Consider the following 121,896-nt stretch of genomic DNA (forward strand, 5'->3'; position numbering starts at 1 on the left):
ATTGTAAAACATCTGTGTTTGAACAATATGAAATCAGTGCACCTTGAAAAAGAACAGAATAACAGCAATTTTTATGGAACAAGGGAAGACAACCATAAGGTCTGACTGCCTGCGGGGTCGGGCAAAAAGAGTCATATTTTTCTTCTTGCAGAGAGCCTATAAACGGACATGCAAGTAGGGAAGATATTGTTAAATTCTTTTCCTAGCAAGGAATATTAATATTAATACCCTGGGGAAGGAATTCATTCCTGGGGGGAGGTCTATAAACGGCTTCTCTGGAAGTGTCTGTCTTATGCGGTTGACATAAGGACTGAGATACACCCTCGTCTCCTGCAGTACCCTCAGGCTTACTAGGGGTTGGGAAAAACTCCGCCCTGGTAAATTTGTGGTCAGACCGGTTCTCTGCTCTTGAACCCTGTTTTCTGTTGTTTAAGATGTTTATCAAGACAATACATGCACCGCTGAACATAGACCCTTATCAGTAGTTCTGCTTTTGCCCTTTGCCTTGTGATCTTTGTTGGACCCTTATCAGTAGTTCTGCTTTTGCCTTTTGTCCTGTTCTCTCAGAAGCATGTGATTTTTGTTCTGCTTTTTGCCCTTTGAAACATGTGATCTTTGTACCTACTCTCTGTTCTTACACCACTGCCCCTTTTGAAACCCTTAATAAAAAACTTGCTGGTTTGAGGCTCAGGTGGGCATCACAGTCCTACCAATATGTGATGTCACAACAGCTGTAAAATTCCTCTCTTTGTACTCTTTCTCTTTATTTATCAGCCGGCTGACACTTATGGAAAATAAAAAGAACCTACGTTGATATATTGGGGGCAGGTTCCCCCAATAATTAATCTTGGGATTTCCCCCATGCCTTCATCTTTTGTTTTTCATTAATTGTTTCATCCTCAGATAATCAGTTTTTCAGTAGTTCAATCTTACTGGTGATTTCTTCCAATTCTCCTTCCAAGGTGGAGTGTTTGTGTGTATATTTTAAGACTACCAGCATGTTTCTTGTCAAAGATTGGCAGAATATCCTTTGGTAAACGATTATTATCAGGACAGGGCTGACCTAGCAGCTGCATGCTTCTTTAAGACCGTGCATTTCACATTTGAGCTTTTCAGTTTCTGGGAAGATAAGCATTCTCAAAGAAGATATAATTACATGGCCATCTTAGAATTTCCAATTGATAGTATTTCATAAGCCTATAATAAATTAAGAATTTCAGAACTTTGTTATATTTAAAATCAGCAATAAAATAAGAATTATAACAGGAAAAATGTAAAAGACCTGCATATGCCATGCTTTTCTGAAAAACAAAAAAGTGTTCTGCTAAAAGTATCTTTCAAAAAGGATCTTTAGTGCACTAATCAAAGAATTTAAGTAGGCCAATGTTTGCTATTGTATTATATTCATGAGCAATTGCTAGGTGATGAAGCTTTGTATTTGAATAGCATTTGACAATCTACAAATGCCAGGTATTATTATGTGTTAACGAGTCTCAATTTTGCATCTCCAAGCCTGTGCCTCTGTCCTGAACTCTAAACTTACATATCCAACTGCCTACTCAACACTTCACATAGAAATCTTACAGTTTGAACTTATCCTGTTCAAAACTGAGCTCCCAATATTTTTTCTTCTTCCTTCATTTCCCCAAGCTGCTCCTTCCTCAACCTTCACCATTTTAGTTAATACCAACTTCTGAGTTGTGATAGGAACTGCTGGGTGCTGCAGCTGCCCGAACCACAGCTGCAGACCCAGGCCTCCTACCCTAGGGAGCAGAAAGGAGCCCCACCCTCCTGGGTGGGGCTACAGCCTCCCAAACTGCAGCTGTGGATTAGAACCTCGCTATGCTCTTGGGGGAGGGTCGGGGGCAGGCAGTATCCACCTTCCTGGTGCAGCTAAAGCTGCCCTCCTAGGTGCAGGACCCAGGAGCATCTGCAGCCTGCACCCTCAGGGGCCCCAAGAAAGAGTCCCCCTGCCCCCCAGCACCACCCTCAACCTCCCTCCCAACCCCCCACCTCCCCACCCCCACTCTCAACCTCCCTCCCTCCTCTCCAAACCTTCCTCCCACCCCCCACCCCTACCCTCACCCTCAACCTCCCTTCCACACCCCCACCCTCACCCTCAACCTCCCTCCCACAACCTCACCCTCAACCTCCCTTCCACACCCCCACCCCCACTACCTAGGAAAGACCCCCTCGCCCACTCCTCCACCCCACTGTAGAGCAGTGGGACACTATGGAAATATCTCCAAATACAGAATCATAAATCTTGCACTTGATTGTTGTCTTTGAAATTGACTATGTGTGGCCGGGCGTGGTGGCTCACACCTGTAATCCCAGCACTGTGAGAGGTTGAGGTGAGCAGATCACATGAGGTCATGAGTTTGAGACCAGCCTGGTCAATATGGCAAAACCCTGTCTCATCTAAAAATATAAAAATTGACTGGGCACAGTGGCTCATGCCTGTGATCCCAGCACTTTGGGAGGCCGAGGCAGGTGGATCACAAGGTCAGAAGTTCAAGACCAACCTGGCCAAGATGGTGAAACCCCGTCTCTACTAAAAATACAAAAATTAGCCAGGCGTGGTGGCAGGCCCCTGTAATCCCAGCTACTAGGGAGGCTGAGGCAGAGAATTGCTTGAGCCCGGGAGGCGGTGCTTGCAGTGAGCTGAGATCACATTACAGCACTCCAGTCTGGGCAATAGAGCAAGATTCAGTCTCAAAAAAAAAAAAAAAAAAAGGCTGGTCATAGTGGTGCGGGCCTGTAATCCCAGCTATTTGGGAGGCTGGCAGAAGGATTGCTTGAACCTGGGAGGTGGAGGTTGCAGTGAGCCAAGATTGTGCCATTGCACTCCAGCCTGACTAGTGAGACCCTGTCTCAACAAACAAACAAAGATAAAAAACTAGTAGAATTTTGCTGTTCAGGACTTGGAAGTGGTAGGCTGGCCTGTTGCACTGGTGACAACACACCCCAAATTTTGTGTTTCCCTCTGGCAGGCTCATTTTGAGAGAGAGATTTTTCAACTGGGTACAAACAAGGTAGAGTAGATCTTGGAAACCATAATATAGAGGAATTGAAGGCACTTGGCCATGAGAAGAAAGGAGTCATTGCAGGCAAGAGCACTGTGTTCCAATGTTTAGGGGTATAGAATGAAGAACAGAATTATTTCATGTGGTCCAGAAGACAAATCAAGGACAAATAGTTGACTTTTCATATAGGGATGATTTCAGCTTAGCATAAGGAAAAACATTGTCTTCAATTTCTCATCATTTGAGGTAGTTAGCAATAGAATGAGGCACCTGCCTCATTGGGCTTATTAATTAACTCTGCAAATATGTATTGAATGCCTACTATATGCCAAGCCCTGTTCTGGACATGAGCAAGTGATCAATGAGATAGTCATGGATTTGCCGTAATAGAATTTACATTCTAGTGGGGCAGATAACCAATAAGCAAAAAAAAAAAAAAAAAAGTTTAATTTCCATGAAGAAAATGAGATTGTCATGAAGAAAACAAAGCAGGGCGCATGATAGAACAGGGTGGGAAGGGAGCTGAGCAAGAGATAGGGTGGTCAGGGAAAGCCCTGTGAAGACAGCATTTGAGCTCAGACTTCAGTATTTAGCTGAAATAATCAGCTCTGCAAATATCTGAGGGAAAGGCATTCCAGGCAGGAGGTAGATGAGTAGGGGGCTCTCAGCCAATGACCCTGTGATGGCTAAAATTATATGTCCACTTGGCTAGGCTATGGCACCTACTTGTTTGGTCAAACACTAATCTATATGCTGCTATGAAGGAGTTTTATGGATATGATTAACATTTACAATCAGTTCACTTAAGTATGTTACCCTCCATAACGCAGGTGGGCCACATCCAATCAGTGGAAGGTCTTAAGAGCAAAAACTGAGGTTCCTCAGACAAGAAGGAAATGTTTTAAGTCTTCAGCATCAGATCCTGCCCGAGTTTCTAGCCTGCTGGCCTGCTCTACAAATTTCAAGCTTGCCAGCCCTCACAATCACATGAATAAATTCCTTAAAATAAATCTCGTGTGTGTATATACATATATATCCTATTGGTTCTATTTCTCTGAAGAATCCTGACTATTTTGGGGGCTCTCACACTCCTTGGCATGAAATGTCTGTGATTCCACAGCCAATTAAGTGGGTGTGGAGAATAGATTTTAACGGGTTAGGATGCTAGAATTATTTAGATGAAAATGCTGAGAATGAGGTTTTCAGAAGGAATTTCTACTTCACAAATATTTCCGCTGATTACTGAATCCTAGAGTGTAGTGGGGTTTCCTACCACTCTGAATGTCCAATCCAAAATGGAAAATTCAGCAGGGGACGGTAGCTAACGCCTGTAATCCCTCAAGATGGGCAGATCATGAGGTCAGGAGATGGAGACTATCCAGGCCAACATAGTGAAACCCCACCTCCACTAAAAATACAAAAATTCGCTGGGTGTGGCAGCACGTGCCTGTAATCCAAGCTACTCAGGAGGCTGAGACAGGAGAATCGCTTGAACCCAGGAGGTGGAGGTTGCAGTGAGCCGAGATCGTGCCATTGCATGCCAGCCTGGTGATAGAGCTAGACTCCATCTCAAAAAGAAAAGAAAAGAAAAGAAAAGAAAGAAAAATGGAAAATTCGGCTGGGCACGGTGGCTCACACCTGTAATCCCAGCACTTTGGGAGGCCGAGGAAGGTGGATCACCTGAGGTCGGGAGTTCCAGACCAGCCCGACCAACATGGAGAAACCCCATCTCTACTAAAAATACACAATTAGCCAGGTGTGATGGCACATGCCTGTAATCCCAGCTATTTGGGAGGCTGAGTCAGGAGAATCACTTGAACCTGGGAGGTGGAGGTTGCGGTGAGCCGAGATCGTGCCATTGTGCTCCAGCCTGGGCAACGATAACAAAACTCCTGTTCAAAAAAAAAAAGGAAAATTCTTCCTTACTCCATTTCTACATTTTAGAATGGGTTTCTTACTAAATTTAGACATTCTCTTGGATAATATTTAAAAAGAAGTAACTGTGGGAATTCAAATTTTTTTGTCCAGTCTTTGCTGGATTATTTAAAATAGACATATTTATATTTTTGAGAAAAATATATTTTAACTTATATTTATAATCCAAGGAATACTCTAGATATTCAAGTTGGAGTGAAAGGTGTTATCAGTGAGCAACCATTTTTGATTTATGATCTATTACAAATACCTGAGAAATCACCTTGAAATGATTTTCCTGGCAATTGCACAACTGATACAGGTCAGTGATAATATTTATTATTCTGTCACTGCTTACTGCTCCCTTCAAGTTCAGCAAATGCCTGGTATAACATTTCACAGACTCAGGGCAAGTTGACCTCATCAGGGAATTGAATCTCCAGGGTCTTATGGCCACAGCTGGCAATTATGGGTGTTTTCCATCAGCAGTACAGAGTGCAGAAAAATGTTGTCAGCCACTGAATAACTGGTAATAGAATAAGAGTTACAGATTACTATGGTTAATTTATCATATTGAGGAGTAGATATAACATCTTACATATATTGTCCTTGGATACTATTAGTCTTCTCCATATAGAATGTGTTTGGCTTTTTAAATACATAACCTTGTCTAATCTTAAATTATGCTATTTAAATTTTGTTGATTCTCAGTAAAGCAAATTATCTTCCATAACTTGGATGCGGCTTGCCCACCCACTTAGTTGAAGACGTTAAGTGTCAAGACTGAGGTTTCCCAGAGAAGGAGGAATTCTCAGTCAGTAACATAGAAACCTTGCCTGTGTTTCCAGCCTACTGCCCTCCAAAATTTGGACCCAAGACCGAAACCATGACCGACTGGAATTTCCAGCTTGCTGGCCTGCCCTGCATATTTCTGACTTGCCAGTTCCAACGACTGTGTAAGCCAATTCCTTAAACTAAATGTCTCTCTATATCTACATCTACGTCTGTATCTATCTCTATCTCACCTGTATATCCCCTATATATCTCCTCTCGTCTGTTTCTCTGGAGAACTCTAATACATCAAGCAACACTATTTTTTTTCATTTTCTCATCTCCCCCTTATTATTTTTTGAGTATGTTCCAGTTTACTAATATCTAATATACTCAAGGCATGATGGGTGCAGGGTAGAGCCATACTGTTACCATCTTATCCTCACCCCAGTATAACTTAGCTCTTAAGGACAAGGGTCTTGGATACAGAGAGAAGATTTAAGCCCCCATCCCACAATTTTATGACTTGAACAAGTTACTTAACTTCTTTCCACTTTGGTTTCTCTAAGTCTGGTTGGAGATGATAGTAACCACATGATAGTATTCTGTGATGTGAGAGTAAAAGGTACTCTACCCAAAGGAAAAAAAAAAAATCACTCATTCTTTGGCTTTGGCAACAAGCAATTACCAGATCTAGGTTTAAACCCGTGTGTTTTTGTTGCTGTTGTTGTTGTTGTCATTGTTGTTGTTGTTTTGTTTGTTTGCTTTTTTAGACGGAGTCTCTCTGTGTCGCCCAGGCTGAAGTGCAGTGGTGTGATCTCAGCTCACTGCAACCTCTGCCTCCTGGGTTCAAGCACTTCTCCTGCTTCAGCCTCCAGAGTAGCTGGGATTACAGGCACGTGCCGCCAAGCCCAGCTAATTTTTGTATTTTTATTAGAGACAGGGTCTCACCACATTGGCCAAGCTTGTCTTGAACTCCTGACCACAAATGATCTACCCGCCTCTGCCTCCCAAAGTGCTGGGATTACAGGCATGAGCTACTGCACCCAGTCGGGTTTAAACCCATACTAATGGAGCAGTAACAACTTACTACTGTAACTAGGAAGACAATTAATGACAGCCCACATTTCCTAAAAACAGGCCACTAACAATAGTCTCATGGAATGACAATATTTCTTAAGCTCGGCTAACAAGTAACTGCTTCATTTAAATAACTACACTCCCAGAGCTAAATATCAACTCACCCCAACACGTCAATTTCTGAAAATGCACCAGTCCCTGAACTCAAGGCTTGTATAAATGCAGCTGTCTGCTTTGCTCAGAGACCCTGTGACTCACAAGCACTGCTCTCTCTCGTTTAGCAATAATTTCAGCTTTTGATTTCAGGCATTGAAACATCATTTGACAGAGGATAAAATTAGATCATATATGGAAGTATTTAGCATAGTGCCTGGCATAGAATAAGCACTCAGTAATGTTAGCTATTCTCTTGAGTATATAATTATATCAGCGTCCTTTAGTTTGACAGCAAAGGCTCTCAGTCTGGGAAGGCTGTTGAGGTGAGCACCTGTATACAAAATGGGCATTATTGGGGTATAAAGTAGAGTAGCAGCAAACCAGGGAGGATGATCAAGACCAGAGTGGTGGCTCAGCATGCTGGCTCATGCCTGTAATTCCACCACTTTGGGAGGCTGAGGTGGAAGGATCATTTGAGGCCAGGAGTTCCAGGCTGCAGTGAGCTATGATCACTGCACTCCAGGCTAGGTGATAGAGTGAGATGAGATCCTGACTCAAAACAAAAACCACCACCCCCCCACAGAAAAACCCAGAGTGGCTCACTGGGAGTGCCTGTGACCAGCGCCACATCTTGTCTGGCCGTGCTTCTGTCTGCTCCATGAGCTGCTACCCGAGAGTGACCTCCTTACACTGTTGAATCTCAGTGTCAGGTAAACCCCAGAGTTCTTTCCACAAGGCCTGTGGATTACTCATCTAGCTCCAGTTTTAGTTGCTGGACTCCAAAATATCAGTGTAGGATCTTTGTCCCATTAAATTTCTTGTGGCTAGATTTGGATCAATGCACCAGTTTGGTCAATATCCTTTATAAGAAAATGCCTGTAAACATATGTTGAAGCAGGACATAGCAGGCTTTACATGCGGAGAGGAGGACATTTTTGCCTTTCTAATGAAAGCCTCTGCTCTATAATTTCTTTGTTCATGAGATTCTGCAGACAAAGATAAGACCTAGGAACGCGAAATACGTTTTTCACTTTAAACTTAATTAAAATTGTATTATTATTATTATGGGTACATAATAGGTGCATAGGTTTACATGCGATTTTTTGATACAGGCATACACTGTGTAATGATTCAATCAGGGAAATTGGGGTATCTGTCACCTCTAGCATTTATCATTTCTTTGTGTTAGGAACATTCCAATTCCTAACTCCAATTCTAACAGTAAATTATTGATATGGCAGTCACCTTCCTGTGCTATCAAATACTAGATCTATTCATTCTAACTATATTTTTGTACCCATTATCCATCCCCACTTCACCCATGCCTATTTGCTTTGCTTTCCAACCTCTGGTAACCATCATTCTATCCTATATCTCCATGAGTCCGATTGTTTTAATTTTTAGCTCCCACAAATGAGTGAGAGCACAAGAACTGTGTCTTTCTGTGTCTGGCTTATTTCGCTTCACGTAATGTCCTCCTCTTCCATCTATGTTGTCACAAATAACAGGATTTCCTTCTTTTTTAATCACTAAATAGTGTTGTTTAAATGTTTTATTTATTTATTTATTTATGAGCTGGAGTTTTGCTCTTGTTGCCCGGACTGGAGTTCAGTGTAGCACGGTCTCGGCTGACTGAAACCTCTGCCCTCTTGGTTCAAGCGATTCTCCTGTCTCAGCCTCCCGAGTAGCTGGGATTGCAGGTGCCCACTATCACGCCCAGCTAATTTTTTGTATTTTTAGTAGAGATGGGGTTTCACCATATTGGCCAAACTGGTTGCAAACTCCTGACCTCAGGAGATCCACCCACCTCAGCCTCCCAAAGTGCTGGGATTACAAGCGTGAGCCACTGTGCCCGACCTAAATGTTATTTTTTGGAACAGTTTTAGATTTACAAAAACTTAGGATGACAATACAGAGTTCACAAAAGCCTAGCACCCGGTGTCTTTTATTATTATTATTATTATTTTTTTTTTTTTTTTGAGGTGGAGTCTCGCTGCGTTCCCCAGGCTGGAGTGCAGTAGTGCGATCTTGGCTCACTGCAAGCTCTGCCTCCCGGGTTCATACCATTCTCCTGCCTCAGCCTCCCGAGTAGCTGGGACTACAGGCGCCGGCCACCACACCCGGCTAATTTTTTTGTATTTTTATTAGAGACAGGGTTTCACTATTTAGCCAGGATGGTCTCGATCTCCCTCATGATCCGCCCACCTCGGCCTCCCAAAGTGCTGGGATTACTTAGACTGGGATTCTGTGTTTTTTGGGGAGGAAGATCACAGAGGTAAAGTGTGTGCCACCACACCCGACGGTTTCCTTTATTATTAACTGTATTAGGCCTTTCTTGCATTGTTATTTACACCTGGAGCTGGGTAATTCATAAAGAAAACAGGTTTAATTGGCTCACAGTTCTGCAGGCTTTACAAAGAAGCTTGGTGCTGGCATCTGCTCAGCTTCTGGGGAGGCCTCAGGAAGATTACAATCATGGTGGAAGGTGAAGTGGAAGCAGGAGTCTCACACGGCCAGAGTGGGAGCAAGAGAGAGAGTTGCGGGAGGTGCCAAACACTTTTAAACAACCGGATCTCATGAGAACTCACGATCATGAGGACAGCATCAAGGCATGAAGGATCTGTCCCCATGACCAAATCACCTCTCAGCTGGCCCCATCTCCAACATTGGATTACATTTCACCAAGAGATGTGGTGGGCGCACAGATCCAAACCATATCATTAACATCTTCCCTTAGCATGGTACATTTGTTACAATGAATACAGCAATATTGATGCCTCATTATTAACCAAAGTCCCTACTTTATTCAGATGTCCTTAGTTTTTACCTAATTTCCTTTTAGTTTCCAGTATCCCATCCAGGATATATAACATTTAGTCATCGTGTCTCTTTAGGTTCCTCTAGACTGTGAGTTTCTCAAACTTTCCTTGTTTTGACAGCTCTGACAATTTTGAGGTGTACTGCTCAGGCATTTTGTACAATGCCCCTCAATTAGGATTCGTCTGATGTTTTTCTCATGATTAGACTGGGATTCTGTGTTTTTTGGGGAGGAAGATCACAGAGGTAAAGTGCCATTTTCATCACATCATATCAAGGGCACATGCTAGCAGCATGACGTCACTGTTGATGTTGACCTTGGTCACCTGGTCATCTAGTAGTGTTTGTCTAGTTTCCCCACTGGGAAGTTCCTCCCTCCACTTCCCACTTTCCACATTACGCTCTTTAGAAGGAAGTCACCATACATAGGCCATACTTAAGAAGTGAGGACTTAGCTTCTTGAGGGTAGAGTGGCTACATAGATTAGTTATAATTATTCTGCACAGGAGATTTTTCTATATTCCCCCATGATTGATATTTATTCAATTATATACTTATATTGTGATGGACTCCTGCGGTTTTTAAATACTTTGGGTTGTAATCAAATACTGGGTTATTATTTTTTTTAAATAGTTCCAACTTTGGCCACAGGAGCTCTTTCTGTTGGATCTCATATCCTTTTGCCATGACTCTGAGGTAGGAGGCAGGACTCAATTCCAGAGGCAGGGCTTGGACACTGGACCAAATTGAGGACCAGCTAAAACAGAGATGGGGTAGAAGTACCTTTCTATAAGACATACCCACCAGTGTGCCATGGCAACATACAGAAGTTATCACCCCTTTCTAAGGCTACAACTTGACAACCTGGAAGTTACCACCCCTTTTAAAGAATTGTCTGCATAATCTGCCCCTTAATTTGCATATAATTAAAAGTAGGCATAGAACTGCAGAACTGCCTCTGAGCTGTTACTCTGGGCACATTCGCTATGGGGTAGCCCTGCTCCACAAAGAGCAGTACCCCTGCTGCTGCTTATACACTGCTGCTGCAACAAAAGTTACTGTCTAGGCCAGGCGCAGTGGCTCACACCTATAATCCCAGCACATTGGGAGGCCGAGGTGGGCAGATCATTTGAGGTCAGGAGTTCAAGACCAGCTTGACCAACACAGTGAAACCCCGTCTCTACCAAATACAAAAATTAGCTGGGCATGGTAGCAGGCGCCTATAATCCCAGCTACTTGGGAGGCTGAGGCAGGAGAATCGCTTGAACCCAGGAGGTGGAGGTTGCAGTGAGCCGAGATTACACCATTGCACTATAGCCTGGGCGACAGAGCAATACTCCATGTCAAAAAAAAAAAAAAAAAAAAAAAAAAAAAAAAGTAGCTGTCGAACACCACTGGTTTGCCCTCGAATTCTTTCCTGAGCAGAGCCAAGAACTCTCCCAGGCTAAGCCTCAATTTTGAGACTCACCTGCCCCGCATCAGCTCCGCTACTGTTTTTTTGTTGTTGTTGCTTGAAGCCCTTACTTTCTTGCACTACAAGAGGCTCCACTCTCTCCTTGTTCACCTGGAAGGGATAGTAGAGGAGAGCCACTTACTAAAACTGTGTAAGACACTGGCGCACAAGCTGAGATCCCTCCTAGGTGAGCATAACACAAGCTGGTGGAGGGCCCTCCTCTACTTCCACATTTGACCCTGGCAGTCTTTAGTGTTCTCTTACTCTTTACGCCCCTTCTCTTTTTTGCACCTTAAAGTCTCAAGTATCTCAGCTGACATGTGGTGCCCACTGGATGTCAGTGCCTGAGAGCAGAATGGTGGAGAGCAATTTTTTTAATGAAGGATATTCATTGGAAGCCATTTCCCAACGCAGGTCTCTAAATTTTTTTATAAAAACAATTTATAAAGTTTACAGCAATTGCTATTAGCTGGGATGGGATGATGGGTATGAGTTTGTTTTCTCTTTTTTTAAGTTTTGAGGATCTCTGCAAAACTTTGATAGGCCACTTTTCATTTTATGTTCATAATAGCATCTCAAGGAATATTTGATTAACCTCTGCCTTGAATTTCTGGTACTGTGATACAGTCAATTGGGCAGAAACAAGACTTTTTGCTTGAGTGGCAGAGACAGAGGGCACGTGAGTGCATTTTTCACTAATACTCCTAGTTATAGGAATATACACAACACTTTTCCCTTGACTGAAAACATATCCTGGGCCAGGCGCCATGGCTCATGCCTGTAATCCCAGCACTTTGAGAGGCTGAGGCAGGCGGATCATCTGAGGTCAGGAGTTCGAGACCAGCCTCCTGACCTCAGAGACACTACTAAAAATACAAAAATTAGCTGGGTGTGGTGGGTGCCTGTAATCTTAGCTACTCAGGAGGCTGAGGCATGAGAAGAATCGCTTGAACCCAGGAGGTGGAGGTTGCAGTGAGCTGAGATTGCGCCACTGCACTCCAGCCCGGGGGACAAAGCGAGACTCTGTCTCAAAAAAAAAAGAAAAAAAACATATTCCTCACAAAGAATGTAAGCCCCATGAGGGCAAGAATCATGCCTACATTGTCCATCCCTTTATTGTCAGGTTTTAGAACATTGTAGGTGTTCAGAAAATTTGTTTGAATGTGGGATCGATATGTTTATTATGTGCATGAACATATTCAACATCTATTGCTTCAAAAATAGATTCTTTACAAATAGAAACAGTGCTCTATTCATTCAAATATATTATTCTTACAAATGTATTAAAGTATTCATAATCAAGAAGAATATATTCATAAAGATAGTTGTTGAATATTCATAAGGATGTTTCGTAAATATTTTACGAACAAATTACATGAAGATTTTATGAACAAATTACGAAGTAATTTGAGGAATGTGTACATGAAAAGGTTTTGAAGAACATCTGGAGGAGAAAGTACTAATAAGGAAAATATTTTAATAAGAAAAGCTTCAAGATGAAGAAAATATTCATGAAGAGTGTTCCTCATCTTCCCCTCTGCCTCTGCAGCTGGGCTCTTTTGCCTTCCCCATTTCATTCTTTCCTTGAAGAAGTTTCCTCTGCCCAGTTCTTCCAGCTGCAGGGACAAGTTCAGCCGTCACAATTTTAATGTTCCCAACAACCATATAATTAGCAAGTAAAAATTCTTGAAATATCGTTATATTTTCCTATGTATAAAATATAATGCATGCAATAATGTACTGCCTTGCCCTGCTATTTAACCTGTTATTTGGCATGTCTTATTTCTCTTGTTTACTACAGATCTCTTTTGAAATATTTTTTAGAGGCTGGGTATTGCTATGTCTCCAAGGCTGGAGGGCAGTGACTATTCACAGGCACCATCACAGTGTATACTCATGACCACACTGCAGCCTTGAGCCATCCTCCTGCCTCAGCCTCCTGAGTAGCTAGGACTACAGATGTGCATCACTGTGCCCGGCCTATTTGTTTTTTTCATACTACACACTTCTTAAAAGCAGAGATCTCATTTTATGCTTCTCTGTAATTCTCATAGTGAGCATTTAGCATCTAACAGGTGAATGCATACATTCTGTTGATTACATCATGAGTTTTTTTTTTTTTTAAATCATCTTTGCAGATATATTCTCTGAGGTAAACTTAAATTTTTTTGAATCACCAAACCAGATCATAAAGTTGTACCTTTATTCTAAAAGCTCTTTTTAGCATTCCATGAGGACAGCAGCATTCTTGCAGAGGACAGTAGCACTCAAAGCAGAAATGGATGGGCATTTGTTTGGAAGCCCACAGGGCACTCAGTCCTGATAACAGAAGAGTGGGATAGATGACATCCATTCTGGTGTCACAATTCTGGGCACGTTTGAATTAAGGGGCTTTATTGCTGCATCTTGGCAATAGCCGGAAAGGATCTTTAAAAGCGTAGTGCTTAAAGTGGTTAAGAGAAGGAATTCAGGCGGTTTATGGAAACCCGGATCAGTACTGCAGTCTAATATACAGGCCCTCTTGAAGCAGAAGACTTTTTCAACTGGGGTTTTTTAAACCTCGCCCTTAAGAAGCACTGGAAGAGAGAATGTGTATTTTCTGCAGGCGAAGGCCTCCGAAGGCAGGTGGCTGGCATTTTTACTCAGCAGTGTCCTGCGGCAGCTGTCTGAAGAGCCACAGGTGGCTGCAGTTGGACAGGGCCTCTCCTTCTTCCTCTTCTCCCCCACCCCCGCAACCCTGACATGCCTCATGCTTGTCATTCAAATTTATCATTCAAACCATAACACAATGCTATGTGGGTAGCTCAGCTGTCTGAGAAAGGATCAGAAAACCCAACTCTAATGGGCTGATGAATGGAAAATACATTACTGATGTAACACTCAAAGGACACTCTTGCTTTATTTCACCCGAGTGGAATGGAAATGTGAGTAAATAGGATGATGAGCAGCTGATAGTGTCATTTGTAAATGAAAACGTCCAAGGGTGATTTTTTTGCTTTTTAAAATCTTGTACTGTTTATCTTTGACGTGTATACTTTAAAGGATAATAAAATATTTTTCTCCCACTAGAGTACACAGTTAAAATAAATATTATTTTTTCATAAGTGTTCAGTACCTGAATTGTTTTTATATAAATATACTTTTAGTTTTTTAGTTTATTCAAATGTCATTTAGTACATTTTGGACAAGAATGAAATTAAATTATAATGTTCACATTAAGTAGAGTACCAGATAAAATACAGGACACCTAACTTTGAATTTAAGAAAAATGATGAATAATTTTTGTTATGTCCATGCACTATTTGGGATATAAACTCAGGCACTACATAATGACATTTCAGTCAACTATCAACTGCATATATGATGGCGGTCCCATAGGATTACAATAGAGCTGAAAAATTCCTATTGCTTAGTGACATCATAGCCATCATAGTGTCATAGCGAAATGCATTCCTTATGTGTTTATGGTGATACTGGTGTAAATCAACCTACTGCATTGCAGTCATATAAAAGTCTAGCATATATAGTTATGTATAATATATAATACTTGATAATGATAATAAACAACTATGTTACTGGTTTATGTATTTACTATACTTTACTTTTTATCCTTATTTTACAGTGTGCTCCTTCTATTTATAAATAAAAGTTAGCTGTAAAATAACCTCAGGTGGGTCCTTCAGGTGGGATTCCAGAAGAATGCATTGGTACCATAGGAGATGACAGCTCTGTGTGTGTTATTGCTCCTGCAGACCTTCCAAAGAGACAAGATGTGGAGGTGGAAGACAGTGATATTGAGGATGCTGACCCCGTGTAGGCCTAGGCTAATGTGCGTGTTTGTGTCTTAGTTCTTAACAACAAAAAAGTTTAAAAAGCAAAAAATAAAATAAAAAATTAACAATAGAAAAAACTTATAGAAGGAAAGAAATATAAATAAGAAAATATTTTTGTGCAACTGTACAATGTGTTTGTGTTTTAAGCTGTTATTACAAGAGTCAAAAAGTTTTAAAAAATTCATTCTACTATAAAGATACATGCACACATATGTTTATTGCAGCACTATGCACAATAACAAAGACTTGGAACCAACCCCAATGTCCATCAATGATAGACTGGATAAAGAAAATGTGGTACATATACACCATGGAATACTATGCAGCCATAAAAAAGAGTGAGATCATGTCCTTTGCAGGGACATGGATGAAGCTGGAAGCCACCATCCTCACAAACTAACACAGGAACAGAAAACCAAATACTGTATGTTCTCACTCATAAGTGGGAGTTGAACAATGAGAACACATGGACACAGGGAGGAGGGAGGGGAACAACACACACTGGGGGCTGTCCGGAGGTGGGGGGCAAGGAGAGGGAGAGTATTAGGACAAATACCTAATGCATATGGGGCTTAAAACCTAGATGAAGGGTTGATGGGTGCAGCAAACCACCAAGGCACGTGTATACCTATGTAACAAACCTGCACATTCTGCACATGTATCCCAGAACTTAAAGTAAAATTAATCTATCTATATATAAAATATTTTTTAAATTAAAAAGTTTTATAAAGTAAAAATGTTATAGTAAGCTAAGGTTAATTTATTATTAAAGAAAGAATATTAAAAAAAGAATTTTTTAATAAATTTAATAAATCCCCCCCTATAGAGTCTATACTAGTATACAGTAAGGTCCTAGGCCTTCACATTCACTCATGACCCCCTCACTGACTCAACCAGAGCAACTTCCAGTCCTGCAAGCTCTGTTCATGGTCAGTGTCCCACACAGATGTACCATTTTTTATCTTTTTTTTTTTTTTTGAGCCAGAGTTTCACTCTTGTTGCCCAGGCTGGAGTGCAACAGCACGATCTTGGCTCACTGCATCCTCTGCCTCCCAGGTTCAAGCGATTCTCCTGTCTTAGCCTCCCAAGTAGCTGGGATTACAGGAGCATGCCACCATGCCTGGCTAATTTTTGTATTTTTAGAAGACACAGGGTTTCATTATATTGGTCAGGCTGGTCTCGAACTCCTGACCTCAGGTGATCCACCTGCCTCGACCTCCCAAAGTGCTGGGATTACAGGCATGAGCCACTGCACCCGGTCCATTTTTTATCTTTTATACTATACTCTACTGTACCTTTTCTATGTTTAGATACACAAATACTTATTATGTTACAATTGCCTGCAATATTCAGTACAGTACTATGATGTCCAGGTTTGTGACCTAGGAGCCATAGGTTCTACCATGTTAGCGTAAGTGTATAGTGGGCTCTACCATCTAGGTTCGTGTAAATACAACCTGATTTCTCCACAAGGACGAAGTCACCTAAGGACACATTTCTTAGAACATATTCCCATTGCTAAGTGATGAATGACTGTGCTTATACTCAAAAATTACTCATTGTTTATCCAAAATTCATAACTGGGTGGCCTGTATTTTTGTTTGCTAACTGTGGCAACCCTATCACCAAGGCAAATTTCACTGGAAGAAATTTGAAGCTGTCAATACAGTTTTTAATCAAGCACATAGACTTTTATTCACACTTGAAAATCAACCTTACATCATCCAGAGAGTACATATGCTGTCTCCAGCTCCTTGTTTCCCATTGGCCCTCAGCCCATTCCAATCTGCCTCACAGAGCCCCATCACCCCATGGAAACAGGTGTCTTCATGGTCATCAACACGTTCCTTGTTGCCACACCCAATGGACACTTTTCTGTACTCATGTTAACATCTCAGCTGCATTCTGCAGTGTTGACCTCCTTCTCTCTTTTGAAAGAATTCGGCTCTGGCTTCTGTGACCCCATTCTCTGTCCTGGTTTTCTACTTATCTAGCCACTAATTCTCATCTCCTCTATCAGATCCTTCTCCTCTAACTCCAAATTGGGAACTCCTCGTGGCTTCGTACAAGGTTTCCTCCATCCTCCTCTGTATCAACACTGTCCAACAGAACTCTCTGTGATGATGGACATGTCCTCTTTCTGTACCATCCAATGCAGTAGCCACTAGCTACATATGGCGACTAAGCACTTGAAATGTGACTAGTGTGACTGAGGGATGGAATTTTAAATTTTATTTAATTTTTTTAATTGAGAGTTCCACTCTGTCACCCAGGCTGGAGTGCAGTGGCACAATCTTGGCTCACTACAACCTCCACCTCCTGGGTTCAAGCGATCCTTTTGCCTCAGTCTCTGGAGTAGCTGGGATTACAGGCATGTGCCATTACACCTGGCTAATTTTTGTATTTTTTGTAGAGACTGGGTTTCACCATGTTGGCCAGGCAGGTCTTGAACTCCTGACCTCAAGTGATCCGCCCACCTTGGCTTCCCAAAGTGCTGGAATTACAGACATGAGCCTCTGTGCCCAGCTAACTTTTATTTAATTTTGATTAATTTATATTATCACATATGGCGAGTGGCTACCATGTTGGACAGTACAGCTCTAGATTATCTTAGTAGGTGAGCTACTATTGGCTTTAAAAAGCAGCTTTATTCTTATGATCTCCTGATATTTATCCATATCTCTAATCCTCCACAGAGCTCCAGGGTTGTGTCCATCTGATAGCTTTGATGACTCAAAGGCATTAAGGGACCATAACTGTTCTTTTCTTAGCTGTCAATACTTCAGGAATGGTACTACCAGTTACCCAGTTTGTTGAAGCCAGAAAATGAGAGTAGTTCTTTATTTTTCCTTATTCCTTACTATCCACAGCTAAATCAGTACAGTACTATGATGTCCAGGTTTGTGACATCAGTGACATCATCAGCTGAGTAAGTTCCATGGATGTTACCTCCAACTTACTTTTTTTTTTTTATAGGCACCCTATTTACTTTTATTACCTGGCCGGATTTGCAGGATAATTGCCCAGAACTGGCATATTGATCCAGATTTTTACATTACCCATGACTTTTTGTCTCTTCCAAGCTGCAGGAGATCACTACTTGATTCAGGGGAATAAGCAGGGTTAGCCACAGGTTAGGAAATCTGCATAGGGACTGTGTAGACGAAGTAGGAGGCCAGTCATCCCCAAGGGGCTTTTATTGGCTCTGCAAGTCAAGCTTGATTCCTTAAAGGGAAACACACTTCCAGTCAAAGCTTTGGTAAGACAATCAGTTTCTCCAATTGTGTCTTCAGACTTCTATTGGTGTAGTGCATGCAGTTAACTCCTGTTTGACATTCATGAACATTTCAGCTCTTCATGAGTCCTGCACGTTTTTTCTCTATTCCAATGTTGCAATCTTCAAAGCTATTAGAAACCCTTAAAAGCTATTAGAAACGATCCCAGATGGGTCCCTAAAATGAAGCAGCGTCATTGTCTGGGATAAATATCCGAGTTTCGTCGTCTCACACCAAGGAAATTGAAGACGCGTACACACAAGAAGTGAGTTTAAGAGCTCAGGTTTAATAGGCGAAAGAAGGAGAAAGGAGAATAGTTCTCTCTCCTGCAGAGACAGAGGGGCTCCCGAGTGGATCTTCCCCCCAAATCACATTTTGAATCTGTCTACTTCCTTCCATCTCCACCGCTACCATCTAGTCCAAGTCACCATTTACTGCCTGGACTACTTGCAGTCATCTTCCTGCTTCCTAAACCCAGCTTTAATCCAGTATCCACACAGCGTCAGGATGATTCCTCTCAAAAGATAAATTGGATCATGCCACTTTTCTGCTAAAAATTCTTCAGTGGTAGCCAAGCACGGCGGCTCATGCCTGTAATCCCAGCACTTTGGGAGGCCAAGACAGGTGGATCACGAGACCAGCCTGGCCAAGATGGTGAAACCCCATCTACTAAAAATATAAAACTTAGCCGGGCGTGGTGGCATGCGCCTGTAATCCTAGCTACGCGGGAGGCTGAGGTAGGAGAACCGCTTGAACCTGGGAGGCGGAAGTTGCAGTGAGCCGAGATCGAGCCATTGTACTCCAGCCTGGACAACAAGAGCGAAACTCCGTCTTAAAAAAAAAATTCTTCAGTGGTTTGCCATGGTTCTTGGAATAAAATCTAGATGCCCTGTATTGGACTTCAAGGCTCTGAGCCCTGCTTTCCATTTCAACCCAATTCATGCCATACTTCTCCTATCAGTGATAAGTTGATCCCTTGTTAACTTGACACCCATATGCATCTCCTTAACATACTAAATTTCCAAATAAAGACATGGTAGCTCAGCCTAACATGATGCAACTAACACAATGTAACTATCTGCATGCAACTGAAAATGTGTTAACCCCTTTTCCAGAATTCAGCTTCCAGGATTTCAACATTTGGAATTTTAATCTTTTGGGATTGTGGTTTTTGAGATTTTAGACATTAGGGATTTTGATCTTTCTGGATTTCAACATTTGGGATTATGGCATTCAGTATTGTGTCTTTTGGGATTATGATGGGCACCACCTGAAATCATGGGTTTGATGTGTTATTTATATCTTTTTCTATTATACATTAAAATAAGTCAGTAACTATTAAAATATTTGTGGACTGTCTAGACTCACTCTGTACCCCATGGGACCCTTGTACCACATGTTGGGAAACAATTGTGTCAGGGCCTCCAGTATGTCTGCTTACTCCCATCCCTGGCCCTTCCTCCCCATCCTGCCGGGATTCCTCAAAGTCCCACATTGGAACACGAACACTTAGAAGTAACAAAGCTCGCTCTGTGCCAAGAGCAATGCTTAAGTATATATGCAATTTTATTGATAAAAGAGTATAATCAAAGCCAATATAATGTATTGGCTAAGAACAGGGAGATGACCTGGATTCAAATCTTGGTCTCCCACTTGATCTATAAGTCATTTCACCTCCTCGGGTAGCTCAGGGGACAGCTGTGAGGATTAAATCAATTACATCAATTAATGTATGTCCAGAGCTTACAATGTCTGACACATGGTAAATGCTGATATATATATTAGCATTTTTTAAATGTTCTTTATTTTTTGAGACAGGGTCTAGCTCTGTTGCTCAGGCTGGAGTGCAGTGGTGCTATTTCAGCTCACTGCAACCTCTACCTCCTGGGCTCAAGCCATCCTTCCACCTTAATCTTCTGAGTAGCTGGGACTACAGGCGTGTGCCATCACACCCGGCTAATTTTTGTATTTTTTTTGGTAGAGATAGGGTTTTGCCATGTTGCCCACGCTGGGCTCAAGTGATCCACCTGCCTCAGCCCCGCAAAGTGCTAGGATTACAGGTGTGAGCCACCGTGTTTGGCCAGTAAGTGCTATATAAATGTTAGATATTACTATAGCTTGTGAGTTTTGGCAATGGAAGTTCAAAGAAAAAAGTAACCAGTGAGTGTACTAAGCATCTTTCCCTTTGAAAAAAATTGGTTGGTTAGAAACTCATAGGAGTGTACTCATACCTACTTAATCTTTTGGTAAGACTGCATGTATTTGTGATGTTTGAGTATTAAGCTTTTATGAATTAGTTGGATAATATAGAATGCTCAATGATTTAAAATGGCATCTGACTTACTACAATTTAGCTATACAAATTGATTATTCTATGCAAATTTGAGGATGATACTTCTAGGCACCCCCCCTCAAAAATCTATTGCTCATGTAGTTTATCTTTATTTGAAAACAGAGTATTTTCACTAAACATTAGTGAATATTGGGAGCAGTGCAAAAGCGTGTGTGTGTGCACACGCCAAATGTTTTAAAAAGGCTTTCTGTTATGACAGAATATAACAACAGGTATTTTGCAAATAAACTACAAAACAGTCAAACTAATACTTTTTTTTTTTTTTTTTTTTTTTTTGAGGCAGGGTCTTGCTCTGTTGCCCAAGCTGGAGTGCAGTAGCACAAAGATGGCTGACTGCAGCCTTGACCTCCTGGGTTCAAATTATCCTCCCACCTTAGCTTCCCAAGTAGCTAGGACTACAGGCACACTGCCATGCCCTGGGGTCTCTCTTTGCTGCCCAGAGATGAGGCCTCTCTCTGTTGCCCAGGCTGGTCTCAAACTCCTGGGCTCAAGCAATCCTCCTGCCTTGGTCTCCCAAAGTGTTGGGATTACAGGCATGAGCCACCTCTCTCAGCCTATTTAATATGTTTTAATGTTTCATAACAACTGTTTCCCAGATCATAATACGAACAATTTTTTTCCTATTTCTGTTTTGAAGTAAGTCAAGAGTTGGCTTCATTACTTTAAAATGTCCTTGTTACATTTAATTGAACATTATCAATTACCTTTATGAAGAATAACAGAGGAACCATAAAGCTATATTTTAGCAAAACATTTTAATTCTGATTCTGAAACCTAATCAGAAAAAATGTATTTAGTACAATGATAATCCACTAAATACAAATCATTGTTAGGCTGTCTCTGTTACGGAAACTATCATGTTATGAAAAGGTATTCAGCTAATATGAATCTTTTAAAAACAACTGAACTTTACCATTGCTAGAGATTTTTTTTAAAAGCTGTAGATATATACGTAGGAGATAAAACAATCAAAATTACTTCCTGAAGCTAGTTTAACAGGTTCTAAATGCTAAACAAAAATTTCATGAAATGACTCAGGAGATAAGACTGTAAAAATTTCCTCCTGAAGCTATTTTGGCAGCCTCTGGGGATGTGAAATTCCCTAAGGTGCTCTAATGGGAAAAACCCTAGAATAAGAACCAGAATCCTTCACTTCTACTCCCACTAGTAAGCTAAGTGAACTCAGGTCAGTATTTAACCTCCTCCAGTTTGCTTATTGGTTCATTTGAGAGACTCACACTTTCCTGAGTTACTTCTATGTATTGTAGCCAGTTTCAAAATGCTGTGTGAAATTTCCCATATTATCTAAACATTTCCAACTGATTATTTTCTCAGCCACTCAGCCTTTTTCCTACGATCTGTGTTTCTTTGCACATAAGGTGAATCTCCCCACTCAATAAGAGATCATTGCCATTTCACATTTCCCTGCCTCCTACCTGCATGCACACTGCTATTATGTTGTCCCCTGGATTGTCTTTCAAAAATCCTCATTGTTATAGGTAAAGAAGGGACCCGCTCTATCTGAGTAACTGATTGCACAGCCCAGCCCAGACAGACACACATCCCAAGTCTCTGCTTCATCTGTCCTAGAGGAAACTGGCTCGTGGGGAATAGCCACAGCAGGTCTGATGGCCCGGCAATCTCCTGCAATTTTCATAGGAAGTGGCCCTGAAGGAGAGGTAGCCCTGGTGACTGTCACTGGAGGACCCCAGGCTTCTGGATAGACAGACATCCCAGTATCTTCAGGAGCGTAGTTACAGCTCGAAAGGCTCTTCAACTCTCGCACACTGTCACTGTATTTCATAGCAGGGGGCTGGTAGGCCTGGTAGGACACTTTAGTGGTGGTGGTAATCACAGTTTGTAGGGCAGGGGCACCTGGTGGCGGAGTCGTGAGGTACCTGCAGGGAAGCTCTGGGTTATAATAAGGGCGAGTGGCCATGGCCTGAAACGGCCCATGGTCAGTCCTCTCCACAAGGCTGGGCTTTCCAAGAGCTGGTTTCCAGCCATGCTCTTTGTTGGTGAAATCAAAGCTTCTCTCATAGCTGCTGTATGAATTGACATTATATTGTAGTGTGTTCAGATGAACCCAGTCTGTGTCATTAGGGATACTGGTGGAATCCTTATAAAGGGTGGGATATGGGCTCGTATTTGTATAACCAGGGTTTGCCAATTCATAGCTGCAAGGTGGCCTAGGCAAATAGATTCTTGGGCTTGAGTATTTCTGAAAGGGTGGCATTTTGTCTCCTTGAAAGATGGCTAGGTCACAGGTAGCTTTGTAAGAATCAGAGTTTGGGAAGGAAGGGCAAGGCTGCCCCGGAATAGGGAAGCTGGTTTCAGTAGCTATATCAAAGTCTTCTGGATTTTCCAAGGGAGGTATGTTGCTGAAATGACCACTGCTGTCTTGATTTTCTTCTGCCTAGAAAAATGATACAAACACAGACACATGCTATGTAAATCGTATGGACACCCTCACCCGTAACAATAGCCAACAAGTAAGTAAAAACAGACATCCATGCGCTGGGCTCTGTGTTGTGAACATGGCACTTCCCAGGTACGTGATTTAAGCACATGGTCCAAGGGTTGCTAAGCTTGAGCTCTCTCAGATATAAATACCAACAACTGAATGAGGAAGGTCCGTGGTAGCCAGGTAGGATGCTTCTGAGTGGTAGATGGTCCTGTTCTCACTCATACTGTGTTCCTAATAGTGGAGACTTAGGAGCCACACAGGCCTGGGTTCAATTCCTGACTCTGTCCCTCACGAATTGTACAAGCCACTTAACCTCTCTGAGCCTCAGATTCTTCATGTTAAAAATGGAACTTAATCATAGTAACCTCATTATAGAGTTTCTGCAACCATTAAATGTGTGAAACTCTTCGACCAGTACCTGGCACATAGGAAGTGCTGGAAAGTGTCAGTTTCTGTTATCCTTACACTAACACTCTGCCTGCTTGGCAAGCTTTGGTTGAAAAGGAAAACTGAATTAAATTGCGCAGAGAAATTTTATCCATTCTTATGGATGAAATAATGGAAAGGACCCTCTCAAGGGTACACTGACAATGTCCTGTTGGTAGGCACATATTTCTGTCTTTATTACTGTTGCATAATCGGCCTTATATTAGGATGTCAGCACACTGACATATAAGGACTGTATCATTGCTTGTAGAGATTGTTGCTTTTTCTTTTAAGGAGAAGAAGGGATTAGAAACCCTATCCAAATGTTGACTTAATGATATTTTGTTACAGACATATAATTTTCACATGAAATCAAACCCTTGTAATTAATGTATGACCTTCATATTTTGCATAATGATCAGTGTATCTTGGGATGAAAATGAGCTGAGACCGCTGTGCACTGTCAGCTCCCTGTTACCTCGGATTCTCGAATTCTCTTTTTCTGGGGTTGGTAGAAAGAGGCCATTTGTCTCTTGATGGCGCTTCTTCTAGCTTCTGTCTCCGATTTGCTCTCCGGTCTTGGGTGATCATGAACTCCCTTGGCCTGCAATAAGGAGAAAATGAATCATACATTTGTGCCTCAAAAGGAAGCTGATGATGTTGCCCAAAAATTGATCATGCCTTTCCCAAGATCTCAAGTCTTTAGTTTTGTTTCTTTCAAAATGACAGGGAAAAAAAATTCTCAAACAAATAAAACAGCCTCAAGAATTGACATCTTAAAAGATCACCTGCAATCCCTTCACTCTATTGAAAGAACTATAACTATTACTTGGTTTACCATCTGTGGACCTTAAAGAGCACAAAGTAGTGAGCAAATTTCTAGGCTCCCGCTAGGTCCCTGGGGAGCTCTAGCACCTATTTCTGGCCACTGGGGCTGTATTTTGTTTGGCCCAGGGTTCCCAAGGCACATGATAGGTGGTTTGGTCTTTATGGTCTGATGAAAAGTATCCATCACAAATTGTGTTCTCACCTGACCTACCTGAAAAAAGATCGCGTTGCCGTCAAGCCGCCAAAAGTTGGTTACAGGGTATCCGCTGTGCCCTCGACAAGGAATCAACTCCAAAGCAGAATGACAGTTAGGGCATGCCTTCTCTGCAAAGCCCAGAAGGGAGAAATATTAACCCTGACTCCAGACCCTTCTGAAGAAAGAAAGGGCAAATTAGTTGGGAACAAAGAACTCATGCTTGGGCACAGTGGCTCACGCCTGTAATCCCAGCACTTTGGGAGGCTGAGGTGGGCCATCACCTGAGGTCAAGAGTTCAAGACCAGCCTGACCAACATGGAGAAACCCTGTCTCTACTAAAAATACAAAATTAGCTGGGTGCGGTGGCTCTCGCCTGTAATCCCAGCACTTTGGGAGGCCGAGGAGGGTGGATCACCTGAGGTCGGGAGTTCAAGACCAGCCTGACCAACATGGAGAAACCCTGTCTCTACCAAAAATGCAAAATTAGCTGGGCATGGTGGCGTGTGCCTGTAATCCCAGCTACTTGGGAGGCTCAGGCAGGAGGATTGCTTGAACCCGGGAGGCGGCAGTTGCAGTGAGCTGAGATCGCGCCATTGCACTCCAGCCTGAGCAACAGAGTGAGACTCCATCTCAAACAAACAAACAAAAACAACAACAACAAAAAGCTCGTGACTCCAAGGTCACCCTCTCCCTGGCCCCACATCCTCACTCTGCTGTTTCAGCCGTGCCTTGTCGCAGATGGCTGGCCGCAGCTGCAGGCGGGAACCGTCGGGCAGGGCGCAGGCCTGTGCACACACCACCACACCCAGGCAGGACTTCTTGAGGATGTGGCCATTGTGGTTGTTGGTGTTGCGCATGGCCCAGCCGCTCAGGTGACGCTGAGCCTTCTTCTCATCACTGCTGTAGATGAAGCGCACATAGCCATCAGGCCACTCTCGGAACTGGTCGAAGAGGGCCAGCTCCTAGAAGAGTGCAGAAGTAAGGGTGGTTAGTTTATCGAGTCCAAACTGCACACGTTATGCTCTAAAATTTCTCCAAGCACATTAGGATAAAAACATGTTCCTTTTAAATCCAGTAATGTCAAATCCCAAAATGCCACTCTTTCTATTATATAAGACTTCCTGACAACCAGGTAATAAGTAATGTTTATATAGTGCTTATCTGTTAAATGCTAGACATGTATTAATTCATCTAGACTTCAAGTTACAGGCAAACAATTATTTCCAATTTACTGACGAGGACATGGAGGTCCGAGAGGTTAATCAACTTGCCCAAGGTCATATCACACGGCTAGCAAGATCTGGCTCTAGGATTTACACCCTGGCAGTCCCATTCCAGAGCCGGTACTTCTTACCACTATGTTATATCACTTCTTGGTGTGTTTAAATGTTGAAAACATTTTTAAGTTAAGTATCGAAGTACCAGGGGAAAAAGTGATTGGAATGTTCTATCCCTGAAATGTAATTTAACTGGTAAATATCTTTAAGTCAGTGCATTTTCTTCAAAAGCTCTTGGCTCTCCATGCCAAACCTGTGAGTCACATTAGCAGTGGCACCCACAGTAATGTCAGAGAAGAAAGAACAGCTTCCCTCCCTACTCTCAACTTGGCTCTCCAAGTTTAAAAGGGTACTGCAATGAAGGACTTAAGCCATGAGCTTTGGGGTGTGGGTGAGCTTGCCTGGCACTGGACTGCTCCCCAGAGCAACATGGGATTGTCATTCTCCTCCACAAAGAGCCACATGACTGAAATAATAAGTTATTTCTAAAATACCGAGCATTGCCTTAGTATTCATATTTGGTAGTCTTTGTCAATTTAATGCATTATTTATACTGCAATAAATGTCTCTTTTGCATATAAGTTTCATTGCATAATCACCCTTTACTGAGTACTTTCTTTTTTCTTTTTTTTCAGATGGAATCTCACTCTGTCACCCGGGCTGGAGTATAGTAGCATGATCTCAGCTCACTGCAACCTCCGCCTCCCAGGTTCAAGTGATTCTCCTGCCTCAGCCTCCCGAGTAGCTGGGACTACAGGCGCACGCCACCACGCCTGGCTATTTTTGTATTTTTAGTAGAGATGGGGTTTCACCATATTGGCCAGGATGGTCTTGATCTCCTGACCTCATGATCCATCCACCTTGGCCTCCCAAAGTGCTGGGATTACAGGCATAAGCCACCATGCCCGGCCACTGAGCACTTTCTTTTATGTAATGTTTAGGGCTGCTTTCACACTACAATGCAGAATTGTATTGCAAAGCCATATTATGCAATATATATAATTCTCACAACATCTTTGCAAGATGGACATCTTTACTCTTGTTTACTAAATAAGGAAATGGAGGTTCAATAGATAACCTTTCACAGTGGCATAGCTGGAATATAAACAGAAGATGGGTAGCGGCCAGACCCAGTAGCCTTGCTGGTGTGATAAAAGCTCCGAACAGTGTATCATAGTAGTAAGCCATTTGCATCTCCTCCGCACTCCTGCCACTCAGGAAAATTAGATCAGACATTTGCAAAGCCAAAGTATTCACAGTTGGAAAATTCAGACTTGTATACATCATGAATACTGCACATTCTAACAGTAATAAGGTAAATGAGTGATTTTGTTTCCAAAATTACAAAGATATTGTTGAAATCATTATTACTACCATTAGGTATTATTTATCTTTTCTCTGAAATATTACAATTGACATAAATTAGTACATTAATGTAAGGTAAGACACAAGTGAAATATATAATGATGTACTATCAACTCCAAGCTTATACTAAATGCTAATATCTTTGTTTTCAAAGTGAATATTTTAACTTAAGGATCTTAGTAATGAATTGACAATTTTCCAGAAAACAGCCTTTCTTTAGTTCTCCCTTAAGGATGTAGACTAGGCCCACATGCCTCACGCGAGCTACTGAGGTAGTGACCCCGGCAGCGGAGCCGCAGAGACTGTATCTTTAAAATCAGAATAGAGGATGTCAAGGATTGGGTTTCATTTGTTCTAAAGTGTTGACATGTTGTGTGTGTGTGTGTGTGTGTGTGTACGCACACACACTCCACCTGAACCTGATCGTAGACCTGGAGGAGAGTTTGAGATGGTTATCTCACTCTACCGCTTGATGACAAGTCGGTAAGTAGCCTGAGACTAAGGCAAATTCAAGGACTCTCTCAAGGTCATACAGGTAGTTTAACTCGCTCACTTGGTTAGCCAGAGCAGGGTGATGCTAAGTTTCTTCACTTCACTATGTCCCAGTGTGCCTGGCCCTTTTGAGCTATTACACACATACTTCCACTTAACAACCAGTCTCCTAAAACAAAGTTCGTATTTACATAGGAAGTCTACCAAATGCTTGAGAGACGAACCATAATTACATTATTTGGATGTGATTTTCTAAAATGCAAGATATGATTGTTTCCTGTGAAGATGTACATGGACAGAAACAGAATGAGATGCACTTGCTGTACTGTGGTCCACTTTCATGAAAGTGGTACCATGTGACTCTAAAGTAGGCAGACTTTAAAACAAAGGAGTGGGCTGGGCACGGTGGCTCACGCCTGTAATCCCAGCACTTTGAGAGGCTGAGGTGGGTGGATCAGCTGAGGTCAGGAGTTTGAGACCAGCTTGACCAACATGGAGAAACCCCATCTCTACTAAAAATACAAAATTAGCCAGGTGTGGTGGTGCATGCCTGTAGTCCCAGTTACTTGGGAAGCTGAGGCAAGAGAATTACTTGAACCTGGGGGATGGAGGTTGCAGTGAGCCGAAATCATGCGATTGCACCCAGCCTAGGCAACAAGAGCTAAACTCCATCTCAAAAAACAAACAAACAACAAAAAACCCCAAACAAACAAACAAAAACAAAGGAGTAAAACACACCTCACCTACAAATGTGTGGCTCCAAAAAAGTGCTGACCTCTTTGAGAGGCGACACAATGTTGCAATGAATTACTATTCATCTGAACACCTATCAGGCACATTTTAGTTGCTGAAAAAATGACACATCTCTTTTATTCCTGTGCCACAACATTGCTGGAAGCCCACATTTGTAAATGGCTGGGAAGCAACTCTCATTCTACATCCCCCATCCCCCACAGCCCAGACTTCAGAGTCACTCAGTTTTGGCCCAAACCAGTATGACCAAGCATAATTGGTCATTCTCTGGAATTGGCTTCAAACCACTTCATTTACCACTTCATCCATCCCAGTTCATTCTTTGGACTTGGCTCCAAACCATTTTTGCTTTATACAAAAATGCTTTATACAAAAATGAAATACAACGAATTCACCCTAAAAGAATGATGATTTGCTTGTCATTAAAGAAGAAGTTAGTTTCGGGGACAGATGGCCTCGTTGGCATGACTATGGGGCCTCCTTCCTCTGGGCAGTCAGGCAGGTCTGAACAAATTGCTGAAGTCTGGCTATTTGTTTTAAGTTTAGGTCATTAGATTCACTTTATAGTTGTACCTCATAGTTTTGCTGTATGAGAAGCAGTGGTATTTACATCTGTTTAGATTTTCTCATTAGCTTTCTCATGGATTTAAAGTAAATGAATAAGGAGAGAGGCACCTGATTTCTACCTTGGTTAACGGGAAGCGAAAGGACAGGCGTCCCGCTCTCCCCAAGACTGGGAATGTGGAGCCTGATCAACATTTCCTGCTGCTTTCCGCGTAATTTCAGGCAAGCACAAGGAAATTGCTGGGAGAAGACACATTTCTTCTTCTTTCTTTCCTTTTTTTTTTTTTTTGAGACAGAGTTTTGCTCTTGTTGCCTAGGCTGGAGTGCAATGGGGTGGTCTTGACTCACAGTAACCTCCGTCTCCCGGGTTCAAGCGATTCTCCCGCCTCAGCCTCCCGAGTAGCTGGGACTATAGGCATGCTCCACCACGCCCAGATAATTTTGCATTTTTAGTAGAGACGGGGTTTCTCCATGTTGGTCAGGCTGGTCTTTAACTCCCGATCTCAGGTGATCCGCCAGCCTCGACCTCCCAAAGTGCTGGGATTACAGGCGTGAGCCACCGCGCCCGGCCGAGAAGACACATTTCTAAACCCAATTCAGCCTTTTGTGGAGTCCAGTTCTCTTTCTACATTTGAGGGGGCCTCAGAAACCCAGAAATTTTGCGTGTGTGTGCGTGTGTGTGTGTGTGTATGGTCCGTCCGCAGACTCTTCAAGAACTTGAATGCCATTCTCCCTCCCTCCTTCGGATAGACAGCGCCCCGCGTGCCCGCACACACCCGGTTCACTTACCTGAGGCATCTGTGGATCGTTGATGTCCCAGCTGAGCTGCATCCCGTATGAGCACACGCCGACCGTATCCTGCACCGCGGCTGCCGGCATCTGCCCAACTCGCTCGCGCTTTCCGCCCAGGGTTCTGAAAAATAGAAGAAAAAAGGAGAGGTGCGCCAGGTGATTTTTTTTCTACTCTTTAAAGAAGAAAGTGGGGTATGTGTGTGAAGGGGAGGGGCAGAGAGAGAGAGAGAGAGATTGTTTAGAAATCTGGAAGTTGGGGACAATGGTTATGGACCCGGGCGGGGCCCTGTCCTCGGCCGCGGTGCTGAACGGTCTCCACCCGAACGGTAGCATCGACGTCTGCAGCTGATCCCTCCTTTATAAAGATGCATCTCCGGGGGACTCCGCCCTGTTTCGCCTACCTCGCTAGCGCCCACGCTCCAGGGGCCGGCCACCACCTCCACCACAGACCCAGGAACGGAGGTGGAGGTTAAACTCAGCCCTGGAAGCAAAGGGAAACTGCAGCCAGGGGGTGGGGGTGGAGAGGGTAAGTTGGAATGTATCCTTTAAGTTTAAAACCTTATTATTTTCTTCTCTTTTCTTCTTTTTTGTCTCACTCCGTTGCCCAGGCTGGAGTGCAGTGGCGCCATCTCGGCTCACTGCAACCTCCGCCTCCCAGGTTCAAGCGATTCTCCTGCCTCAACCTCCCGAGTAGCTGGGATTACAGGTTCGTGCCACCACGCCTGGCTAATTTTTGTATTTTTAGTAGAGACAGGTTTTCGCCATGCGAAACCCTTACCAAGCTGGTCTTGAACTCCTGACCTCAGGTGATCCGCTCGCCTGGGCCTCCCAAAGTGCTGGGATTACAGGCATGAGCAACGGCACCCGGCCTATTTTTTTTTTTTTTTTTCTAAACGCATCCAGCTTCCCTGATTTCGGAAAGGGGCTTAGATGGAGGCTTTGGAAGCAGAGGCTTTCCAGCAAAGTCCCCTGAGAGTCAACACTCAATTCCAGTAGAGCATGGGAACCGTGCATGGGCCCCTCTGCCGTCCGCGCGCTCCCTACGCTGAATAACCGTGCCCATGCCTCCTAGTTACGGGTCAGCCCATTTTGGGCCTCCACTGCCGGCTCTTCCCCTAACTATTGTGCGTGTCTCGGAGTCTTCGCTCGGCTGTTTGGGATGTGTGAACGGGCGCCAAGCCTCCGCGTATGCTCGCGAGCCCAGGCGCCTTCGCGCTCCCGGGGACTTCGGAGGGACCTGGCCCTGCAGGAACGGAGTCCTACAAAGTGAACCCGGAGGAGGTGGGGGGAAATGAGCCTGGGGTAGGTAGGAGCCTGGGGAAGGACGGAAAAGGGAGAGGGGTAAAGTCCCGAAGAACTCCTAGCTTTCTCCGCTGCTTTGGCTCCCTCTGGGTCTCAGCTTCCTTATCTGTTAAATAAGGGGTTATGGTTCGGGGAGCTCTCAGTTGCCACCCACCTGAACAGAACTCTTTTTGAGACGGAGTCTCACTCTGTCCCCCAGGCTGGAGTGCAGTGGTGCAATCTCAGCTCACTGCAACCTCTGCCTCCCAGGTTCAAACGATTCTCCCGCCTCAACCTCCCGAGTAGCTGGGACTGCAGGCGCGCGCCACCGCGACCAGCTAGTTTTGCATATTTAGCAGAGACGGGTTTTCCCCAAGTTGGCCAGTATGGTCTCGATCTATTTACCTCGTGATCCGCCTGCCTCAGCCTGTCAGAGTGCTGGGATTACAGGCACCGCGCCCGGCTCACAACTCTTTTAAAACTCTTAAACAACAACAACAACAACAACAACAAACAAACAAACAAACAAAAAAAACTTTGCTGATATAGTCGTGGAAATTTTACTCCATTACAGTCTTGGGAGGCTTTGGGGGATTAGAGAATCGCGGTGGTGCGTGGGTGCGCAGGACTATGTGGGTTTTCCGGGGCTGGGACGAAACCTTCCTCATCTGAGCAGCCGTCTCGCCCAGGGCTACTACGGCACTTGGAGACCCTCAGTTAAAAAAAAAAATCGATTGAAGTGACTAAAGTCACTCTGACTACGCCAGGGCCGGATTCTGGGCGGCCAGGGAAAAGGGCTTCTGGAATTTATTCCCCGCGCCCTTGTTTTGCAGCTGCACGCTTCCATTCCCAGCCCTAGCCAGAGAAGAGGAGCCAACTCCTCACGGCGAATTCCCTTGATAGAGGAGGATGAACCGAACCCATGACCCTCCAGACCTGGGGAGCGACGCGCCCTAGACCTCGGCACCGCAAAGCCCGCGCTCGGCACACGGACGGGTGCTGCGCGGGATTCTGCCGGGAGGGCGCCCATGCCAACGCCTCTTGCAGGATTAGTGCCTTCGGTTGGCAAAAGGCGGATAAAGGAAGAGCGAAACAACCTCAGGAAGCTAAGGGTGGTCCACACTCCCTGTCCTTTTACTTCCCCAGCCAAAGGCACAGTGAAGCTTGCTTAGAAAAGTCGATCCCGCGGCTGGGCGCTGTGGCTCATGCCTGTAATCCCAGCACTTTGGGAGGCCGAGACGGGAGTATCGCTTGAGCCCAGGAGTGCAAGACCAGCCTGGGCAACATGGAGAAACCCTGTCTCTTCCAAAATAATAATAATAATTTTAAAAAGCTGGGCATGGTGGCGTGTGCCTGTAGTCCCAGCTACTAGGGAGGCTGAGGCGGGAGGATCGCTTGAATCCAGGAGGCAGTGGTTGTAGTGACCTGAGATAGCGCCGATGCACTCCCGCCTGGGCGACAGAACGAGGCCCTGTCTCAAAAAAAAGAAAAGTGAAAGAAAAGAGAGAGAGAGAGAGAGAGAGAGAGAGAGAGAGAGAGAGAGAGAGAGAGAGAGAGAGGAGGGAGGGAGGCAGGGGGGAGGGAGGGAGGGAAGGAAGGAAGGAAGGAAGGAAGGAAGGAAGGAAGGAAGGAAGGAAGGAAGGAAGGAAGGAAAGAAGGAAGGAAAAAAGAAAAAAGAAAAAAGAAAAAAAAAAAAGAAAAGGAAAGAAAAGAAAAAAGAAGAAAAGAAAAGAAAAAGAAAAAGTATCCCGGTCTGTCACAGAAGCCGGCCAATAGCAGCGGACCAGCGAACTCTGTTGGGGACAAAGGACAACTTTGAGCAGTTCCTCGCGATTTTTTCCTCCCTTATCTTCAAGCTTGGGTCCTCCTCCCAAGCAAAGCTGAAAGGTCCTAGCAGAAGAAAGTGATGTGTTCATTCCCAGCCTCCTTTCTCCCGAAGTTCTCCCCTCCTGAAAGGTCCTGTCAGTCGTCAGGGTTTCTGATTAAAATCACTCTCAAATGGTCGCCACTAAGGTCCAGTTGGGAACGAAGAGATGTGTCTACTCTTCACCCACCAGGTTCATTCACAGATTTTCATCTTATTAACTGACTGCCAAAGGTCCCCGAAACTCCTGTTGATTCAGTTGCTTTTCGTGTTGTTATGTCTTCCAAAATTGAATGAAAATTTATTGATCATCCATTTTAAAATATATTCTTTCATTAAATGTTGTAGTTTAAGATAACTTATCCTTTCAAATGTTCTAAAAATAACTTTAAAATGGTGACTTAAAGTTACCTCTGAGAATGCATAGAAATTAATTTTTGGTCTTATTGCAGTGCTAGAATAGTTCCTGTCTCTGTGCTTTCGGAATGTTCCTAGAGAGACCTGATCCGTCAAAATGTAAATAAATAAAACTTTTTTATGTTAAAAGCAAATCAATTAATTTCTAAAGGGATTCTGGTATCCAAAGAAATGTCATAGAGCCTCTACCATATTTACTTTGAGAAGAATTAAAATATGCATTTCAAGTTCCCACAAATTATATTTGGGCAAAACATGTTAGTAAAAGAAGCTAATCAAAGTAAAAAAATAAATAAACAGGTAAAAGGTATTTTGCCTATTTCGTTATTTTTAATTTCTCTTAAAGATTTGAATGCATTGCACCATAGACTTTGGAAGGATATGTTTTTCCCCAAAAGCCTGAAAATAACAGATGATGAAGTTTGCTATCTAATATTATGAAAACTCTAATTTTTAATATTCTATTAAATTAAATTCATTTAAACTGTAGCATTTTGTTTATTGCTTCTTATTATTCTTTATTTCTTTCTTGCCCTGGTATTATATTTGTATTGATTCACAATAGTTTATACTCACAGCTGTTCCTGTATTGATTACTAGTTTAATATTACAAAACTCCATTGATTGAAAAGGAAGAAAATCTGCGTTTGAATTTCCTTGGTTTAGATTAAAATAGGTAAACTAATGTAAGAATATTTACATTATACTTGCCAGAAAATGGGTTCATCAGGCTTTGACACAAGCATTGTTTTGAACGGACTAGAAGTGTGTGCAAGTCCTGGGCTAACAGGGGTTCTGGTTATGTTATGTTTTGCTTTGGTGTAGACAAATATCTTCTGTACATATTATGACATGAAATACTCACAGGTCTAGTTATAATACAAGTTGATTTTTACACAAAGAATGTTTGGATTGGAGGGGTCTTTTTTTTGTTTTTGTGGAAAACTCCAATCCAATTTAGTTTTGCCACCGTGTTCATACAACTGGCCACCTACACAAATCAGCCCAGCCATTGGTACGCATACTTGTCAGGTTAAAGGAAATAGGCAAAAAACCAAACCAAAACAAAAACAAACAACAACAACAACAAAAACTATTTGCTTTGATTAAAAAAAATTTTTTTCCCTTCCTCCGCACCACAGTACTTAAAAAACAACAAGCAAACACACTTTTTGTGTGTGTGAAATCAGGAATGTATTAATAATATCGGGTACAAGTCTGGTTACCATAGCAAAGGGTTCGGCTTCTGTCTACATACATCAATGGACCAAAAACTGCTTCTCTGGCTTATTTATTCATTTATTTATTTAGACAGGGTCTTACTCTGTCTCACAGGTTGGAGTGCAGTGGCGCGATCTCGGCTCACTACAACCTCCGCCTTCCGGGTTCAAGTGCTTCTCCTACCTCAGCCTCCCCAGCAGCTAGGGTTACAGGCACATGCTACCGCGCCCGGCTAATTTTTTGTATTTTTAGTAGAGACAAGGTTTCACCATGTTGACCAGACTGGTCTCGAACTCCTGACCTCAAGTGATCCACCCGCGTCGACCACCCAAAGTGCTGGAATGACAGGCGTGAGCCACTGCGCCCGGCCGTTCCTCTGGCTTTTTAAAACGGGGCGAAAACTTGGAACAGCTACCGCAAAGCGAACGACTATCTCTCTGGAATTTCGCAAATACGGGACGTTTAAACGACATAGTTCACATCCTTTGAGTGCTGGCTTTCTCTTAAAGGGTGTGTGCGTGCGCCCAGGTGGCTTGGCCTGTGTGCGCTAGTTACTTGCACGCTTTTCTTGAGTCTCAAACACGGAGCTCTAGTAAACTGCAGGGGCGGATTCATCAATTACAGTTGCGGAAGACTCGACTCAAAAAGCGGTCCGCCCCCAGGGCTCTCGCAGCAGCGCCCCCAGCGGGCGGGTGTCTTGGGCAGGGAAACCGCAGAGGGCTGACCCAGCGCAGCAAAGCTGAGCGGCGCGCCGCTTCAGGACCGAAGCCTCGGTATGCAAGCGGTGAGTGACCCCTGGAAGGCCCGGACCTTTTGTCCACAGTCTGAGGGCGCGCGAAGGCGCGCGAGGGCTTGAGGTCCCTGGGGCTCAGGCTCTGCCGCCCCGAGGTGTTCTCTCAGAGATCCGGCGCTGAGCACAGTCCCCCGCCACCTCCTTGGATTTGCTCGGGGTGTATTGGCAGCTTGCGGTGAGACTAGGCAGAATAGAAACCTCGGATCCCTTGCTAAAGAGCGCTCAGGGAAAGGGGAACCGATAATTCGTGTTCGGAAAGCAATGAGATAGTTCTTTTCTAGTTGCTTTGCGTAGTTTCCTAGCCGGTTTTCCAGCCCTCTTTCCACCTTGCTGCGTAGAAAGTGCAATAGCGTTAAACAGCCCGAAGTGCTGGGACTTCATTTAACCGAACGTCAAAGGACAGCCCCCAAGATAAAGCTACAATTATTACTTATCAATAAATAATAAAAAGTAAAAACACGTGGAGTGTGAGCCCACCCAGGGACGCCAAAAACAACAAACAAAAACCACTTGGGGCGTGTTTCTAGCATTCTTCTGCCTGGGTTCCTGGTGGTAGAGATTCTGATTTAATTGGTCTACGGTGGGCCGGTAGTTTGTTAGTTTGTTAGTGAGGACCCCAGGTGATTCTGATAGCCAGGGATAACTGCTTGCCTAGATTCAGGAACTCACTCTTGTTCTCCATAACGTCCATCTGTCATCTGGCGCCATCTTCCCAGCCATGGGGAAACAGATTTGGGACAGAAACCTTTCTAACATCAAGCTACGCTTAAATTCAGAGCACTTAAACATAACCTCCTCACCATCCCTCTTACATTGAAAGCTGCCATTCACTGAACCATTTTTATGTGCCAGGCACTATGCTAAGAACATTACAAACATTCTGTCAGTCCTCACTCCAATCCTTCTGTATAGGTGTTCTCATCTTTTTTTTTTTTTTTTTTTGAGACGGAATGTCATTCTGTCACCCAGGCTGGAGTGCAGTGGCGTGATCTCGGCTCACTGCAACCTCCGCCTCCCGGGTTCCAGCGATTCTCCTTTCTCAGCCTCCCGAGGAGCTGAGACTACAGGCGCCCGCCACCACGCCCGGCTAATTTTTGTATTTTTAGTAGAGATGGGGTTTCACCATGTTGGCCAGGATGATCTCGATCTCTTGACCTCATGATCTGCCCGCTTCGGCCTCCCAAAGTGCTGGGATTACAGGTATGAGCCACCGCGCCCGGCTATCATCATGTTTTTTAAATGAGGAGACTGAAGCTCAGACAATCTAACAACCTTTTCTGCCTAAACCATCCCACTTTCTGATTTTCCTGTCAAGTTCCTACCCACAAAAGTTGCCACATGATCTTCACAGAGGGCGATACCTTTCTGTGCACTGGAGTGGCTCCAGAAATTCCAGAAACAGTAAGCATTTCTTTGGAATTTGCAGAGTACTCACCACCAACGCCAGAGACGTTTGAAAGGAGGTAGAAATAAAAATACACAGAGCATCTCTGCATATGAGTTAAACTGAAGGAGAGATGGGGCAGTGTCTATAGAGAAAAGAGGTAAAGAAGCGTAACATAAAGACTCCTGGGAATATTTTCTTTGGGATGGGAAGTATTTCCCACTAATTCAGAATTTGTTGACAAAACTTAGAAATTCTTTATAGATCCATAGCATAGTGTTTATTTGATGTCAGTTTGTGCTATGAATTAACATCCTTTTCTTTCTTTTCTTTTTTTTTTTTAAATGGAGTCTCACTTTGTCACCCAGGCTGGAGCACGGTGGCTCGATCTTGGCTCACTGCAACCTCCACCTCCCAGGTTCAAGTGGTCCTGCTTCCTCAGCCTCACGGGTAGCTGGGACTACAGTCTCGCACCATCATGCCAGGCTAATTTTTGTCTTTTTTTTTTTTTTTTTTTTGAGATGGAGTCTTGCTCTGTCGCCCAGGCTGGAGTGCAGTGGCATGATCTCAGCTCACTGTAAGCTTCACTTCCCAGGTTCACGCCATTCTCCTGCCTCAGCCTCCTGAGTAGCTGGGACTACAGGGGCCCGCCACCACACCCGGCTAATTTTTTGTGTGTTTAGTAGAGACGGGGTTTCACCATATTGGACAGGCTGGTCTCGAACTGACCTCGTGATCCACCCGCCTCGGCCTCCCAAAGTGCTGGGATTACAGGCATGAGTCACTGCGCCTGGCCTAACATCCAATATTAATTGTAGCTTTAGCTGTTCCTTCTATCTCACTTTTGCCTCTACTCAATTATCTACTAACACAAGGTTCTTTTTCTTTGCCTTTATCATTTATTTTTAATTGACACATATATTAATTGACACATAATAATTGTACATGTTAATAGGTGTAGTGTGATATTTCCATATGTGTATACAATGTGTAATGATCAAATTAGAGTAATTATGCATATCCATCACCTCAAACATTTATTTCTTTGTGTTGGGAATGTTCAAAGTCTACTTGTCTAGCTATTTGAAAATATACAGTAAGTTGTTCATTATAGTCACCCTACAGTGCTATCGTACTCTAGAACTTACTCCTTCTTCCAGCTAGCCGTAATTTTGTGTCCATTAACTAACCTCTGCCTATCTCACCCTTCCCCTTTTCTAGTGACCACTATTCTATTCTCTACTGCTATGAGATCAGCTTTTTTTTTTTTTTCTTTTTTTTTTTTTTTTTTTTGAGATGGAGTTTTGCTCTTGCTTCCTCAGCTGGAGTGCAATGGTGTGACCTCAGCTCATTGCAACCTCTGCCTCCCGGGTTCAAACGATTCTCTTGCCTCAGCCTCCCCAGTAGCTGGGATTACAGGCATGTGCCACCATGCCCGGATAATTTTGTATTTTTAGTACAGACGGGGTTTCGTCATGTTGGTCAGGCTGGTCTCAAACTCCTGATCTCAGGTGATCCACCCACCTCGACCACCCAAAGTGCTGGGATTACAGGCATGAGCCACCACACCTGGCCAAGATCAGCTTTTTAGCCTCTACATGTGATCAAGAACATGCAGTGTGTCTGTCTGTGCCCTGCTTATTTCACTTAGCATAATGTCCTCCAGGCTCATGCATGTTACCATGAATGACAGGATTTTATTCTTTTTTTCTGGCTGAAAAGTATTCCACTGTGTGAATATATCACATTTTCTTTATCCATTCATCTGCTGATGGACACTTAGGTTGATTCCATATCTTGGCTGTTATGAATAGTGCTGCAATAAACATGGGAGTGCAGATATGCCTTTGACATACTGATTTCTTTTCTTTTGGATATATCTCTAGGAGTAGGATTGCTGGATTTATGATAGTTCTGGCTTTAGTTTTTTGAGGAACCTCCATGCTGTTTTCCATATTGTCTATACTAATTTATATTCCTGCCAACAGTGTACAAGAGTTCCTCTTTTTCCATATCCTTGCCCTCATTTGTTGTTTTTTGTCTTGATAATGGCCATTCTAACTGGGGTAAGATAATATCTCATTTTGGTTTTGATTTGCATTTTCCAATGATTAGTGATGTTGAGTATTTTTTCATATACTTGTTGGTCATTTGTATGTCTTCATTGGAGAGATGTCTATTTAGCTTATTTACCCGTTTTTAATTGGATTGGTTATTTTGCTGTTGAGGTGTTTGAGTTCCCTGTATATTCTGGATATTAATGGCTTGTTGGATGCATAGTTTGCAAATACATTCTCCCATTCTGCTGGTTGTCTCTTCACTCTATTATTTCCCTTTCTGTAAGAAGCTTTTTGGTCTGTATAATTTCATTTGTCTATTTTTGCTTTCATTGCCTGTGATTTTGAGGTCTTCTCCATAAAATCTCTGCCCAGACCAGTGTCCTAAAGTGTTTCCCCTATATTTTCTTCTGGTAGTTTCATAGTTTGGGATCTTAAGTGTAAGTTTTTAGTTTATTTTGAGTTGATTTTTGTATATGGTGAGACATGGGATCTGGTTTCATTCTTCCACATATAAATATCCAGTTTTCCCAGCACCAGTTATTGAAGAGACTATCTTTTCCCCATGAATGTTCTTGACACCTTTGTCAAAAATCAGTTGGCTATAAAGAAGTAGATTTATTTTGGGTTTATCTATTCTGTTCCACTGGTCTATGTATGTGTCTGTTTTTATGCCAGTACCATGTTATTTTGTTCCTATAACTTTGTAGTATATTTTGAAGTCAGGTACTATGATGCCTCCAAGACACTTTTATTTAACTTTATTTTACAAGCTCTCATTCTGAAAATGGTTTATTAGTTCAAAACCTTTTACTTCTACTTTATAATCATCATTATAGAGTTTGTTTTGTATGATTATTTATTCAAATGATGTTTGCTTTGCTTCTTCTGATAGTTTGTATTGTATTTGTCATAGACCATGCTAAAGAAGGTTGGATAAAGGTTTTTTTTTTTCCAAGTACTGTTTTACTTAGACCGATAATACGAGCAAACAAAAATTTCTGTTCAGGAAAACAATACAAACCTTTATTTATTTATTTATTTTTGCTTTATGTTTAAAACTTGAAATGCATCTCTTTGAAATAAAAATTGTTTTAAAAACATATTTTTATTCCACACAGAAAAACAAAGATCCTTTGCAGCCTATTAAGGAAGATAGGACTGGGAAGGCCCAGAATGATGCTTTCTGGGTAAAGATCAAGTTTCTTTTATAATGTGTGTGTGTGTGTCTGTGTCTGTGTGTGTATGTGTGTGTAAGTGTATGTATTTCTAGTTCTGTGTTCCCTGGGTCATTAGCAAGATTGTTCCTCCAGTTGCTCAAATCAGAAGCAGAGAAATCTTTATTTTTCTCCTTCCCTAATCTCTCACGTCCAATTTATTACTATATCTAGTCAATTTACTGTTAGCTATCCTACCAATATCCTAGTCTAAACTATCTTGTATCCTGTGCTATTCTAGATGTAGATAGATAGTACTGAACAAACTAGATACAACTTCTGCCTTTATGGAGCTTATAGACTGGCAGAGAGCCAAAGAAAGCAGGAAGAAAAACAACAGGGTATTGAGATGGGGAATGATTGGGAGTGTTGAGGAGATACCTGGTCTACTTAAGGTGGTCCTGGAAGATCTACCTGAAAAAGTTATGCTTAAGCTGTGGTCTGAGTGGAGCCAGCCATGTGGAAAGTGGTGGTGTGAAGTAGCCCAGGCCTTGAACAGCCAGGTCAAAGGCCCCAAGGCAAGAGCTTGACTTATCCTAGGACTCATTAGCAGGGTAGTGTCAGACTGTCAGAGATCAGATCATGCCACGTTCTGTGGACTAAAGCAAAGGACTTGGATTTGTTCTGAATGCAGAGGAAGCCATGGCAAAGTTTTGTTCTGTTTTAACAGGATCTCACTCTGTCACCCCGGGTGGAGTGCAGTGGTATAATCATGGCTCACTGCAGCCTTGACCTCCTGGGCTCAAGTGATCCTCCTGCCTCGCCTTCTGAGTAGCTGTGACTACAGGCATGAACCACCACACCTGACTAGTTTTTCATTTTTTGTAGAGATTGAGTCTCAATATATTGCCCAGGCTGATATCAAACTTCTGGGCTTAAGCGATCCTCTTGCCTTGGCCTCCTAAAGTGCTGGGATTATGGGCGTGAGCCCCGCGCCTGGCAATGGCAGAGTTTTAAGCAGGTAAAAGGGAGTAAATTTCAGCTGAGTGATCTCACATAAGTTTGTAACCTTTCTTATCCTTGCTACTTCTATCCTGAGATAAAGAACCTAACCTCTCAGGACCGAGGCGAGGATTAAATAATAACATCTGCAGAACACTTAACACACTTGGCACAAAAAAACTCACTATGTGTTGACTGAAAAAAGAAAACATTCCGTTTAAATGGAATAATTTTAAATGCTGTTTTCCCTTTTAATTCAGTACTAAGAATAAGTGGAATTTTAGGCTGTAGATAGTAAATTGCTTCCTTATTAAAATAGTATTGTTTTATTTTTAAAGATCAAAAATCTTTTATAGTTTAAATGTTTAAGGAAATGTCTGTTATTCAGGTATATGCACTTTTTTTTTTTTGAGACAGAGTTTTGCTCTTGTTGCACAGGCTGGAGTGCAATGGTGCGATCTCGACTCACTGCAACCTCCATCCCAGGTTCAAGCATTCTCCTGCCTCAGCCTCCCAAGTAGCTGGGATTACAGGCATGCACCGCCATGTCTGGCTAATTTTGTATTTTTAGTAGAGACGGAGTTGCTCCATGTTGGTCAGGCTGGTCTCGAACTCCTGACCTCATGTGATCCGCCTGCCTTGGCCTCCCAAAGTGCTGGGATTACAGGTGTATGCCACTGCGCCCGGCCCTTTAAGTATATGTACTTAGAAGCATGTCTTAGCTAATGTGCAGGCAGAAAAGATGAATTTCATTCATTATGGTCAATTTGCATACTTATCTATAATTATTAGTATTATTTTTCTTCCTTCTATTATGATCATTTATGTCACTTAGTGAGTGATCATAGGCTTGAATTTTTAGTGTTTTAGAATTCCCAACATTGCAGAGGGTCTTCATCCCATGATACCTGAAACTCAAGTGTTGTTTTCCTTGGGTCAGTGGTTCCCAGACTTCAGCATGCACGAGAATCACATGAAGGGCTCTGCCCTGAGTCTGAGTGCGAAGAATTCCCCAGGTGATGCCAACGCTGCTGGTGGTCTAGGAGCCACATTTTGGGAACTCTTGTCTTAAGCCAACAGAAACATCAATCATTTGTGAAATGATTGTTTACTATTCAACATAGAGATCTCCATTCTATGTTTACCCTATATTATTTCACACTGAATTCTTATTGATAATGATATCAGTTAGAAATATTACTATAAAATAAATGTTTTTAGGGAAAAAGTAATTTGCAAACTATCATCTTTCCAGCTTCAGTCACTTATTATGAATGCATTCCATGATAAAGGATTTCAGAAAATAAAAGAATACTTTCAACAGAAAGAGAGCCACTGTCCTCAAAAATATAATCATCTTCTATTACACCGTCTTAACAGATTAATAAATAAGGCAAGTTGGTTTGCTTTGTGACCAAAATATGAATGTATAATTATTTATAAGTGTTTTAATTTAGTGTGGTTTATACCTAGGAACTAGATAAAAATGAATTTCAGTCTGTGTCACTGTTGCTGAAATGTATTCAGCGATTCTTCATAGATGGCCCGAAAGAAGATGAACCTTTGCTAATTCAGCAGGGACTGATCCCAAAGATAAGTGTCCTATTTTTATTTTATATGGCTTTGGGTAACTTAAAGAACTTATATGGATTTAGTTGTCTAGTTAAGTTTAGTATTTCTGTTCCTTTGAAATCCAATTTGAAAAGAAATTGATATCCATTCTTATTGCTTATTTCTAATAAAAAATTAAATTCAACATACATTTCCTGATGTACTTGCTATGCAAGGCACTTTGGGAGTGCACGGGATCGAGTCAGACACAACCACTCCTCTTGATGAGCCTATGCAGTGATTATTATTTTAAATTATTTTAGTGAATTTGGGGGAAAATGAGTAGGAGTAGGCTCTAGAACTATTTTAATAGACTTTATTAACAAGATTAGACCTAGAAAAATGATCATCGAAAACTTTTCTTTGCTCTTGTAACACGTCACTTTTCCTGTTTTCTAAACCTTGGAGAATCTGAAAAAACAAATAGCAAAAACATTTTTGCTTATTCAAAGTTACCCAAATTATCACATTTTATTCTTTTAAAAATATTAACCAGGAGATAACACAGTGAGTGCCTTTGTAACGGCATCTGGAAGCAAAGCAGAATCTGCAACATCTCTTGCTGTAGCTCCTCTCTTTTAATGGTGAGGTTTTTGCAACCCAGAGACAAGTTTGTTTATTGGTGAGGAGATGTGGGGAAGAAGTAAGGTAGAAGGATGATCTGACTGCTAATAATGTCTTTGATTTACACCTTGAGTTCTAGTACCTGAAGTTTATTAAGGCCAGATTGGGCCAAGATCTGTCTTTGCCCTTTGTTACTCTAAAATGCATCTGATTCTGAAGCTACCCCTTCAGGAGAAAAAGCAAACTCCAGGCTTTCCCAAACTCCTCTTAGGGACTTTAGAAGTGTTTGCAGGGGGAATTAAAGACTGTGCTTATGCAGACCGTATATATTTCATTTTGCATGTAACCCCACTTGACCTGCTGACACACTAACTTATGCAGATAACAGGAAGCAGGGAAAAGGAGATAAAATCTCAAAGGAAATGAAGCAGAGATGTTCTAAGTATACCTTGGAACCCTAAGCTGACCTTTTGGGATATGAATTGGAATATGCCCCACCCTAACTTTTCTATTTAGGTTTAAGAATTCCCTCCCAAGGTTTAAAAAAGTGTCAGATCAAATCCCCACTGGAGTTTTGAAATCAAGTAGGAGTTTCTATATTCCATTGGCATCCTAGTTGGTGATGGAAATTTCATAACCATTATTTAGATACGTTATTTCATATAGGTTTTGGCAAGAATAGATCAACATTATCAAAGAGAATGGGATACTAGACTCTATACCTCTTTTTTTTCTTTCTTTCTTTTTTCTTTTTCTTTTCTTTTCTTTTTTTTTTTTTTTTTTTTTTTTTTTTTTTGAGACAGGGTCTTAATTTTGTCACCCAGTCTGGAGTGTAGTAGTACGATCTCAGCTCACTTCAACCTCTGCCTCCTGGGCTCAAGTGATTCTCCTGTCTCAGCCTCCTGAGTAGCTGGGATTACAGGCACACACCACCATGCCCAGCTAATTTTTGTATTTTTAGTAGAGACAGGGTTTTACCATGTTGGCCAGGCTGGTCTCGAACTCTTGACCTCAAGTGATCTACCCACCTTGGCCTCCCAAAGTGCTAGGATTACAGGCATGAGCCCCTTGCCCAGCTTAGACTCTATACTTGTTTCTTTCTTTCTTTTCTTTCTTTCTTTCTTTTTTTTTTTTTTTTTTTTTTTTTTTTTTTTTTTGAGACAGAGTCTCGCTCTGTCATCCAGGCTGGAGTGCAGGGGCAATGTTGGCTCACTGCAACCTCCGTCTCCCAGGTTCAAGCAATTCTTCTGCCTCAGCCTCCCAAGTAGCTGAGATTACAGGTGTGTGCCACCACACCCGGCTAATTTTTTTGTATTTTTAGTAAAGATGGGGTTTCACCACATTGGTCAGACTTGTCTCTGTTGGGAATAATGCTCAAAATTCTAAGGAAATTGAACACTCGAACAAAGGATTCTTAGCAAAGCAATTTTACTTCTGCGCAGAGGGGTGCCTCCTTGGCCAGTTGCCATGAGAGCACACCTCAACAAAGGGGCCTGAGAGCCTTTATTGCTGACGCAAGCCCTGCCCGTGTACCTTTTCCCCATTGGCCAGGGTCGGGTCGTACAATCTAAACTAATCCCGGCTGGCTAAACATTTGATTTTTTTTTTTTTTTTTTTTTTTTTTTTTTAGATAGGGTGGGCACGTAAAAGAAAGTGGAGAGGAAGGGGAAGGGGTGTCTGTAATGAGCTAGAAAGTTAGTCCTCTTTTCAAATAAGGCAAGGAATGTGAGCTGGTGCTGATAACGCCTGGTACTGTGGTGTGCCTGGGCATCTAACAAAGGCAAAAAGGAGAAGGAGAAAAAAAGGGGGGGGGGGGGGGGTGCTATGAATTAAATAATAAAAGATTGATCAGATTATTTGAACAGAAACCTCATTATATCCCACATCTTGAACTCCTGACCTCAGATGATTCGCCTGCCTCAGCCTCCCAAAGTGATGGGATTATAGGTGTGAGCCACCGCGCCCGACCAACTCTATACTTCTAAAGACAATTGTGTTTGCAAACTCAATACAAAGTGTGCTTGGAAGTTCTTCTACTCCATAGAATAAGAATTCATGGCACGGTGACTCCCGCCTGTAATCCCAGCACTTTGGGAGGTTGAGGCAGGTGGATCACCTGAGGTCAGGGGTTCAAGACCAGCCTTGCCAACATGGTGACACCCCGTCTCTATTAAAAATACAGAAATTAGCTGGGCAGTGGTGGCTCATGCCTGTAATCCCAGGTACTTGGGAAGCTGAGGAAGGGGAATTGCTTAAGCTGGAGGTTGTGGTGAGCCAAGATGGTGCTACTGCACTCCAGTCTGGGCACAGAGTGAGACCCTGTCTCAAAAAAAAAAAAAAAAAAAAGGCCCTACAGGAAGGAACATCTTTAGTCCTGCACTGTAAAATCCAGGAGGATTAAGCAACTTGTCTGATACCATATTCCTAAGAAGTCATGGCTATTGTGTCTGGCTTCTGGTAGTGATACAACTGTGGGGAGAGCTGGGATGTCTGTTAGACAATGTGTGACCAGGGTGTATAAATGGGTTCAGTGAGAACTTCCTGTTGCCAAGTATTGATCAGAGAGTGCAGCCTTTCTGCCATTTCTGTATCTACTCAACCAGTGTATTTGGGAGGGTGCTGGGAGTGCGATAGGCTTTGGAGGGATGGAGTGGTGACAAAAATGTATTTGAAAAGCATAGAATTTTAAGTATGAACATAGGGAGGGAGAAAATATAGCCTTACCAGTTAGTTCTGCTACATAGAGAGACATTTCTTCTCTTGTGCTATTGGAGAAAAGCTTTCTTCAGCAGGTGGATGATTCAATCTAGTGCAAGTATTTGTCTGATTTGAGACAAAAGAAACCTTACTTGGAACATAGTAATGGCTTTCAAACCTTGCTGGACATGACAGTCACCTGGAGAGCTCTCACAAACATTCTTAAACCTAAAATAGAAAACTCAGGTGGGGGTATATCACCAGTGATTCTGATTACTGGGTCTGGGGGATGTTTCCTGACTCTCCAGGTTTTCCTAATGTACAGCCAAGGTTGAAAACTGGTTTATTGATCTTCAGCTGGAGTGAGTCAGGTTCTTGGCCCAAAGTGTACAGAGTTTTGAAGGCCTGACTTCTGCAAGAGTTGTTCATCAGAAACTCACGTGACTGATGTCATGTTCAGCTGATGATTTCTAACTATGCATGCGGGGTTTTTCTTATTTTTATTTATTTTTCTAAGAGTGACGAGTCTCAGCAAAAATCATGGGAAAAATAAGATGGTTTTTGCTTTATGGAGGAAATACCGTATATTCTGGGGTGGGGGAGGAAAGGTTACAGAAGTTTATTTTAAATCATACCAATTCCAGCAGTTTAATATGAAATTGGATATATATTCCTATAGGAAAAAATTCTCTAATTAGCTGGAAGCTTTTTAACAAAAGAAAGATACCTAGGCCTGAGGCATATTTACTATAACCAAGAATACTTCTGAGAACTTTCCAAATTCTATATATTCTTTGATAGTTTGTTTTCAGCAGATTCTTAGATCACAAGATTTTTTTCCCCCTGTGCTGAGGAGGTTCACTTATCTTTTTTTTTTGGAGGTGGGGTCTCGCTCTGTTGCCCAGGCTGGAGTGTAGTGGTGTGATCACAGCGCTTGCTACAGTGTTGACCTTCTGGACTCAAGTGATCCTCACACCTCAGTCTCCCAAGTAGCTAGGACTAGAGGTGTGCACCACCACACCCAGCTAATTTTTATATTTTTTATAGAGATGAAGTTTAACCATCTTTCCCAGGCTGGTCTTGAACTCCTGGCCTCAAGTGATCCACCTGCCTCGGCCTCCCAAAGTGCTGGGATTACAGGCGTGAGCCACTGCGCCTGGCCTCATTTATGTCTTAAATGCTCCTCACTAGTCCCTTTATACGGCTTTCTGACACAGATCCTGGCTGGCACTCTATTTTGTGCTGATCTCTGAGAGCTTACTTATGACAGCTCTGTAGTGGTATGGCACCATCGTGAAGTGTTCCGGTGGGAGGTCTCAGAGCCAGGCCTCATTGAAATGGAATGGAATGGGAAAAGATCTTTCAGATGATTTTGTTGTAATGAGAAAATTGTCCTGTGAAATTTTATTGAATAGGCAGCATTTAGTCATATGTAGTTACATGAGTGTCCTCCTGTGTACCTAGTTTCCTGGTTTGAAAGAACAACGGGAATTCTGACCTCGGAAGGCCTAGCCTCAGACACATCGCTGATTCGTGTTACAGAGGACTTCTTTGACACTGCGTTGGTAAGGATGGGATGGATGCTTCACTGAGCAGATGCCATTGGTAATTGGCAGGAATCTTCAAGTTATTTATAAAACATGGTTTTCTAAATATGTAAGTTTTGTTAAAAGACTGACGTGGCTGGGCGCGATGGCTCACGCCTGTAATCCCAACACTTTGGGAGGCCGAGGTGAGTGGATCACCTGAAGTCAGGAGGTCGAGACCAGCCTGGCCAACATGGTGAAACCCGTCTCTACTAAAATACAGAAATTTACTGGGTGTGGTGATAGGCGCCTGTAATTTCAGCTATTTGGGAGGCTGAGGCAGGAGAATCACTTGAACCTGGGAGGCGGAGGTTATAGTGAGCCGGGACCACGGGATTGTACTTCAGCCTGGGAAACAAGAGTGAAACTCTGTCTTAAAACAAAACAAAAGACTCTCATGTATTATTATTAGAATATTATTAATATGTGAAATAGTAAGAAACTATATAACCAATGTTAAAAATGAGAGGTGATTTATTATCATATATACAAATATATTAGTCACCTGATTGAGAGTGATATGCACATTTTAAGGATGTGATTAAGGCTCAGATAGGCTTTCTCTAAAATTCTTTCCTTCTGTAAAGTCAATGCCTGCCTGTTAGAGACAATTAACACTAATACATTTGTGTTATAGTTTATCATGCTGTTTAAAAATAATATGAGCTTTACTTTTTCTTTCTTTTTGTTAGATTATTTCCAGGAGTAGTAGTGAAGGTAAGTATATTATTGGCTACTAATTGGCTGTTAATTTTTCATTAATAGAATATTCTGGCACAGAGAAAAGAATATTTAAATGATATGTAAAAGTAAAGTAAGTTTAAACATTTTATTTGGATTTATTGACCACCTTATGGTCATCATGGTGTCATTTGGAAATGTATTTCATTGTAGAAAAAAGTCTTGTATTTGTCTGAGAAACATTTTTGTTTAGCTGCTCCTGACATATGGCTAGCTCTGTTCAGGTAATAGAAAGCCACTTTGTCATTCAAATATGCAAAAATTTAGCTACTACTGATTTAGCTTGAAGCTGATTCAGATGCCTTTCTCTGTCTTTCAAGAGTGTAAAAGGTAAAATTTTAGAAACTTTGGAGAATAGCTTGATTTTGTTCCATTTAACTCAAGTTAAAGGTAGTTATGCTGGGTGTGGTGGCTCATGCCTGTAATTCCAGCACTTTCAGAGGCTGAAGAGGCAGACCTGATTGCATCCAGAAGTTCGACACCAGCCTGGGCAACATAGTGAGACCCCCATCTCTACAAGAAATAAAAAAATTATCGGGGTGTGGTGGCGTGCACCAGTAGTCTCAGCTACTTGGGAGGGTGAAGTGGGAGGATCACTGGAGCCCCAGAGTTTGAGCCTGCAGTGAGTCATGATTGTGCCACTCCACTCCAGCCTGGGTGACAGTGAGATCCTGTCTCAAAAAAAAGTAATTTGACATTTGAATTATGATACCATGGATTCAAAGATGCACTTGAATATTTAAACATTTTGGAAATTGGAGCCATCTTGATATGTCATTTTCCTATGTTACATGTTTTTAGTTTTCTTCTGAAAGGCTATCGTCAACTGACACTATATTCTGCAATGGATGGTATCTGGTAGCTGAGGAAATGCAGTACCAGAAGCTGAAGCATGCACTGGACTTGGTTGACTTTAAAACTTGGTTGACTTGGTTGGTCCTCATAATTCAAGTCAGTGGTTCCAAACATTTTCAAGTCAAAGTTTTATGGTCATCACAATGATAGTTACTGCCTTTAAAACTGGTTGATAAAATGCACAGTGGTAAAAAACTACTTTGATTTTTGTAACATTTTAAAATAAACTTGCTTTGTATTAATCCCAACAGTATGTATATACTGCATATTTGAAAAACAATGCATATGTGAGCTATATGTTCACTCTATGGTCATCGCTTGGGGCATTTATGGATTCACATAATGCTATAATGACTTTCATTGCCCCGGTAGAGGAAACATTGTTCTAGATGACTGTGTTAGTCCAATTAGGCCGCCATAACAAAATGCCATCAATTGGGAGGCTAAGCCAACAGACATTTATCTCTGGAGGCTGGGAGTAACAGATTAGGGTACCAGCATGATTGGATTCTGGTGATGGCCTCTTTCTGACTTCTTGCTGTGTGCCTACATGGTAGGCAGAGACCTGGCTTCTTGCTGTGTGCTTACAAGGTGGACAGAGAGCCAGAGCTCTTTCTTTTTCTTTTCTTTTTTTTTTTTTTTCCCCGAGACAGAGTCTCGCACCGTTGCTCAGACTGGAGTGCAGTGGCACGTTCTCAGCTCACTGCAACCTCTGCCTCCCGGTTTCAAGCAATTCTCCTGCCTCAGCCTCCTGAGTAGCTGGCATTACAAGCGTGTGCCACCACGCCTGGCTAATTTTGTATTTTTAGTAGAGGTGGGGTTTCACTATTTCACTGGTCTTGAACTCCTGACCCCGTGTGATCCAACCACCTTGGCCTTCCAAAGTGCTAGGATTACAGGCATGAGCCACCGCACCTGGACCGAGCTCTTATAAGGGCACTCATCCCATCATGAGGATCCCACACTCGTGACCTCATCTGAACTTCCCTTACCAAAGGCTGCATCTCAAATACCATCACATTGAGGGTTAAGGCTCCAACATATGAATTTTGGGGGGGACACAGTCCCATCTATAGCAATGGCAATCCGTGCTTGGAGCCCACTGTGGTCACCTTAGCAGGACTGGCCTCTCTGCAAGTGACATGTTTTCACGTGTGGCCTTCGACAGTTGTCTTGTGTGAGTTTTATGCCCAGTCTCTGCAGAGTTAATGTCTAATCCTTCTCTCCAAAGTAGAAAGATGTTTTCACTGAATTTCTTCCCACCTCCTTCTGCAGTTGACAACATTAATCACTCCTTCTTTTTTGTTCTGAAACTTATGTCTTCTTATTTATTTTTATGACTCTTTTGTTTGTGTTCTGCTATATGGATTATGGCTTTCTTTCACAGTTTATCCCTCTCTACTGATTTGAATGACTTATGTCCTAGTTTTGTTTTACTGTTAGTTACCCTTAATTTAATTACATCAAAAGGATGGTACCTGATGTCTTCTTCTTTGTATATGACAATAAATTTAATGTGTTAAAGAAATGTAAGAGTATTAGCCTGTGGGAAGGACGTGGTCAGAGCTTTTCATCGTTTGAAGATGTCTTTCTGGCTTTTATACAATATTACTGTCACTTTGCATGCTGTGCCCCTTACAATCCTGTTGCATTATCTTCTGATATTAAGGGTTGAAAGCACGTTTATTTTACATGGTTCTTGGTGACTTATTTTGAATCCAAATGTTACTTTAGCTCAGGAAAATTTGTTCTTTGATAATTTTATTACAGCAGAGTTTCTCAATTTTGGCAATATAGATATTTTGGACTGGGTAGTCCTTTGTCCTGGGTGCTATCCTGCACATCAAAGGGTGTTTGGCGGCATCCCTGTCCTCTACCCTCTAGATGCCAACAGCATCCATCCCCAAGTCATGACAACCAAAAACATCTCCACACATCCCCCGTGGGGCAAAATCATCTGTAGTCATCAACTACTGAGGTAGAGTGCTTTGGGTGTATTTAACAGAATATCTAGCTCAAATAGGCTTAAATGATAAAGACAACTTACTGGCTGAAGGGACTGAAGAGTCCAGAGGTGGGCAGTTTGGAAATAGAGTGGCTCCACTCCATTTCTCTATAGCCCTTTCAGTTCTGCCTTTCTCAGAGTCTAGTCTTTGCTCTCAAGGTGGTTTCCCTTGTTGGTTGCAACGAGAACTTTGTGCTTCCTGGTTCACATCTGGGGGAGAAAGGTTCCCTTTCCTCAACCAGCAAACAAAAGCCCTAGCTTTGCTCTGATTGGGTGCCCTGCCCTCCAGATGAACCAGTCACTATGAAAAGATAAATGGGCCACCTCTGCCTAGTTTAAGCCAGTCCGGATTTACCCCTGGAACTGATCGGTCTCACCCAAATAGCACAACTGCTCCATAACAGAGGAATGGGGAAGGATGGTGGAGAGACCACCAAAAAGTCCATTACATTTACTTTCTGTTCCCTCTTTGTAAGATTATCTGTCACATCTTTGTTTTTATCTTCATGTGCATCTTTTCCTCACTCATTTTTCCCCCTGCATTTTGACAGCAGTTCTCAAGTTCTTCTTAGAAGAAGAATTACCTGGCTTGAAATATCAATATTGCCAAAGTTGAGAAAGTCTACTGTAATAAAAGTATCAAAGAATTAATTTTCCTGAGATAAAGTAAGATTTAGTTTCAAAATAAGTCACCAAGAACCATGTAAAATAAACGCGTATATGAATGTGTGCACCTGCTCACAACCCTTGATACCAGAAGACAAAGCAACAGGATTGTAAGGGGCACAGGCTGCAAAGTGAGTTATATTGTAGAAAACCCAGAAAGGCACCCTCAGTGAAAGGCTCTGACCGTGTGTAGGAGTCATTTTCTTACTCTTTCAAACATAAAATTGAGTCTTTGAAATTATACTTTCAGGGAAAATTCAGATGTTGGATTCCTTCCTACTTAGCTTAGGATTCCTGGTGACAGAAAAGACTGTAGATCATTTGATTCAACGGGAGGTAAGTTGCAAATAACAAAATAGATACCAGCGGCTCCAGAAACCTTGGAGAAGATCGTACATAGGTCTCTGTTTTGTTTCTTCTCCATGAATGTCTTCTCAATTCCCAAAAGGGCTTGAAGACTTTTAACTGCATTTTGGACGCTGTCCCTCGGGAAGAAAGAAAAAAATTCCCTTTGTCAGAACGCATGTGTCAGCTTATGTAAGTGACTTTGTGTAAGTTACGTGCTGTAGTAAGGGTAAAACCTCTCATGACTGTACGGCTTCAGTCTGTGTTCTGCTTAGACCTGATTACGTCCTTTCTCTCTTCGGTAAATGCTTTGTGCACCTGTTATGAGTCAGGCACTATGCTAGGTGATAAAGAGGCTGAGGTAAAAAGAAGACATTGCAGCCGGGCGCGGTAGCTCATGCCTGTAATCCCAGCACTTTGGGAAATCAAGGCAGGCAGATCACAAGGTCAGGAGATCCAGACCATCCTGGCTAACATGGTGAAACCCCATCTCGGCCGGGCGCGGTGGCTCAGGCCTGTAATCCCAGCACTTTGGGAGACCGAGGCGGGTGGATCACGAGGTCAGGAGATCCAGATCATCCTGGCTAACACGGTGAAACCCCGTCTCCACTAAAAATAAAAACAATTAGCCGGGCATGGTGGCGGGCGCCTGTAGTCCCAGCTACTTGGCAGGCTGAGGCAGGAGAATGGCGTGAACCCAGGAGGTGGAGCTTGCCATGAGCCAAGATCATGCCACTGCGCTCCAGCCTGAGGGCAACAGAGCGAGACTCCGTCTCAAAATAATAATTAAAAAAAAAAAAAGAAACCCCATCTCCACCAAAAATACAAAAAATTAGCTGGGCATGGTGGCACGCACCTATAGTCCCAGCTATTCGGGAGGCTGAGGTAGGAGGATCACTTGAACCCGGGAGGTGGAGGTTGCAGTGAGCCGAAATTGCAGCACTGCACTGCAGCCTGGGCCACGGAGCGAGACTCTGTCTCAAAAAAAAAAAAAAAAAAAAAAAAAAAAAGGCCGAGCGCGGTGGCTCAAGCCTGTAATCCCAGCACTTTGGGAGGCCGAGACGGGCGGATCACGAGGTCGAGAGATCGAGACCATCCTGGCTAACACGGTGAAACCCCGTCTCTACTAAAAAAAATACAAAAAAAAACTAGCCGGGCGAGGTGGTGGGCGCCTGTAGTCCCAGCTACTCGGGAGGCTGAGGCAGGAGAATGGCGTGAACCCGGGAGGCGGAGCTTGCAGTGAGCTGAGATCCGGCCACTGTACTCCAGTCTGGGCGACAGAGCGAGACTCCGTCTCAAAAAAAAAAAAAAAAAAAAAAAAAAAAAAAAATTGCTAGATTTTTCCTTTTTAATAATTATGAAGTTTTTTTTTTTCTTTTTGCATCAACATTGATGCAAAATGCTTTCTCAGGCTCTAGTTTTTCATTGTAAATGTGAACTAAATTCGTGACTCAGGGGAGAATGTTAAGAGTATAGACCATAGAGCCTGCTTGGTTTCAAATCTGAGTTTTGCCACTTTTGCCCGTTGTCTATGAGCACAGCCCTGACTTCTTCATACCTCAGTTTGTTTGCCTGTAAAATGGAGTCAAAGTAATACCTACTTGATAGAATTATTGTAAAGGTTAAATCAAGCAATCCATGTAAAGTGATTAGCACATTATCTGCTAAAGAAGTGCCCCAAGGTAGCTACACTAATGTGAGATGGAATTTTGATTGCTTTTCACGTGATGGATATTTTGTTTTTTGGTGACCCAAAGCCACTGTTGCATAGTTCTTGGGATGTGAGATTTGGAGGTAAGGTTGTAATGTGTGACCATAGAAACAACAAAACCAGCACCCTGTTTTGAAGTTGGAACCGGAACCTGTGACTGCGCTAACCACCAGCCAGCATGAGGACATCATTGTGGCACATTATTTACGTGGTGTGTGGCCACAGTGTGGGGCCTGAAATAGGTGATTTGTGAGCATGAAACTCACTGTCATCGTGGTTGTCCATTTAGTCTTTGCAGGATATAGTTTTTACACTGAATTTTTCCTAAACACATTTTTATTTAATACATTAGTGAAATCACTACTCTTAGTGGTGTATTTAGATTTGGGGAGCAGCTGATCTCATGTTTTCTCCTAAGTTTTCAAACTAATCTTTGAACACACTACCTTATTGTCTGTGTGTTCTAGAAAGTCTGGAGTGTTCTGGACTTCAAAGGTAAAACCTGCAATATAAAATTAAGCAGAATTAATTTTGCTCAGTGGTACTGTTTCCTGGTTTCTATTTAATAGTAACAAGTCGATCTACTTACAAGGTTTCTCAACAAATCTATTCTTTAAAATGGGAGTTATTTCAGGCATTAAAAGATCGACTTGGCCGGGCATGGTGGCTCACACCTGTAATCCCAGCACTTTGGGAGGCTGAGGTGGGTGGATCACTGGAGGTCAGGAGTTCGAGACCAGCCTGACCAACATGGTGAAGCCTCGTCTCTATTAAAAATAGAAAGCATTAGCTGGGTGTGGCGGGCACCTAATGCCAGCTACTTGGAAGGCTGAGACAGAATTGCTTGACCCTGGGAGGCAGAAGTTGCAGTGAGTCAAGATCGTGCCGCTGCACTCCAGCCTGGGTGACAAAGCCAGACTCAGTCTCAAAAAAAAAAAAAAAAAAAAAAGATCAACTCACACTTGTTAGCATTTATTTGAAATTCTGAGTGAATAATGTACAATTCGAGAGTTTGCATTAGTTTTAATAATGTAACAGCTTAATCCTATTACATCTCTAAATTAATTTGTTTTTTGTTTTGTTTTGTTTTGTTTTTTAAGATGGAGTTTCACTCTTATTGCCCAGGCTGGAGTGCAATGGCACGCTCTCAGCTCACTGCAACCTCCGCCTCCTGGGTTCAAGCGATTCTCCTGCCTCATCCTCCCGAGTAGCTGGGAATACAGGCATGTGCCACCATACCCGGCTAGTTTTGTGTTTTTAGTACACATGGAGTTTCTCCATGTTGGTCAGGCTGGTCTCGAACTCCCAACCTCAGGTGATCTGTGCATCTAGGCCTCCCAAAATTCTTGGATTACAGGCATGAGCCACCGTGCTCAGCCTAAATTAGTTTTTAAAATCAGATCAAGCAGCTCATAGGAAAGAATCACTGTCTGTATCATTTCCTGCAGGTATCAAACTGTGTAAAAGGACATATGCCCTCACAGGTTGGTGCGGTGATTATAAAACTCCGGAATTAATTTGATGAACCCTTAGAGATCATCAAATGGAATTCACTTTACAAGAGGGAAAATAGAACCTCAGAGTGTATATAGTAGTTCTAGCTTCTTAAAAAATAACATCTAGGTCATTAATATATAAAGTTGAGAAGGTTTTTCCATAAATATGTATTATTGACATTAAGGAAATTCTGATGCCGAATTTGAAATAGTTTCAGAAACATATTTTGGTTTTAAAGTTTAATGCCAGTATAGTAAAGTTTCACCTCTTGATGTTCACTTCAGTTAAATGTGATTTATCTAAATGTTTCAGGAAAGACCTTGCAAGGACACTCTGGACTGTGGGTGGTAAGAAATTTTAGAATTTTCAGTATTAGAATATTAAATATTGGACACTGGGGGTTTTATGAGCATCTTGGGACCATGGGGAATAAATTATGGTTAAATTGAAGATAGGAATTAGGGTTTTATTTTAAATTTATTTTGAGAGATTTTAGCATGCTGAAAACTGTAAAGAATAATTCGTGAATACTCGTTTACTACCAGCCAGCTTCGTCAAAATTTAGCATTTTACCACATTAGCTTCAAGTCTGTTTTTAAAGAAAAAAAAAAAGGTGTCATGGATAAAGTCCCCTGTGTCCATGTTCCTCATCCCATTTCCTTCTCCTTGACTCAGATTTGTTTTTCATTCCCAAGCATATTTTTCTGTTTTTACTCTGTAGATCCCTAAACAACATGCATTATCATTTTGTAGATTTTAAAAGCATCCTATAAATGCCATTCCTTGGGCTACAACTCCCTTTTTACCCTTAGAATTGTTTATAATTTAAACATGTTACTACATGTAGTTTTAGTTTATTCGCTGTGAAATACTACAAGTTATTTTGGGATTTTATTTTGTAGTAGAAACTTTTTTTTTTTTTTTTTTAAATGGAATTTTGCTCTTATTGCCCAGGCAGGAGTACAACGGCATGATCTTGGCTCACTGCAACCTCCGCCTCCTGGGTTCAAGCGATTCTCCTGCCTCAGCCTCCTGAATAGCTGGGACTACAGGCATGTACCACCATGCCCAGCTAATTTTTGTATTTTTAGTAGAGATGGGGTTTCACCACGTTGGCCAGGCTAGTCTCGAACTCCTGACCTCAGGTGATCTGCCTGCCTTGGCCTCCCAAAGTGCTGGGATTACAGGCATGAGCCACCACGCCTGGCCAGTAGAAACATTTTTAAGGCTGTTTGATGATTTGCTTTGGATGAGTATTTTAATATATCTAAAATATAATACCCATAAATATTATTTATTTAAAAATTGTTATATACCAACCTCTTATTTAGATTTTTATTTTATTTCTTAAATACTGAATTTACATGATTTTGGCAAGGTGTGGTGGCTCATGCCTACAATCCCGGCACTTTGGGAGGCCGAGGTGGGCAGATCGCTTGAACCCAGAAGTTCAAGACCAGCCTGGCCAACATGGCAAAACCTTATCTCTACTGAAAATATAAAGATTAGCAAGGCATGGTGACACATGCCTGTAATCCCAGCTTCTTGGGAGGCTGAGGCAGGAGAATCACTTGAATCCAGGAGGCGAAGATTGCAGTGAGTTGAGATCGGGTCACTGTACTCCAGCCACCACTGCACTCCAGGGTGACAAAGTAAGACTATCTCAAAAAAAAAAAAAAAAAAACAAAACAAAAAAAAAAAGAATTTAAATGATTCTGATTACTCCAGGATGCATCTTGCCGTGGTAACTAAGACGTAATGCTAGGCTTCTCAGATGGAGTTTCTTAGAGCAAGTGCTAGCTCTGGAACTTGTTTTTTCTTTTGCTTTGTGCCCAGAATTATCTGTGTCTACCATGTTTTTAATCTCTAGATTATGACCAGCAGGTTGCTATTTCTGAAGCGCTGTGTAGACTGACGATTAGAAATTCAAGGGAGGAACTTGTCCATAAATGGTTTGATGATGAAGTCATTGCCGAAGGTTTCAAAGAAATTAAGGATCGAGAATTTGAGACGGTGAGATTCCTGGTCATGCGAATTTCTGTTTAGCCAATATTTATTAAGCATCCTCTGAGAACTTTCCTGTGTGTTGGGCTTACATGAGGATTTTTTTTTTTGGCTTAAGTGTGATTACACTGCCATTCTTAAACTTGTATCCCATTTAGGAGAAACAATTTGAAGGCAATATGAACAGAATATTGTGAGCTAGATATAGGGATACAGATAGGACTTTTTCTTTTCTTTTTCTTTTCTTTCTTTTTTTTTTTTTAAAGACAGAATCTCATGCTATTGCCCAGGCTGGAGTATAGTGGCACAATCTCAGCTCACTGCAACCTCTGCCTCCTGGGTTCAAGTGATGCTCCTGCCTCAGCTTCCCAAGTAGCTGGGATTACAGGTGCCTGCCACCACGCCTGGCTAATTTTTTATTTTTAGTAGAGACCAGGTTTAGCCATGTTGGCCAGTCTTATCTTGAACTCCTGACCTCAGGTGATCTGCCCACCTTGGCCTCCCAGAGTGCTGGAGTTACAGTTGTGAGCCACCGTGTCTGTCCAGGACTTCTTTATAGGAGACAGAACTAGGTAAATTTGATGGATTCAGTTAAAAAAATTGTCTTGGAAGGGTGAGCAATTTTCAATGAACCTTGAACGGTAGGGAGAATTGAAGAAGAAAGCAGAGAATTTTTGCCTTGCAGAAGGCAGCTGCTGTGATGGCAGGAGGCTGAAATGGACATGGCCTGGCAGAGGAGTATTATGGGGTGGCTGTGTTCTGAGCCATCCAACCGGTACAATTTGGAGAAACAATACTTTTTAGGGTCTTCTCTGCAACCTGAGCTTCCTGTGATTATGTTCACAAAAGCCACACAAAAACAGCTTATGACTTTGTTGTGTATTCACCTTCATCTTAAAATAGCTAAAACATTTTCCCTCTTCTTTTAAAAAGTTTTTAAAATGAGGGTTAGACTCCTGTAGGAAAAGGTAAAATTCTTAATAACAGTACTCATGTTGACAAAACCTTTCTGGTCAAAATTCCCATGTAATCAGGATTTTTATTTTTATTTTTATTTTTTTTTTTGAGACGGAGTCTCGCTCTGTCGCCCAGGCTGGAGTGCAGTGGCCTGATCTCAGCTCACTGCAAGCTCCGCCTCCCGGGTTCACACCATTCTCCTGCCTCAGCCTCCCGAGTAGCTGGGACTACAGGCGCCCGCCACCTCGCCCGGCTAGTTTTTTGTAGTTTTAGTAGAGACGGGGTTTCACTGTGTTCACCAGGATGGTCTCGATCTCCTGACCTCGTGATCCACCCGTCTCAGGATTTTTATTAAACATGGACCTTTATATTTCCTCAGACTCTGAACCTACTGTCATATACTGCATATAGTAATTATTTAGCCAGGATTCAGTATAATCTCAGTGGAAAGACCATGAGCTTTGGGTCTATCCCAAACTGGGTTGAACCTAGAGTTTGAGTCCCACCTCTCCAATTTATGGGATGTATGCATTTTGGCAAGGTAGTTGACTTGTGAAGCCTGAGTGACCTCATCTGTAAAATGAGACTAAAGCCCACCTCAGTCTTGAGAATTCAATGAGAGAAACTGAAAGGTCCAGGGCTATTGTAGGCACTCATGTGTTAATTTCCTTTCTGCTCTTTGTCATTTCTCATTTGCAGGAAAATTTGATGAAAAGAGAGAAATGTAATTATATTGTTTCCAAAATCATTTCCTTCCCCAGAGCTATCAGTTTCTCAATTGAATTGTGTATGTGTTTTTTTTTTTGAGGCAGAGTTTTGCTCTTGTTGCCCAGGCTGGAGTGCAAAGGTGCGATCTCGGCTCACCACAACCTCCGCCTCCTGGGTTCAAGCGATTCTCCTGCCTCAGCCTCCCGAGTAGCTGGGATTACAGGCATGTGCCACCACTCCCGGCTAATTTTGTATTTTTAGTAGAGATGGGGTTTCTCCATGTTAGTCAGGCTGGTCTCCAACTCCCAACCTCAGATGATCTGCCTGCCTCAGCCTCCCAAAGTGCTGGGATTACAGATGAGAGCCACCGCACCCAGCCCGAATTGCTTTTTTACATGAAAGGCTTACACTGCTGATGTCTAATTACTGCTGAATGGTAGATCAGGAGCATAAGGAGTGTTGACTACAATAGCCAATCCTTGCTAACAAAAGGGAACAAAATCTTGGATCTGTGTCTTTGTTTTTAGAATGTGGGGCAACAGATTTCTTCCTGAGAGCTGTTGGTTAGGTAAACTCTAATAATAGTCTTTGTTCTTAGAACATATGCTAGGAGAAGAGAGTGAGATAGAGAACTCCCAAAAAGGAAAATTGGCCATAGATAATACACCCAGATCAACCCAAAGTTGATAAATTTTATAGGTTTGTGGTTGGTTTGTGCTGTGCAGGTGTTAGGGAGGTGGATGCCCAATGGGTTGATCAAATATTGTAACCTAGGTCATCAGTAAGATGTATTTCTCTTGCTTACACTTCTGATCCAGTGAAACATAACCAGGCATTTAACTTTTGGAGACCTAAGTATTCCTCAGCTGAAAATCTAATGGCTGCAGGGAGCAAAGGTTCCTTCTAGAAACATGATCCCGGAGCCTCCTCTTTGTGGCATGAAGTATTGTTAACATATAGTAACGAATCCTTATAAAGCCTCATTGATGTTACTGCATCCTGGTCATTTAGAAGCAACACTGGCCTCTGTTTGCTAAGATAGTATTGACCAAGACATCTTGATTTTTTTTTAATAAAAGAGTTTATATCATTTGCTTTGAAGGACAGTAGACGTTTTCTCAATCACCTAAACGACAGACTCGGTGACCAAAGAAGGTAAGTTGTGTCTCTGAGCATTATTGACTAGTTGTGTTCTGAAAATGTCTAATGTTTTAAAAGAGCAGTTTAGGATCTGTTTCATTTTGGGAGAGAATATTGGGTACATCTTTACAGAACATATTGAGTTGTCCATTGAGTAGAAACCTGAGAAGATCAGACCCTTTCTGCCTAGTGGCTTGTTGGAGTGTGTTTAAAAATTATCTCTATCAGTTTTATTATATTTGTGACTTGGGGTATTTTAAAATAATACATTCTTTAAAGAGTTCATAGATTTTATTAAAAACAATTTCCTGACTTGAAGTTGCTGGAATTAGTTGTATCATGAACAGTTAAGTCCTTGGTCAGACAATATTTGCTAAATTCACTCCTTTTGTTTGGGAATCTGGCTGAGTAACTGGGTTGAGATATAGTACTAATAAACCTGGTTTACTGACTGCCAGATGGAGATTTGAAATCTACCCATAGTAGGTCTCTATTTGCAGACTTAACCCCCTTATCGTACTCTGTACGAGGAGACTTAATGCATACTCTAGTTATACGTGCTTGTTGCGGAACGTCTGTAGATGTATTTAAGGTTCATTCATATTTTATTTTTTAATTGTGAGATGTTTTGCAGGGTGTATTCATTTCCGTGTGTTGCTGCTTTTGCTGATGAGCATGAGGTATGTTCATCTCTCTTGGAGGTCTGAGGGTGGTGTGCAGTGAAACCAGGAGTTAGGTTTATATGGTTAGGTCAAACTTTTGTTCTCATAACTCAAAAGGGCTTTTTAAAAAAGGATGCCAACTTCTCCTAATGACCTAAATTCTCAAACTGATCATACCATACCCTAACCAGAATGCATTACCAGTAAGTTTAAGGGCTCTACTATTACTATGGGAAAAAGGAATTTTAGGGTCTGTACTGTGTACATGAGGACAGTTACAGGAAGCTTGCCTCATTTTACCCTGTTCATGGGTAACCTAATTCATGCCTAGACTGGGGTAAAAAGAATGATTTCCTTGCTTCTCTCCTTCCATCTTATGCCCCACCCTCTTATTCTCAACCACTGGGGCCACTGTCCTTTCTCTCTCTCTCATTCTGCCTTGCACTTTATAGTCCAAGGTTGACCAGTTTCTTCCCCACCCCCCATTTGGTTTCTAGAGGAACAAGGTCCTTCATATAAAAGGGCCGCAACCTACAGCATCTCAGTTTCAGGTTAAAATATTTAGAGGTCTTGGAACCTTGACTTTGTTTGAGTGTCCTGGACCCTGTCTTCAGAATGTCCTCATTCATCATTTCTTTGTTTTGGGTTCAGAGTCCCCTTCTTGGCCTCTCTGAGCTAAACTTGCAACTCATGGCTACACTACACATTCCTTCTCTCTAGAACTGAGTCTGGTAGGCTGATTCTGTTTATTTTCCCTCCGGTTGTCTGACGATTCTGCTCTGTTTGGTTTTTCTTCTTTCTGCGACATCCAAATTTCCATTCCCTTCCATCAGGGCCCTTACCCTGACCCTTACACTGGCTTCCAGGAACATGTATTGTGGGTGAAAGCCCTCATTCACCTCTGTAGCTGTTAAAAGGTAGACATGTACTATAGAAAGGAAAGATGTCCAAGAAATACAACGTATTGGAAAATTGGATTGTAGAATAGTAAGTCTAGTGTTTTATCTATTGTTGGGGAATAAAATCTTTCTATATACTTCTTTTTTTTTTTTTTTTTTGAGACAGAGTCTCGCTCTGTCGCCCAGGCTGGAGTGCCGTCGTGTGATCTCAGATCACTGCAAGCTCTGCCTCCCGGGTTCACACCATTCTCCTGACTCAGCCTCCTGAGTAGCTGGGACTACAGGCGCCTGCCACCATGCCTGGCTAATTTTTTTGTATTTTTAGTAGAGACGGGGTTTCACTGTGTTAGCCAGGATGGTCTCAATCTTCTGACCTTGTGATCCGCCTGCGTCAGCCTCCCAAAGTGCTGGGATTACAGGCGAGAGCCACTGTGCCTAGCCTATACTTGTTGATGTATGTCTAGGAAACATCTGGAAGGAAACAAAGGCATTGTTAATGGTGCCTATGGAAAGGTACTTACGAAAAGCTGAGGGGCAGAGAAGATGTTTACTGTTTCTATAAACACCATACTGTTAGAATCTTTCTTCCCCTGTTTTAACTATAAACATCTATTTATTTTAGCATCATTAAAATGAAGGAAATTTGAAGTCTTCACGTTTTAGCTCTACTCTAATGGAAGATAGATGGCAAATCACTCATGTTTGGTTACAGTATCTCCTTCTCTGGAAGTTTCCATCCATATGCAGTGTGGATTGTTACTGATTCAACATAGAACTGTTTTCTCTGTGATTTTCATTAGAAAAAAATTGTGTAGCTAGAATCATGTGACATATTTAAATATCTATTAAATATGCTACGGATAGTGGGATTTTTGGAGGGGTGAGGAGAAATGGCCAAGTTCCATAAAACTGAGATCCTTCTGTTTTGCACAAAAGAGTCAGTCAATAAAGAGAGGCCCTATAATGCTAGGAGAATGCTGTTCCAGGAAAAGCACAAATTCTGTTTTCAAGGGAATAATGTTTATCTGACCCTATAGCATGATTTTTATGTGTATAATTCATGCTGAAATGATCTCTTACAGATGAGAAAACCAGCGGATGAAAAATTAGAGAAATTTTGGATCGACTTCAACCTGGGAAGTCAGAGTGTCACTTTTTATATAGACAATGCTGAGGTAATGATTCTTGGTTAGAACTAAGCCTTTAGAGATCATTTTTATGGAAGTATATGTTTTGTGCTCATGAATTTCACTTATTTATTTTCCCAAGAATACTCTATGGGACTCAGTGATACTTCCGAAGGAAGCAGTGATGAATTTCGGCATAATAGGTAATATGATACATTTAAACAACCCACGTCCATTTCCAAGTATTATTTCTGTTGTATTTGCAGTGCATATTTATTTATACATACTGTATATTGATTTTTATTATATTCTAGGGCATATTTTGATCATGCCTTGGGGTAGGAAGGCTGTGTGGTATGATGGAAGGTGTGCTGTCACAGGTTTGTGACTTCTGTGCTTTGTGACCTTGGGATTAAATTATTTGTCTAGTTTTTTCATTTTAAAAATGTTTGTAGATCCTCACAAAATTAAAAGTAGAACTACCATATGATCCAGCAATCAGTTAACAATGCTTTTCCCCAAAGTACTGCTTTGGTTTGAAAGAGTCTGATGGGGAGAGGAGAACATGTCATCCTAGGTTCCTCTCTTGATAAACCTAGAAGATCAGGTAGTAAACTGTGGATAGTAAGGAAGACATCTAGCAAGAAGGAACATGGCTGTCAGGAAATGTAGGTGCCTGCCCCCTCTATGGAGATGGATCATCAGGCTGTTTTGTAATTATTGGTTAGGATCAAGGGCTTTGCAGATCAGAGATTTTGATTTGCATTCCCCTGATCATTAGTGATGTTGAACATTTTTGCATGTTTGTTGGCCATTTGTATATCTTCTTTTGAGACTTGTCTATTCATGTCCTTAGCCCACTTTTGGATGGGATTTTTTTTTTCTTGCTGAATTGAGTTCGTTGTAAATTCTGGATATTAGTCCTTTGTCGGATGTATAGATTTCTAAGGTTTTTGCCCACTCTGTGGGATGTCTATTTACTCTGCTGACTGTTCCTTTTGTCATGCAAAAGATCTTTAGTTTAATTAACTCCTAGCTATTTATCTTTGTTTTTATTGCATTTGTTTTTGGGTCATGAAATCCTTGCCTAAGCCAATGTCTAGAAGGGTTTTTCCAATGTTATCTTCTAGAGTTTTTTTTTTTTTTTTTTTTTTTTGAAGTGGAGTTTTGCTGTTGTTGCCCAGGCTGGAGTACAATGGCGCGATCTCGGCTCACCACAAACTCCACCTCCCGGGTTCAAGCGATTCTTCTGCCTTGGCCTCCCGAGTTGCTGGGATTACAGGCATGTGCCACCATGCCTGGCTAATTTTTTTGTATTTTTAATAGAGATGGGGTTTCTCCCTCTAGGTCAGGCTGGTCTTGAACTCCTGATCTCAGGTGATCTGTCCACCTTGGCCTCCCAAAGTGCTGGGATTACAGGTGTGAGCCACCGTGCCCGGCCTATCTTCTAGAATTTTTATAGTTTCAGGTCTTAGATTTAAGTCCTTCATCCGTCTTGAGTTGATTTTTGTATCAGGTGAGGGATGAGGATCCAGTTTCATTCTCATACATGTGGCTTGCCAATTATCACAGCACCATTTTGTTGAAAAGGGTGTCCTTTCCCTACTTTATGTTTTTGTTTGCTTTGTCAAAGATCAGTTGGCTGTATGTATTTGGGTTTATTTCTGGGTTCTCTATTCTGTTCCATTGGTCTATGTGCCTATTTTTATACCAGTACCATACTGTTTTTGTGACTATGGCCTTATAATATAGTTTGAAATCAGGTAATGTGATGCCTCCAGATTTGTTCTTTTTGCTTAGTCTTGCTTTGGCTATGTGGGCTCTTTTTTGGTTCCATATGAATTTTGGGATTGTTTTTTCTAATTCTGTGAAGAATGATGGTGATATTTTTCTGGGAATTGAATTGAACATGTAGATTCCTTTTGGGAGTATGGTCATTTTCACAATATTGATTTTATCCATCCATGAGCATGGGATGTGTTTCCATTTGTTTGTGTTGTCTATGATTTCTTTCAGCAGTGTTTTGTAGTAGTTCTTGTAGAGATCTTTCCCCTCCTTGGTTAGGTATATACCTAAGTTTTATTTATTTATTTATTTATTTTGGAGATGGAGTCTCACTCTGTCACCCAGGCTGGAGTGATTTCAGTGGCGTGATCTCAGCTCACTGCAACCTCTGCCTCCTGGGTTCAAGCGATTCTCCTGTTTCAGCCTCCTGAGTAGATGGGATTACAGGTGCTCACCACCACACCCAGCTAATTTTGTATTTTTAGTCGAGACGGGATTTCACCATGTTAGCCAGGCTGATCTCAAACTCCTGACCTCAGGTGATCCGCCCACCTCAGCGTCCCAAAGCGCTGGGATTACAGGCATGAGCCACTGCACCCGGCCCATCCCTAAGTTATTTTATTTTATTTTTGCATCTATGATAAAAGGGTTTGAGTTCTTGATTTGATTCTCAGCTTGGTTGCTGTTGGTGTATAGAAGAGCAACTGATTTGTGCACATTAATTTTTTATCTGAAAACTTTACTGAATTATTTGATGAGTTCAAGGAGCTTTCTGGAGGAATTTTTAGAGTCTTCTAGGTATACAATCATTATCATCAGCAAACAGAGACAATTTGACTTCCTCTTTACCAATTTGGATGCCCTTTATTTCTGTCTCTTGTCTGATTGCTCTGGCTAGCACTTCCAGTACTATGTTGAAAAGGAGTGGTGAGAATGAGCGTCCTTGTTTTGTTCTGGTTCTCAGAGGGAATGCTTTCAACTTTTCCCCGTTCAGTATTATGCTGGCTGTGGGTTTGTCATAGATGGCTTTTATTCCACTGAGGTATGTCCCTTGTATGCCGATTTTGCTGAGAGTTTTAATCAGAAAGGATGCTGGATTTTGTTGAATGCTTTTTCTGCATCTGTTGAGATGATCATGTGATTTTTGTTTTTAATTCTGTTTTTGTGGTGTATCACATTTATTGACTTGTGCATATTAAACCATTCCTGCATACCTGGTATGAAACCCACCTGATGATGGTGGATTATCTTTTTGATATGTTGTTGGATTCAGTTAGCTAGTATTTGTTAAGAATTTTAGCATCTATGTTCACAGGGATATTTGGTCTGCAGTTTTCTTTTTTGGTTATATCCCTTCCTGCTTTTGGTATTAGGGTGATACTGGCTTCATAGAATGACTTAGGGAGGGTTCCCTCTTTCTCTATCTTGTAGAATAATGTCAGTAGGATTGGTACCAATTCTTCTTTGAATGTCTGGTAGAATTCTGCTGTGAATCCGTCTGGTCCTGGACTTTTTGGTGCTGATAATTTTTAAATTACAATTTCTTTTTTTTTTTTTTGAGACGTTGTCTCGCTCTGTCGCCCAGGCTGGAGTGCAGTGGCCGGATCTCAGCTCACTGCAAGCTCCGCCTCCCGGGTTTACGCCATTCTCCTGCCTCAGCCTCCCGAGTAGCTGGGACTACAGGCGCCCGCCACCTCGCCCGGCTAGTTTTTTGTATTTTTTAGTAGAGACGGGGTTTCACCGTGTTAGCCAGGACGGTCTCGATCTCCTGACCTCGTGATCCGCCCATCTCGGCCTCCCAAAGTGCTGGGATTACAGGCTTGAGCCACCACGCCCGGCCTAAATTACAGTTTCAATCTCACTGCTTGTTACTGGTCTGTTCAGGGTATCTGATTCTTCCTGATTTAAGCTAGGAGGGTTGTATCTTTCCAGAAATTTATCCATCTCTTCTAGGTTTTCTAGTTTATATGTGTAATGGTGTTCATAGAAGCCTTAAATGATCTTTTGTATTTCAGTGATGTCAGTCGTAGTATCTCCTGTTTCATTTCTTACTGAGCTTATTTGGATTTTCTCTCTTTTCTTGATTAGTCTTACTTATAGTCTATCAATTTTATTTGCTTTTCAAAGAACCAGCTTTTTGTTTCATTTATCTTTTGTATTGTTTTGTTTCAGTTTCATCTAGTTCTGCTGTGATGTTGGTTATTTCTTTTCTTCTGCTGGATTTGAGTTTGGTTTGTTCTTATTTCTCTAGTTCCTTGAGGTGTGAACTTAGATTGTCTGTCTGTGCTCTTTTAGACTTTTTGATGTAGGTGTTTAGGGCTATGAACTTTTCTCTTAGCATTGCCTTTGCTGTATCCCAGAGGTTTTGATAGGTTGTGTCACTGTTGTCACGCAGTTCAAAAAATTTTTAAATTTCCATCTTGATTTCATTTTTGACCCAATGATCATTCAGTAGCTGGTTATTTAATTTCCATGTATTTGCATGGTTTTGAAGGTTCCTTTTAGAGTTGATTTCCAGTTTTATTCCACTGTGGTCTGAGAGAGTGCTTGATATAATTTCAGCTTTCTAGGCCAGGCGTGGTGGCTCACACCTGTAATCCCAGCACTTTGGGAGGCCAAGGTGGGCAGATCACCTGAGGTTTGGAGTTCAAGACCAGCCTGGCTAACATGGTGAAACCCTGTCTCTACTAAAAATACAAAAAAATTAACTGGTGGCACATGCCTGTAATCCCAGCTACTTGGGAGACTGAGGCAGGAGAATCACTTGAACCTGGGAGGTAGAGGTTGCAGTGAACCAAGATCATGCTACTGCACTCCAGCCTGGGTGACAGAGCAAGATTCCATTTCAAAAAATAAAATAATCATAATAATAATTTCAGTTTTCTTAAATTTATTGAGGCTCGTTTTTTGGTCTTCTCATATGGTCTGTCTTGGAGAAAGTTCCAGGCGCCTGTTGAATAGAATGTATATTCTGCGGTTGTTGGATAGAATGTTCTGTATATATCTGTTAAGTTCATGTGTTCCAGGGTATACTTTAAATCCGTTGTTTCTTTGTTGATTTTCTGTCTTAATGATCTGTTTAGTGCTGTCAGTGGAGTATTGTAGTTCCCCACTGTTATTGTGTTGTTGTTTATCTTATTTCTTAGGTCTGTTAGTAATTGTTTTATAAATTTGGGAGCTCCAGTGTTAGGTGCATATGTGTTTAGGACTGTGATATTTTTTTGTTGGACAAGGCCTTTTGTCATTATATAATGTCCCTCTTTGTCTTTTTTAACTGCTGTTTTGTTAAAGGTTGTTTTGTCTGATATGAGAATAACTCCTGCGCGCTTTTGGTGCCCATTTGCATGAAATGTCTTTTTCCACTCCTTTACCTTGAGTTTATGTGAGTCCTTATGTGTTAGGTGAGTCTCTTGAAGGCAGCAGATGGTTGGTGAATTCTTATTCATTCTGCAGTTCTGTATCTCTTAAGTGGAGCATTTAGGCCATTTACATTCAGTGTTAGTATTGAGATGTGAGGTTAGGGTTAGGGTTAGGGTTAGGACCATTCCATTCATCATGCTATTTGTTGCTTATATACCTTGGTTTTTGTAATATTGTATTTTTGTTTTATAGGTCCTGTGTGATTTATGCCTTAAAGAAGTTCTGTTTTGATATGTTTCCAGGATTCAAGATTTAGAGCTCCTTTTAGCAGTTCTTGTAGTGGTGGCTTGATAGTGGCAAATTCTCTCAGCATTTGTTTGTCTGAAAAAGACTGTATCTTTCCTTCATATGTCAAGCTTATTTTCACTGGATACTAAATTCTTGGCTGATAATTGTTTTGTTTGAGGAGGCTGAAGATAGGGCCCCAATCCCTTCTAGCTTGTAGGGTTTCTACTGAGAAATCTGCTGTTAATCTGATAGGTTTTTTTTATAGGTTACCTGGTGCTTTTGTCTCACTGCTTTCAAGATTCTTTCCTTCGTTGGGAGGCTGAGGCTGGAAAGTGGTGTGAACCCAGGAGGTGGAGCTTGCAGTGAGCCGAGATCGCGCCACTGCACTCCAGCCTGGGTGACAGAGCGAGACTCCATCTCAAAAAAAAAAAAGAAAAGAAAACCTGATGACAGTGTGCCTAGCCGATGATCTTTTTGCGATGAATTTCCTGAGTGTTCTTTGTGCTGCTTGTATTTGGATGTCTTGGTCTCTAGCAAAGTCGGGGAAGTTTTCCTTGATTATTCCCCCAGATATATTTTCCAAACTTTCAGATTTCTCTTCTTCCTCAGGAGTGCCGATTATTCTCAGGTTTGGTCATTTAACATCACCCCAGACTTCTTGGAGGCATTGTTAATATTTTCTTACTCTTTTTTCTTTGTCTTTGTTGTATTGGATGAATTCGAAGACCTTGTCTTCGAGCTCTGACTTTGTTTGGTTTTGTTTGTTTGTTTGTTTGTTTTGAGACAGAGTCTTGCTCTGTCACTGGGCTGGAGTACAGTGGTGTGATCTCAGCTCACTGCAACCTCCACCTCCTGTGTTCAAGAGATTCTCGTGCCTCAGCCTTCTGAGTAGCTGGGATTACAGGCACGTGCCACCATACCCAGCTAATTTTTTTGTATTTTTAGTAGAGACAGGATTTCACCATGTTGGCCAGGATGGTCTCGACCTCCTGACCTCATGATCCACCCACCTTGGCCTCCCAAAGTGCTGGGATTACAGGCGTGAGCTACCATGCCTGGCTGACTTTCTTTCTTCTATTTGTTCCATTCTATTGTTGAGACTTTCCAGAGCATTTTGCATTTCCGTAAGTTGTCCATTGTTTCCTGAAATGTTGATTGTTTTTTATTTATGCTATCTATTTCATTGAATAGTTCTCCTTTCACTTCTTGTATGATTTTTTTTTTCCCCTTACATTGGGCTTCACCTTTCTCTGATGCCTCCCTGATTAGCTTAATAACTAACCTCCTGAATTTCTTTTTCAGGTAAATCAGGGATTTCTTCTAGGTTTGGATCCATTGCTGGTGAGCCAGTATGATTTTTGGGGGATGTTGAAGAACCTTGTTTTGTCATAGTACTAGAGTTGGTTTTCTGGTTCTTTCTCCTTTGGGTAGGCTCTGTCAGAGGGAGGGTCTAGGGCTGAAGGCTGTTGTTCAGATTATTTTGTCCCATGGGGTTTACCCTTGATGTAGTACTCTCCCCCTTTTCCTATGGATGTGGCTTCCTGAGAGCCCAGTCGTAGAGATTATTATCTCTCTTCAGGGTCTAGCCACCCAGCAAGTCTACTAGGCTCTGGGCTGGTACTGGGGGGTGTCTGCAGAGTCCTGTGATGTGAACTGTCTATGGGTCTGTCAGCCTTGGATACCAGCACCTGTTCTGATGGAAGTGGCAGGGAGGTGAAATGGACTCTGTGATGGTTCTTAGCTTTGGTGGTTTAATGCTCTATTTTTGTGCTGGTTGGCCTTCTGCCGGGAGGTGGCGCTTTCCAGAGAGCATCAGCTATGGTAGTGTGGGGAGGAACAGGCGGTGGGTGGGGCCACTATTCCCTTAGTCTTCAGTTACCAGGATAGGTAGGGAAGGACCACTGGGTGTGGGCAGGGTTAGGAGTGTCTGAACTCAGACTCTCCTTGGGTGGGTCTTGCTGCGGCTGTGAGGGGTGAGGTTCCCAGGTCAATGGAGTTATGTTCCTAGGAGGATTATGGCTGTCTCTGCTGAGTCATGCAGGTTGTCAGGGAAGTGGGGAAAAGTCAGCAGTCACAGGCCTCACCCAGCTCCCGTGCAATCCAAAGGCCAGTCTCACTCCCACTGTACCCCCACCCCCAACAGCACCAAGTCTGTTTCCAGGCAGTGGGTGAGCAAGAAAGCAGGGGCTTTTAAAGAGGACTTGGCATGAATGATATGTAAGGGAGAGAGTGAGGAAGTGTGGGGTCTCCGTGACTTGCTTATTCATCAGGTGGTCTGGCTGATGCCATTGTGGGCAGAACTCAGTTGTACATTGACTGTTGTCTCAGGGCAATCTCCTGGTGGGGAGAATCTCAGGGAGTGCCTGGTGTGGTTCAACATTTCTTCCTTAGAATTTCTTTTTGTTTTGTTTTGTTTTGTTTTGAGACAGCGTATCTCTGTCACCTAGTCTGGAGTGCAGTGGCGCAATCTTGGCTCATTACAACCTCCGCTTCCTGGGTTCAAGCGATTCTCCTGCCTCAGCCTGCTGAGTAGCTAGGATTACAGGCCCATACCACCACACTTGGCTAATTTTTATATTTTAGTAGAGATGGGATTTTGCCATGTTGGCCAGGCTGGTCTCAAACTCCTGACCTCAAGTAATCTGATAGCCTCGCCCTCCCAAAGTGCTGGGATTACAGGTGTGAGCCACCGTGCCTGGCCTCCTTAGAATTTCTAAGCAAACATATAGTTAGATGAGCTTGCAGCACAACGAGTGCCTCATGGAAAGAAGGTAAATGTTATCATTGCATTCCTTTTTTTTTTTTCTTCAACTTTTATTTTAAGTTCATGGGTATATGTGCAAGATGTACAGGTTTGTTACATAGGTAAATGTGTGCCATAGTGGTTTGCTGCACAGATCATCCCATCACCTAAGTGTTAAACTCGGCATTCATTAGTTATTCTTCCTGATGTTCTCCCCAACATTCCCAGGCCCCAGTGTGTTGTTCCCAACATGTGTCCATGTGTTCTCATCATTCAGCTCCCACTTATAAGTGAGAACATGTGGTGTTCGGTTTTCTGTTCCTGTGATAGTTTGCTATGGATGATGGCTTGCAGCTCCATCCATGTCCCTGCAAAGGACATGATCTCATTCTTTTTTATGGCTGCATAGTATTCCATGGTGTATATGTCCCACTTTTTTTTTTAATCCAGTCTATCATTGATGGGCATTTAGATCGATTCCATGCCTTTGCTATTGTGAATAGTGCTGCAATGAACATAGGTGTGCATGTATTTTTATAATAGAATGATTTATATTCGTCTGGGCGTATACCCAGTAATGGGATTGCTGGGTCAAATGGTATTTCTTTCTCTACGTCTTTGAGGAATCACCACAGTGCCTTCCACAATGGTTGAACTAATTTACACTTCTACCAACAGGGTAAAAGCATTCCTTTTTCTCTGCAACTTTGCCAGCATCTGTTGTTTGACTTTTTAATGATAGCCATTCTGACTGGCATGAGATGGTATCTCACTGTGGTTTTGATTTGCATTTCTCTGATGATCAGTGATGTTGAGCTTTTTTTCATGTTTGTTGGCTGCATGAATATCTTTGTTTGATAAGTATCTGTTTATGTCCTTTGACCCCTTTTCTGTTTTTTTTTGGTTTTTTTTTTTTTGAGACGGAGCCTTGCTCTGTCACCAGGTTGGAGTGCAGTGGCGCGATCTTGGCTCACTGCAAGCTCCTCCTGGGTTCACGCCATTCTCCTGCCTCAGCCTCCTGAGTAGCTGGGACCACAGGCTTCCGCCACCACGCTGGGCTAACAATTAGCTAGTTACTTTTTAAGATATTTAAACTTACTTTTGTTGAATGGTTTTATAGACTTTCCCTGCAGTGATGAGTAAAATGTCCAGTAAGATTAGTATTTTGGGGAGATCATGGAGCCTTACTCTAGGCCAATACCGTCCTATAGAAATATAAGGTGAGCCAGATACTTAATTTAAAATTTTCTAGTAGTCACGTTAAAGAAAAAAGTAGATTAATTTTGGTAGATTAAAAAAGTAAGATTAAGTAGATTAATTTTAATAATATATTTTATTTAACCCAGAATATTATATCCAGGAATAATATCCAGAATATTATTTTAACATGTAATCAATATTTTAAAATTACTAATGATACATTTTACATTCTTCTTTTGTGTACTGAGTCTTCATAATCTGATGTGTATTTTATGCTTACAGAGCATCTCAGTTGGTACTAGGCATGCTTTAAGTACTCTGATGAGTTGGACCTTACAGATTTAGACTCATGTATGTTTCACTCGTTTTTTTCCCCTTCTTTCCCTTCTCATTAATTTGTGGCCATTAGCTTTGCCTGTTCTTTCCTGGACTTTGCTGCCTTTTCTATTCTGCTTCTTCCAACTTACCTTGTACCTAACGTGGCTTATTCTTGGGCTCTTTGTGAATTTGGTCTAAGCTATTTTCTCTTCTAAGCCTGATGACAATTTGTCAGGAAGGGGCCGGTGACCAGGTAGGAGCCTGCAAGGAGGCTGTTGTCTGAGACACAGACTTTTTTTTTTTTTTTTTTTTTTTTGAGATGGAGGCTCACTCTGCCACCCAGGCTGGAGTGCAGTGGCACGATCTCAGCTCATTGCAACCTCCACTTACCGGGTTCAAGCGGTTCTCCTGCCTCAACCTCCTGAGTAGCTGGAATTACAGGGGTGCACCACCATGCCCAGCTAATTTTTGTATTTTTAGTAAAGACAGTGTTTCAGCGTGTTGGTCAGGCTGGTTTCGAACTCCTGATTTCGTGATGCGCCCGCCTTGGCCTCCCAAAGTGCTGGGAGACGCAGACTGACTGACTTTCTTTCTTTCTTTCTTTTTCTTTCTTTCTTTCTCTTTCTTTCTTTTCTTTTCTTTTCTTTCTTTCTTCTTTCTTTTTCTTTCTTCTTTCTTTCTGCCTGTCTTTCCCTCCCTTCCTCCCTTCCTTCCTTCCTTCCTTCCTTCCTTCCTTCCTTTCTTTTTTGACAGAGTCTTACTCTGTCACCCAGGCTGGAGTGCAGTGGCACGATCTCGGCTCACTGCAAGCTCCGCCTCTTGGGTTCATGCCTATTCTCCTGCCTCAGTTTCCTGAATAGCTGGGACTAGAAGCGCCCGCCACCGTGCCCGGCTATTTTTTTGTATTTTTAGCAGAGACAGGGTTTCACCGTGTTAGCCAAGATGGTCTCGATCTCCTGACCTCGTGATCAGCCTGCCTTGGCCTCCCAAAGTGCTAGGATTACTGACGTGAGCCACCACCACTGGCCTGCAGACTTCTTTCTAAGGTGTTTCTGCCTCTTCTTCAAGTGGAGTCCATTGAAATGGTGGTAGATTATTCCATTTTGCACACTGGGGACAGTGAGTTTTATTTTCAATTTTAGAAATAAGTAGAATTTCAGAGAAAGAGAGTGAATGTTGTGCTTAGTATATTTGGGAATGAAATACCTATTGCAGATGATAGCCTTGTATTAAACAAAATGCTCTTAAAAAAATTGAATTGCAGAAGGCAAAACTATCTTCATTTCTTTGCTGCTAAGGTAAGTTACTTCCAATGTTTGCAAGATCAACCACTTAATTGTATAGTATATGTATATGCGTAAATACACATGTGCATCTAAAGGACAATCTCAAAGTAATGTTATTTAATATGATTTCTTTTCAACTTCTTACCACAGAAAAATCTGAACAGACACCCTAGTATAGTTATTTAAAATTATAAAATTTTAAAATAAAACATTGAAGTATGTTGTTATGCATTGATATTCCATATTTTCTCGTAGAAACTGAGAAGATAAAGATATTTATCATTTACCTCAAGAAGCCCATGATTATCAGCTACAAAGAAGTCATGAAAATAGAAATCCATTTTGATTTGCAGTTCAACATATCACAAGCTTCCATTCAAGCTTTAGGAAAAGATAAACAGGTGGCAGGTTTCATTCTTTTGGATTATTTAAAAATGTTTTAGTATATTTCATGTCTATTAAATGTCCTTGTTGGGTTTTGATGTGAATATTTGATCAAGCAGAAAACCTGGTCTTTCGAGTGCCATGTAAAAAGAGTTGAGAGTTCTGGATTTGAATCCCACTTTTCCCTTTTCATGGGTCATTGTCTTGACGAGGTAGGACAGAAAGCCTCTTTGTTCCTTGAAATGCTTTATTCTACTTACTGTGAACAGATGAAAAGTTTTCTAGGATAATATCACCCTCTTACCACCTTCTTCCTGGAGTCCTGAGGACACTGGCATTTCCATCTCTCTCAGCTCCCCCTGGACCTATGGGGAGTGTATTAGTCTGTTCTCACGCTGCTAATAAAGACATACCCGAGACTGGGTAATTTATAAAGGAAAGAGGTTTAATGGACTCACAGTTCAACATAGCTGGGGAGGCTTCACAATCATGGTAGAAGGCAAAGGAGGAGCAAAGTCACATCTTACATGGTGGGAGGCAAGAGAGCTTGTGTAAGGGAACTGCCCTTTATAAAACCATCAGATCTTGTGAGACTTACTATCACGAGAACAGCATGGGAAAGACCCATCCCCATGATTCATTTACCTCCCATGGGAATTATGGGAGCTACGTTTCAAGATGAGATTTGGGTGGGGACACGGCCAAACCATATCAGGGAGTCATTAGGAATAAAGTTTCTGAGGGAGTTTTTCCACAGTTTTACCTGTCGGTCTTACCTTGTGGAAATGGTCTGTACCTCTCTAGATTGCTGTGGTCTCCAACTCTCTGACTGTAATGTTTCCTGTTTGTTGACAGGAACAGGAAACCTTTCTATATCACAGACGGTAGACGGGGCAAAGAAATTTGTGACAAAAGGCAAAAAATACTGTGGTAATGGCCCACAGAGAGTTGAATTAAGAGCTCAGAGATCTGAGGGAGAGGTCTTGGTCTGGCTTCCTTTTGGTTTGAGTTGTATATGAAAGTGTTTATATGTAGCAAAGTGCTCTTAAAATAGTTTCCAAAAACTCACCCTATTTTAATGACATGGTCTTTTTACAAAAACTCCATTTCGTGGTTGAGGATGAGGATGAGAAATAAAGGGGAAATCAGTCACTTGATAAAAAAACATTTCTTCCATCAAATTACATGTGTTCTGATGAGAAGTTTGCCTTAACTCACAAAAACATCAAAACCAAATGTATTTCCATATTTCACAAAATGAATAATATGTTTGGAGGGGAGAATGAGGATTTTCCTGTGATAAAACTGCAGTTCCTAGAATAGGAGGCCCCTACCCTAGGGAAAGGGGTTGGCCTGAGGACCCTACAGTTGGGAACTCACTACAGACTCATCCTGAGAGAGACTCAGTGCCTACAAGAAGCAGGGATTAGCCGTTACCCAACGGGGTGAGACCTGGGCCAGAGATGGGAGAGGCTGGGAAGACACTAGGAAAGAGTGCTTAGAGCAGGGGAATGGCTAGCCCTAGCTCGTCCTGGAGGGAGATGGGGCCTGGAGAAGGCAGAAACAGTGGAATGATCCTTCAGGAGAGGACAAACTGGTAAACTTGAGTAACTTCTGATTTATCATGTTTTGTTCTAAGCTTTAGGTTTTCCTTAATTTTTTTTTTTAAATGACTACATTTCAAAGTTGACTTTTGTCTTGCATTTCAGATGTTGCCTGACCAGATGAAAATCTCCTCAGAACTTTTTAGTAAGTCTGATAAAGAAGACAGGGAGAATCCCAGTGGCCATGAAAGAGAAACAGGTATATTGGGAAATAAGGAAATTCTGACCCTGAGTTTCCTGTAAAAGCAATGAAACCTTAGTTGGAAGAGGTCACTGGAAACCTGTGGTCATATGAGTGATGCATGTCTGATGGCACCTCTGGAGGAAGAAGAACTGCTGATAGCCTTGAATTGTTTTCTACACCTGATAAGGTCTCTCTTGTCGGTCAACTGGAAATGACAAAGGAGAAGAAATGATGGGGTTTGGGGGAGGCAGGACATGGGGGGTAGGGAGGGTCTTGTCTACCCACAAAGCTGGCCCCGCACTAGACCATGTTTCTCTTTTGACTTACGCCCCAAGGCTGTTTTCCCAAGTGCCCATAGATTTCTTGTTTTTTGAGATGGAGTCTTGCTCTGTTGCCCAGGCTGGAGTGCAGTGGCGTGATCTTGGCTCACTGCAACCTCTGCCTCCCAGGTTCAAGCGACTCTCCTGCCTCAGATTCCCAAGTAGCTGGTACTATAGGTGTGTGCCACCATGCCCAGCTAATTTTTTCTATTTTTAGTGGAGATGGGGTTTTGCCACATTGGCCAGGCTGGTCTCAAACTCCTGGATTCAAGTGATCCGCCCACCTTGGCCTCCCAAAGTCGTGGGATTTCAAGCATGAGCCAACATGCCAGCCAGTGCCCATAGATTTCTGATTGGAGGTTTGAGGCAGGACCTAATTACCAGCTCTTACCAAAGGATGGAGAGGTACCAGAGGGGGCATCCCATGAAGAGCACTGGTGAGAATGTCAGCGTGTGCATGGTTATTATAGTAAATGTCTTTCTCTTAATTTGTATAGAGCAGGCAAAAGAATCCACCAACGTGGTAGAGTTTATGAGTGCTGAAGATGACCGCTGCCTAATAACTCTCCGCTTAAATGACCAACCTAAGCCACCTGTGAGTACAGGGAGTGGGGCTCAAGGTTCTTATCTGTCTCTACTAGCGTAGTGACAGGTGGAAGCCACCTTTCCTGGTTCATAGACCATTTTCTCCTGGCCAACCATCTGTCAATTAAAAAAATTTTTTTAAGACAAGGCCTTGTTCTGTCGTCATAGTTCACTGCGGCTTCAGCCTCCCAAGCTCATGCGATCATCCTGCCTCAGCTTCCTGAGTAGCAAGAACTACAGGTGGTGGCACCATGCCTGCCTCATTTTAACATTTTTTATAGAGATGGAGTCTTGCTCCATTGCCCGGGCTGGTCTCAAACTCCTGGCCTTAAGAGATTCTCCCATCTTGGCTTCCCAAATCTCTGGGATTACAGGCATGAGCCACCATGCCTCATCAGCTGTCTGTCAGTTTTTTTCACCATCCCCTCCTTGAGATTGTTTTTGCCTCCATGTTTGTGTATTCTCTTTTCTTTTTCTTTTTCTTTTTTTTTTGAGACTGAGTTTCGCTCTTGTCGCCCAGGCTGGAGTGCAATGGCACGATCTTGGCTCACTGCCACCTCCACCTTCTGGGTTCAAATGATTCTCCTGCTTCAACCTCCTGAGTAGCTAGGATTATAGGCGCATGCCACCATGCCTGGCTAATTTTTGTATCTTTAGTAGAGACGGGATTTCGCCATGTTGGCCAGGCTGGTCTCAAACTCCTGACCTCAGGTGATCACTCGCCTTGGCCTCCCAAAGTGCTGGGATTACAGGCATGAGTCACTGCACCTGGCGGCACCCGGCTGTGTGTTCTCTTTTCGTTCAACTCGGTTTTCCCTTGGAATACATGACTTATTTGGCCTCTGTCTCATTTCTTCATCTGGGATCTAGAGACTGAAGGAGCGTAATGTTTGGGAGTGACACTTAGCTCCTCCCTGGCCTGAAATGAGAATGAACTATTAGTAGCTGAATGCTGCGGCCCTTGAGAGGCAAGAGGGCTTGAGGACTGGGCCCTGAAGATACCCAACAAACAGAACTCAAAAAAACTCCATATTAAAATCAAGCATAAACATGTATTCATCACAGCATTTATGACAATGTAAAAACAGAAAAAGATTTTAAAAATATAAATATCCAAGTACAGTTGAATAATCCACCAGAAAGATTAAACTTGCCCTAAATCTCTAATCTTTTGTAATCCAGGCTTAATTTCAAAATGCTTTATGTTTTAAACAAATTACGCTCCTAGGCTGGGTGCGGTGTCTCACACCCGTAATCCCAGCACTTTGGGAGGCCGAGGCAGGTGGATCATGTGAGGTCAGGAGTTTGAGACCAGCCTGGCCAACATAGTGAAACCCCATCTCTACTAAAAATACAAAAAAAAAAAAAAAAAAAAAAAATTAGCTGGGTGGTGGCGGGCGCCTGTAATCCCAGCTACTCTGGAGGCTGAGGCAGGAGCTTCACTTGAACCCAGGAGGCAGAGGTTGCGGTGAGCCAGATTGCGCCACTGCACTCCAGCCTGGGCAACAGGGTGAGACTCCATCTCAAAAAAAAAAAAAAAAGAAAAGAAATGACCCTCCGGTTTGGTTTTAGTTCTTCTAAAATGTAGAGAGGCTTGTCTTTGCAAAAAATATTCCCATACTTTCTTTTGCCTTCTGACTTAGTATTTTGAAGTAGTATTAGGCACAATATTGAGATTGGTCAGCTTTTGAACAGTCGTCCAGCATCTCTTCTGTTGCAAACGTTTTATTAGAAAGGATTTTGTCATCCTGTACAACAGCAACTTGGTTGTGAATTGACTGATGGAATAATCTTTTACTTCCTCTCCATACTTCTTTGCCTTTATGTTATATAAGAAAGCCCAGGCTTCTAGAAGGGTACTTCTCTTATCTCTAGCTTTGTAGAATATGTTTAGTTGTACATAAGAGGCACTAACACCCCTCTAAAATTCTCATTTATGATCTGTGCTTGTAGAAGTCTCATTACAGAAAGCATCTGTTCTCTGAGAGTGATCAAGATTCGAGTACCAGTGAACTATCTTGGATCAGTAACCAAAAAAGGAAATCCCTAAAATCATATTCTGGTAGAAAGAAGACAAGAACCAGAAGTAGTATGAGCAGTAAGTCTGGCATGTCTTCTTTTGAATCACTTTTCAAATAGTGATTTTCAAATGAGATATTTATTTTTCGGTATGTAATGGGAGTGGGTCCAAAGAAAGATATGATCATGGGGCCAGCTTTCCCTGCTACAGTTACACTGGAAAGGCAAAATGTACTGTGTACATGAGACGGAAGAACGTGAAATTAACCAACAGTTGTTACAGATGAGTTTTGTATAAATGGAGTAGAAATTCAGATAAGAGGAATCTGTCATGAGCTGGAATCATCAGGAAAATCTTCAAGGAAGAGGTGGGTGGGACTTGATTTTTAACCCTTGGAAAAAAGAATAGGATTGTGAAGAGGAGAAAGGGAAGCATTATTAGGCAGGTAAAACCACAAGGGCATGCATGGTGGCTCACACCTCTAATCCCAGCACTTTGGGAGGCCGAGGTGGGAGGGTTGCTAGAGACCAGCCTGGGCAATGTGGTGAGACCACACCTCTACAAAATTAACACATTAGCTGGGCATGATGGTGTGTGTCTGTGGTCCCAGCTACTTGGGAGGCTGAGGCAGGAGGATTGCTTGAGCCCAGGAGGTCACGGCTGCAGTGAGCAGTGATCACTTCACTGCACTGCAGCTCAGGTGAAAGAGTGAGACCCTGTCTCAAACAAAACAAACTACAAGGACACAACAAGGATGTGGGGGTGACATTCAGGGACAAAGTCTGGAGCAGAGAATTCATGCTGAGTGGTGAGGAACTGAATGGTGAGGAGCAAGATTGAATATAGAAAGGATCTTAAGAGGAGACATTTCAGGAAGCTGTAGGAAGTGGGAATTGCTTTTAGCCTTAGCATATTGGGAGAGGGAGTAGTGAATTTTTATGCCTCATGAGTTAATGTGTATGTTGTGTACTTGTTTTCTTTCAATTTAGTCTTGTCAGTTTTCCCCCCCAGTAGTGGCAGTGACCGTGAGAAAGACCAAGTAAGTACATTTTATCTGGGTTGATATGTGCCCTACGAGTTAAACGGCATTTATTTCCCCAAAAACAACTTTCAGAAGTATGAAAATAACAAAATATTGGTTTACTGATATGTGAATCACTGTCAATGGAAATTGCAAGGACTTCTAAACATTTAATATGACTCTTGGGTAAGTATTTAGGGTCTTCTATGCTGGGCATGCTGGTTCATGCCTGTAATCCCAGCACTTTGGGATGCCAAGGCGGGTGCATCACTTGAGCTTGGGAGTTCGAGACCAGCCTGGGCAACATGGTGAAACCCCGTCTTTACAAAAAGTACAAAAATTAGCCAGGTGTGGTAGCATGTGCTTATAGTCCCAGCTACGCAGGAGGCTGAGGTGGGAGGATGGCTTGAGCCTGGGAGGATGGCTTGAGCCTGGGAGGTGGGGTTTGCAGTGAGCTGAGATTGCGCCACTGCACTCCAGCCTGGGTGACAGAATGAGACCCTGTCTCAGAAAAAAAAAAAAAAAAGATTTAGGGTCTTTTTTTTTTTTAAACTGTTCCCAAATGTTGCTGGAGGATGTTTGTTATTAATGATGCTAAAATTCTGGGCTATTCCCATGTCCTGCAAATGTATACTCTTTTGAATGTATGTTCTGAGGTAAACTTGTTGGTTCAGTTCTTCCCTTAGTTTTTTCTAATGCTTTTAATGATTTAATTATTTAGACATTTATTTTGCAAGTGCTTAGGATACCTTCAGGCTTATATAAATATTGAATAAACCCTCAAAGTTTCTTCATTTCCCTTCATTTATCCTTGTTTTATATCAAAGTTGTAAAGAGTAGAGACAGCAGTGTCTGCACCAATTCAAAGCCAATTTTTGCCTTTTATTCACTGAATTACCTCTATCAGCAGTTGGTTTTTGTTTTGTGTCATATGAGCTATATATACAGTACAGAGTCTATAATCTAGTTCAGAGTGTTTTGTAAGGAGCAGCTGCTGTGATTCTGAGAGTATCGACAGTGTCCTGCCTGCTCATGCAGAAAGAGTTTGGTTAGGGTCTTAATCACACCTTCATCTTTCTTCCATCAACCTGGGATGTGTTGCTCTCTGTCAACCTGAAGGGCTCTCATGCTCTAAGGACAGGGGTGGTTTAAACCTATGAGTCAGAGTGCGTATTTATTCAGTGAATAGTTTAACCTGAAATAATGAGTTATCAGTTAGAAATGGACCCAAAGAACAGTTTCTAGTAAATACAGCTTTTATTTGAAATAAACACCAAAGAAATACCACAGCTTCAAAAATCTTTTTTTTTTTTTTTTTTTGAGACAGTCTTGCTCTGTCGTCCAGGTTGAAGTGCAACAGTGTGATCTCAGTTCACTGCAACCACCGCCTCTCAGGTTCAAGTGATTCTCCTGCCTCAGCCTCCTGAGCAGCTGGGATTACAGGCCCCTGCCACCATGCCCAGCTAATGTTTGTATTTTTAGTAGAGACAGAGTTTTGCCATGTTGGCCAGGCTGGTTTCGATCTCCTGACCTTAAGTGATCCACCTGCCTTGGCTTCCCAAAGTGCTGGGATTATAGGCATGAGCCACCGTGCCTGGCCACAGTTTCAAAAATCGATAAATTTAAGCTGTGCCTCTGGCAAGAAATCTATGTTGATTTTCAGTGAGGGCATTGCTGATTTTCTACAAATACTGGTATTCAAAATTATACTTCTCTCTTGTATAAGATAATAATTTACAGTACAGGTCAGCACATTTTTTCTGTAAAGGGCCAGATAGTAAATACTTTAGGCTTTCTGAACCATGCAATCTCTGTGGCAACTACTCACCTCAGCCTTTGTAGCCAGAAAACAGCCAGAGACAGAATGGAAACACATGGGTATGCTGTGTTCTAATAAAACTTTGTTTGCAAGAACAGCAACAGACTAGAGTTTGCCAACCCCTGATGTAGAGCAGTGGTTCTCAAACACCAGTGGCCATCACAATGACCAGGATGGCTTGCTAAAACATAGATTGCTGGGTCCTGTCCCTAGAGTTTTGAATTGAATAGATGGGACTTGAGAATTTGCGTTTCCATCAAGTTTCCAGATACTGCTCATGCCCCAATGTAGACCACACTTTGAGACCACACTTAGAGTTATCTACTGAAATATGACTTCATGTTCTTCCAATTCAGGGATCTTATGATCTTAGCATTTATTTTTTTGTGGCTATTGTTTATTAGATGTGTCTTTGAAAAATTAAAAAGAGAAGCTCAATAGCATTTATACCAAACTTTGAATGGAAAGCAAAAGGAGAAATTTCCTATTCAGTAAAAATGCAAGTGAGCTGAGATCCGGCCACTGCACTCCAGCCTGGGCGACAGAGCGAGACTCTGTCTCAAAAAAAAAAAAAAAAAATTGCAGTCAGAATTTTATTTACTGCAGTAAAATCTCACTTAACCAGAGTACCTCAAGAAGGAAGGATTTAGTTAATGTAATTTTCCTGCTCATTAAAATTTAAATCTCGTGTCCCCTTACACTAATTCTAATTGTTAGATATTTTATTTCTTAGTAAGCTGAGTAAAGGAAATATAATTGAATCATTGATCATTTAGGATTTTCACTAGGATCATTAGGCAGATCAGTTCTCATGCTGTAATACAATAGAGGCAGGTAGAGCAGGCATGTTTCAATGAGTAGACACTTGGCTTTGACCCTAGGACTTTAGACAGGCACATTCCCTCTGTTTCTGTCTCGTGCACTCTGTCTCTCTCTTAACTAAATGTCTGAAATAAGCTTGCTTTATTCTCCTTCCCCTTTGGTTTTTATTAATGTATTTAATAAAAGTACTATTATTTGAAAATGTCTTTAAGATAATTTTAAATTAATAAAAATAGTAATGTTATAGTTCCTAAGGAAAACATTTCTATCTCAATATATACATTGAAAATAGTTCAAAGAGTCAAGGTTTGAATCTATTGTCCATTTGAGTGGAGCAGTACTTTAATGCAGAGCAATTAGAAGATAACTGGAAATTGGCTGGGTGCGGTGGCACACGCCTGTAATCCCATCACTTTGGGAGGCAGAGGCGGGCAGATCACCTGAGGTCAGGAGTTTGAGGCCAGCCTGGCCAACATGGCGAAACCCCGTCTGTACTAAAAATACAAAAAAATTAGCTGGGTGTGGTGGCGCATGCCTATAATTCCAGCTACTCACAAGGCTGAGGCACGAGAATTGCTTGAACTCAGTAGGTGGAGGTTGCAGTGAGTTGAGATCATGCTACTGCACTCCAGCCCGGGTGGCAGAGTGACTCCATCTTAAACAAAAAAAGATAACTGGAAATTGGAAATTTAAGAATCTATAAGATCCTTTTCAACTGTGAAAACCAGAGTCTAGGATCAGGTGCCAGCCTCTCTCTTTTTACCTAACAGAATTTATGATTTCCAAGGATTCATGAGATTTTCATTTCTGTATCTCCTGAAAGAATAAATGATCTAGTTCAGATTCAGTACCATGGCATTAAGCTAATATCCACCCCTCAACTAAAAACACACAGAAATTCTGAATAGAATTAGCATTTATTTTCAAATGGAGTAAATCTAATACTTAAGCTTCTTAAAGTAATATTGAAAATGTCTTAGAATATTTTGATAACTTGTTTTGAATTGTTATAAATGTTAACACTTTAAAAAGATACTATATTTTAGGCTAAGCTTCTGTCACCATCACAGAAAGACATACCCAATCAAAATAACACCGTATCTCCAAAGACTTCTGAAAAAAAATTCCAAGATAGTTTTGCTTTTTCGACTCCTGAAGATTCTGCCCAGAGAACAGGTACATGATTTTCCATTGACTTACACAGAAAAAATTTGTATTCGGGAAAGGAAGTTTGAAGTAAACAAAACATTTTCATTTTAATATATATTAAAGAAAATATGAAGATAACATTGTTCTTTACCTTAATGTCTCTTATTAGAAAATAACAGAGGATATGATGTTTTAATTTTGCTTTGCCATTTGAGATCAGCTTGTGCCCAAGAATTGCTGGTCTCTTCTTTTTTTAAAGAAGCAAGACATCTCAAATTATGACCTGTAGCAGGGGTTGGTAAACATTTTTTGTAAGGTTCCAATAGTAATTATTTTTTGCTTTTTGATCCATATGGTTTCTTTTTCTTGTCTTTTTTTTTTTTTTTTTTTTTTTTTTTGACATGGAGTCTTGCTCTGTCGCCCAGGCTGGAGTGCAATGGTGTGATCCTAGCTCACTGCAACGTCCGCCTCCCAGGTTCAAGCAATTCTCCTGCCTCAGCCTCCCATACCCAGCTAATTTTTGTATTTTTAGTTGAGATGGAGTTTTGCCATGTTGGCCAGTCCATTCTGGAACTCCTGACCTCAAGTGATCTGCCCACCTTGCCCTCCCAAAGTGCTGGGATTACAGGCATGAGCCACCACAGCTGGCCTTGATCCATATGGTTTCTGTTGTAACTATTCAACTGTGCGGTTGTTGCACAAAATTGGCCGTGGATAAGATGTAAGCCAATGGGCTAGCTGTCTTTCCATAAAACTTTATTTATAAAATGAGTAGCAGACTGGATTTGGCTTGGGGGCCAGAGTTTGCCCACCCTTAACCTATAGGCTTTTACTTAACCCTCAATGTATTTTATTTTCGCTGTCTCCTTTTTTAAGTTTGTTAAGAATATGATTTTGTTTGTTAATAACAATATTAATATTGTTTATTATTCTGCAGTTCAGTACATTGCCAGGCATACAATGATATTTAGTAAGTACTTCAATAACAATCTGTTAGTGTAGCTGCCACTGGAAGAAAATAAATAGGGAAAATAAAAAAGTAGAGAGGAAAATGTAACATTCAAGAATAAAAGGGGTCAGGTGCAGTGGCTCCCTCCTGTAATCCCAGCACTTTGGGAGGCTGAGGCAGGTGGATCACCTGAGGTCAGGAGTTCGAGACCAGCCTGACCAATATGGTAAATCTCATCTCTACTGAAAATACAAAAATTAGCCAGATGTGGTGGCAGGCTCCTGTAGTCCTAGCTGCTTGGGAGGCTGAGAGGAGAATTGCTTGAACTGGGTGGTGGAGGTTGCAGTGAGCTGAGATTGTGCCACTGCACTCCAGCCTGGGTGACAGAGTGAGACTCTATCTCACAAAGAAAAAAAAAAGTAAAACAGAATAAAAGAAAGGAAGAGAGCAAGAGAGGGAAGAAAGGAACAAAGTTACTACCAAAAAGTAACAATCAACAAGATGGCAATACTAAGTTCTTACCTACCAATAATTACTTTAAATTGATTAAATTCTCCAATCGAAAGACACAGAGTGGTTGAATGGATAGAAAAAAATGAGATTCAGCAATATGCTGTTTACAGGGGACTCACTTTACCTTAAGGACAGGTATAAACTGAAAGTGAAGGGTTGGAAAAAGATAGTCCATGCAAATGGCAATCAAAAGAGAGCAGGGATGTGGCTACACCTACATCAGGCAAAATAGACTTTCTGTCAAAATTTGTCACAAGAGACAAAGACTAGATGATGATAAAAGGGTTAATTCATCAACAGGAAATAGCAATTGTAAATATATATATGAACCCAACATTACAGCACCTAAATATATAAAGCAAATATTAACAGAATTGAAGAGAGAAATAGCAATACAATAACAGAGTTCTTTAATTTCCCCACCTTCAACAGTCCATAGATTATCCAGATAGAAAATCAATAAGAAAACAGTGGACTTGAATAATACAGTAGACCAGATGAATCTAACTAACATATACAGAACATTCCGTCTCACAGTGGAACACATACTCTTCTGCAGTGCACAGTGCACATGGGACATTCTCCAGAACTGATCATATGTTGGGCCACAAAATACATCTTAACAAATTTGAAAAGACTGAAATAATCTTAGAGATCTTTTCTGATCACAGCAGTATGAAACTAGAAATAATAACAGGAGGAAGATTGGAAAATTCAAAAATACATGGAAATTAACACACTCCTGAATAACCAATGGATCAAAGAAATTAAAAGGGAAATTTAAAAATCTTGAGATAAATGAAAATGGAAACATACCAAAATTTACGGGATGCAGCAAGAGCAGTGTTAAAAGGTAAGTTTATAGCAATAAATACCTACATTAAGAAAAAAGAAAAATCTCAAATAACTTCACCCCTCAAGAAACTGAAGAAAGAAGAAACTAAACCCAAAGTCAGCTTAATGAAGAAAATAACAAATATTAAAGCATAAATAAATGAAATAGATACTAGAAAAGACAATAGAAATGATCAATGAAACTAAGAATTTGTATTTGGAAAGAGTGAAATTGACAGACCTTTAGCTAGAGAAAAAGAGAGAGGACTCAAAAGAAAAAAACATTATATATGAAAAAGGAGACATTACAACGGATACCGCAGAACTACAAAGGATCATAAGCAATTACAACAAACAAATTATACACCAACAAATTGGATAACCTAAAAGAAATGGATGAATTTCTAGAAACGTGACCTACCAAGACTGAATATGAAGAAATAGAAAAGCTGAAGAGACCCAGAATGAGTAAAGGGATCAAATCAGTAATCAAACCTCCCAACAGAGAGTAGCCCAGGGCCAGACGGTGTCATTGGTGAACTCTACCAAGTATTTAAAGAAAAATTAACACCAATCCTTTTCAAAGTCTTCTGAAAAACTGAGGTGGAGAGAACACTTCCAAACCCATTTTATGAGGCCATCTTTACCCTCTTGTCAAAGCCAGATAAGAATGCTACAAGAAAAGAAAATTACAGACCAATGTCCCTGATGAACGTATATGTAAAAACCTTCAAAAATACTAACGAAACTTACTAAATAGCACATTAAAAGGACTATATACCATGATAAAGTAGGATTTATCCCTGAGATTCAAGGAAGGTTCCACATACACAAATCAATAAATATGATAAACCACATTAACAGAATGAAGATTAAATTCCTAGAATCATCTCAATAGATGCAAAAAAAGCATTTGACAAAATTTAACATCCTTTCGTAATAACTCTCAATAAATTAGGTACATATGGAATGTACCTCAATATATGACAAGCCTATAGCCAGCATTCCACTCACTGGTGAAAAGCTGAAAGCTTTTCCTCTGAGATCAGGAATAAGACAAAGGTGCCTACTCTTGCCACTTCTGTTTAACATAGTACTGGAAGTCCTACCCAGTTCTATCCAGGCAAGGAAAAGAAATAAAAGACATCAAAATTAGAAGATGTTAAATTGTTTTTGTTTAAAGATGACATGATTTTACATATATCAAACCCTAAAGGCTTTACCAAAAAACTGTTAGAACTAATAAATGAATTCAGTAAAATTGCAGGATACAAAATCAACATACAAAAATCAGTTGTGGAGTTTGCTTCTGGGTTTCAACAAAACTACAACAAAACAAAAATGAGTTGCATTTCTAGACACTAACAATAAACTAAGAAAGAAATCAAGAAAATCTCGGCCAGGTGTGGTGGCTCACGCCTGTAATCCCAGTACTTTGGGACGCTGAGGCAGGCAGATCATGAGGTCAGGAGATCAAGACCATCCCAGCTAACACAGTGAAACCCCATCTCTACTAAAAATGCAAAAAATTAGCCGAGCGTGGTGGCACACTGTTGTAGTCCCAGCTACTCAGGAGGCTGAGGCAGGAGAATCGCTTGAACCCAGGAGGCACAGGTTGCAGTGAGCTGAGATCATGCCACGGCACTTCAGCCTGGGTGACACAGTGAGACTCCATCTCAAAAAAAAGAAAAAAGAAAAAATCTCACTTATAATAGCTTACAAAAAACACAAAAATAACCAAGGAGATGAAAGATCATACTCTGAAAACTATAAGACATTGATGAAATTAATTGAAGACATAAATGGAAGAATATCCTATGTACATGGATTGGAAGAATTAATATTGTTAAAATGTCCTCATTATCCAAAGCAATACACAGATTCAATTCAATTGCTATCAAATTTCTACTGGCATTTTTCACAGAAATAGAAAAAACTATCCTAAAATTTATATGGAACCACAAAAGACCCTAAATAACCAAAGCAATGTTGAGAAAGAGGAATACAGCTGGAGGCATCACACTTTTTGATTTCAAAGTATATTTAAAAACTATAGTAATCAAAACAGTATAGTACTGCCATAGAGACAGGCACATAAGGCCAAAATAACATTATCAGCCCAGACATAAACCTACACATATATATGGCCACTTAATTTATGAAAAGGGCACCAAGAATACACCATGTGGAAAGGAAAGCCTCTTCAATAAATGTGTTGGGAAAACTGGTTATCCACATACTAAACAATGAAATTGGACCCCTCTCTTACACCATATACAAAAATCAACTCAAAATAGATTAAGACTTTAAGATCTAAAACTGTACAACTACTAGACAAAAATAGGGAAACAGCTCTTTGACATTGGTCTCAGCAATGATTTTTTGCATACAACCCTAATAGCACAGTAAACTTTTGGGACTGTGTCATACTAAAAATCTTGTGCACAGCAAAGAAAGCAATCAATCAAATGGAAAGACAACCTAAAGAATGGGAGAAAATATTGGCAAATCATATATCTGATAATAGGTTAGGGGTTAATATTCAAAATAACTTCCACAATTCAAAAGCAAGAAAACACATAACCTAATTAAAAATGGGTAAAGAAGCTGGATAGACATTTTTCCAGAAAAGATGCGCAAATAGCTAATGGTGGGTATATGTGCTCAACATCACTGATCATTAGAGAAATGCAAATCAAAACCATAATGTGATATCTCACACCTGTCCAGATAGCTATTATCAAAAAGACAAGAGAGAACAAGTGTTGGCAAGGGTATGGAGAGAAGGGAACAATTGTACGTTGTTGGTGGGAATGTAAATTGATGCAACCATTGTGGAAAACAGTATGGAGTTTTCTCAAAAAAAATTAGAATTGTATAGAATCCTTCAATCCCACTTCCATGTATATATCCAAAAGAGATAAAATCAGCATCTTGAAGAGATATCTGCACTTCCATGTTTATTGCAGCATTTTTCACAATAGCCAGGATGTGGAATCAGCCTAAGTATCAGTCAGTGGATGAGTGAATATAGAAAATGTGGTATATATAAACAATGGAATACTATTCAGCCTTAAGAAGGAAATCAGGCCATATGCAACAACATGGATAAACCTGGAGGTCATTATGTTAAGTGAAATAAGCTAGTCACTAAAGGACAAATACTATATAATCTCACATATACACGGAATGTAAAAAAACCCATAGAAACAGAGTAGAACAGTGGTTGCCAGGTGCTAGGAGGTGGGGGGAAAGAGGAGATGGTCCTCAAAGGATATAAACTTTCAGGCATAACATGAACAAGTTCTGGGATCTACAGCACAGGCAGTGATGGATGTGCTCATTGATTTGAAAGTGATCATCATTACACCATGTATATGTATATCAAATCATCAGAAAAGAGTAAGAGGCAATAAGGGAGGGGATTCTAAGGGAGAGAAGAGAAGAATCACAAGATAGAGGTGGAAGGATCCCTGCCCATGTTATTTGAGGCCGATCTAGTTGAAGTAACTGGCTGTTAATCTTACCTACAGATGTACAAACCTAATAAGAATTCATGTCCAGAAGATACAGTCAGTAGATTTTTGTTTCACTTAGAACTGTGTCCCTTTTTTTGATGATGAGATTTAATATCTAGAATGATAGTGAATTCTTATTGCTTTGTTACTTGGCATGTATTCACTTGAAACTTCTCTCTAATGCTCAGAGCTTCAAGGTCCTCACTCGCTGAGCAAGCTCACTTCCTTGGAGCACCCAGAAGATGAAGAAAACATATCTAAGGTACTATTTAATTGTTGGTTATTCATCTGATTTTCCAGAATTAATGTCATATTTGCATAACACATTGGCTATTCCTTTTGACGGGGTAATATAACACCACCTGTTTCCTGCTTCGCCATAAAGGACATATATTTGTGGTCTGTTCTGTTTTTAAGATTGTGAACCAAGAATCGCTAATGGAAAGTACTAGCTTGAAACATAAGCTGCAAAACTTGGAAGACAGAGGTGAGAGAATAGTCCTTTTTTTGGGGGGGTGGGGGCCAGAATAAAATGAAATTAATCTGATTTTGGCAGACTGGGCTGTTACTCAGATTGCAGATCAAGTCACTTTGCACAGTGACTTTTGCCAGGCCGTGGAGGGAAGAGTGTGAGCTGCTTATTAGTTCTAAATGTTCATGAAGGTTAGGAGGAAAAATGGAGGGCTCTATTCAGAAACCAGGACCTCTTGTGCCAAGGAAGGTATAGCCTGGGACCTGAATCCCACCAGCCAGTCACACCTCTCCAGCCTCAGAGGAGGGCACAGTGCGGGTACTTTCCTAAGGATCTCATCCAGAGCTTATTTCATTCTCAAGCATGTACTTGCAGTTTATAAGAAATGTTCTAAAACATTGTGTGGTCAAATTATTAAAACTTCTGAGTTCATTTACTCATGTTAACAGTGGTATAAAGATTCCCAGCCTGGTCCACAATGTTGTATATAATATAATGTAATGATATAATACTTTTCTACTGTTTATGATGTTTCTTGACTGCATTTTTTCTCTACTTTAAAAAATTACATATCGAAAGGATTCAACTGGTTATAAATATGTGTAGGATATTTAGAAAATTAATGCAACAAATATCTACAAGCCATCATCCAGTTTTAGAAATATAACATTACTATTGCTTTCAAAATCCTGGTATGCTTTACCTGAAACCCATCCCACCCCCTCCCCTTAATTTTATGTCTGAATCTCTGCTTTTTTGTTCATTTGTGCATTGGGGGAATTCCATACATTCAGAAGAGATAGTCAGATGTGTACAGTTTAAAGAATGACTATAAAGAGAACATCTGTGTAACCACAGCTCAAACTGGGAACTAGAAAATTGCCATTGGCTTACAATCCTTCCATACCAGATTATTACTTATTAATTTCTTTCATCCCTCATGGAGGTAATGACTTAGGACTTTTGTAAAAACCCTTCAGTTACTTCTCTTTATACTTTTGCTTTCTCCGTATATATCCCTAAATAATATACAGTTTAGTTTTATCTGATTTTAAATGTAAACAAATGACATTATACTGTATATGTTTATATGGCTTCTTTTGCTCAGTCATTTGTGAGATCCATTCATGCTAATATGTGTAAGTGAAGTATATTTCTTTAGCATTCAGTTACATGAAAATACCACATTTAAAAATCCATTCCAGTGCTGTGGGATATTTGGATTTTTGCAGTTTGGGTTGTTAGAAATAATGCCACTATGAAGAATCATGCACATTTCTCCTGATACACATGTTAAAAATCTTGTCTAGGTACATTTTTAGGAGTATAATTGCTGGGTTACAGAATATGCATACCTTTAACAATTTTACATATGCCAAACTTTCTCAAAGTGACTGTATGTGTTACTTTTCCACTGGCTGTGTATGAGAGCCCTGTTGCTTCACATCCTCACCAACACTTGGTATTTTAAATTTCTGATGTGTGTGTGTGTGGACACTGAAGTTTTAATTCAAATATCCCTGATTGAAGTTTAGCATAGTTTTATGTGTTTATTAGCCATTTTAATTTCCTCTTTTGTGTAGTGTCTAACATGTCTTGCCTAGTTGTCTATAGAATTATCTTCTTATATTGATTCCTAGGAATTCTTCATAATACATTCTGGACACTCGTCCTTGATTATGTGGCTTGTAAATATCTTCTTCCACTGTGTGGTCTGTACTTCTTTCTCTGTATAATGCGTTTAAGATTGCTTTTTTGATAAACCAAAGCTTTTAATTTTAATAAATTCTATTTCTTCAATCTTTTCTCTGTGGTTAGTCATATGAAATTCTTACCAAAAACATATGATCATATATTATTTCCTATATTACTACATTTAATGCTATTCATTTCTCTCTAAGTACTGCTTTAGGTGAATCTCACACATTATAATCTATAATATTTGTCATTATTTACTTTAAAATATTATTTTTTATTTTTTAATTTTTTATTTTATTTTATTTTGAGACAGAGTCTCGCTCTGTCACCCAGGCTGGAGTGCAGTGGCGTGATCTTGGCTCATTGCAACCTCCGTCTCCCGGGTTCAAGCGATTCTCCTGCTTCAGCCTCCCGAGTAGCTGGGATTACAGGCATGTGCCACCATGCCTGACTAACTTTGTATTTTTAATAGAGGTGGGGTTTCGCCATGTTGGCCGTGCTGCTCTTGAACTCCTGACCTCAGGTGATCTGCCTGCCTTGGACTCCCAAAGTGCTGAGATTACAGGCATGAGCCACCATGCCCAGCCTAAAATATTATTATTTTTTATTTCTTTATTGACCAGATGTTGGTTAGAAATATATTTGTTAATTCTTAGTGGTATAGGAGTTCTTAGCTATCTTTTGGTTATTGTTTTCTAGTTTGATTGCATTGTGACTAGAGAACATAGTCTGTATGATTATGCCTTTTGAAATTTTGAGATGTACTTTATGGCTTAGTATATGCCAATTTTTAAAAATATTAATTTGTGGTTAAAAGAGTATATTTCACAATCATTGGGTACAGTGTCTATATATGTATATTCATTAGGTTACTTTTCTTGACTATATTCTTCAAATCTTATATTCTTACTATTTTTTAATCAGTCTACTTATTATATCAAGTGCTGAGAGAAGTGTATTAAAACCTTTCGTTATGATTGCAGATTTGCCAGTTTTTTCTTCTGGTTCTGTTCAATTTTTGCTTCCTACAAGTCTTTTTTCTAAAGAATAAGTCTTTAGGCCAGGCATGGTGGCTCACACCTGTAATCCCAGCACTTTGGGAGGCTGAGGCGGGTGGATCACTTGAGGTCAGGAGTTCAAGACCAGCCTGACCAACATGGTGAAACCCTGTCTCCACTAAAAATACAAAAATTAGCTAGGTGTGATGGTGCATGCCTGTAATCCCAGCTACTTGTGAGGCTGAGGCGAGAGAATCACTTGAACCCAGGAGGTGGAGGTTGCGGTCAGCCAAGGTCGTGCCATGGCACTCCAGTCTGGGCGACAGAGTGAGACTCCATCTCAAAAAAAAAAAAAAAATAAATAAAAAAAGAATAAGTTTTAAATAAAAGTAAAATAGTTAACTTATTGTGTATTTACCTTATGGCATATTAAAACTCTTATCATTATGAAGTGATGACCCCTATATCTGGTCATGTTTTTGTCTTAAAGTCTGTTTATTTTGTTTAGAATTTTCATGGTATAATTTCTAAAAGTCTTCTTATGACTGACGTATGTGTATGTGTTTCCTAATGTTATATATTGTTATATATATAACTTGTAAACAGCCTGTAGTTGGACTTCCTTGTCCCTCATTTCATAGTATGTCTTTTAACTGGAGTATTTAGTCCATTTATATTTCACGTACTTCCCCGCATATTTGGATTATATCTACTAATTTATTTTGTACTTTCTGTGTGCCCCAACCATTCTGTTTTCTTTCTCTCATTCTTTTCATTTTGCATAAGTATTTTTATTGTACTTTTACCTCTACTCATTTGTAGTTATATACCCTCTTTTTTCTTTTATTGATTAACTTAGAAACCATAACATGTAAATTTCTAAGTCTAAATTTAATTTAGTGTTAATCTAGTGTGACTTTTACATATTGTGTAAATTTCTAAGCCTAAATTTAATTTACTGTTACTTTTCCTCCAGATTATATAGATCTAAGATCCTTGAATTCCATTGGCCTACCCCAACCACATAATGTGTTGGTGTTCTTTATTTTAAAACTTGAGGTTGAATTTTTGCTTTATGAAAATGCCCATTCAACCCTTATTCTTGAATTTTGCTGGGTGAAGAATACCATGTTGGCAAAACTTTTTCTATCATACATTAAATAAATTATTCAGTTGTTTTTTGTATTCTATTCTTCCTGATGAAGATTTAGCTGTCAATCTACCAGTCACTCTTCAAAGGTAATTTGTCGTTTTTTTTTCCTCCTTCTGAATATATATAAGATTTTTTCCATTTATCCTTGGTAATGTTCCACTTATTAAAATTTGTCTAAGTAAGTCTAAATACGTCTAGGTAAGCAAAAACGTTTTTGTTTATGTTCCTTGGCATTTGTAGGGAATCTGGAATATGACATGTCTTTCATCAGTTCTGGGAAATTCTCAGTCACTATCTCCTCAAGTATTGCTTTTGGCTCATTCTTCTTTCTCCTGCTTGAACTCCAACTAGATTCTACATCTTTTAGCCACTCCTACATATTTTCTATTCCTTCACTTTATTTGCATGCTAGATAATTTCATCTGTTTTTCACAACTACCTGTTCACCAGTATCTAATACTGGACCTATCATTGAATGTTTATTATATTTTTTTATTTCTAGAAGTTGTTTGGTCCTTTCTAGAGCTGCTAGGTCCTTTTATGTAGTTCCTATTCCCTGAATACTTTTTTTTTTTTTTTTTTTTGAGATGGAGTCTCGCTCTGTCACCCAGGCTGGAGTGCAGTGGCGTGATCTCAGCTCACTGCAAGCTCCGCCTCCTGGGTTCACACCATTCTCCTGCCTCAGCCTCCCGAGTAGCTGGGACTACAGGTGCCCACCACCACACCTGTCCAGCTAATTGTTTGTATTTTTAGTAGAGACAAGGTTTCACCGTGTTAGCCAGGATGGTCTCGATCTCCTGACCTCGTGATCCGCCCACCTCAGCCTCCCAAAGTACTGGAATTACAGTTGTGAGCCACCGCGCCCGGCCTCCCTGAAGATATTTTTAAGCTTGTTTTTCTTTGTTTAAATAGAATAGTTAATCTTCTTTCCTCTTTTTCAAAGTTGACTTTAGTTGTTCAAGGGACTTTTTTTTTTTTTCATATAAATTTAGACTAAGTTGATCAAGTTACTTAAGTTCACTGGAATTTTGATAGAAATTGCATTAAATATATAAGTTAACTTGAAGAGAAGTGACATCTTTAAAATATTAAACCATCCCACACAAGAGTATGAAATGTCTCTCTATTGGTCTGTGTCATTGCATCCTTTATTGAGTTTTAAAGTTTTCTCTATGAAGGGCTAATGTATTTTGGGGTAATTCTTAGATATTTATGATTTTTTTACCATTGTTTTAAAATTTGTTATTGCTAAAGTTGAGCGATACTGTTGATTTTTATAAAATAACCCTGTATCTGGCAACCTTGCTGAACTCCTATTAAGTCAAATAATTTATCTGTTGATTCTCTTAGTTGTCCTGAGTAGATGATTCTATTACTTGCAAAAAATGATAGATTCTTTCTCCCCTTCTGATACTTACATCTCTTATTTTTCGTTCTTCATATCATTGGCCAATATCTTTAGTATGTTTTAAACATAGCAGTGAAAATCTGCATCCTTGTCTTTTTTCTAATCTTATAGCAAATGCATCTAAAGTTTCTCTGTTAAGTAAAATATTTGTAGTAGATTTTTGGTATCGAATTTTTACTAGATTAAAGAAGTTCCTTTCTACTCATAATTTGCTGAGTTTTTAAAAAATCATAAATAAGTATTGAACTTTATGAAATGCATTTTTCTGCATCAACTAAGATAATCAAATGAATTTTCTCCTTTGGTTTCTTTTTTCCCTCCAGCTTTATTGAGGAATAATTGGCAAATAAAAATTGTATATATTTATGGTATGTAATGTGATATTTTGTTATGCATATGTATTGTGAAATGATTACCATAATGAAGCTAATTTACATATCCCCTCACATAGTTATCTTTGTGTGTGTATATGTGTGTGTTAATAATAAGGATCTACTCTCTCGGCCAGTTTCAAGTACATATACATTATTATTAGCTATAGTCACCATTGTATATCTCAGGTCTCTAGAACTTATTCATTTAATAACTGAAAGTTTATGCCCTTTGACCAACGTCTCCTCATTTTCCCAACCCCTTGATTCTTGAAGGTAACCATCCTTCTATGCTAAGTGAAAGAAGCCAAACACAGACCAGGGCTGCATAATTTTACTTATATGTGGAATTTTAAAAAGTACAACTCATAGTAACAGACAATAGAAGGGTATGGTGGTCCTTTTGCTTATTAATATGACAAATTATATCAATAGGTATTATGTTGTTCAGCCATACTTGTGTTCCTGGGATAAACTTCCTTTGTTTGTGGTATGTTTTAAAAAAGATACATTGTTGGACTTATTTAGTGAATACCTTATTAATGAACTTTACATCTACGTTCATGAGTGGAACAAACCTGTACTTTTCTCCTACTGCTATTATCTTGCATTGGAATCAGTGTCACACTAGCCTGTGGATGGAGGCCGGGCAGCTCTCTCTCTTGCTGGAAAAGTTTATAAAAGATAAAAAATAACTATTTTTTAAAAGTTTATAAAACCACCTGGGAATTTGGGGGATGGGAAAATGTTGTTATTTCAATTTCCTTAGTAGTCACTGATATACTCAAGTTCTCTATTTCTTCTTGGGTCAGTTTTGGAATTATATATTTTTCTAGGAATGTCTCAGCATCATATTTTTTAGTGTGCTTCTTAATGTTTAATTTAACTTTAATCATTGTAGTTGTTTCCTTTATATTGTGTACATGCTTATTTGTATCTTTTACTCTTGATAAGTTTTACTAGAAGTCCATCTTTTAAAGAATTGGTCTTTTGGTTTGTTACTCTTCTCTGTTTTTATTTCTATTGTTTTATCTTCTGTTGTTATCTGCTTTTTTAAAATTTTTACTTCTTATATCTTTGCATTTATTCTGATGTTCTTTTTCCAGTTTTTGAGTTAAATACTCATTTGTTTTTAACCTTTCTGTTTTCTTGATAAATGCATTTAAGTTTTCTTAGGAATGCTTTGGCTCTATCACATTTTGATAGTAGTGTTTTTGTTACCATCAATGCTTAGTAGTTCTTCCTTTTTATGTATTTTTAAAAACCCAGTTAGTTATTTAGTAAAATTTAATGTAGTTTCCCAGCATATGGGATACTTCCGTTACTTATTGCTAACTGTTTGCAACATGGTCAGAGAAACACAGTCTGTATAATATCTTTCCTTTAGAATTTACTGGGATTTACATTAAGGCCTAATTGGACTTGCCTTATGGCTGAGAACAGCATCCAAATTTCATGAGTGTTCTGTATGCACTTATCTACTTCCCTTTGTTGTATATTATATGTTTTGAGGCAGTGCTACTAGGTGCATCAGGAAGTGACTCTTCATCTTCAATCTTTTTTTCACCCTTGTGAATTGCTATCACATAAAGAGCTTTTACCTGGATTTTAAAAAGTCTGATCTGACAATCTCTTTTAATAGGAACAATTAATCCATTGTGCTTCCATTGATGAATTTGGATTGAGTTTTCTTGTCTTTGTCCCACATTCTCATTGTTTCTGTCTTTGCCTTCATTTAGATTTATAATTTTTAATCATTTTCCCCCTTTTCCTAGTTTGGAAGTTTTCATCCCCTATTTCTAAAGTTAACCCTAGAAATTTTAACACACACACTTTTAAAAGCTTCAAGTTAATATTTTTACCATATTCCAAACAGAAGAAGGACCTTCAAACACTAACTTCAATCACATTTCTGAACATTTTGTTTCCAAACATATGGGTTATTTTAAAGGTATTTCATTACCTTTTGCTAACTTTTTGCAAGATGGTCAGAGAAACAGAGTCTGTGCAATATTGTTTAGAATTTATTGGGGCTTATATTAAGGCCCAGTTGGACTTGCCTTATGGTTGAAAACTGTATCCAAATTTCATGAGCATTCTGTGCTGTACTTATTCTTCTGACCATTTAGCTGCTTCTCCAGTTTTTCTAATTCGTAAAATGTTTTCTGTTGGTATTACTTCACTCAGTGTTTTATTAGATTTACACTCAGATTTAATCATTTTGCTCACAATTCCTTTTTGCATCTTTCCTCCTGGTATCACTGTCCTTTTGTTCTTTTTGCCTGAATTACTCTAAAAAATATTTTCAGCATTTTCATTACAGGATTGATGTTTCTTTTGGAAAACAGAGTCTAAGGTCCAACTGGTCTTTCCTTTTTGTAGTACGATCAGCAGGAGCCCTTCCCTTAACTCCCTCTCCTCCAGCACTCCAACAGAAGCTGGGAGAGAAGAAGAGACGTGTGTCAGAGGGACCCTCAGACAGGCTGGAGTGCAGTGGCACAGTTTTGGGTCACTGCAGCCTTCGATTTCCCAGGCTCAAGCAATCCTCCCACCTCAGCCTCCCAAGTAGGTGGGACTACAGGTTCATGCCACCATGCCCAATGAATTTTTGTAATTTTTGTAGAGACAGGGATTTGACATGTTGGCCAGGCTGGTTTTGAACTCTTGGACTCAAGCAATCTGTCACCTCAGCCTCCCAAAGTGCTGGGATTACAGGCATGAGCCACATGCCCAGCCAGAGGATAATTTTTTTTTAAGATTTTGAATTTTGCCATCATCTACCTTCTTGGAGAGGTCTCCAGATTCAGGAAGGAGTCAAGAGGATAGCCCCTTCCTAGCTCAGTGCCTGGCATATAGATACACTCCATAAGTATTTGTCAAGGGAATGGAGTAAGAAAGTTAGAAAACCCAACATTTAAGGCTGGGCATGGTGGCTTATGCCTGTAATCCCAGAACTTTGGGAGGCCGAGGCAGGAAGATTGCTTGAGCCCAGGAGTTCAAGAGCAGCCTGGACGACATAGTGAGAGCCTGTCTCTACAAAAATTACAAAAATGTTAGCTAGGCATGGTGGCATGTCCCTGTGTTCCCAGCTACTCTGGAGGCTGACATGGGGGTGGTTGAGCTTGGGAGGATGAGGCTGCAGGGAGCTATGATTGTGCCACTCTATTCCAGCCTGGGTGACAAAGCAAGATCCTGTCTCAAATGAAACAAAAAACCCAACATTTAATAATGAAACTCTGCTGGATTCCATATTTAAGCATGTATATGTAGTCACAAATATTTATTATCAATTGAGTTATCCATTTTTAATTGTATTAATCTATACAAAAGATATTTAGTAGTCCCCATCAGACTGAGTATTCAACAGTAAAAATCGTCTTTAAATTATCATACTCTTAGCACTTAATAAACATCGGTAAACAAAGCACTTGCATTGGGAAAGCGTTGTAAAAACCACATGGAGGATCTTTCAGTAGATTCTGTTCTTGCTCAGTAAAGACTGTTGGCCTTTATCATTGTTTACCACAGGATGTCACTTCAGAGCAGGGTTTCAAAAAATGCCTTAACTTAGGGGAACTTGGCTGTTAACCACAGGATTGGTTCTGGTCTGGCATTAAACATTGTTTTTAACAGAAGTTTTGCAAGTTGAAAAATACAACACAGATGCCAAACATACGTTCACTGAAACTTGTGCCCAGTCGGCCACCCAAGAGAAGTTCAGAAGCTCCTCAGATCGTACCTGTCTTCACTTTTCTTGGAAATGAAGAAAGCCGGGTTCTTGTGAGAGCAGAACACCCTCTTTACAGCCACCAACACATACACACGGATTTCACGTTCTTTTAAGATGACTTGACTACATTTGTGTTCATTTTTGAGGTGTTTTCTGTATGTAGTTTTAACTCTGTTATGAAAACATTGAAACATGACAGTGAAAAGCAGCATACGGTTACTGTGGAAACAAAACTGAGCCAACGACATCACTTAGGACCTGCAGCCTCTCCTGATGAAGTGCTGGTTCTTGTGCAGGAGCCTGTGCTCCCTGGAGAGCCATGCCTTTGGTACAGGTAAAGAATTTCACCAGCACTGCCACTTCGAAGAAGGTTTCTAGAAGTCTAGCGATTTCTGTGTCTCTGAAGCCATCCATCTGGATGATCCCTTGTTAGTAGGTTCACAGATTCTGCGTAATTCATTCAGGGGGTGACCAGGTTATTTACATCATGTTCCTGGACTTCTCTCTTTGGTGGATGTAACTAGTGTCTGTGCTGACAGATGCCTTGCTTTGCCCCAGGTATGCTCGGTGGGCGGCGAAGGGGGGAGGATTAAAATTCAAGGCCAAGCTTTGGCTTATTGCTATAAATTTGCCACCAAGAAAAAACAAAAAAAAAGAAGTTCCAGAAGGGGCAGAACAGGCAGTAAGGAAAAGAAATGTGGTGATTGTTGATCAGTGCCTAATTGAGGTAGGTGGAATCCTTTTTAGGTGGTTTCTTTTGGCCCTAACTGGGGTATAGACACCACAGAAGATGCAAGCAAAAAGAAAAGGATAGAGTTGTAATTGGTTCTTTTTTTGATTTTTAAAAATCTTTGCCCTTGAAATGATGGGATCCCCCCAGAAAATATCCATCCAAACCTTTCAAACAAATGGACACACCTAAGTCTAAGTGCAATGGGAAGAAAAGAGGTACTAGCTCCTTTAAGATGCCTCTCACAAATAAGAGTATTTCTTAATGTGTTTCTTTTCTTTTTTTATTACAGAGAGGCTAGATACTGGCTCTTTCTTTTCTAAGTTCTGCAGAATGGAAATGTGATCTCTAATGAATTTTTCAGTTTATGAAAGTACTATTATAGAATACTAATTAGGGTGTCCCATGAGGTCTGTCCTTAATAGTTATTACTAGTTACTATTATTACTGGTTTAGTCCTTTTTGCTTTGAGATAATCCTTTTCCTCTCTTAGTTGGTATTTCTTACCTCTCTTGTTTACCATTTTCTTTTTTTTCCAAATTCATATATTTATAGCTTCCTCCAAAAGATAGTTTTATCAGATCTTAAAGTGCTAAATGTATTAATTGCTATTTGTCTTAAAGTGTTAAATGTACTAATTGCTATTTGTCTATTAATACAGGCAGTTTCTTTTCCTTACTGCCTGTTCTGCCCCTTCTGGAACTTTTATTTTCTTGGTGGCAAATTTGTAGCAATAGCCCAAAGCCTGGCCACTATAGCAAATATATAGTGGCTATTTAGGTCTCTAAAGCTTGTGCTGTTTCTCTACCTCTACCCTCACCACTAGGAGAATTAGAATAACAGAATTGAAATAAACTCTTTATCTGTTGTATTGAGATCTCCATTGGGCATATCAGGTGTTTTATTTGTAGGAGCTTGGGTATTCTGCAGCATTCATCTATTCATTTATTGAACAAATGTTTATTGAGTGTCTACTATGTGCCAGACACTTCTGTCGGTGTCAGGGATATGGTAGTGAAGAAAACAAAATGCCTGCCCTCATTGGGCTTTACTCTCTAGTGTGGGAGACAGATGACGGACAAGTAAAACATGTAGTATGTTGTATGTGATAAAGGCTGATAAGAAAATTAAGCTGGGAAGAGAGTGTGAAGAGTTGGGAGGCTACATTGAAAGTTAAGGTTAGATGGATGGAGAAATCCTTGGTGCAGATCTATGGGGAAGTACTCTGGTCAGAAGGAGTCTCAAGTGCAAAGGCCTTGAGGTAAGACTGTGGCAGGGATGTTCGACAAACTACAAGGAGACCAGGATATCAGGAGCAGAGTGGAGGAAAGGTCACTTGCCTCTTTACCTCTCGCTATCTGCCAGCCGCATTGCCCTGCCTCTCGCACATAGTAACGTCCACATATTCATGGAATGAATTAGTGAAATTGAATTCCAGAACTTTCAGAGAGAAAAATAAACAGCAACTAGACAAGTGTGTGACAAAAGAGAAGTCAGATGATGTCACAACTAAAGGTATGGTGGGGGAGAGAGAGTGGTTTAGGTGGGGAGGGATAGACTCGAGTGGGGTTTGAAATAAAGATGTCAATACTTGGAGACACAAGTTGGCCGCTTGAGAGAGCTCAGGCAAGAGAGAGATTTGGAAGTGACAATTGAAGGTGAAGGATTCAGGACTTCCTCCAGGGAGATGGTCTTGGGCAGGAACTCAGAAAGGGAGGGATTCGTTCCACAGGCAGAACCTTGAGGATGGAGGAGAAGCGGGCAGCAAAGAAAAGGAGGAGTTGAGCAAAACGCCAGGGCTCTGTGAACCATGGTGGTGCCATTGATAAGATTGGGAGGGCCCAGGTGAGGACCAGACATGTCTGGGTTAAAAGTGAACATCAGCATAGGAAATATTTAGCGTTATGCTGAATTGAAATGGGAATCTATGTTCGAGTCTCTCAAAATCACTTCAGCTGTGAGGAGGCAAGATGGCCTCGTTTATGACGTAGCCTTCAGCATAGCGCCGATGTGCCAGTGTCACCAGCAGATGGCGCGCTCCAGGATGTGAGCTGAAGCACTTCCACAGGCCCATCTGCCTGGTAACCTTGCTGTCTTGCTGTGTAGCTCAGAACCCTGGAAACGTTGCTTTTGATGTCTACCATTACTGCTTCACTTAGGAACGCTCTGCTTAGTGAGCGGTCTGTGCTAAGCAGAGGGTTCCTAAACGTAACTGAGCTCATCAAAGGGATGCCTGTTCCCATGTTCAGGTATCAGTAGACATCGTGCTTTGATACTTGGGCTGTGCCTAGTCAATGCACCGAGTAACTCATTAGCAACAGGCAGGGGACAAGTTTCAGATGCTACTTGTCAAAGTTAGATATTAACTGCCAAAAAATGAACAAGATAATTTTGAGTCAAAAGGAAATTTGCTCTGTTTGCCTTTAGACATACCAGAAGGTAGTTTTGCTAAGTCAAAACAATCAAGATTGGAAGAAGAGGTTGCTCCGGGATCCCCTTTCTCAATAACAGAAGAAAGAGAGTTGCCAGGTAACATCATGCACCCAGCCAGTGGTTCAAGTAGGAGTGGGATAAGTGGGTCAGCACAGGATGTACCAACATGAATTACAAGGGAGGTATAGTTTTAAGATCATAGTAGCTACAAAATCCTGAAAACTAAGCTTTGTGTGCTTTTGGAGACAAGCAAATTGTTGCACAAATTATAGATAAAAGCAAGTGCCATTATCCCCTAGCATTTTTATTTCTTCCTCTTAACTCTTCCTTCTGGCAATTTTCAGGGCCCAAGCATTCCTAAAGTTGTAGGTCTCTGATACAGTTGATAGTTATTAACCAAATTTTTGTGTGTGAAATATCTATACCGATTAAGAAGAATGATATGACATGTCTGCATGTTTGAGGCTGCCCTTCTGGACAAATGGTACCACACATTTTGAAACAAAGGGCTCCAACACAACAGATTTGAAAGCATTGATTCCAGACAGCCTGGATTTGAATCCAGGAGCTGCTGGTATGAGCACACAAAACTTATGTGAGCTCCATTAAATGGGAATCCTGACAGTACCTACTTCACACAATTTTTGTGAGACTTAAAAGAACTGATGCTTGCAAATCCCTCAGAACAGCACCAGACCCCTTGCAAGCAAGGGGCACCCAGGAGCAGTTACACCAGAGAAATACCCTAGCCATATGTCCTCCTCAGAACCTCTTACAACACCTTGGCCTGCTTCTTAGACAGAATGTCAGTTGCCCTGCTTTCAAGTGCTGGGAAGGTTTGGAAGAAATGAGCACTTGCCAGAGAACGAGGTCATGTCCGGGCAGTCAGCAGGGCTTCCATGGTTCGCATCTGTGCTTCCAAATAACTCATCCTCTGGGCAACTGATGAATTGAGCAAGTCTAGTTTGAACACTTTGTTAGTTTTATTCAATGTTTTATTTTTGTTTTCCAGAAGGAATTTCCACTTCATCCCTAGAAGTTGTGCCGGAGAACTTGAACGATTCTGCCATTCTCCCAACCTTTGAAAACTTCTCTAGAAAACTGGAAAGAAAATACGAGGTAATAGTCCACAAAACGTAAAAAATGAGAGTGTTATGAATCTGGAGGACATTATGCTAAGTGAAATAAGCCAGACAGTACTGCATGGTCTCACTTATATTGAAATCTAAAAATAGTTGAACTCAGAAACAGGGAGTAGAATGGTGGTTACCCCCGGGGTCGGGGTAGGGGAAATGGGAGATGTTGGATGGAGCATACAGACTTTCAGTTACAAGTTAGTAAGTTCTGGAGACCTAACATACAGCATAGGAGACCTAACCTATAACATAACATCACTATAGTTAGTGATAATGTACTGTGTACTTGAAATTTGCTGAGAGAGTGTATCTTAAGTATTCCTACCACCATCACCCCCAAGAAGGTAACTATGTGAAGTGATGAATATGTTAATTTGCTTGATTGTGGTAATCATTAAAAAATTTTTTTTTTTTTTAAATAGAGACAAGGTCTCACTCTGTTGCTTAGGCTGGTCTCAAACACCTGGGCTCAAGTGATCCACCTGCCTCAGCCTCCCAAAGTGCTGAGATTACGGGTGTAAGCCACCAAGCTTGGCCTGTGGTAATCCTTTCATAACATATATGTATATCTATCATGTGTATACTTTCAATACATAAAACTTTTGTTTTTCGTTTTTTAGAGACAGGATCTTGTTCTGTTGCCAAGGCTGGGGGCAGCAGTGAAATCATAGTTCATTCTAACCTTGAACTCCTGGGCTCAAGTGATCCTCTCACCTAAGCCTCCCATGTAGCTGGGACTACAGGTGCATGCCAACACACCTGGCTAACTTTTAAAAATTTTTTGTAGAGATAGGGTCTTGCTATGTTGCCCAGTATGGTCTTACACTTCTGGCCTAAGATGATCCTCCTGCTTCAGCCTCCCAAACTGCTGAGATTACAGGTGTGAGCCACCGTACCTGGCCTGATTTTTATTTGTCAATTATACTTCAACAAAGCTGAAAAAGAAGAAAGAAGGAGAAGCTAGTTCATTATGAATTTAAAGTAACAACTTCATATTATTTATCAATGCTGTTGTTAGCCTTCATATGTGAAGGTGCTTCTAAGTGTTTGGGGAGGGGTATTTGTCTTAGCTGTGGTCACTGATTTCAGTCTTTATGAATTGTGGTTTGTATTTATCAGACAGCTATTCCATGTCCATTTGCCCCAATGAGACCAAGTGGACCTATGTGTAAATCAGACTGATAGTTTGGTTTCATTGGTAGCATTTTCAGACAACTGAACTACCGGAAAGCAATGATTTGGTCACAGTGATAGACAAGGAGGAAGGGAAGGAGGGAACCAAGTGGACTAGAGGGGAGTCTGGGGCCAGGCACGGTGATTCATGCCTATGGATCCCAGCACTTTGGGAGGCCAAGAGGAGAGAATTGCTTGAGGCCAGAGTTCAAGATCAACCCATGTAACATAGTGAGACCCTGTGTCTACAAAAATGTTTTTAAAAATTAGCCAGGCATGGTGACATACACCTGTAGTCCCAGTTACTCAGGAGACTGAGGTAAGAGAATCCCTTGAGTCCAGCAGTTTAAGGTTACAGTGAGCTATGATCATGCCGCTGTGCTCCAGCCTGGGCCACAGAGCAAGACCCTGTCTCTATTTTTTTAAAAAAGAGAGAAGAATCTGAGACAAAGATGGAGGTAGACTGTAGATTGGTGGTTGGCCGAGTGGTGGCAGACCTTTGAGACACTGCATACAGCCCATCCCCAAATCTTGTCTGCAAGATGAATATTGGAACCATTTCAATCTTCCTTTTTTGTCCTGTTACTTATAAATCCCAAATGACTTATTTATTAGTACATTTGAGAGAAGTATATTACTCTAACCAACATTCATTTAACTAACTTAGATCTCCAGAGTCTTATTTTCTGTGATACCGGTGTAAGCCAATTAGTAATAGAAATTTATTCATAGTATTCATTATGTGTATTGGTAGTATATTAGGCCATTCTTGAATTGCTATAAATAAATACCTGATACTGGATAATTTATGTTTTTTAAAAAAGAGGTTTAATTAGCTCCAGGTTCTGCAGGCCATATAGGAAGCATGGCACTGGCATCTGCTTGTCTTCTGGGGAGGCCTCAGGAGCTTTTACTCGAGGTGGAAGGCCAAGGGGGAGTGGGTGTGTCACGTAGGGAGAGCAGGAGCAAGGGGTGGGGAGGTGCCACACTTTCAAATAACCAGGTGTCATGATTCGCTATTTGTGAGGATGGCACCAAGCCATGAGGAATCCGTCCCCATGACCCAAACACCTCCCACTAGGCCTCACTTCCGATATCGGGGATTACATTTCAGCATGAGATTTGGGTGGGGACAAATATGCAAACTACATCAGGTAGCATGAGTGTAAATTTTTCTATTTCAGCTTGTTCTGTATTGGTACTGAACCTGGGGTAATACCTGACAGGTGTGTAGGATGATGCCTGATCACACTTGTTTAGCACTCATGTTTGCTATGAATATCATTGCATGCTGGCAGCATCTTTTTAACACAAAACATACACTCAATTTATGTAATTATATTAAACCCAAATTTGATCATTTTGTTATTGTTGTTATGATTTAGCTTAGGTACGGAAAGCGTCCACTTAATTCGGAAAATGCAAAGAAAGCACCAGATTGCCTAATAGAACTTTTAAACCAGATGCAACTGTACAGGTAAGTATTAGATTTTCAAACAAAGTCATGGAAGTATGATCACTCACCAACAATGTTTGTCTCATGACCACTGTGCTAGGGCCCTGAGGAGTTGGGGCCTGAGCAGATATGAGGATTGATACGTCATTTAACCCTTCTGGGTTTCTGGTTCTTCACTCATATGATAAGGGTTTGAACTAAATGTCCTTCTTAAGCCTCATGGTCTACCATGATACTAAAATGCTGTTCTTAAAAAAAATTATTATCCAATTATGAAGACAAGGCAAGCATGGATATATATGTTAAAAATGCGGCTAAATGAAATGTGCTATATCCATACAATGGTCTATTATTCAGCCTTAAAAAAGAATTAAATTCTGACACATGCTATACCATGGATGAACCTTGAAATCATTATGGTAAAGGAAAGAAACCAGATAACAGGGAACAAACGTTATGTGACTCCACTTATATGAGGTGTACCTAGAATAGTCAAATTCATAGAGGCAGAGAGTGCAAAAGAGATTGCCAAAGGTTGGGGGAAGGAGGAGCTGTTGTTTAATGGGTACAGATTTCTGTTTGGGATGATGGAAGAGTTCTGGAAATGGAGAGTGATGATGGTTACAAAACATTGTGAATATACTTAATGCCATTGAATTTTATACTTAAAAATGTTTAAAAGGGTAAATATTATGTTATGTGTATTTTACCACAGTAAGAAAACACCAGCTGGGCGTGGTGGCTCACGCCTGTAATCCCAGCACTTTGGGAGGCCGAGGTAGGTGGATCACCTTTGGTTGGGAGTTCGAGACCAGCCTGACCAACATGGAGAGACCCCCGTCTCTACTCAAAATACAAAATTAGCTGGGCGTGGTGGCACATGCCTGTAATCCTAGCTACTTGGGAGGCTGAGGCGGGAGAATCACTTGAACCTGGGAGGCAGAGGTTGCGGTGAGCCGAGATCATGCCCTTGCACACCAGCCTGGGTGACAAGAGCAAAACTCTGTCTCAAAGAAAAAAAAAAAAAGAAAACACCATACATACACAATACGCACATTTGTATGTGCACATACACACACACCCTTATGACCATGTAACAAGAAATACAAAGGTGCCAGGATTTCAGAGGGGCGAGGAAGGCGAGTGGAGGGATGGGTTTCTGTAGTGGTTTGAGTTAATTCCGAGTGATTACAATGGAAGTGCTTCCTGAGCGAGGTTTTAGAAACAAAGAGTCGAATGGCACAGGGAAGGTGAGAGTAGAACTTGTTCCTTGTTGGAGAGAATGGCCTGTAACTGAAGGAAGGGAAGAAAGGAATGGCCAGTTGATTTGCTTAACCGAGACAGAAAGTTTCTGAGGATGGAATACATTATGACTGAATAGAAATTTTTACTATTTTTCAAAGTCTGGTATGCATGCAGTGTCCTTTGAATGTGAAAGCAAGCCCATGAAGGACTTTGCATTTGTGGAATTCCCATGCTCTTTCAAGGGCACACAATTATCTATGCGTTCACTCAGCAAATGCACACTGAGCAACGTCGGATACCAGGCCCTGTGCTTGGTATGAGAGTGAGGTGAGGACGAGTTTTAGATGCTCTTCATGGAAACATTTGACCTAATAGAGAAGACAAACTATAAGCAAGCAAATAAGAAAATTAACAAATAAGCAAATATGACCATTAGACAAAGAATAGCGACTTTTAGAAATGTTAGAGCTAAAATGTAGATGTGGGAAAAGAGTGTATTAGCTCATTCCTGACCACAGCTTTCAGGGCCAGCTTAATGCAAGAGAAAGGGGAGCAAGTAGAACGTAGGAAGGGATGGGGAGCCTCAGTCTCATCTTCCCTGGAGTCATCTGTCCTGTTCTCTACTAAAAAAAAATCAGCTTCCTCTGTGCTGCTGTTGAAAGCTGACCTGAGACCAGGTGCGGTGGCTCGCGCCTGTAATCCCAGCATTTTAGGAGGCCGAGGCAGGCAGATCACCTGAGATCAGGAGCTCGAGATCAGCCTGGCCAACATGGTGAAACTCCGTCTCTACTAAAAATACAAAACAAATGAACTGGGTCTGATGGCGCGCACCTGTAGTCCCAGCTAGTCTGGAGGCTGAGGCAGGAGAATCACTTGAACCCGGGAGGTGGAGGTTGCAATGAGCTGAGATTGCGCCATTGCACTGCAGCCTGGGCAACAAGAGTGAAACTCCATCTCAGAAACAAAAAAAAAGAAAAAGATGACCTGAGAGTTTGCATAGTGAGGTTTCCAGGTTGGGGATGAGCAGGCAAGAAGGGAAGGGAAGGGAAGAGAAGGGAGACACCATGTGTTCCCATGACAAGAAATGTCTGGAGAAGAATCTGAAGTAGCCTTGTAATCAGATGACTTACTAAGAAAGTCTGCTGTCACATCCAAGCCGTCCCAATGACATTTACTGCTTTTACGTTTGTTAGACTCAATAAACTAGAGCGCTTTCAAAATTTGGTTCTTCAAGAATTGAGCAGTCTTAAGAAGGATATTCAGGCCCTGGAACACCTTGAGAAGGAGGTTCTGGTAAGTTTCTTTTGTTTGGAACATTTTCTGACTTCAGATCTTTCCCAGGGAAAAATAACACTAACTACTTAAACAAAACTTTTGTTCAATCTTAGGAATTCTGGGGGAAACAGTCTGCTGATCTGCAATCTTTCTGTGATCTGCAAGTGCTAAGGTACTTGGAAAGGTGTTCTTTCTAGCAGAATCTTGGTTGAAGTATGAGGTAATGCTTTAGCTGGAGAATGGGCAGTTGGTGACGGTGAAACTCCCATAACTAGCGAAATAGCTGCATCTTTTTGAACTGGCCGCTTCTGTGGCACCTCCCTGAGGATAGAGTGCGGCTAATGATACCAGTCGAGAAGCGTAAATCTTGAAAAGCCTAACATCCAAATTTCTGTGTTTTTTAAAAATGCCGATTGTTTTATTTTCAAGCAGTATTTTTAAAAATTAAAATGACTAGATTTTGAGAAAAATGTTTAGGCTTCTAAGTAAACAGTTTTCAGTTTCGTACAAATGTTCAGTTATATACAAAATTGTGCTTTTGATAGACTATATTCTATTTTACTCATTTACACATTTTTTTTAAACAACAAATGGGTTGATCATGCTATGACTCACTGGACTGTAATTTGTCAGTGCATCCTCTGGGGCTTCTCTTTCTATCCATTTGGGATATCGTCCCATGTTTCGGAGCCCAAAGAAGCGGAGAGTTGAGTCTGGACTCCTACTTCTCTACTTCTGCCCTGAGGGAAAATTCTAGTGTTCTCTTCCCATTAGAATAATCAAAAGGAATCCCCATATAAACTTATAATAGTTAAAGCTTTATCTTCCAATTGAGAATCAACTGCTTTCACAGAAATTTAAGGCACGTGGTTTTAGGAAGGATATTCTTCTGCTCATGCATATATTTCAAAGCAAAAAAAAAAAAAAAATCTTTTAAAATTTGCGTTATCTATCCTGCCTTTTACTCCAGTTAACACAGTTAATGATAATGACTGTATGAACCATTCCCACAATCCCTCACACACCGTCTCCCTCCATGTTGCATTATGTATAGTTAAAGGTGATGACACCTTTTAAACCGTCTTCTCTTAATACCCATGTTTGGGAGTGAGTGGTTCTCCAAGGTCGTGGAATCAGGACCTCTTTACATATTTAACATTTACTAAAGATTCCCAAAGAGCTTTTGCTTATGTGGGTTCTCTCTGTGAATAGTTTTCATATTAAAAATTGAGACAGATTTTTAAAAATACACTTATTTTAAAATAACAATAAACCTTTTCGTGTTGATATAAATAACAGATTTTTGTGAAAAATAACTAGACTTTTCAGAACAGGAAGCATGTGGGAAGAATAGCATTGCTTCATGTTTTTGCAAATCTTTTTAATGTCTGGCTTAATAGAAGCCGGCTGGATTCTCGTATCTGTTTCTGAGTTTAATCTGTTGTGAGTCATGTAGCCTTTGGGAAATTCCCCTGGACATTTTTGAGGGAGTAAGAATTTAAAAAAACAAATAATGTCTTAATATTGTTATTATTATTACTAAAATAATTTTGACTTCACAGAACCTTTGGTTTCTTAGGGGTTCCCCAGACACGCTTTGAGAACAGCTGATAAAAAGCCACACTGTGTTAAGCACTAGAGAAGATTGTATCCCCTAGTCTTCTGAAACCTGGGGGATTCATTTATTTTGACTAAATCCCCAATTTTAGGCAACTTTCTCTTCAAATATTGTAAGATATTAATTACTATTTGCATTCATCTCTCTTTGATAACAGGTCCCTGTGTGAACTTAAATGCCTTAAAAACAACCATCTCCTAAATATACCTCCCTTGGGGTTTTACGTTTGTTCTTTTCTCTTCCAAACACCAAGAAAACTGTCCTCTGGCTTGCCAGTGAGGGATGATGGTGATTCTCTTAGCTCACACTGAGTGCTTATGGGTGCCTGGCCCTGGGCTGAGTGCTTGATGTGCAAGGGCCTTATAAGAAGTTAGTCAGCCTTATTCAAGGTCAAACAGGTATCCCTTGTCTGTCCTTGTCTTATGTTTTCATGTCAGTGATGGCCTATGTGTTTTGTTAAAGAAATGAAAAGAATATCCCTCAGACTGGATTATTTTGGCCCCTAGCTTAGAACTCCAAGGAGTTAGGGATTCAGTGCTTTGACAGTGCCCATGAAATACCTCTGGGTATGTTGTGGGCCAGTGGTACTGACAGAGAGAATGCATAAAATGGAATCAAATGAACATGTTAATCTCTATGTTAATATCCTTGGTTGTTGGTCTCTATAATTAAGTAATATAATGGTCTGTGAAATAACTCTGATATGCGGCTGTATCTAGATGTATGTTCTTGTTTTTAAATTGCCTAATGTGAATGTAATAAGAGATGAACCAATTTCTTCTAGGTTCAAATCAACTCAGACTTCATAAGAAAGCCAAAGCCTGGTTTTGTGATTGCAGCCCTCAGGTAGGTGCAAAGATTTGCATTGTTCAGTGGATGTGAATTGGGGTCAGGGCAGGGGACAAGCTCTAAAAGATACTGTAACGCTTTGTTTATAGGGCATCTCTGCAGGGGAGCTTTTCCTTTACAGCAATTTCTCCCATCTTAGAAACTATCCTTTTGGGTCTGGGTCATTCCTTCAGTAAGTGTTTATAACTGAATGCTTACCCTGCATCAATTACTATGATGGACATAGAGATACAGGTTGAGCATCCCTCATCCAAAATGCGTGAGACCAGAAGTGTTTCGGATTTCAGATGTTTTTGGATTCTGGAATATTTGCAGAATATGTACTGGTTGAGCATCCTTAATCCAATCATCTGAAATTCACAATGCTCCAGTGAACATTTCTTTGACATTGACATTTAAAAAATTTTGGATTATGGAGCATTTTGGATATCAGATTTTCAGGTTAGGTATATTCAGCCTGTTCAGTGGTTAACACACAAACGTGTTTAATGGAGGCAACCCATTAAAAGATACATTTTTTGAAGGAAGATAGAAAAGTGGCAAGTAAACAAAACGATGACAACAAGTGCTTTGAGGGATATTAACAAGGTGCTTTGGCAGAGAGCAGTGGTATGAAGTGTCAACTTAAGATAGGTTGCTCATCAAAGGTCTCTCTGAGGAAATGACATTTAAGATGAGGTTTCAAGAATAAGAAGAAACTAGACTTGTGGTTTAAAGTAACAGGGTCAGGTGGGGTCATCTTTGAGAAACAGTAAGGGAGGCAGTTATTTGAAGTGAAGTTGGGAGCATGGTAAACTCTCAATGAGGTAAGGCTTCATGGTCCATGTTGAGGAGTTTGAACTTTATACTAAGGATTAGAGAAAATATATGTGGTTTTTGGTGAAGGTATTGGTGATCCTAACCTGGGAATAGATTAGGATAATATAATCTGATTTATATTTTAAGAAAATTACTCTAGATGCTATGTTAAGAATTGATGGGAGGAATGAAGACTGGAAGAGGAGAGTCTAACCAGAAGTCTTTTTGTGTCCAAGATAGTGATTCTAAGCAGGAGGATAGCAGTGGAGGTGGTGAGAAATAGAGAGATTTCAGATATATTTTGGAGCTAGAGTTAATAAATTGCTGATAGCTGGAAGCAGTAGGTAAAGGAAGAAGAATGAAGTCAGTCTTCTAGGTTTTTGTCTTTTGCAATGAGAAGGATGGTGTTGCCAGTTAGAGAGATAAGGAAGACTTAGGGTGGGAGGAATATGTGGCTCAAGCAGGAACTACAGTTTATTTAACATTTTAACTTGCAGATGTCTGTGCACATCCAAGTCTTGATGAGAACCTGGAGTAACTGGGCAATTTTCCAGGAAAATACAGTTTAACAAAATGAACTTCTAAATAGATGGGACACCTTAGCAGAAAAATCTTCATAGAAGAGAGAGACAAAGTTGTCAAGGAAGTACCCTATAAATATGTGTAGGATCCAGATTATATCACAGAGGAATTCTACTAGTTTTTTAAAGGAAGGATAATGTTAGTGCTGCTCAAACCATTCTAGCACATAGGAGATTAAAAATTTCCTAATTTTAACATAAATCTTGCATTACAATGTCAAAATGCGACAAAAATTGCAAAGAGAGGTACAGAACAATCTCACTTAAAATAACCACTCTAGGCTGGGCATGTTGTCTCATACCTATTAATCCCAGCACTTTGGGAGGCTGAGGCGGGTGGATCACCTAAGATCAGGAGTTTGAGACCAGCCTGGCCAACATGGTGAAACCTCATCTCTACTAAAAATACAAAAATTAGCTGGGCATGGTGATGGGAATCTGTTATCCCAGCTACTTGGGAGGCTGAGGCAGGAGAATTGCTTGAACCCGTGAGGCAGAGGTTGCAGTGAGCTGAAATCATGCCACTGCACTCCAGACTGGGCAACAGAGCAATACTCCGTCTCAATAATAATAACAACAACAACAACAACAATAATGACAACAACAACCACCACACCAAAATTCTAAATAAAGTGTTGGCAAACAGAATTTAGCAGCATATTGTCATGAACAAATGAGATTTATTCCAGGAACGCAAAGATGGTTTGATATTAGGGAATATACTAATACGTTAATTACCAATAGATCTAGGGAGAAAAATCATTATGATTATCTTTATTTCCAAAAGCATTTGAAAATTCTACATCTGTTTTTGAATTTGCATAAAACCTAATAAAATAGTAGTGACTGGTTACTCTGTAGTATGATAAATCTCAGCTCAAAAGCCAGTATTTTGCTTAATCGTGAAATTCTAAATGCATTATCACTAAAATCAGGACCAATGAATGGGAGATGGAATAACATAAAGGTGTCCATTCTGCCTACATTAGTAAAGGAATTAAATCTACCACTCTCAAAGCCCCAGCAGGGTTATTTTTTGAAACTTGACCAGCTGATTCTAATGTATAAGGACAAGGAGAGGGGAAAAAGTAGACAGAACATGATTGAAAAACAAATTAGAAAAAAGAGTACTGGTACAAATCCAAAGCAATTAGAAGGGAGTTAATAATGAGTTTCAAATCCGAAATAAACAAAATGGAAACCATAGGGGAAGGAGTAAAACCAAACCTGGTTCTTTAGAAAGACTAAATGCATTAAACAAACTTCCACTTCAGACTGATCAAGAAAATAAAATGATAGAGAAGGCACAATTGAAATTTTGAATGAAATGTAGAAATAAACAATTCATAGAGGCCTTAAAAAGCATAGGAATATATTAGAAACAGCAATATGTCAATAAACTTGAAAACTTAGATGAAATGAATAATTTCCTAGATGAATATGAATGAAATGTAGAAATAACCAATGTAGAAATGACCAATTAATAGAGGCCTTAGAAAGCAAAAGAATATATTAGAAACAGCAATATGTCAACAAATTTGAAAACTTAGATGAAATGAACAATTTCCTACATGAATATGTATTACCTAGAATCATAACTAAAGAAATTAAATTGATAGTATAAAAAGCCCATCCTTAATTTATAAAAAAAAAACATCAGGTCCTGATATTTTTAATATAAGTTTTATCAAATTTATAGGGAATAAGTAATCCATAAACAAATGATTCCAAGGAAGAGGGGGAAAAGGAAAGCTTCCCAGTTTATTTTAGGAAGTTTCTATAACCTTGATACCAAAACAGGGCAAGGACAATCATGAGAAGAAAATTATAGATCAGTCTCAAATGAACATAAATACAAAAATGCTAAAAATTTAGCAAACATACTCCACCAGTATTATGTGTATGGGTGGAGGGTGTGTGTGTGTGTGTGTGTGTGTATGTGTGTGTATTGAGGAGAAAAAAAGAAAAGCCATTAGAAGTAGATGGATATCATACATGCAAGGATGGTTTAACATTTAAGAATCTATTAATTTATTTTTACCTGATCAATAGAATAACCACATACTTATTCTAGTAAATTCAGAAAACACATATGATAAAAATTCAGCACCCATTCATGAGTAAAATCCAACCAATAAACAATAAGACTCTTAAAAAACTAGGGATACAATGTCTGCAGCAACACTGAACTTAATGGAGAAACATTTAAAATCATTAACAATAATTTCTGTTCTTCCTAGTTAGTGTACTGCTGATTCTAGTAATTTCTGGTTAGCCTTAAGTGTCCTTTTGAGGTTTGTAATGAGCTTTCTTGCATGATTTTTCTCCAGCAAAATTCTGCTCAGATTCAGGTGTAAAGAAAGTTAGAGAGAAGGCTTCATCTAGGGGAGTGGTTTTGCCAGAATCCAGAGGCAGTCTCAGTCCAAGAAATTGAGGTGTTTGCTCAGGAGTTGTTAGAGTGATGCACCTTAAGCCTGACTGGGAAGGAGAAATTGAAGCCAGTTCCTTTGATGGACCAGTTAGATAAAGTAATGGGTTCAACGGATGGGCATTTCCTGTGGATAAAATTGTCCAGGTAAGCAAGGAGAACAAGTGATGGCGAAAGGCCTGGAAGATGTGGTCAGAATGTGGGATGTTGAGAATCAAGACATCTGTGATGATAACAGGTTGGAGTGCACATAGCTGTGGTGGCACTGAAGAAACTACTAGAAGAAGGAGGGACTTGAAGAACCAAGAAGCCGGAGCTTGAAAACAGATGCTTCGTGATAGTGTTGTAATTACTGCTAAGCTGATAGGAACCAGGGCCCAGTGGACAAAGGGGCCAGGAGGTTGATAGTAGAATGCAGATGGATGACAAACATCAGCAGGGAGGTGTCTATGAGAGTCAGAGTCATGCCTGTGTGCAGCAGTGGGGAGCAAGGAGAACGCTACCCCTCTGCCTGGCCAGGAAGTCACAGGATTTCAGAGGAAAAAAAGCTTTCAATTGAGTCAGGGTGTCGGGGGAGGTGGTACCTTCAGAAACCAGCCATGTTTTAGTTAGAGGAAAGGAAATATTTTCTTCTAGAAGAGGCTAAGGATATTCGTTTGCTGCTGGCAGATTGAATTGTAGGGGCAGGAGAGGAAGACCTCAGGGAGTGGGGAAGGCAGGGAAGAGCAGTAGATGGACTGGGGTCCAGAAGGAGATGTACACACAGCATCAGGTGAGGATGTGGGGGTTGATGACCGTCTTTCAGCAGCTACTAAAGCAAGGGGATTTGAGACCAATGGAACTGACTCTGAGCTTTTCAAAGGAGGAAGCTTATAGTTATCTCTGAGAGCCCTGTGTTTTGCTGAATGGTCCTTCAGCTGATGGTGCTCCTGCTTCGTGAATTTTCTGGCAGAGTCATGGAGGATCACAGAGTAAATAAGTATGGAATGTGTGAGACAACCACCAACTATTCTGTTCTTGGATGCAGTCTCTTTAAGGATAGCAACCCTCCCACCCAGCTGGATTCTTTGAATATTATTTTGTTCATTCTCACAGCTTTTACTAATATGGCTTTTTATACAGATATCCACTTGGGGATTTTCTGTAATTTAGAGGTCTAAAGTAGATTTTGTAAGCAGACCATATCCAAGTATATTTTTATAAGGATGTAATTCTATTTAACTTGAAAGTATAGTAATTATTTTTGCAAAACTTGTATTTAGTTTAATTTTAACTTGAGAGTAAATAGAGTAGGTGATTTTTTTAAAAAAACTGTTTTCATGTCCAAGACTGTGCTTTATTATTTTTGACCTGATAATTCCACTTCTAGGAAATTATCTTAAAGATGAAATTGGACAAGTGCAAAGATACGTGCGATAATATATATTACAAACTTGATCGTAATAGGGAGATAATGGAAAGTGCCTAGATGCCCAGTCGTATGATATGCCATGTAGCCATTACAAAGAAAGATTTAGATGATATTAATTGACTTGAGAAGATGTTTAACAGTAAGTGAAAAGTCGCAAAGAAGCATATATAACATGATCCCACTTGTATGAAATGTTATATGAGTATGCGCCTGCTCATTACTCAATAAACAACTAAGTCTTTTAGGTGCCAGGGACTGTCTTAGATGCTGGGGTAGAACGATATCCACAGGATCCCTGACCTCAGTTCTATAGGATTAAGTGGTGGTAATAAAGGAAACAGATGAGGATTCATACCTGTGCTAAGAAGGAAAATACTGTGGATAAGAGAGAGACTCACAGCGTGGAAGGAGGAAAGGCCAAGTGAAACCTCTCTAAGGATGTGACATTTGAGCTGAAATCTGAAGGTTGAGATGGAGCCAGCAGCTTCTGAGGAAGTCCATTTCAGAAGGAATGGCCCAGGCAGATGTTCTGAGATTAAGTATATTAATATACTTAGTATATTCTAAGAATTTAGGGAGGGCCGCAATAGAAGAAGCAAGGGCAGAATACATAAGATGAAGTTAGGAAGGGTGTGGGTGGGGATGGTGGGGGTGACCCAGGACCTTACAGGCCATGGTAAGGAGTTTGGATTTTATTCCAATTGCAATGAATGGGTAGTAGTCAAAGGACTATTTTCGAAGGCATGTGTGTTTCAGGGTGGAGAATTGGATGATATGGGCAGTAGAGAAGGATCTGGAAGGATTGCTCATGGCTTGGATGTGATAGGTGGGAAAAGGCAGGATCAAGGGCAGCTTCTAGGTTTGGGGCTTAAGCAGCTGGGTGGAAACCGGTGTCACTTAAGGAGGTGGGGAAGATTGGGAAAGGACCAGTTGATTGGCCGGGGGAGGATAAGGATGGATATGCATCTCACATTCAGGACATGCATTCCATATGTGATCTCAGCATCTGAATGGCATTGTCATGTGGGTAACTGAATATCTGAGACTGAAGCTCACAGCTGGGGGCTGAACGTAGACTGGATGAATTGACTGAGGGACTCAGTATAGAGAGGCAGCCCAGGACAACATTCTTGGGCTACTCCAATGTGTTGAAGTCAGGTAGAGGAGATGAAGCCAGCAAGAGGATGAGAAGGAGTGACGAATGAGATAATCGGACTATCACCCCACTAGATCTTTCGGCTAAGATCAAGTGCAGAGATAACCCAACAGGGGGAGGGCGGTTATGGAGGATGAGAGTTTGCATTTATTTATGTACTTGGATGCGAAGTAAGAGGTCTAGATTCTAAATGGATGTTTTAGAAATGTCAGCTGAGTTTATTTCTGTGTGGTGATATTTAAAGTAAATTTAATTTCTATCTTAGGTCGTTCTGTGTTTTTACAACTTACTGAAAGATAGGGGGTCGGGCACGGTGGCTCATGCCTGTAATTCCAGCACTTTGGGAGGCCGAGGAGGGCAGATCACGAGGTTAGGAGATGGAGACCGTCCTGGCTAAAATGGTGAAACCCCATCTCTACTAAAAATACAAAAAATGAGCCGAGTGTGGTGGCATGAGGCTGTATTCCAATCTACTCGGGAGGCTGAAGCAGGAGAATCGTTTGAACCGAAGAGGCGGAGGTTGCAGTGAGCTGAGATTGTGCCACTGCATTCCAGCCTGGGCAACACAGTGAGACTCTGTCTCAAAAAAAAAAAAAAAAAGAAAAAAAGAAAAAAAAAGACAGATAGGAGTTACTTTTGTGTAATAAACAACATAGAAGTTTATAAAGAGTTACATTTTCTTGTTCTCCCCAGCCTTTCCTCTTATCCATGATCCAGAGATAAACATTTCTTGATAGTTGGGAGAATATTCTTCCAAAGATTTATTCTGATGCTTACACCAGAATATATACAAATATTTACACATGTGTACGTATATATGTTTTTGATTTTGTTTTTGAGATGGAGTTTTGCTCTTGTTGCCCAGGCTGGGGTACAACGGCAGGATCTCAGCTCACGGCAACCTCCTCCTCTGAGGTTCAAGCGATTCTCCTGCCTCAGCCTCCCGAGTGGCTGGGATTACAGGTGCCTCCCACCACACCCAGCTAATTTTTTTTTGTATTTTTAGTAGAGACAGTGTTTCGCCATGTTGGCCAGGCTGGTCTCGAACTCCTGACCTCAGGTGATCCACCCACCTTGGCCTCCCAAAGTGTTGGGATTACAGGCGTGGGCCACTGCGTCCAGCCTGTAAATATATTTTAATGATATACTAAATATATATTATTCGTTCATTCAGCAATAAAAATAGGACTTGCCTCTTAGGCAGCAATATAGATCTTATTTTTTAATAACTGCAAAATAGTTTATAAACATGCTATAACTTAAATATCCTTTTCCCTATGAGCGACATCCAGGTTATTTTTAATTATGATTAAAAAAATTTGTAGTGAGTATCTTTGTACACATATCTTGAATTACTTACATTATTGAGGGAAAAAAATACTGTTTTCTTTTGAGGACATAGCAATAGCAACAAATCTCCAAATCAAAATAGGACTAAAAGAGGATATTAAAAAAGACTAATCTGCGCTAAAAATATTGGAATAATTCCCAGCTCCAATAGAGAATTGGATTAAATGTGAACTAAATGTGCGTGTTGCATTTGGTCACAAGTAACAGAAATTGGACTCTGGCAGCTAAACCAAGTAGGGCTTTTATTTTTTCCCCTGTGAAGAGCAGCAACGTAGTCCAGGGCCAGTGGCACAGCAGCTTTAAGTAGTTATTAGGGACCTGGGCTCTTTGAGCTTTTTGCTTTACCATTCTTTATGTGACTTGGGAATTTTATAATCACGGTGTGGCTGTTGAGCCTCTAGGTATCTTTTCTACACCCCAGGCAGGAAGAAGGAGTTGAGTAAAACTAAAAGGTAAAAGATGTGTGCCAACACCCTCCCCTCTTTCGTTTTTTATTCATTTAGTCTATTTTGAGATGAGGCCTTGCTGTGTTGCCCAGGCTGGTCTTGAACTCCTGGGCTCAACTTATCCTCCTGTCTCAGCCTCCCAAAATGCTGGGATTATAAGCGTCTGCCACCATGCCCAGCTTCCTCCCTACTTTTTAACATCAGGGAAGCAGTTTTCCTGGAAGCCCAAGCTGATAGATTTTTGTCTGCATCATAGTGACCAGAACTAGGTCACAGGGCTCACTCTAGTTGCAGGGGAATCTGGAGAGGTGAAAATTTGCCTGAGTGTGTCACAGCACTCCCCAAAAGTGAGGGCCTCTGTTATTAAGGAAACTGGGGAGAATAGGTGTTGGATAGGTAACTAGTCATATCTGTGATGCCTGAATTAAATTACACATGCTGCACACAGAAAAAAATAGAGAAATAACTTATGTCGCACAGGTGATTCTGCCATTCTTCTCAATAGGCATGTGCCCTGGAGTTTGGGTGGGATGGGAGAATCTGTTCCCTCGGTTGATACCAGCTCCTACCAACCTCTTACTTATGAGTATCTAATTGGGCTAATAGGGCATGGTTGCTCACGCCTGTAATCCCAGCACTTTGGGAGGCCGTGGTGGGCGGATCACCTGAGGTGAGGAGTTTGAGACCAGCCTGTCCAATGTGGCGAAACCCTGTCTCTACTAAAAATATAAAAATTAGCTGGGCGTGATGATGCGTGCCTGTAATCCCAGCTACTCAGGAGGCTGAAGCAGGAGAATTGCTTGAACCAGGAGGCAGAGGTTGCAGTGAGCCAAGATCGTGCCACTGCACTCCAGCCTTGCGACAGAGTGAGATTCCATCTCAAAATAATAATAATAATAACAATAGGGCTGATTGCCAATCTGTTTATTAACAACATATAGTTTTCCTAGTGTGGCCCTTAAAGCCAGGCCTCCCACTTCATCTGATGCTATAACGGAGAAAGAGCCGTCTTATCTCCAACATCCAACAAAATCGCCTGTTATGTTAAACTGTTGAGAGACGGCATGCACATCTTCAGAGTGGCATGTATTGAAGAGGTTTCTGAGGATAACCAGGCAGTCTCTGCCGAGGACACTGACAAGAGCTTTTGACGAACATGTAAGATGCTTCACTGAATACCTGAGTCAGTGAGATGTAGCGAATAAAAAGGAGTGATGCTCATATTGGCTCACAGGGTTCTTAGGGACTAAGAGGAGGACACTTTGGCCTTGACTAATTACTGCTCTCCTTTTCCTTTTCTGCCAGCCTGGGCTGCCTGAAGACGAAGATAAAGAGCAAGGTTACTGTGGGCTCAGGCCGTGTTAGCCAGACTTCCGTGCTCTGTATGCATTCAGTTTTCTCCCCTCCAAACAGCATCCCTGGGAACTGCTGAGTTCAGACAGAATATATGTTGGTAGTTTGCAATTGAGTTATCTATTTGTTCATGAAAATTAACCTTTCTTATTAAAATTTGGTCCGATAGTATTAACAGAAAGTTCAGGATGTTAAACAACTTGGAGTGGTGTTGCTTTTTTTTATAATTTTAAAAGTAAAATGTAATTTTTTTGTTTGAGAAATGTCTTCAAGTTTTGTGTAAATAAAACACTTTAGCAGCATCTGTATAAATACAATGTAATGTATCTCTTGGAAGGAGAAATTTGAGTTGAAGATGATGAAGATAGCTCAGGTAAAAATGGTGGCTTTACATTTTTTTTAATTGATTAATTAATTTTTTTTGAGACAGTCTCACTCTGTGGCCCAGGCTGGAGTGCAGTGGCATGATCTCGGCTCACTGCAACCTCTGCCTCCCAGGTTCAAGCGATTCTCTGCCTCAGCCTCCCAAGTAGCTGGGATTACAGGTGCGTGCCACCATGCCCAGCTAATTTTTGTGTTTTTAGTAGAGATGGGGTTTCACCATCTTGGCCTGGCTGGTCTTGAACTCCGGACCTTGTGATCCACCCACCTTGGCCTCCTGAAGTGCTGGGATTACTGGCATGAGCCACCGTGCCCAGCCTGTGATATGTTTTGAGTAAACTTACTAGGTGGTCTCATTTGATCTGCAAATACTCTCATTTCTCCAGCACTTCAACAGTGTCACCTTTAGTGGGGGAGAAATATTCATCATGTCGTTATTAATTACTAAATGCTCTAGTGAAGTCTGAGTGGATGAAGTTGCACATACAGTTAAGCATTTGAATTTATTTTGGAAAAATGAAGCCTACATAATTTAAGGCCATCTACAAAGTAACTTTGTTCGTGACTGGGTAAGTGAAGTGAAAGACTACAGACTGAATACTTTATTTATTATATAATAAAACTTAGTTACATTATGTAGGTTATTAATTTACAGTTTAATTTGTCTAAAATAATGTTTATAAGTCCAGTTTTGCCATCTTTTCTTTTATATATATATATATATATATTTTTTTTTTTTTTTTTTTTTTTTTTTGA

At 40.9% G+C, this 121,896-nt stretch overlaps 2 protein-coding genes across 2 annotated transcripts; one reads left to right on the forward strand and one right to left on the reverse strand.

Moving 5' to 3' along the window:
- Positions 1-21,908: 21,908 nt before the first annotated feature.
- GCM2 (glial cells missing transcription factor 2) lies at positions 21,909-29,991 on the reverse strand. Its single transcript, XM_050789587.1, has 5 exons — positions 29,836-29,991; positions 25,305-25,557; positions 24,611-24,723; positions 24,050-24,175; positions 21,909-23,094 (listed from the first exon to the last, which is right to left on the reverse strand). The coding sequence occupies exons 1-5, from the start codon at positions 29,923-29,925 to the stop codon at positions 22,156-22,158; spliced, it is 1,521 nt and encodes a 506-aa protein (XP_050645544.1). The 5' UTR covers positions 29,926-29,991; the 3' UTR covers positions 21,909-22,155.
- A 5,405-nt stretch (positions 29,992-35,396) lies between these two features.
- On the forward strand, positions 35,397-121,071 carry SYCP2L (synaptonemal complex protein 2 like). Its single transcript, XM_050788821.1, has 29 exons — positions 35,397-35,405; positions 39,977-40,045; positions 42,270-42,407; positions 42,488-42,611; positions 47,351-47,451; positions 48,165-48,189; positions 51,990-52,075; positions 52,188-52,276; positions 55,605-55,639; positions 57,163-57,305; positions 60,064-60,116; positions 60,736-60,781; positions 62,745-62,837; positions 62,932-62,992; positions 74,025-74,170; positions 75,863-75,956; positions 76,759-76,856; positions 78,800-78,944; positions 79,856-79,905; positions 83,575-83,704; positions 89,680-89,753; positions 89,909-89,978; positions 102,479-102,580; positions 103,497-103,603; positions 106,179-106,270; positions 108,688-108,787; positions 108,883-108,941; positions 111,172-111,233; positions 120,712-121,071. Exons 1-28 carry the CDS (start codon positions 35,397-35,399, stop codon positions 111,194-111,196), a joined length of 2,364 nt encoding a protein of 787 aa, XP_050644778.1. The 3' UTR covers positions 111,197-111,233; positions 120,712-121,071.
- Positions 121,072-121,896: the final 825 nt, after the last annotated feature.

Source organism: Macaca thibetana, chromosome 4 (assembly GCF_024542745.1).
Source record: "Macaca thibetana thibetana isolate TM-01 chromosome 4, ASM2454274v1, whole genome shotgun sequence".
Lineage (NCBI taxonomy): Eukaryota > Metazoa > Chordata > Mammalia > Primates > Cercopithecidae > Macaca > Macaca thibetana.

What these genes read in the sequence shown, in the direction of transcription:
- GCM2 (XM_050789587.1), bottom strand. Translation starts at nt 29,925, where the DNA reads ATGCCGGCAGCCGCGGTGCAGGATACGGTCGGCGTGTGCTCATACGGG. An exon ending in GCAACGCGATCTTTTTTCAG is followed by an intron (nt 24,176 to 24,610) that starts GTAGGTCAGGTG and finishes TCCTTATTGCAG; the next exon opens with GCCAAGGGAGTTCATGATCA. An exon ending in AGAGAATTCGAGAATCCGAG is followed by an intron (nt 23,095 to 24,049) that starts GTAACAGGGAGC and finishes TCATTTTTCTAG; the next exon opens with GCAGAAGAAAATCAAGACAG.
- SYCP2L (XM_050788821.1), top strand. An exon ending in TTCCAGGAGTAGTAGTGAAG is followed by an intron (nt 48,190 to 51,989) that starts GTAAGTATATTA and finishes TTATACTTTCAG; the next exon opens with GGAAAATTCAGATGTTGGAT. An exon ending in TGGCCATGAAAGAGAAACAG is followed by an intron (nt 75,957 to 76,758) that starts GTATATTGGGAA and finishes TAATTTGTATAG; the next exon opens with AGCAGGCAAAAGAATCCACC.